At 59.2% G+C, this 136,785-nt stretch overlaps 10 protein-coding genes across 12 annotated transcripts; 4 read left to right on the top strand and 6 right to left on the bottom strand.

Annotated features, from left to right (window-relative positions):
- Nucleotides 1-19,968: 19,968 nt before the first annotated feature.
- MEF2B (myocyte enhancer factor 2B) lies at nt 19,969-23,648 on the bottom strand (the record flags this gene model as incomplete). Its single annotated transcript, XM_082495430.1, has 8 exons — nt 19,969-20,281; nt 20,761-20,851; nt 20,958-21,069; nt 21,666-21,811; nt 22,738-22,900; nt 22,997-23,125; nt 23,203-23,406; nt 23,595-23,648. The coding sequence occupies 8 exons, from the start codon at nt 23,646-23,648 to the stop codon at nt 19,969-19,971; spliced, it is 1,212 nt and encodes a 403-aa protein (XP_082351556.1).
- Nucleotides 23,649-35,295: 11,647 nt separating this feature from the next.
- On the top strand, nt 35,296-41,465 carry TMEM221 (transmembrane protein 221; the record flags this gene model as incomplete). The annotated part of the gene is made up of 4 exons (XM_082495388.1): nt 35,296-35,591; nt 39,296-39,381; nt 39,653-40,158; nt 41,380-41,465. 4 exons carry the CDS (start codon nt 35,296-35,298, stop codon nt 41,461-41,463), a joined length of 972 nt encoding a protein of 323 aa, XP_082351514.1. The 3' UTR covers nt 41,464-41,465.
- Nucleotides 41,466-41,704: 239 nt separating this feature from the next.
- Nucleotides 41,705-49,807, bottom strand: BORCS8 (BLOC-1 related complex subunit 8). 3 transcript variants are annotated; one of them, XM_082495389.1, is made up of 5 exons: nt 49,697-49,784; nt 48,074-48,186; nt 43,721-43,785; nt 43,179-43,286; nt 41,705-42,255 (listed from the first exon to the last, which is right to left on the bottom strand). In XM_082495389.1, the coding sequence occupies exons 1-5, from the start codon at nt 49,776-49,778 to the stop codon at nt 42,213-42,215; spliced, it is 411 nt and encodes a 136-aa protein (XP_082351515.1). In that variant the 5' UTR covers nt 49,779-49,784; the 3' UTR covers nt 41,705-42,212. The 3 variants fall into 3 exon arrangements, with proteins under 3 accessions (XP_082351515.1, XP_082351517.1, XP_082351516.1); XM_082495391.1 differs by having other exon boundaries at nt 41,709-42,255; nt 49,767-49,792; XM_082495390.1 differs by having other exon boundaries at nt 41,710-42,255; nt 49,757-49,807.
- A 1,390-nt stretch (nt 49,808-51,197) lies between these two features.
- On the top strand, nt 51,198-55,891 carry RFXANK (regulatory factor X associated ankyrin containing protein). The gene is made up of 9 exons (XM_082495490.1): nt 51,198-51,395; nt 51,610-51,687; nt 52,399-52,479; nt 52,829-52,894; nt 53,074-53,174; nt 54,141-54,266; nt 54,775-54,841; nt 55,079-55,159; nt 55,519-55,891. The coding sequence occupies exons 1-9, from the start codon at nt 51,200-51,202 to the stop codon at nt 55,575-55,577; spliced, it is 855 nt and encodes a 284-aa protein (XP_082351616.1). The 5' UTR covers nt 51,198-51,199; the 3' UTR covers nt 55,578-55,891.
- A 565-nt stretch (nt 55,892-56,456) lies between these two features.
- On the bottom strand, nt 56,457-58,536 carry NR2C2AP (nuclear receptor 2C2 associated protein). Its single transcript, XM_082495469.1, has 6 exons — nt 58,510-58,536; nt 57,988-58,034; nt 57,732-57,822; nt 57,495-57,600; nt 57,090-57,157; nt 56,457-56,793 (listed from the first exon to the last, which is right to left on the bottom strand). Exons 2-6 carry the CDS (start codon nt 58,026-58,028, stop codon nt 56,677-56,679), a joined length of 423 nt encoding a protein of 140 aa, XP_082351595.1. The 5' UTR covers nt 58,029-58,034; nt 58,510-58,536; the 3' UTR covers nt 56,457-56,676.
- A 14,485-nt stretch (nt 58,537-73,021) lies between these two features.
- NCAN (neurocan) lies at nt 73,022-81,201 on the top strand (the record flags this gene model as incomplete). The annotated part of the gene is made up of 14 exons (XM_082495429.1): nt 73,022-73,094; nt 74,178-74,579; nt 74,897-75,071; nt 75,159-75,286; nt 75,590-75,883; nt 76,213-77,145; nt 77,231-78,448; nt 79,010-79,126; nt 79,298-79,411; nt 79,592-79,750; nt 79,855-79,937; nt 80,029-80,173; nt 80,703-80,885; nt 81,011-81,201. The coding sequence occupies 14 exons, from the start codon at nt 73,022-73,024 to the stop codon at nt 81,199-81,201; spliced, it is 4,215 nt and encodes a 1,404-aa protein (XP_082351555.1).
- A 2,398-nt stretch (nt 81,202-83,599) lies between these two features.
- On the bottom strand, nt 83,600-87,111 carry HAPLN4 (hyaluronan and proteoglycan link protein 4; the record flags this gene model as incomplete). The annotated part of the gene is made up of 4 exons (XM_082495387.1): nt 83,600-83,937; nt 85,228-85,530; nt 86,297-86,659; nt 86,994-87,111. The coding sequence occupies 4 exons, from the start codon at nt 87,109-87,111 to the stop codon at nt 83,600-83,602; spliced, it is 1,122 nt and encodes a 373-aa protein (XP_082351513.1).
- Nucleotides 87,112-89,412: 2,301 nt separating this feature from the next.
- TM6SF2 (transmembrane 6 superfamily member 2) lies at nt 89,413-94,682 on the bottom strand (the record flags this gene model as incomplete). The annotated part of the gene is made up of 10 exons (XM_082495322.1): nt 89,413-89,619; nt 90,002-90,121; nt 90,211-90,303; nt 90,410-90,511; nt 90,629-90,753; nt 90,989-91,071; nt 91,197-91,300; nt 91,640-91,737; nt 91,868-91,974; nt 94,591-94,682. 10 exons carry the CDS (start codon nt 94,680-94,682, stop codon nt 89,413-89,415), a joined length of 1,131 nt encoding a protein of 376 aa, XP_082351448.1.
- A 2,817-nt stretch (nt 94,683-97,499) lies between these two features.
- On the bottom strand, nt 97,500-117,163 carry SUGP1 (SURP and G-patch domain containing 1; the record flags this gene model as incomplete). The annotated part of the gene is made up of 14 exons (XM_082495266.1): nt 97,500-98,635; nt 99,241-99,370; nt 101,409-101,554; nt 102,414-102,520; nt 102,768-102,945; nt 103,617-103,723; nt 108,563-109,065; nt 110,888-111,011; nt 112,670-112,773; nt 113,370-113,493; nt 115,320-115,547; nt 115,968-116,071; nt 116,682-116,853; nt 117,139-117,163. 14 exons carry the CDS (start codon nt 117,161-117,163, stop codon nt 98,609-98,611), a joined length of 2,079 nt encoding a protein of 692 aa, XP_082351392.1. The 3' UTR covers nt 97,500-98,608.
- A 400-nt stretch (nt 117,164-117,563) lies between these two features.
- MAU2 (MAU2 sister chromatid cohesion factor) lies at nt 117,564-135,797 on the top strand (the record flags this gene model as incomplete). The annotated part of the gene is made up of 19 exons (XM_082495242.1): nt 117,564-117,992; nt 118,112-118,129; nt 118,382-118,447; nt 119,142-119,237; nt 120,859-120,953; nt 121,509-121,536; nt 122,022-122,177; nt 122,744-122,890; nt 123,361-123,451; nt 124,122-124,225; nt 125,258-125,335; nt 125,917-125,982; nt 126,283-126,366; nt 127,380-127,429; nt 127,672-127,749; nt 128,210-128,321; nt 128,928-129,018; nt 130,748-130,875; nt 132,336-135,797. 19 exons carry the CDS (start codon nt 117,564-117,566, stop codon nt 132,408-132,410), a joined length of 1,992 nt encoding a protein of 663 aa, XP_082351368.1. The 3' UTR covers nt 132,411-135,797.
- Nucleotides 135,798-136,785: the final 988 nt, after the last annotated feature.

The following is a 136,785-nucleotide window of genomic DNA, read 5'->3' as shown; positions in this document are numbered from 1 at the left end:
TCTCTCGGCAGATGCCGGGCCGGGCCGGCAGCACCGCAGGGTGAGGGGGGACGGGGAACCGCCGCGGCCGGATCCTGGCATGGGGAGACGAGGAGGGCAGCACCCCCCTCGCCCCCCGCACATTCCCCTGTGAGGGCCGCGGAGCAGCCCCGCACGCACGCATCCTGCACAACCCCCCCCCAGCATCCCCATGCGATGTCCCCCAGAGCCCCCCCCCGTGCTGGGGTGCACCAGACGGGGATGGTGGCGGCAGCGAAGGCAGAGCTGCCCGGACCCAGACTCGCCACCCCACGGGACAGCAGAATCTGGCCGGTACCAGGACAGGAGGAGGGCTTTGCTCCTGCCATCGCCCATGCCCCGCACCGGTGGCTGCCAGAGCGTCATGCTGGGACGGGTGCAACCCCCCGGCAGCACCGGGATCACTCCCCGTTTGGGCTCTGGAAGCTGCAGGCTGGGGGTGAGGGGGGATTGAAACCGACCCTTTAATTCAGCTCCAGCGAAGACCCACAACTTCATCCTCCTGACAAGCAGCCACGGGGCCAGACCTCCGCCGGCATCAATCAGCCACGCTCCCGTGGATGCACAGAGCCGGGGCTGGGGGGGGGGGGGGGGCACTTCATCCCCTCTCCACCCCCTCCCCAAGCTCAACATCCCCCACCCGCCTCCGCCAGCTGAGTCCCGGGTGTCAAACCCCCGCCAGGTCCCATCTGCGGGCCACGGCCGCCGCCGCGCATTCCTGCGAGCCGGCCCCGGCGCAGCAGCTGCCGGACAGAGAGCCACCGCCGCCGCGGCGCAGGCGACTCGTCTTGACCTTGCTGGTCAGGTGTTGGGAGGGGGGGGGGGAAGGGAGGGAGGGGGGGAGAGAATAAAATAAAAAAAAATAAAAAATAATAAAAAAAAAAGTCCCTGGGTGCCGCCAGCCGTCGCCGGGGCACGGGGAGGGTTTAATGCAGCGGGGACTATAATGGGGCCGGCTGGGGGAGCGAGGGCGAGGAGAAATTAGTGTCAGTGTGTGTGTGCCTTAAACAAACCTGCGCCGGGGTGACGTGAATGAGGGCACAGCCTGTGTATATATTAGTGATGGGATCTGACCTCGCTGGGAGGGCTCCTTCCCTCGCTCCGCTCCTCTGGGCGTGGGAAAAAGGCCTGGGCTCTTTTCACAGCTGTTCTCGCTGCTGCACTGAGCTAATGGAGGGGCTGCCCGGCTCCCTCCTCCCCCCGCCGCCTTTTCAGGCCTTCAGCAAAAACCCCCCTTTCACAGTCCCTTAAAAACACACCTCATTGTTCCCGCCCGGATTGCATTGAAATGCCACTCGCACCCCGTCTCCCGGAGCAGCCGGCCCCGAGCCCGGCTGGGCTGCGCGTGCACACGCGTGTGCAAAGCCCCCGGCGTGCGTGGGAGCCCCCCTGTGCCCGTCTGTAGGTCCATGTAGGGGTTTCATCCCTAAAGTCCGCTCTGGAAGGGGTGTCTGGCGGGGGCGGGGAGGGAGAAACGTGGAGCGGTGTGAATGCCCCCAGCTCGGACCCGTCTCTCCCTTTTATCCCAACGCTTCGATTTTGATATAAGAAATGAGCCAAAAGGTACCAGCGCCCGCCTCCGATCCGCAAACCCGGAGGCTCGGCGAGCAGAGGGGACGTGTGGCTAGTGGCCGTATCCCCACCCACCAGCCAGCCGTGGGGACCCGTGGGGACCGATGGGGACCGACGGGGACCCCACACCCCCCGGCATCACCCTGAGCTCCTCGGCGGCCCCGGCCGTGCCCGGGTTTCACAACCAGCGTTTGATGCTCCCGGAGCAAATGCTCCGCGTTAAATCCCCGCCCGACACACGAAGCGATGGGATTCCCGCGGGACGGGGCGGTTCGGGCGCATCGCACCTTGATTTCCCCTAACATCCAGCCCGTGGCTCGCCCCCAAAATCCTCTCCGAGCTCCGGTAGAAATCCGAGATTTATAGAAAACAATAAGCAGCCGCGGAAGGATCAGCCCTTGCCTGGTTTCCCGGGAAATTAGGGCAGAGAAAGTCTGGGCTCAGCCTCCCGGGGAGCTACGGGGACGGCGGAGCCGGGGGGTCCCGCACACTGCGCAGCCGCTGCGGAGGGGTGGGGGGGGGGTGGGGGGCTGGTCCTCGAAGCCGGCGGCAGCGGCACAGGCACAGCATCCCCCCTACCCCCCCGCCAGCCCCAGCCCCACCATCTTCCCTCGTTTGCCGGCGCCCAGCCCCGGAATAGCACCGGGATCGCGCTTTTCATTAAAAATAAATAAATACATTTCTGGTGGCGGCGGCGGAAGGCATGAAAACACCATCCCCAAAGGCTGGAAAACCAGAAGGCAAAGGCGGCGAAACCCACAGTTATTATTTTTTGAAGCGGCTGGGATTTTTTAAGCTCATCTCCTGCTGTCCTTGGAGGGAGGGGGGGACACACACGTCACCGGCTGGCATTCGCAGCGGGACGGACAGACAGACAGACAGGACAGCATCCTCGGGGCCCGCTCGTGCCTCCCCGCGTGCTTTTCCCGCTGACCTTTCCCCGCTGCTCTGATAGATACTTTCTGACAAAAGCGGAGACGTCGCACACCTTCCGTCCTCGCTCCGCGCCCGACGCAGGGACATCGCCACTAGCAAGTCCCTGTCACCGGCTATTAGGGGGAGAAGGTCTCCGCCACCCCCCTGCTCTTTCCGCATGAGCGCCAGCACCGGTGCCCTCCGCCCCCCCCCCCCCCGTACGTAACGCGTGTGCCCCACGTTTGCCGTTTATAAATGCAAATCTGTTTAACGGCCACACGCGGGTTTATTACCGGCGAGGATGAGCTCCGCTCTTTGAAGTCAACATATGTACGTGATGATGCACGTATGTGCGTGACCTACATTCGGGGCTGCGGCAGTTCCCCCCCCCCTCCCCGGGGCTGGCGATGTCCACGCGTGCCCGCGGCGAGGGGGCTCGGCCGACCCTCGCCCACCGAGCCACCCGCCATCCCCACGGGGCTTTCCCTGTGCCGGGAGGATTCCTGTTGTGGGGAAGGGCAAAAAGGCTTTTGGCAAACGCAGCCTGAAAAAGCGCTCGCCAAGGAGCCCGGGCGAAGGGTTCGGCTTTGGTAGGAGCGACAAAGCGCAGCCACCGAGGCCACAGCCTCGGCACCCTGAGCGTCACCGACCCGCGGCGGGTCCCCCCCCCGCACCCCGTGCCGAACCCCGGTCCCCGCAGCCACGGCCATCGCCCGCCCCGCTCCGCTTGCTTTTCAAATAGTGCCATTTCCCCGGTTGGTTTTGAGTTCCCCACCCAGCGTAGCCATGGAGTTTCCATAGAAACATGGAGATATTAAACTGTAAATAATAATTTCTCCATAAAAAAAAAAAAAAAAGAAAATAATACTAATAGAGAAAGCAAGGCTCCAGCGCGTCACGGGGGGCTGGCGGGCCGGCAGCAGCCCCCGCTGGGCTCTGCCCTGCACGGGGGTCTCACCTCACCCCCCCAGGCTGGGTCCCATGGGTGGGGGTCCCCTGCGCACCCCTGACCGGGACCCCCGCACCCCTCCGGCACCGAAGGAAGGCTGACTGCTCTCTCACCGCTCCCTCCACCGCCGGCACCTGATTTATCCGGGTCGGAGACTTCAGCCTGACATCCATAAAAATTAGCAGCTAAAGAGCCGGCCGGGCCATCCTCCGCCAGCTTTGGGGAAATAAACGGCAGCTTCGCCGCCACGGTGACACGTACCTGATGGGAAGGAATTGTTATTTACTGTAGCCTGTTCAACGGTTATTTTTAAATGGCCTAAAGTTAAACACATCAGTGTTTTTCATTTTCTCCTGCTCAGGGATACGTTTTTGTCTGAGGCTTTTACACTTTCTGTCTATTTAAGTGATACTTTTTATCATAGAGGACTTTTTTTTTTTCCCCCCTCTGTGGTATCAAGTCGGAAAATCACCGGCTTGCGGTGGGCGGAGGGTGCGGCAGCGGGGCTGGGGGTGGCACGGGGACCCCCTCCCCCGGGGACAGGGTCTAACGGTGGAGGGCAGCAGCCAGGACCTTTGGGCACACCGGTGCGATGCCGGCGGCCGGGACGGCTGCGAACACGGCTCCTGCCACCCGTCCCCAGTTAAAACCCAAACGTCGCGCCGGAGGCAACCTTGGGCGGCGTTATTCGTAGGGCTGCGGCAGGCGAGGTGCCGGCCGTGCCATTCCGTGTTTCCCGGCCGAGCCCGGTGGCCGTGGGGCGGAGATGGAGCTGCCTCCCGGCTCCTCTCAACACCCCAAACCCCGGCATCCCCCCAGCTCCCTCCATCCCTTCGCACCAGCCATGGCACAAAGGGCTCCGGATCCGAGCCCGGCGCTGGATCCTCGCCCACCCGAGCCAGCGCAGCCGACACGGGGCGGCAGCTCCGTGCCGGCATCCCACCGGCCAAGCCGCCCACGAGCTCTCTATCCCCATCTCCACGGCTGCGCCAGGCTTTTGGGGAGCAGCCCATTGCCCCCGGCTCACTCTGCAGTGCCAGCGCTGGGATGCTCAGCCCGGCTCCTCTCCCGGAGCCAGGCACCGGCACCCGGAGACCCCCGGCGCCAGCCGGGCTCGGCCCCGACCCACCAGCGGCAGCCCAGGGCTACAGACCACCGCCTGCCCCAAAGTGGCCCGGCCGAGCGCCCCGGCAGCGCCCGGGATTATCCTCAGCGTAACATCCCCCGGGAACAAGATTGCAGCTTAGGGCCTAATGGAAAAGAGGAGAGAGATGGGATTAAAAGGCAAATAATGACTATTTCTTTAGCCGGGCCGGGGAAATGAGACGGGGATTAGCGTCCTCTTTACCAGCAACCTCCAATCCCACTGGGCGGTCCCGGATCCATCCGGGATCGCTTCCGAGGGTGACATCGGGGCTGGCGGCGTCGACCCCCGAGGGACGAGCCCGGCTGTCCCAAGCCCGAATTGCCGGCACCGGATCCAGCCCGAGCCCCCGCTGCATCCCTCTGCCGCCGCCTCTGCCCGCTCGCGACCGGCACCAAACGAAGGCGCTTTTGCAAATATTTGCCGAGCGCAGTGATTTCCCTCTCCCTGCAGGTTTGCCGGGAGAAATTATAAAATATTCTGCGAGGAATGAAACATTGGAAATTAAAACTTCACTTGCAAAGGCACAAGCCTGAGAATAAACCTGAAAGGCTCCTTTCTCTCGCCTTCGGTTGCACACACCACGCGGCCCAATTGGCTGCTTCCCTGGAATAGATTCAGTTGCTATGATACCAAGTTTGCTTTTAACGAACCCCAGAAAATTAATGGCATTCAGCAGATAAGTCCTTAAAGTGGAACCTATTTTAAGAAATTCTTGCTGAATGGTTTACAAGTAGTCAGGAGGGAGGAGAAGGTTTCCCGAGCGCGGCAGAGCCCGCGCCGGTTCCCCCCGGGATGGCGGGGTGCGTGGTGGTGTGTTTTGGGGTCCGCTTCAGCCTGGGACTGCCAGCGGTGAGGGTAGGATGGATGCGCAGTTCCCGGCGCTGTGCATCCCTCCCGCCAATGCTCGGCTGCCGCTTTGCATCCTCCGGGCTGTCCCCATGCGGCCTCGCTGCTGCCGAAAAACGCTTCTCCCGCCAGCCAGAGGCTTCCTCCGCCGACGCTCCGGAAACGCCGGCGGGTCGGTGCAGGCAGCCTCTCGCCCAAACCTGTGCACAAAGCTCCAGGATTCACGGCTGGGCCAAATCCTGGAGAGCCTGAGACGGTCGGAGGGATGGAAACGGGGCTGGCGTGGAAATCCTGCCCCGACAGAAGCCTGCCGGCCCTTGGAGGAGTGCTGGGCAAATAAGCAAGGAGCCGGGGAAGGTTTTCCATCCGGCACAGTGCCCCATCCATCCGGCCCCCACGCAGAGCTCAGGGTGGCATCAGCCATCGGATGAGGCACATTCCGCCCCCCGGGGACCTGTGTCTCCACCGAGGGGACAAGCCGGAGGCTCTGGACGCTGCAGCGGCCCCGCGTTGTGCTGCAGCGAAGGCTCTCCCCCAGCGCAGCGCCGCCACGGCTAAAGCACCCACAGTCCTGTCCCCGTCCCCGAGCCGTGGGTGGAGCGGCTCCGCGGGGCACGCGGTGTATGAGGGACCATCTCCTCTTTATCCCACGCCATATTTTGGGGTGTACGGTGGCCATCCCCGCTTTATCCCACCCTATATACAGGGGCCACGTCCTCCCTGCCCACAAAAAGGCCCAAATTGGGTGAGCCCAGAGCGTTCGAGCAGACGGGGGGCGCAGGATCAGCGCCAGGGATCACCGAGATCCAGGACAAGGAGTCTGCCCCTCTCCCGCACCCCAAATTCCTCCTCCGCTGCCAACTCCAGCAACGTCAGGTGAAAGAGGAGGCGAAACCCCACGTGGAAGCCAAACCCTGGCCAGGACGCGCGGGGTGGGGAGAGGCTGGCGGGGCGCTGAGCTTTTTAATATTTCGAGCTGATGCTTTTCCCCTTCTCGTTTCCCAGCACCGGCGCAGGCAGGGAACTGCTGCACCCAAAAACCGAGCGGCCACGGGCAGAGCGGACGTGCCCCGGTGCCACCGCCCTGCTGCGCCCCTCGCGCCGCGCCTGCCTCCCCCGGGAGAGCGGCGGGTGGCGCGGTGTGGTCAGGGCCTGATCCTGCAATGGTTTAAGCACACGGGTCCACCTGCGGAGCCGCCCCGCTGACCGCTGCCGAATGCCGGCGAGCGCGGGGCTGGACCCTACGGCCACGGTGGGGCTTCGCTTGGTGCCCGCTCCAAGCTGCGCCCCAAAACACACGCTGGAATACACCGCTCCCCCCTTCCCTGAGCTTCCCAGGAATAACCGGGGACCGCTCAGCTTTCAGGGTCACCACCTACAGCCTTTCCCCTCTTCCAGCATCAGCCGTCCGGGCCGGGTCCAGCGCTGCTCTGCCTGCACAGCCCCACATCCCTCGCACCGGCGAGTCTCCCCGGGCACCGCGGGGACCGAGAGGAGCCGGAGGGAGCAGGAGGGAAGGAGGGAGCTGGCTGTACACAACACCCCGACCCACGGGCAGCAAAGCAGGAGCACGGGGAGAGCTCCGGGAGGGACCCGAGGGGGGAGGCTGAGACCGGAGTAACCTCGGAGTGATGCTCCCAAATCCCCCTCTCCAAAGAACAAAGCTGCAATCTCTCTGCAGATGCAGAATAACCGACAAGCGACAATGATTTATTTCTCTTCCCCAGTAGATAAACTGGCCCCGGAAACGGGTTTGTGCTAAATTACAATTTGCATGCGGTAATATATTTAAGCAACTTTCCTTCTACTTCGTTATAAACAGGGTTTCTCTGGGGGTTGTTTCAGAGCTGGCCCTGTTTCATTTATCTCCGGCACACCCGGCGCAAGCCAGCTTAATTGTCAACATGGAAATTAAAATGACGGCAGGGGAAAAAAAAGAAAAAAAATAATAAAATAAAGGTGCTGGGTTTGCAGGTAGCCTGAGGAACCCCGGGTTGGGATCGAAATAATCACCCAGGCATAGGCGCTAGCTCTGGGCCTCAATAAAAACGATTAAAGAAAAAACAAAAAGACCCACTGAAATTTCCACTCCACGGCAGCGTTTGGCTTCCAGCCGCTCTCCTCCTCCGAAGGCACCGGGGGCTAGTGCCTGGGGGAGGCCGGTGGCCGCCGAGCCCCTCTCCTGCCGGGAGGGCAGGGCTCTTCTCCCGGAGAACAGCGAGCGGGTTTTTACATTCGGTTCTCTAGCTTTATGATATCACATACACTCATACAGCTAGATAACCAAAGAGAAAAACCAACCCAGGTCTTTACGAAACGGGCCTCGGCCGCGCCGCACGCCCGGGGGTGTTTTGCTCCCACGGCGGAGCCCCCCGGGGTGGCCGCGATCCGTGTCCCCTCACCGCCAAGAATGAAGAAACCCCAATGGTTTCCACGGGAGAGCAGGAATCTGTCCCGCCGCCTCGGGATGCAACGCGCAACCCCGGCGCTCCTCAAAGCCCACCCAAGCATCCCGACCTGACGTCTGCACCCCAAAGGCGACCCACACCCTAAAGCGGACTCAGCCCAGCGCAGCCCCCCCCTCCCCCCCCCCCGCCATGGCCTGGGAGCCATGGCAGGGCAGGGTGCTCCCCCAGGATCCATCCCTGCGGCCCAGGGACCCATCTCCTTCCCAGCCCCAAATTCACCCCCAGACCCACCCTGGAGCCCACTCCCACTTTATAATTACTGTAAATTACTGGCACGGAGCTGCTGAGTCATGAGAGCGGCGGGGGAAGGGACGGGCCCAACCCAAAGGGCCCCCCCGGAGGTTTCCACCGAGCCCCGACTCTGCTCTCCTCTTCCTCCCCTTCCTCCCGCACCCGCTCCCGGTGTCCCCCGCAGGGACCCCACATGTCCTGGGGGTCCGGGCCCTGAATCTGCCGGGGGGGGACACCCTGCGCACCCCGGGGCCGCCCCGTCCTCGCCCGCCTTTGCCCGCAGAGACCCTATGCCCCGGTCCGGAGGCTCCAGTCACCGGCTCCGGGCACCGGCACCGGCGGGGCCGCGGCGGGGGATGCTCCCGGAGAGCTGCCCAAACCGGGGGGCTCCGGCCGTGTGGCTGCTCAGAGGGAAACTCGGCGGAGCGGCCGCCCCCAGGCCCCAGTGGCGAACGGGGAGAGGACGGGGGACCCCAGAAAGGGGACCCGGGGAGGTGTCCAGTACCTGCTCGCCCCGCCGGGGCCGGTGCTGCCTGCGGTCGCCGTCGGCTCCGGGTCGCCGCATCCTTCCCAGGCTGGCAGGGTGGGGAGGGGGCTCGGTCCGGAACGGAAACGGGATGCCCCCGCCCGGTGCCGGTGCCGGTCCCGGTGCGTGTTCCGCTCCCGCTCCGCGGCGCCTCCGGGACCTGCCTCTAAAGTTGAGGCAGAGCCGGCGGCGGAGGGATGGCGGGAGGGCGGGGGAGGGCGGGAGGAGGGACGGGGCGGCCGACGGGGACAAAGCCCGAGCGGCGGGGCTGGGACAGCCCGGGCGTGGGGCCGGGGCAGGGGTCACCCCCACCCCCCGGGGGGGGCAGCGCCATTCGCCACGGCCGCCGCTGTCCCCGGGGGCTGGCCCGTCTGCTCGCCCCGGCCCTCCCCCCCCCGACTCAGCCTCCTGCGGCAGCCGGCCCGCCCCGTCGGGGAGGCGGCGGTGCCCCGGGGGTAACCCCGCTCCGTCAGGGCTGTGGCGAAGCCGCCCCCCCCGGTAAAGGCCAGGGTTAAACCCGACGGGCCCGTGGCGGGGAAGCGGCCGAGGCGGCGGGGTCGGCCGGACCCTCCCGTCGAGGCTGCGCTCACGGGCCCCGCTGGCAAAGGGGAAAATTTGCGGCTGCTCGGGATGAAAACCGGGCTCGACCGACACCCCCCCCCCACACACACACACACACACCCCTCGTCCCGGGCGGTAACAGCATTCCCCGACGGCTCTGCCCCCCCGGCCGGGGAGGGGCCCCCCGGGCCCGGGACAAAGCGGGGCCGCGGCTCGGAGGGGCGGCGGGGCAGAGCCCGGGGCGCGGGGCCGAGGTCCGGCTCCACGTCCCCCCCGTGCGGTCACCGGCCGGCCCTGCCCCGGTGCAAGGGACCCGCTCCGCTCTCCCGGCGACGGCGGGACAGCTTCGGGAGGCGGGCAGCGGCCTTTCCCCGGCACCTTCAGCGGGAACGTACCGGCGGGCACAGCCGTGACCCCCGTGTGCCAGCCACACACGCACCCAGGGGTGCCCGGGCACCGGTGCACACACTCGGGAGCACACGCAGGTGCGCACACACACCCCGGTGCACACCCAGGAGCGCTCACACCGACACACGCACACTGATGCTCACGTTCGTCCTGATGTCCGCACGGCCCCGCACACGCACCCCCCCACCCCCACGCAGGACACCCTGGCTCTCCCCAGCCTCCTCCACGCCCCCGCCCCCCCCCCCACCCCAGCCTTGCCCCGGCCCGGCGGGCTCCGCAGCCCTCCCGGGGCCGCCTCGTCGCACCTCGCTCCGGTGAAACGGCGGAAAAAGAAACCAAGAGGCGGCCCGGGCATAGCACCGGCCCCGGCCCCGCGCATAGCGCCGTGCCGGTGCCCCGGCTCTGGGCAGCCCCGGGCGGGCTCCGCTTCTAACGGGGACCGGGAGCAGCAGGTCCGGGCGAGCGGCGGGGCCCGGGTCCCGCTCACAGCGCTCCGGGTTTTGGGAAGGAGGCACGGATCCGTACCGGCTCCCGCTGTCCACACCCGCCCTTCTATATATACACATATATATATATGTATAAAAAAATATACATAATATATATGAATATGTGCGTTTGAAGGGGATGCGAACGATGCACGGCGGCGCCTGCGGAGATGCCAACCCTCAAGCACCGGCGGCTCCCCGCGAGCAACGGGACTTTGTGCCCCGCACCGGGGATCCCCCGGGACAAGGGGGAAGAGCCCTTGGCAGGAGCCCCCCGTCCGCAATCGGCGGCCGCAGCACTGGCGGGGCGCGGGCGGAGGATGCTCCCGCCGCCACCGGGCACCGGGCACCGGCGCCGCCGCTCTCCGTGGTGCTGAACCGCCGCCGCCGCCGCCGCGCCCCGGGGCCGTGCGGGGTCGCGTCTCCTCCGCCCTTCTCTTTCCAAACCACTGCTGATTAATAATTATCATTGCCATTAATTATTATCGTTATCATCCCCGCCGTTCCCGTCGCGCCGGTGCACGGCGGCACGGCCAACCGTTCCGAGCGGGAAGATGGTGTCAAGCGAGGCGGCCGGTTGCCAAATTAACGGATGGGTCGCCCCGCACACCCCTGGTAGCTGCCGTTCGCGCTCCCCTCCGTGGGTCCGTACCGTGCGTGGGCCGAATCGGTGCCGTTACCTCCGCAATCGGGCTCCGAAATGCTTCTCCTGTCCGGCCCCGGGCGGCGGCGGTGGTCCCGGCGGGCTCGGCCCCGCTGCCGTCCACACCGCCCGGGGCACCGCCGGTCCCGGCCCCGCTCCGCCGCCCCGGTGGGTTCCGCTAGCGAACGGCTCCTTCCCCGGGCGGGCCCGGCCGCGGTCCTTCCCCAAAGGGTAAAACCCCAACAACGACCGCGGCCCCAAAGCTCCGCCGAGGGAACGAACGGGACCGGCGGAGCTTCTCCGCCGCCCCGGGAGCACCCTCGGGGCCAGGGCCGGCTCGGGGAAGGGCCGTTTCGGGCACCGGCGGGGCCGGGGCGCAGCATCCGCGCCGGCCCCGTTCCTCCGCCGCCCGGGAACCCGGTAGCCGCCGCGCAGGGCCCGGGTGGGCCTCAGCGGCCCGGTTCGCTCCCGCCGGTTGCCGGTCTCGGCTCCCCACGGCTCCCTGTCCCCGAGGGGCCGCGGGGGAGGCTTGGCAACGCCGAAACGGGAAGGGCGGCCTCCCCACGCGTGTCCGCGGCGGGGGGCTCACGGCGACCGCCCGGCCCCGTTCCTCCCCGGCACTTACCGGGACGCCGCCCGCCTGTACCCCTCGCCCCGGCGGCCGCGGGCTCCGGCTCCGGCCCCGGCGCCTTTCGTCCCCGCTTCTTCCCCTCGCCTACACCCTCGTGTGAATCAAATACCTTCACTACAGCAGCCATGTTGGGCTCCGGTGCGAGCGCGGCGCTCGCCGCAGGAACCGCCGGCCGCCTCGGCGGGAAGCAGCGCGGCGGGGCTCGGCTCGGAGCGGCGCGGGGACCCCCCGTTCCCACCGGGGAAACGGAGCCCGGGCAGCCCAGCCGGCCGCCGGCCCCCTTCTCCCATCGCACCGAGGGATGCCGCGGTGTGCCCGGTAACTTCCCACCGTTACCGGTAACGCCACTAATTGCGGGTCCCGCACCTGCCCCGCATCCCTCCGGTAGAACCGGCCGCATCCCGGGGCTGCTTTTGGAAAAGAGGAGGGGGTGTTGGGAGAGGAGGGGGAAGGAGCCGCCGTTACCTCCGCCTCGCCCGGTGTGCCGGTCCCCCGCCGCGCCGCTCGGCCGAGCCCACCTGGGGAGGGAAAGAGAGAGAAGAGGCGTCAGGAGGAGCCGCCGCCGCCACCGCCATCGCTCCAACTTGGAGCAACTTTCCCGGTGAGGCTGGCAGCGGGGGCGGGGGGGTGGGCGGCGCCGGAGCCCCTGCCCGGGCAACCGGGGCCGGTCCCACCGCCGGGCAGGGCGGAGGATGCCCCAAAACCCGTCCTTTCCACCCGTGGAGGGGGAGGACCCACCCGGACCCCCGGCCCTGGTCAAGGGGGGGCAAACCGGGACACGGCCTCTGCTGCCGGGGATATGCGGGAGACCCCCGCGGAGGGGCAGCCCCACACCCAGTGTCTGTCCCTCTGTCTGTCTGTCTGTCTTTACCGGGCGGGGGGCGGCCCAGCTCCCCCGCGCCGCGGGCACCGGAGCATCGCACCGGGCAGCCGCCGCCGCTCCCCGGGCAGAGGAGCCGCTCGCCCGCCCGGCCCGGCGCCCCTCGAAAGCCGATTTTTCAGCTGTTTTTTTTTGTTGGGCTTTTTTTTTTTTTTTTTTCCTTTTTCTCCCACCGACATTCCCCCCCCCCCTTTTTTTTTTCTTTTCCCGCCCCATGTTTTTCGTTTTTTTTTTTTTTCCCCACCTTTTGATTCCAACCTCGTCCCTGGGAATTATTTGCATTTAAAATAACAACGACTCGTTCCCCCGCACATCGCTTCGCAGCTCAATTCAACCAGCACCGGAGAGGGGGACACCGACCCGGAGGTAAAGGTGTCCCCAAACCATCGGCCAAATCCACCCGTATTCCCGCCCGGTTGGAAATATCGATGTAGGCGAAAACTAAAGATTTAACAGATTTTAATGATTTTTCTTTCTACCGCCGCTGTCACCCAAAGGTGTTGTGGCAACAAAGAGCGTGAGAAGATTTGACGTTCGTATTTTTGGCCTGTTCCCGTGCAGAAATATTCCCCTCAAAGCCCCGAACGCTTTGCAAAGATTCATCTCTCTAAAAAACACAATCACATCCCGCCCTGCAAAGTGCTTCCAAAGAAAATCTGATTTTATATTTATCCCCTCGTCGCTGCTAAACCCGTCGGAGGACACACACCCGCGGCACCCGCTGAAACTAATAGCGAAGAGGGGGATTGGAAATCAAACAACCACCTCCCCAGTCCAAACTGGGGGGAAACGCGTACGGTAGAGATTTCCCCGCTCGGGAAACAACGGCGTGGAATTCCCCGCCGTGCCCGCTCGGGCAGAGCCCGGTTCCTCACTACAGAACAACCCCAGTTACTTTTTTTAGGGCGGGGAAAATAATAATAAAACAAGATAATTTTTTTTTCTTTTTCTTTTTCTTTTTTTTTTTTTTTCCCCCAGAAATACCGAATTCAGCCCCGTCCCTTTGCGTGGGAAATTTATTATTATTATTTTCCTGCCTTTTTTTTTTTTTTTTTCCGGCTGGGATACAGCTTCGCATCAACGCAAGCCGGGGTGTGGGGAGGGGGGTGCCCACACAACACATAGCCCCGCCACAGCACCCCCAAACCCCCGCGTCCCTGTTCCCCCTTATTTTTTCCCCAACCCCCCCCCCCCAAAAAAAAAAAAAAAAAAAAAAATAGCTCCACACACCGAAACTTGGCTCCGGCAGCCCCTTACCTCGGGCACCGGGCAGGGCAGGGCAGTCGGTCCGACCGGCCCGGGGGCTATAAACCCCGGGGGTGGCTTTTGTGAGTTTGCCGGAGTTTCCCCGGGCTGTCCCCTTTTGTGTCCCATTGCCATCTAGAGGCCCTGATTAATTAATTTCACACCGGAGCTCGGGAGAAAATTTTCCCACAAAACAAGTGGCCGAGGAAGATGTGAAAACCCCAAAGAAAAAGGAGTCAACATCAAGTTCAACAGCATGCGGGGAAAAGGCCTATTTCCATCACAATCGCGTCTGAGCGGGGGCCGGGCGGGGGTGGGGGGGGGCGGCGGCCCCCGCGCCCCCTCCGCGCGTTCCCAGGCTCGGAACAATCGCGCTCTGTTTGCCGGCGTTTGGGCACGGAGGCTGCCTTGGGATAACAGGAATAATGAGGGGGGGGAGTTGGGGAAGGGGAGGGGGGTGTTGGGGGAGTGATGGAGAGTTGGGGAAAGAGGGGAGGGAAGAGGAGGGGAGGGAAGAGAAGGGGGGGGGGGGGGGGGACACGGAGGAGCGCGCACCTGGGGACTGTCCGGTACCGACCTGTTGAGCCCCCGGTCGGGAGCAGCCGGTGGAGTTTGCGGGAAGAGTGGGGACACAGAGAACCGACGGTCCCAGTGGGGCTCGGCGGGGCGGGGGTGGGGGGTGTCCCCAAAGCTGGGAGAGGACGGAGCCGGCCCCCGGGGTGGGGGGTGACGGCGACACTTTTCCTTAAGTTTGGTGTGTCCCCCCCCGTTCCTCCTCCTCCTCCATCCCCGGCCACGCGTTTTCCCACAGCCCCGGGGGAGCGGGGGGTGCGTGTCCCGGGGGAGCGGGGGGTGCGTGTCCCGGGGGAGCGGGGGGCCGGGGCCCGGGGTGGCCGAGGCGGTGGTGGACGTGTCCTGCAACCCAAGCAGCTCGGCTCCGCCGCGCATTGTCCCCACGGAGCCCGTGGCCATTGTTCCCGGCGCTGCGGGAGCCGGAGGGAGGGCAGCTTTCCACGCCTCGCCCCCCCCCCCCCGCCCCAACTCGCCCCCCCCCCCCCCCCGACATTCACACCGGGACCCGCAGCCTCTAATCCGGGGGGGGGAGGGAGGCAAAAAACACCCCACCCACCCCCCAAAAATAAGGCCGGGGGGAGGGGGGGGGCGCGGGGTCCCCCCTCGCAGACTTCTTCCAAGTTGGGAGAAGCTGGGGTGGGGGGGGGGGGGGGGAGGCTGCCGGTGCCTGCCCAGCCCTGCGCCTCCGGCGGGCAGCACCGGCAGCTGCCCGGTGCCCCGGTCCGGGGAGTTCAGTGCGGAGCAGGGAGAGGGGGGAAAAACAGCGACGGAAAAGAGGGAGTCGGGGGATGGGGGGTGGGGGGGGAATAGGGGGGGGATTATTTACCTCCCTCCGCACATCTGCATCCATTAATGACTTAGCGCGACAGCGTGAGCCGAGAGCCGCCGGGACACCGGCAGCCACCGGGGCGGGGGCTGGGGGGGGGGGACGCGGCACCGGCAGCGGGCAGGACGCGGAGCCCGGAGACGTTCCGGCGATGCGGAGGGCGGCAGAACCGGGTTGCGGTTCCCGGAGAGGAGTGCCAGGAGCGGCGGGGCTGCGGGAAAGCGGAGCCCCCCGCGATCACGTTGCCTTTACGTGGGGTTAAACAGATAACGTCTGCCCGGGGGCTTTAACGCCGGGAGCCCCCCGACCGGGCCCGGGCACCCCCGGTCCGCCGCCGCCGGACCCTCGGGGAAGAGGAAGGGGGGGTTTGATATTCCGCCCAAACATCCATTTTGTCCCTTTTGGAAATGGAGATGGGAGAGAGGAGGGAAAAATGCGCTGCTTTTTTTTTTTTTTTTTTTTTTTTTTTTCCCTGCTTTCTCCATATTTTACTACGTAAGGCATGACGTCCTCACGTCGGGAGCAGGATAGGTTAGCCCTGAGCTGGGGGGAATGCACCGGACTGGGGCGGGGGGGGAACGCGGGGGCGGCTCTAGCAGCAGAACCTAAAAATAACGGGGATTTTATTATTAATATATATATATATAAAATAAAATAATAATGCCGGTGGCCCCGCGGATGCGGCCCCGCACGGGCAGCGGGAGGCAGGGCCGCATCCGTATCGTCCTCCCCCGCTCCCCCCCCACCCCCCTCCCCGGGCACCGCGGGACCGTCAGGGTTCGGGGCACCCCACGGGGCACGGGGGGAGCGGGGCCGGAGCGGAGGGGGGTGGGTGGGGGGGGTGTCCTCTTGCCTCCCCCCCCCCCCCCCCGGGGCTGGGGCAGCGGCTGCGGCCGGGGGGGGCGGGCGGGCAGGGTCACCCCGCTCCCCGGCCGGTGCAGGATTATTCCGTGAAAATGAAGCAGAAATGGGTTATTTTTTTTTAATTAAAACAAATTTTTCGCCCCCTCCTTCCCGCTCCGGGTTTTAACACCTCCAAGCTCCGAAGTGGCCTGGAATGGAGCCCCCCCCCGACCCCTCCGCCCTCCTCCTCCTCCGGCGCACCGGGATTTTCGGAACGCGTTAAAAATCGGTGGCAGCAAAAAAAGCGGCTTCGCGCAGCGCCCGGTGGGGTTTGCGCCCCAAATCCGGCCCCGGGGGGGAGGCGGGGGGCAAACCCCCACCGACACCGAGCCGCGGAGCGGGGCCGGGGCGGGCCGAGGCCGGTTTCAGCCTCCGGAGCCATCAGGGTGCGCGGCCGCTCCCGCGGAGCCAGGACCGGGCCGGTACCGGGTGCCGCCCCGGTGCCCCCCCCCCCATCCCTGCCCGCCGCGGGTACGGGCAGCCCCCGGCCCGGTGCTGCCGGGGAGGCCGCCGGTTCTGTGCTCTCCCCTAATGAGCTCCGCTTATGCATTTCCCCCTTAACGAATATTTCTCCCGGCGGGGCCGGGGGGTGCCGGGACGCGCTGCCCCGGCCGCCCACCGCCCGTCCCGTCCAAGAGGGGCTTCGCGGCGGCCCCGTCGGTCCTTCCCGGCCCCGCCCGGCCCGGGGGGGCAGCAGGAGGCCGGGTCTGCACGGTGGCCACCCTAAATCCTGCTGCCGAGCCCGCAATAACCATCCCCGGCGGCGTGGTGCGACCCCCGGGATGCCCGGCTCCACCGGCAAAACGCCCTCGGGCCGGACCCGGCTCCTCCAGCCCCCCGGTACCGGCGGGTCCGGTCACCCCCCGCGAAGGTGTGTGGGGGGGTGGGGTTGTGGGGGGGTGCGGCGTATTTTGGCTCCCTGATAACGTTTTGATCAAAAATTCATTAAGAGGCGCTCGGCGCAGCGCCATGAATATTTCAGGGCTTTTGCAAAACAACAAAGTGGGTGTTTGGGGGAGGATACACCGGGGGAGGAGGGGGGGAGGCAGCCCCCGGTGCCCGGCTCGGCCCCGGTTTGCTGCGGCGGAGAGGCGAGGAGGGGCCGGGCACCCCGTCCCCTCGGGGCCGGGGCCGCGCTCGCTCGCCCCCGGCCCGGGGCTCGTTGCCACCCCGCTATAAGGCGTGAAACGGCCCCAGGTAGCGCGGGAGGGGAGATCGGCCCCCGGTTGGACAGAGCCGCCCGTCCCGTCGGGTCGCTGCAGGGACACGCAGGGCCCAGGTCCGGCTGAGCCCCGGGGCCACCGCGACAGCCCGGAGCCGCCCCGGCCCTGCCCCGCCGTCACGCGTGGCCGTGGAGCTCCGAGGGGCCGCACCTCCCCCGGCTCCCGCAGCCCCGGTGCTCTCCCGGCGGGGACAGAGCCGTCTGGGCGAGGGCAACGGGGGGACCCCATCCCCACGCGGGACATCCCCCCGGTAGCACCACGACCCTGAGGGACACGGAGACTTCAGCCCACTCCTCCCCCCCCCCCCCCCCCGCGCTGGGATCCAACGACACGGGGCTGCTCCCCCACTGCTCTGGGGAGGGGATGGGCCCCCCCACGTCAACCGGGCTGCCTCTTCCCCAGCAAGGGAGCACCATGACTGCAATGTCCACAGCCCCCCAAATCGGGGAGCAGAGCCCCGACAGAGCGTTCCCCCCGCCCCCTGCAGAGGGAGAGGTACCGGCATCGGGTGGGAGACAAAGCCCCATCGGCTCCACAGCTTCGAGCACCGGAGCTCAGCTCCCTCCCGGAGCAGCGCAGCCCCCCGCCATACTGGGCCTGCAGGTAACTGGGCTTTACTGGGGCAGCTCTCCGGCCAGCTGGGAAGGGGACATGGAGCCACAGGGGTTGGGAGATGGTCCAGACCCCTCTGCTGTGGACCAGGACCTTGTAGGATAGACGGGTGGGGGAACACAGAGCGAACGCAGATGCTCTGTGTCTTCCCAGTGCTATCCCAAGCACTGTCCCTCCCAACAAAGCTGGGGGTCCCTGGGTGCCACCTTTGGGTAAAGCGGTGTCCCACCATCTCCGTCATGCTGGGGGGACGCACGGTGGCTAGTCAGGGGCACGAGGTTGGGGGGCAGAGGGTGAGAGGGGCCTCCCTACAAGACCAAAGCGGGGCTGGGGGCACCCCAGGGCACTCCCCACCCCAGTTTAGGACCTGTCGCAACGGGGCGTTACTGGACCTGCAGGCAGCCGGGGGGATGCGTGGCTCCGGTCGGCTCCCGGGTCTCCTCCCGCCGCTGCCCTCCGGCTCCCACCGGCCCTTCCCGCGTCCCCGCGGTGGGATGCGGCGGGTCTCCCCAGCAGCCCCAGCCCCTCCCCGGGGCTCACCTCGCCCTGACATTTCCTGGCGCTCCTTCCATGCCAGCGGGTTGCCATAGCAAACCTAAATCTTACAAACAAAACGAGGAGAAAAGCCTTATTAGCATATATTCAAATGAGCCAGGCAATAATGCAAACCATAAATCATGCAGTCATTGCTATTCAATCAGTGTCTCTTACCCCAGCCCCCACGCTTTCCCCGGCTCTCTCGCCTCCTCCTCGCTCGCAGAAGCCCCTTCCCAGCCCCGGGGGTGGCCCGGGAGGGGACCCGTCGGCCGGGGGGGGCGGCGACGGGACCTGGGCCGAGGCCGGATCCAGCCCTGGGCTGTCGGGGCTCTGTACAGCCCCTAATCCTGGCTGGTATTTATGTCGCTCGCCGGACTCTATTAAACGGGGCAAACTCTTCCCAGGATTAACCTCCCGCCCGTGTTTTAATCTCGGGGCTCGGCCACCGGTAATCCCCCCGCGGGAAGGGGCCGAGCCCAGCGCCGGCAAGCGGCCGGTAAGGAGAGACCCCCATCCTCCCCCCGATCCCAACCTGTGGGTGCCCAGGCAGGGCTGTGGGGACCCCCCCCTAAAACCAGAGGACGGTGGGCACTGCCAAACCCTGGTCGTCGTGTCCCCCCCCAGCAGTGTGGCTGTGGCCAGCACACCACAAGCCCCGGGGGATGCTCGCCCAGCCCTGAGTTATAAGAGACACAGCTCAGGTGTGTGTCCTGCCCCCACCCACCCCCCTTAACCCCCTACTTGCCCCCACTGATGCCGATCTTAAGGGCACGGACGGGGTTTTTCCTCCTCCCGCTCGCTCCCAGCGCCAGGCTGCAGTGCTGAAACCTTATGAGCAGCTTTTTGGGGGTCCCCGGGGAGCCGAGGGGTGGGAGCAGCACGGCTGGACCCCAGGGACCTGGCCAGAGCTGGGGGTGACATGCCTGTCACCCGCCTCACTGGTCGGTGACCCCGGCGAGGCGGCTCTGAGCCTGGGGGACACGGGGGGGACAGCGACGCTGAGCCGAAGGGGGGGTCAGGGCATGGGACACTTCTCCCCTTGGGGCCATTAACGACCTGCCACCTCGTTAGCCACCCCGAGCAGTGCTGCCCCACGCCGAGAAGCTCACACCACACACCCCAACACCCCCAGTTCTTTATTGGTGAGAAAATAATAAATAGAAAAGAGCCCCTGGGCGGGGGGAGCAGCACCCTCCGCCCCCCCCCCCCCCCCGCTGCTGCTGCCCCCCCCCGCCCCCTCCCGCTGCAGCCCCCCTTCTCCCCCCTGGCCGGGTGCAGGATTGGGCCGGGGGTGTGCAGGGTTGGACCCGCTGCCGGTGCTCTCAGTCCTGCTGCCACCCCGTGGCACTTCTCAGGCACTCCCACTCGCTGGGGACACGCTGGCGCAGGGACGGACGGACGGACGGGGATGTACAGATGTACCGTGTCCTGCACCGGACAGGGGACCGGAGCAGCGCTCCCCGCCCGTGGGGTCCCGGCCTCGCAGGGGGCTGGGGGAGGAAGGGGGCAGAGCTGCAGGGAGGGGGGGGCTGAGATCATGTGGGGGGCATCGGGGTGGGGAAGGGGTTTGCCGGGAGCTGCGGCTTCGGGGTGGGGGAGCGGGACCCCGGGGGGAGCCCTGCGGCACCGCTGACCTCCTCCCCCCCCACCCCCCCGCGACAGCATTGCAAAGGGCACGGGGGGCTTCCCGGGGGTCCGGGGATGGGGATGAAGCGAGGGGCTGCTCCCCCAGGCTTGGCTCCCCCCTCCCCTGCACCCCATCGGCCTCGCTATCTCTGCCAAGCGTCCATGGCCTGCGCCCGTCGTGCGGGGCCGGGGGCCCGCTGCTCCTCTGCCAGCGGCCGGGGGGGGCCCAGGGGGTAGGGGTACCCCTTGGCGTAGTCATCCCGCGGCTGGAGGTCTGCAGGGCCTCGGGAGGCTTCGCTCAGGGAGGCCAGGCTGGCCAGGGGGGGCTGGGGGGTGCCCGAAGGACAGCCCAGCCCCGGGGAGACCCGCTCCGATTTGATGCTGATGGCTTGGTGCTGCGGGGAGGTGCCGGGGGCCGCGGGGGGGTCTTCGGTGGGGACGATCCGGCTGCTGACCCTGGGGTAAGAGGGGAGGAGGAGTGAGGCCAGGTCTCCCTGCATCCCCCGCTGAGATGAGCTGGGTGGGGAGAGGCCAAAATCACCCCCCCTCTCCCAACTTATAGGGGTTGAGACCCCGCAAACTCACTTCATGTACCAGCACTGGGCAGCTGCCCACCCAGCTGCTGAGAGCCTGGTGTGTGACTGGGGGGACATGGGGACCAGGTCTCCTGGGGAAATCCGGTTGGAAATAGGTTCTGCCAACAGCGGTGGGTGGGGGGAATTCCTTGGGTGACCCCCTGTGCCCCAGTTTTGGGGTGAAGCTGGACAGACCCCAGCAGGGTGGGGGGGAACAGCACACCTTGGGTGCCGGTTGCACCCTGGGCTGGGAGGTGTCACCCATGGGCGCAGCAGCTCCCCACAAACAGGCTCACCCCCACCCTGCGCTGCCCCCGGTCCCGTCCCCCACCCCACAGCTGCCCCCCCCCCCATGCTTACCCCAGCGCTGCCATGTCCCGTGGGTGCTGCCACGCCGTGGGGCCGGGCTGCAGGAAGCCGGGGGGCGGCGGGGTCTCGCTAGCCCCGAACTCTGCCGAGCAGGAGGCCAAGAGTGAGCAGGAGCTGGGGGGGGGGGGGCACAGCTGGGTTTGGGGGGGGATGTCAGGCTGTCCCAGGGCTGAGGGTCCAGGACTTACCCGTTTGGGCCGGGGCGAGGAAGGGGAAGCCGGAGAGGCTGTGGCTCGGGACACCGGTGCTCCCCGGGGCGAGCACGGGGCTCAGGGTCTGCAGAGCGGGGTACAGCGGCCGCTGTGGGAAATCGGGGTACCCCCCCATCAGGCTTCATGCTGCCAACCCCCTGGGGGGGGGTCATGATGCAGTGTCCTCCCCCCCAGCCCCTTCCCGTGCCCCCCAGCAAAGCCCCAGTGTTGGGCTGAGGAAGAGGAGGTGGGAGCGGACCGGAGGAGCTCCTCGCTGAATTTTGGGAGGAGGACATCCGCGTGGCCCCCGGGGACACTGGGCACAGTGACTTGCTGGGACATGCCTGGCTGCAGTGAGCCGAGGGGGGGGGGAACCCCTCACCGCCTGCCCTGCTGCCCCCTCCTGCGGTGTCACTGCTGGAAAGAGGGTGCCCAAGGCCACCGAGCATCCTGCTGGCACCGACCCCCAGGGGAACCCCATGGCCAGGGGGTCCCAGCCCCCTCCCTGGGCACCAGAGGCATCCCAGGGAGAAAGAGCCAACCCATCCTGGGGGGCTATGGATTTGGGGGGGGGGTTGTCTTGCACGCAGGAGACACATCTCAGCGATGGGGCCACGTTGGGGCCCCAGTGATGCTGTCCCCACATGCCAGCCCAGGCAGCAGGTACCACAGAGCTGGTGTGCGTCCCCCCCCCCCGGCACTCACCGCCGCGCTGCCACCGCTCCGGCCACTGGCCAAGCTGCCGTGGGCTTCGCCGCGCCGACCCTCTGCCCCCAGGTACAGCGGTGGAGGCGTCTTGGTGGCCAGGGCTCGGTTCAGGCTGCCGGTGGGGAAGAGGGGGTAGCCGATACCTGGACGGACAGAGGGACAGGAGGATGCAGAGGGCGGCCCCGAGGGATGCGGGATCCCGGTGGCTCCGGTTCTCGGGGTGGATCCCCATGGCTGCGGCTGGTGGCCCCGGTGCCCTCGCCGCTGCGGGCGGCCGTGCGTGCATGCACGGTGCCGCGCTCCGGCAAAACCCACTTCCTGCACGAGGCCGTCGGTGCACCTGGGCTGCGGCGGCCGCCCCCGGCCCGCTGCGGCCGCATGCTGCGAGCGGAAACGGTGCGCCGAAGGCGGTGGCCAGATCCGTCTGTGGGGCCAGCAGGCTGCAAACCTCCCTGGCCAGACCCTGCCGCGGGCAGCGCCCTCGCCCCAGCTCCCCGCAGAGCGGCCGGCACCTCCTATGGGGACATCCGCTGTGCCCGGGGCCACCACGCTGTCCCCATCCAGGGACACAGGGATGCTGCAAGCCCGCGTCCTGCACTGGGAATATCGCCCGGCTGCCCCCGTACCACCTCCCACCCACCCAGGGGGTTTCCAACTGGTGAAGCCACAGCATCTGGCCGCTTTTCTGCTGCGTGGCCCCGGAGGCACCCATGTCCCCGTCACCGTCCCCAGCTGGTGCCATCCTGCCGGGCAGGTGCCCAGCTCCGAGCCGTGCCGCGCGGGAGGGAGCTGTGGGCGCGGGGTCCCCAGGGTGCCGGGGCCAGCCGGGTGCCGGGTGCCGGCGGGGCGCAGGAAGCAGCTGGAGGGAGGCAGGGGACGGTGTAGCCACAGCTGCAGCGCCGCTACCTGCCCACGCACCCGCTCCCGGCAAGTCCCCGGGAGATGCTGCGAGAGGAGCTTTGCATGCGGCGCCCGGCTGGGAAAATCCCCGCGGGGTGATGGGGATGTGGTGCCCGTCACAGGGACCTTCTCCCCCCGCGGCATCTCCGAGCGAAGGGTATGAGCCTACCTGGGGGCAGCGGCCCCGGTGAGCGTCCCGGTGGCTTCGGCGCTGCCGGCTTGAAGGGGGGTGGGCGTCCTTGGCCCTGCGGGGAGCCGCTGGCACTGCCCAGGGATCCGTCGGCGGCCGGCGGGGAGCTGCCGTAGGCTGCCTCGGGCAGCGGCACCGGGCTCTGCCGGGAAAAGCGGAGGTGAGGGACAAGGGAGGGGATGGGGACCCTCGGGGACCCTCACCCCCCCCACCGTGTCGCGGGGCCGCAGCGACTCACGTAAAACCTGGGCCGTGCCACCGACAGGTCCATGCCCTCGCTCAGCCTTCGCGCCTTCTCCGCAGGATCCGGCCCCTCGTCCAGCTCCAGCTCGTGGCTCTCCAGCCCCAGCCCTTTGCGCTTCAGCGTCTGCGGGGAGCGGGGCGGTGAGCGGGGTCCTGCGCCCGCCCCCGGCCCCCCCACCCCCGGCCGCCCCCCGCCGCTACCTCGAGGATGTCGGAGTTGGTGCGGCTCTCGTGGGGTTCGCTGTACTCCGTGTACTTGAGCAGCACCTTGTCCATGTCGGTGCTGGCGTACTGGAAGAGGCGGTTGGTGCTGTTGAAGATGATGAGGGCGATCTCGCAGTCGCACAGGACGCTCAGCTCGTACGCCTTCTTCATCAGCCCGAATTTCCGCTTGGTGAAGGTCACCTGCAGAGCAGGGAAGGGGATGGGATGCTGCACTCAGGACCCCTCGGTATGGCCCGAAACCCTCCCCCTGCATCCCCAAACTCCCTCCAGCTCCAGAGCATCTGATGAATCCAGAGAATTTGCCTCCCTCCTCAGCCTTGTGGCTCCCCGTCCCCCTTGTCCCCACCTTGTCCCCAAGCGGCTCCTACCTGCCGGTTCCGCTGATCCAGTATTCGGCTGATCTGTATTTTTTTCCGGCCCATTTTCGCTTCCTACACTCGAGGGGGGGCTGGAAGAGAGGGAGAAGCCCCTGAGCCCCAGCAGCCCGGGTGAGCGTCCGCCCCAGCAACGCGTGAACGTCCTCACCCCTGCGGCCCCGCAAAAAATAAGTTTTGCTGAAAAAAAAGAAGTTTTCAGAGGAAGTTTCGGCATTTTTTTGTCAGCAAACTGAAAAATGGAAAAAAAAAAAAATATTGGGAAATTCTGCTGTAGCGGGGGGGGGGGATGAATCCCCTTAGGTCTGTCCAGCCAGTTCCACCACGCCGGCCCCATCGCCCCCACCCCGGCCCCGGCGACCTGAGCACCTGCGTGTGCCGGCCGGAAAGCCGCGGTGCCGCGATGCCACGTCCCTCGCCGGGAACACGGGATCGGCCTTTGCATTCCCGAGCGCCTGCCCAACGCCGCGGGGGCTGCTCCGACCCTGCCCCGCGCACTGATGCTGTTCACCAGCGGGTCCGTCGGCCGGGGAGGGCGGTTATAAGGGAGGCCGGGCTGGCTGCGGGGAGGGTCCATAAAACAAAAGGGCTGTTTTTAGGTACGAGGTTATTTCTTTTTTTTTTTTTTTAATTTTTTTTTTTTTTTTTGCTAAAGCGAACAGACTAAATTTGACCTCCGCCATTCGCAGGTCAGGAAGTGGCTGTACGAGGAGACAGCAAAGCGAAACCACCCACCTCTTTGGGCCACGTGAGCCGGTGCCGGGAAGGACGAGGGGTCGGGGGACCCCCGCATCACACCCCTGCTTATAGGGTGCCAGCACCCACCGCAGCCCAGCAGCGGGCTGTGCCACCCCCTGTGACATCCCCCTGCCGCCACAGGGACCCGATTCTTGCTCCTCTTGGATTACCCCCAAACCCCTCTGGGATGCTCCGGTGCCACCGCCGCCCGGTGCAGAGCCACGGGTGGCATCAAGACGCTCCCAATGGGACCCTCGCACCCAGCCTCTCCCCCCCAGTTTGGGTGCAAACCTGGCCCAGCTCGGTCCCTGTTGTCCCCACGACACAGCCACGGGGCAAGAGCCGAGCTGGGAAGCCGGCGGAGCTGGCAGCTCTGTGCTGTGGCTCCCCGGGGACAGCAGGCACCCCGAGAGCCCCCCGAGCCCGGCCAGCAGCCCCCCCATGGCAGGGATGCACCCCGGGGGTGCAGGTTGGGGAGCGGCCAGCCCTTTGCTCCCTCGATGCCCCGGTTTGTCCCGCTTCCCCCTCTCAAGCACGTTGCCATTTACCATCTTGCTCAGCTGCTATATTTAGCCGATCAAAACTAATTTTAATTTATGGAAGGAAATTGCGCTGCCGTTCCCACGGCCCCACTGCCACCCTGTGTCCCGGGGCCCACGCACGACACCAAGGTACGGGGGGGTGCCAAGACCACCCCAGCCCCCTTCTCACACCACCACCCCCACCCCCCGGAAAAAGCCAACGATTCCCTGGTGAAAAGGCAGAGGTTTTCCCAACGATTTCTGCTGCCCACGCGGGGCCAGGGCTGCTCCTGCCCTCCCGGCGCGGACACCTGCGGCACGGCATCGGGCTGCGGCATTCCCGGCTATACAGCCGGGGCCACCCCAGGGGGTGTGTGTGTCAGCTCTCACCGGCCCATCGCCATCCCACGATCTTTAATTTGGGGTGCAGAAAGAGGAGCTGGTGCCGGGGGGGCTCCGGCTCGCAGCTGGGTTTGCCCCGTTTGGGTCAGGGGATGTTTTCTCGCTGTGAGACCCGTATCCCCTCCCCCCGAGCCTCACCCCGGGGCGTTTTTAACAGCCCCAGCGTGCTGGGGACGGAAGGACGTGTCCCCCTATCTTCAGTGGGGACACAAAACGCTGTCCCCCCTGGGCTGCGGCCAGCACCCCCAGCTCCTTGCATGCTGTGGCACCCCGATGCCCTGCTCCAGCACCCCAGTTTCTAGCTGTGTGGGAAATGCACTGGGAGATGGTCTCTACACTGGGACAAACCCATCCCTGGCCCCAGCCTGCCCTGATGCTGGGTTGCATCCCCCCCTGCATGCTGCTCCAGGGCAGGGGACAGGGGACAGCAGCCACCCCCGGGTCCCAGCACGGCTCTGAGCCCCCAAGGCAGCTGCATGTGCCCAGGCAGGGTGCTCCGGGAGCGGGGCCCAGTGGTACCAGCACCCCCAGGGCAATGCTCTGGGGGGTCCAGGAGGGTACCGGCATCCATGGGGTGATGCTGTGGCAGCCCCAGGGGGATACCGGCACCCACGGGGCAATGCTGCGGGCGGTCCAGGAGGGTACTGGAACCCAGAGGGAGATGCTACGAGGGGTTCAGGGGGGTACCAGCACCCAAAAGGTGATGCTGTGGGGTGCCCAGTGGGGTACTAGCACCCATGGGGCAATGCTGCAGGGGGTCCAGGGGGATACCAGATCCCACAGGGTGATGCTGCAGGGGATGCAGGAGGGTACCAGCACCTACACGGCGATGCTGCGGGGGGCCCAGGAGGGTACCAGCATCCACAGGGCGATGCTGCGGGGGTCCAGGAGGGTACCAGCACCCACAGGGCGATGCTGCGGAGGGTCCCAGCACCCAGGGAGCAATGCTGTGGGGGTCCCAGAGGGGGGTACCAGCAGGTGGGGGTGGGAGGGAAGAGGAAGCAGCAGCGGGAGTGCCATGGAGCCAGAGGAGCTGGGGACCTGATGTGGCCGGACCCATGGCACACTCCCTGTGAGCTGGGCTGGGCGCGGGGCGGCTCATTCCCTTACCAGGGAAAACCATCTTGAGGCCTCATGCAACACGCGGGGCGGTTTCATCAGCCGCCTCCCCGAGCAACTCATTACGGCTCCGCTCCTCCTGGGGCATCGCCTCGGCCGCTCGGCCACCGTGGCCACGTGGGACCTGCGGGGACATGCGCAGCCCCGGCCGGGCCACCGCTGCCACCAGCACCGTGCCACGTGCCGGGCTCTTGCAGGATGGGCGCAGGGCTCGGCCCGGCCGTGGGGCGGGCGAGGGATGCTCTCCGGGAGCGGGGTACAAGGCGTTTCGGCTCTCTGCCTCCACGGGTCCCGGTGCCTCGGCCACCGCAGTGCGGCAGGGCGCCGGCGCTCGGTTCCCCCCGGGCAGGTATTAAGGGCTGGGAGGGGAGGGGGGGCTTAAACTCCAGATTTTAATTGCTGCGCCGGGCGATAAGGCGATAAGAAGCATTACGGCTTCAGGCGATTATCGCTGCCAGCGGTGACGGGCATAACAGGGCGGCTCTGCCCGGCGTCACCACCTCCATCCCGCGGTCCGTCGAGGCGGCATCCCTCCGGGCTCGGGGACAGCAGGGAGGGAGCAGCGTGGTTCCCGTCAGGAGCCGTCAGGCAGCCAGGGGTCACGGCGGGGGACCCCCGAGCAGGAGGGAACAGGGTTGGGGTGCTGGCCCCAGGGAAACCCCACAACCCCTAATTGCGTTGGTCTCTGCGAGGTCCCGCCCCACACAAAGGGCTCCTTGTTGGCGCGGCCGCGATGGGAACTCATGCCGTGGCCCAGCTGCGGGGATGAAGCACCCTTCAGCATCCTCGTTACAAACGAGGCGAACAAAACCCAGCGCAAGCGAAGCTCTCGAGCCCTCGAAACCTTTCAGAGAGGAGACGCGTTCCCCTGCCCGCGCCGGGCAGAGGCTCCTGCACCGCCTGGCATCCCGCCGGCCTCCTCTCCCTCCCACGCGCGCTTATCTTTAGCCCGGGCTCTCTGCTCGCTCGCACGCACCGGGCTCGCTTCCACGCCGAGGCGCAGCCCCTCATCCCCACCGTCCCTCCGCCAGCACCCGCAGCAAGCTGTCCCCCCGACCCCCGGGCTGCAACGAGGTTTATAATTAACTCCCCGGATCCTGTACATCTTTAGGGGTCATTTGCATCACGCCGGAGCGTGTAAACTTCCTATCCCGGCTCCTAATTAGCGCGCTGAGACGAAGCGAACCCCTTGAGAGCGTCATGTTTTTCCGTGTGCCGCAGCCCTGGCGCGGTGCGGGATGCTGGGAGTGGTACCGGGGGGGTCCCAGCACTTCCTTTGACACCTTCTCCGTCCCTGAGTGATTCCAGAAATATTAAATCCCCCAAGTTTATCCTAAAGTCAAAGCGGGGGGGGGTTATTAGGGGAGTGCTTGGACCCCAGAGCAGGTTCTGCCGCTCATCCTCATGGGACAAAGCAGCAGCGACGCAGAAATTGGGGGAAAAGGCACTTTTCACCAATTTATGGGGATTTTGTTGCAAATCTGAACGCTGAGGGTGGCTGGGTAGAAATGGGGAGGTGGGGGGCGGGGAGAAAGCAGCCAGCAAGTACCCGCTGCTGGCATTTGGGAGCTTCCAAAAAGTGTTTTGTTGGAGAAAAATATTGGGAGAAAAAAGGGTTTGCATCCCTTTTTTTTTTTTTTTTTTTACAGGAAGAAGCAAGCTTGGCTGGGAGGGGAAAATCTGAGCCAGGAAAAGTGAAATCCCGAGGTGGGGGGGACCACAAGGCCAGACGCTGCCTCGCTGGGGTTGGGAGGGCAGCGGGCTTGAAATGGGGCTTTAAGGACCACCCGTCATGGATGGACACGTGGCACTGGGACCACCGTGGGCCACATCCATCCCTGGCCGGTGCTGCCCTGCTCCCGGCTGGGGACGTGGCCCTGGCTCTCACCGGTCCCCGGGGAAGGGCAGCGCGGGGGCCTCGCGGTGCGAGCAGCATCCCGAGCCCGGCGCGGGGAAAAAAAGTTTCCCGGGGTTTCTGCCGGGGGCTTTCTGCTTTTTATAGGTTGTTTAAACAACTAACCAGTATAAACCAGAGCCGGGCGGGCAGTGTGGGAAGGGGAGTGGGGAAGGCAGGAGGAGCCTCCTGGGAAAGGAGAGCCTGGCGGGGATGGGATGCTGCGGGGGCTTGGGGACCACCGGGGCACTGCGGGCACCTCGGGGTGCTGGGGACAAGGGGGCTGCCTCCACTAACCGCCTTCCCCCATCTCACAAGCGCCACCCCAGCACCCAGCTAAGTCCCTGGGGGAATTATAATTAATCTATCCACCACCCCCCAGCACGGGGCCCGGCCGCGGTGCTGCCCTGTGCCCCCCCAGAGCCAGATCCAGGCTTGGGCTGGGCTCGAGGGCACCCGGCCACCATCCAGCCCTCGCTCCATCCCACCGGGGGTGACACAGACCGAAAGTCCCACCGGCACCCGGCACTGCCGTGGCCCGGTGCCGACGGGCGAAGCGTGGCGATGGGCGGAGGCTTTTCGGTTCCCAAATGACTGTGTGGAAGGAGGGAGGATTGAAACATCCCTGAAAAATGAGGCGGCTCTTTCCCTTGGGAAGACGGATGGACACACGGACCCCCTCTGAGGCTCAGACCACCTTTTTTGCTCTGTGTCGGCAATGCCGCTGGCAGCAGCCAAGGGAAGAAACACGCGGTTCCCGTGGGGCTGGGCCGCCCCAAGCTGCAGCTGGGCATTAATACGGGAAATGATGCTCGTTTGCTGCTGGAGGGTTTACTGGGGGCAGCCAGAAGTTGCTGACTGCTGCCCTCAGCCCATCCCCGTGGCCTTAGGGCTGCACCGCTTACAAACCCGGTTTGCTCCTGACAATCCCACTGTAATTCTTGTGAGGAGGAGGGAAATCCAAGGGTCTTAAATACATTAATTCCCCCCTGATCCTTCTGGGCAGCCCCACGGCAGCGTGGCATACCAGGCTCTCCGACCCCCTAGCTGACAGGATGCTTCTCCCGGGTGTCCGCAGGAATCCCCGTCCCCTCGCACTCCGCAAAGTTTCCCAAAGTTTCCTTCCCCACTGCTGCACCGGCTGGGTCTCAGCACCGGGGTATCATCATTGCTCCGGGCTCGGAGGCGAGTGGGAATGTTTGACATCCTAAACGAAACCTGGGGCTTGCATCTACACCCCAAATCCCCCCCCGTCCCCGAGCTGCACAGGTCTCCCCCACACATCCCCCACGTGTGACGTGTCCAGCTGGCAGCCGGCGACGTGGAAAAGGGCCAGGATCCGGCTCCCCGGCCGGGTCGCCCACGCTCCCTTCCCAACCGATACCCGATGCCCCAAGGCGTGCGCGTGGAGTGAGGGGGCACAGCCCAGCGTCTCCCCGGCGCGGGTCCCTGCCTTCCAGCTCCCCCACCAGCTGCCACGTTAATTCATTACCTGCAAATCCCCATCTCCAGAGCCAGCGGCTCTGGGAAACTTTCTCTCATTAAAAGACTAAAGCCCCGGGGACGGGGACTCACTGGCAATCGGCTGCAGCGGGCAGGAGGATCCGGCATAGGATCCACCTCATTCTCCCTGCGGGGATGGGTGATGGAGGGACCCTGATGGGAGCTGGGACATGCTGGAGATGCCACGCGATCGCAAGAGCCATGGATGGGTCACATCCCCACCCAGGAGCGGTAAGGGCTGCAATTCAGTGTGTGCTATGAACTGCCGGACCGGTGTGACACCCCAGTGAAGTTATGGTGCCATCAGGCCCTGGCCCTGCTTCGGAGCGTCCTGGGCGCTGTGTTACTGGCAGCATTACAACTTACTCCACATCGAACCAACAGCCCTGCGATGCTGTGCCTCAGTTTCCCCTCTCCCTGGTGGGCTCAGCCTCAGCGCCCAAAGGCCTCGTCGGGGCCGGGGGTGGCGGGGAGGCGGGTGGCGGGGCCGGGGCAGGGCGGCTGCCATCCAGGCTGCACTTTTGGGTTAAACCCGGGCGTTCCTCCCTGCACAGACACGAGTAAAAATAACCGCCCCGAGCGCGGCGCAAACCACAGGCTTTTTATAGCCCGCCATCCCTAGACGGCGGGGCGGGGGACGGGGCTCTGCCGTGCCCAGGGCAGCCCGCGGGGCGCCGGCCCGGCCGCACCGGCACCTCCCGGGCCCGGCAGCGCTCCCCCTGCCCGTGCGCCCCGACGGGGCGGCCGGCTGGATGCTGGGGGCCGCCACGCCGCGGAAGGGAGCCCCGTCAGGGCAGACGGGCTGGGCCTGGGGGTGTGCGGCCGCCACTGCCCCCCTCCCCCCCGGGTACCGGCGACACCGGAGCGTGGCCGTGCCCCGGTGCTCCCGGGACTATCCCCCCTCCCCAACCCGGGACACACACCTGGACACCGGCTCTTCCTCCTCGGCAACTCCCCGCCGGCTCGGCCGCGGGTGCCCGGCGCTGCGGCGGAGCCGGCCCGGCCCCGGTGCGGCTCCGCCGCCCTCCGGTCCCGGTCCGGTGCCGGTGCCGGTGCCGGTCCGGTACCGGTGCGCGTCCCCGGAGCAGCGCGCTGCCCGCCGCCTGCCCGAGCCGCGCCGGCAACATTTGCATAGCCCCGCCTCCCCGCACGGAGATTTGCATAGCGCTGCCGGGCTCGTTCGCCATTGGCGGACGTCGCGGGCTTGGTTTGCATAGCCCCGCCTCTGCCGGGAAGAGGGGCGGGGCGGGGGTGGAGGGGCGGGGCCGGGGGTGAGCTGGGGAGTTGTGGGGGGGGTGAGAATGGGGTGTAATTGGGGGGTAAATGAGGGTTAAAAGGAGGTGATGCTGGGGGGTAATTGGGGGGCTGAGATGGGGGTGAGGCTGCGGGGACCCGGGGGGGAGGGGCTTGGATTTGGCTGGGGAGGACGTGGGTGAGTTTGTGTGAAATTGGGAGGTTGGAGTGAAGTTTGGGGGGGGTCCCAGGGGATGCTGTGCCCTCTCCGGGGGGGGCTCAGACTCCGGCTGAGTGGAGGGGTCCTGGGCACAGGTTTAAGGTCAGTCTTTGGGTTTGGCCCATGCCAGATCCCTGGGACACACCCCTCCCCCCTTGGTTTCAGGGGACTCCCCCAGCACTGCCGTCCCCCTCGGCCACAGGGTTGGGGGGGTGCCTGTCCCCCAGTCCCCAGTGTCACCGAGGGCTCAGCAAAACCACAGCAAAAAACCCTCCTTCATCAGCTCGAACCCCCGCCACTGGTCTGCAGCGCCGAAAGCAAACCTCCGAGTTGCTCCCTCTTGTTCTTACCTTTTATTTTTATAAATGAAGTGACCTGTCCCTGGGGGGGAGGGGGGACGGGGGACGGGACCCCGTGCTCCTGCCCCCCAGCCCATCCCTGTGCCGTGAGCGAGGCCACCCTGCAAGCGAGTGGCCCTGGAACCTCTGCGCGGGGGCCGCTGAACCACAGTGACATAACCCGGGGGGAGGCTGCGAGGAAGCGCTGGGGACGCCGAGCGAAACCTCCGCACGCAGCTCGCGCGCTGCCGGCGACCTGCTGCAGCAAAAAAGCAACCCAACGCCTGCTCGCTGCAAACCCCAACACCGCTGCGTCCCCCCTCAACGGCACGGAGCAGGGGGAGAGGCTGCCGGTGACACCTGGGACAATCCAGCGCCGTGATGTCCTGGTTGTCCCCACTCCCAGCCTGGGGAAGGCGGCAGAAAACGGCTCTGCACCGGAGCATCTTAGGAGGGGGCCGGAGGGTGCGGGTGGTTGTGGATACTGCGTCTCGAAGGCTGTGAAGACGACCAGAGCGGACTTTGCAGAGCGAAGGGAGGCAGATGCTGCTATGTCACATGGGGACAGACCCACGGACAGGCTGGGGAACAGCACAGCGGCGCTGGGACGCAGCGTTTGGGCTGGAGGGCGCAGAGCTGCTGCATGGAGAAGGTGCTTTTCCCCATGGGGGGAGAGCAGAACCCGAGCTCGAGGAATGCTGATGTGCCCTGGCTCCGTGTGCGGGTCCAAACTTGGCCCCAAAATCACCCCTGGGGAAGGCACCGCCCAATTTATGCCCCTGCTCCTCTCCTGTCCTCGTGTCACCTCTGCCTCGGAGGGGACAAAGCCACACTGCAGCTGCAGGGGTGACCGTGACCACCACGCTCTGTGACCATGACCACCACGCTCTGCAGCGTGACCACCACGCTCTGCTCCAGCTCCCCCGAGCCCACAATCAGCCCGGCGTCCCCCGGGTGGATGCTGTGTGTCAGGGGGGGGGGGGGTGGGGTGGGGTGGCCATGCCGGGGGTCCCTCTCCCTCCGGCCATGGCGGGGAGGTGAAGGGCTCCCACGGGGAGCACCGGTGTTTACAGCAGCGAGGGGGAACTGATGCAATTCCCAAGTTCCCGTTCCGTGAGCGGAGCCGCCCCGGCAGCAGGTGGGAAGGGGGTTATCAAGGGCTCGCTGGAAATAAGCCCCACGGTGGGGACATGTCCTTCCACCCCGGCCATGCCAGGGATCCTGTCCCAGCCCCTGGGGGGGGTCGGGAAGAGGGGCCGGAGAGACGGGGACGCCGGACGAGGCTCGTGGCGCAGGCTGCGCTGGCAGAAAGGACATGACATCTTGCTTAGGGCTGCTTTTACAGCTCATGATTTATAGAGGGCTTCAGAGTGCAATTAGCAGACTGTTAATTAGCCCTGCTCATAATCTTAATTGATCCTGGAGAGGAGCTGGGAGGGAGAGCAGAAGCGCGAGAGCATCGGCAGAGCGGTGTCCCGGCAGCCACGGTGTCCGATGTGACGCGTCCAGACGCCCCGTCCTGCCCCGGGCCGGGGGCTGGAGACACGCGGGGTGGCCCTTTGCCTGCCCAGAGCCTGGGACGCCCCTGCCCCGTCTCCCCCCCCCCCCTTCGCCTCAGGCTGCCCGGGGGCTTGGCCGGGCCGAGCCTCTGCCAGTCGTGGCAGCTGAACCCCCTCTTTGGGCGCAGGGACTCCCCGGACCCTCCCCCCCGGGTTTGGGGGTGCCCAGACTGGGCTCTGCCCGGCTGCTCCCCGCAAGCGCCGTGTCGGCAGCTTGAAAGCTTTGAGCTCCCTCTTGAGGCCCTTCCTGCCCCAAAATCCCAGGGTTTTGGGGAGCCGGAGCTGCTGGGTACCCCGGGCTGAGCCCCGCAGTGCTCCACACCCCGAGTGACGCAGACTGTGGGACACCAGTGAGCCCCATCGCTCTCCCGGCCACGGGGAAGGGACAGAGACACCGTCACCGGGAGCTGCTTCGGGGACTTTGGGCCATGTGCCAGCGGCACGGGGCTGGGGGAGCAATGTCCCGTCCCCGTCCCGTCCCCCCCCAGCCAAAAATGTGAGCGGGACTGGAAGCGAGCCGGCAGCCAAACCCGCGCTGCCTGCCAAGGCCAACACACCAGCTTTCAAAATAGCCCCTGTCCCGCGCGGCTCCGGCCGGAGCGGAGGGTGCCAGCAGGAACCACCCACGCGGGACGGGAAGGCCGGCAGCGCCGCGGCGGGCAGCGCTCCTCCGCCAGACGGAAAGGTCACCCCGTCCAGATCCCACAGCCGGGCTTGGGCACGGGCCAGGCGCTGATGACACCGGGCTGGAGGAGTCAGCGACGCACCCGCTCCCCCGGCCCGGCACTGGCGGGGTGCCCGGGACGTGCACAGAAAGGCCCCATCCCGATGTCCCCTTTTCCAGAGGGGAAAACTGCTGCGATGAGGGGGTGTGGGTTTGAGTGGGGAAACTCTGCCTCAGTTTCCCCACTGCTCCCCAAAGCGCGGGGTCTTTCCCAAGGTAACGGGTGACCTGTAGGGTGAATTTTCCTAAATTATATCCTCCTCGAATCCTCCCCGATTCCCAAGGGGGATTCGCTGGCAGGGCAGATCCCGGGGGAAAAGGCGCTTCTGCTTCCCAGGATATTTATAAGACACGGGAAACTGATGCCGGCCCCAAGGGCCAGCGGCTGACGGCCGGGCAGCGCCTCGCGGGTCCTTTCTCAGCCTTGCGGGACTGAGAACATTTTGGGTGCTCACTCCTGACGGGGCGAGGATGCTCCCACCGCAGGGGGAGGCCAAACGCGCCTCTCCCAGGGCGGGGGAAGCCGGATTAGGGCACCGTGGTGTTCCCCTTCCCACCGCCCTCATCCCCACTCGCTCCCCGCCAAGGCCAGGGCTACGTTGGTGGGACTGATCCTGGGATTTTCCCAGGACCGGGAAAACTGGGGCTGGTCCTGGGAACAGGGAGAGCTGAGGGGAGCGGTGGGATGTCCCGCTTGGAGCAGCTGCAGCACCTGCCCACCCCCCTGTCCATCCATCCACCCGTCCCCCCGTCCATCCATCCCGCTTATCCTTCTGTCCCTCTATTCACTTGTCCCTCTGTCCGTCCACCCTCCCGTCCCTCTGTCCTTCTATCTGTCCATCCCTCCATCCTTCCATCCACCTGCCCGTCCCTCTGTCCATCCATCCACACGTCCCTCCGTCCTTCCATCCACCCGCCAGCCCCTCTGTCCACCCGCCCATCCCTCTGTCCCTCCACCCGAGCCCAGACGGGCTCCTCGGAGCCCCCCTGCCCCGCTCCCTCCAAGCCCCCCCCCCGCCGTGCTGCGGGGGCCCCGTCGGGGGGAGGACACGGGGCGGAGCCGCCCTGCGCTGCCGGGGAGGGGGTCCCGGCCCCGGGGGAGCCGCTCGGTGTCAGCCCCCCGCGGCGAGGGGCCGGCCCGGGGGGCAGGACCGGCCCGCCCCGACCGGGCAGCGGCGCAGGGAGGGCGGCGCACACCCGGTGGGGCCGCAGCTCCGCCGCCCCGAGCGCCGCTCCCGGCCCGGGGCCGCTTCCCGCTCCCGGTACCGGTTCCCGGTAACAGATCCCGCGGCGGCGGGGAGGGGAACGCACGCAACTTTGGGGCGCGGAGCGGATCTGCCGGTCCGGCGCCTCCCCGGCGCCTCCCCGATTCCCGGTGCCTTCCCGGTGCCGCCCCCCTCCCCTCCTCCTCCGCCCGGTTCCCGGTGCCGGTACCGGCCCCGCCATGCCCGCCGCCTACCCGCAGCGGGCCCTGACGGTGCTGCTGCTCTTCGGCACGCTGGCCGCCGCCATGGCCCTGCTCGCCTCCAGCCTCATCTTCCAGTTGCCGTCGGGGCGGACCGGCCCCGGTGGCGGTGGCGGTCGAGGGGCTCTGCCGGAGCCGGCGGCCGCCGTGCTGCTGCCGGTGTCGGCGGTGCTGGCCGCCCTCTGCCTGGTGCTCAACGTGAGCTGCCTCCTCCTCTGCCTCCTCCACGGCTACTTCAGCACCGAGCTGTGCCGGGGGCAGCCCGGGCCCGACCGGTGAGAGCCGCGGGGGGCACCGGGACTTTGGGGTGCGGGGGGGGGGGGGGGACGTGGGGGGCACCGGGACTTGGGAGGGTTAGGGGGGGCACCGGGATGCTCTGGAGCCCCAGGGATGCTGCGGGGGCACAGGGGAGGCTCAGAGGGGTCCTGGGCACTGGGAAGCTGGGGGGCACCAGGGCTTGGGGGTTTAGGGGGGACGTGGGGGGCACCGGGACTTGGGAGGGTTAGGGAGGGCACCGGGATGCTCTGGAGCCCCAGGGATGCTGTGGGGGTGCAGGGAAGGCTCAGAGGGGTCCTGGGCACCAGGGCTTGGGGGTGCAGGGGGGACATGGGGGGCACCAGGACTTGGGGGTGCACTGGGGGCGCAGGGGGTACCGGGATGCTCTGGAGCCCCAGGGATGCTGCGGGGGCGCAGGGGAGGCTCAGAGGGGTCCTGGGTCCTGGGAAGCTGGGGGGCAGCAGGGGGCTGGAGGGGAGGGAGGGGGCTGGAGGTGTGCAGGTTGGGGAATGAGGGGTGCGAGGAGGGTGAGGGGTGCAGGGTAGCGCCGCTGCCCTGGGACCTGTCCCCACAGTGTGGGGTCATGCGCAGCCCTGCCGCCCCCTCCCGCACCCCAAGATCCAGCCTTTGCCAGGCCCCCCCCGGGCACTGTCCCTGCGACAGTGGAGTTGCAGAGAGTGAACAAAGAATATCACAAAATTCACCTCCGCAGTGCCGGCCCGGGACACAGCGTTATCTCTGGGCGATGGACCCCCCGGGGCTGTAAATGTGCCCCTTAATTTGGGGAGACTTAGAGACTGTATGGACTCAGAGCAAGTTCGGAGCAGCCCCCCCACCCGGCAGCACTCGCACACACCATTTCACTTCCCTGATAACATCCCTCCGTAAAGCCACTATGTGCATGAGGGTCCCTCCCCGGGCTTGTAGGAGCACAGGGGGTCACTCCTGCCAGCCCCGTTGGGGGCCGAGGCCGCGATGCCCGGGAGCACCCCCAATTCGCCCCTTTGGGGCGGGAGGGCCGGGCTCTTCGGGTCACTGCCGGGGTGATTGCAGAGGTCGCTCAGGCAGCGCCATGAAGTGACCGCAGGCCTGGGATCATTAACCATAGACACGTGTCGACTTAATCATTACCAGCACATTTACACTCGCAAAACGGTTTCTGAAGCGATTCCCCTCTCCTTCCCCCGCCGAGGGCCGGGCTGGGCTGGTGGCTCCTCTGCCGCGCTGGCCCGGCCCAGCACCAGCTCCGCTCCTGGGTTAAAAGGCAAAAAACAACTTGGGAACAGTCAGATTTAAAACGGCATTGGTGGAAACTGGTCTGGACACGGAGGTCCCTCCATGTAGCTCATGAGATGGTCCCCACGGGCTCATTTTGGGACCACTCCGATTTAAGCAACTCAAAACTCATTTAAAGGAAATTATAATGTTTCATGAGTTTGTTTTGTCCCTAATTAGACAAACCCATCAGCGCCTCCTGCTCCGCGTGGAGCACGATGCCTGGAGGCACTCCAGCACGCGGCACCGGCTCCTCTCGGCATCTTCCAAGTGAGGCCGACGCTCGGTGCGCTCGTTAACGAAGCAAAATATTTCAGCAAAACACAAAGTCCCTGTAGCCAACTTTGCTTTCTGTGGAAAGCTGAGTTTCTGCTGGAAAACCGTTAAGAGCGGAAAATTCCCCCATCGGCGGTAGATTTGTCTGAGGTCTGGCATTGATTTGGGCTGTCAGATGCTCAGTTTCGAAGTTGCGAGGTTCAACTTTGAAAATCCCGAGTGGGAAACAGGAGCAGCGCTAATCAGGCAGCCGGATGCAAAATCACAGGTGGAGAGACGGAAGGGCAGAACAGCCCGTGCACCAGCGGCAGTTCAAGGGCTCGCAGGACAGAGCGGCCGTGGACCCCGCTGGTGCGTCTCGCCGAGCGGGAAAACTTTCCCCAAACAATTTGATGTTAAATGAGATTGCTCTGCTCTGCTTCAGAGCCCCGGCAAAGCGAGAGGCTGCTTTTGGCGTTGCTGCGGGCGATACGGGGCGCTGGTAGGGTTGGGAGCGCTGGGTTGGCGTCCCTCTGCCCGGGATCTCAAGCGGGTCACTTGGTCTGGCCGTGCCTCAGTTTCCCCAACTGCGACCTGAAGGTTACACTCACCTCTGGGAAGAAAAGGGCGGGTTCTCTGGACACAGGGGTGCCGCTGGAGGTGCCGGCAGGACGCAGCCCCTCTCCCCCACCACGCGGGATGCCGTTAGCCACTGTCTCCTGGTGGCTGAGCTGGCCTGGCCCCACCGGGCGCCGGTTTCATTAGGGGACCCGCTCACGTCCCAGGGACCTTTCCCACGTTGGGGCTGTCACACTGAATTACCGCTCCGCTTCTCAGCGCTGCGCTCAATAGTCTGAGCCAGCTCCAAACAAAGTCCTTCTCCTCCCCACTAATCTCCCCCCCCGCCCCCCCCTCCCACCCCAGACTCAGGTAATTAATAAAACAAAGCGGCTGCTCTTCCCCGGGAGCGGGTCCAGGGTCTATTAACAGCTCCCGGTTGCAGGCTCCCCGCATGGATGGCAACGGCCAAGGGGCTACAACAAGCCCGGGAGGAGGGGAGGGGGCCAGGACACAGCATCCTCAGCTGCCGAATTCCCCCCGCGGGGTGGAAGGAGGTGGCATCGCAGAGGACCAACACCAAGGCAGAAGGGCGGTTGTGCCACTGCCCCTTCGAGCTGGTCCTTCCAAGCCCAGGCACGTTTCCAACGGGTTCCCCGGCACTTTTGGAGGTGGGCGGCAGCACCTCGTGCACCCCTAGCTGTTTCACAGGACTGTTCGTGGCTTCTCAGCATCACAGTCCCACCAACACTCCCATTTCCAATACACCCCCTTCTGCCCCATACCCCCCAAGTTGTACCTACAAGTACCTCCGTACCCTGGCACCCGTCTGCCACACTACGCCGCATCCCCTAACGACCACATCCCGCTTTCCCAATTAGCAGAGGCATCCGCTGGTGACAGCAGCCTCCGAAGCCCAGCGAGGGCTGAGGTTTGCCAGGTCCATCTGGCTCCGAAGATGCCCGAGCAGAGCTGTCGGCGGCGAGCACGCAGGAGGCGCAGGGGTCGGTGCTGGGTGGGAAACAATGGCCCTGCTGGAAAGGAACTGGTCTTTTCACGTGCTTTAAGCACAATTCAAGTACCAAGCCCCCTCCAGACAAAAGGCTTGCAATCTGAGCTGAGCACAGAAATCCCATCCCAAGGGTGAAGAGTGAACCCGGCCTTGGCTTAATTCAAGGCGCCAGCACTTTACTTGTCATTCTTTCGGTAAGACGGGCTCGACACGCCTCAGTTTCATTCCTTCCTTGCTCTTCAGGGTTTGCCGAACAGGGGGAAAATCACCTGCAAAAAGCCTCCAACCATATGTCTCTCCTGAGCCACGGCTCCCATCTGGTTCCCGAAGCACAGCTCCAACCAGGGCAGGAAAAGCTGGAAACTTCAAGTGATCTCAAAATCTCCCGCTCCAGAGTGGGACCGACGCAGCCCAGAGCTGCGCAACCCCACAGCCTGCGGGAAACCCCAGTTCAGCAGAGGCTCTCGGGCTTGTGACCCAGCTCTGAACCTCTTCTCTATGCAAAACCAGTGTTTCAGTTGCTCAGAGCATCGCTGTTTTTCCCGTGCCGAGACCAGGGCCAGCACACTACACAGACCCGTATTTTTCTCACCTGTTTTGCAGGGCAGACTGGTTCCTTCTGGACAGCCGGACGGTTCGCCACGCTGCCATCGGCTTGTTCTGCTGCGGGGTTTCAGTCTACCTAACAGGCAAGTGCTCATTTCCCAGCAGGGACCGGGCGTTTTGCAGCCCAGACCGTGCACCCTACACTGGTCGCTGAGCGCTTGTGAGCTGCTGAGTTTCTACTTCAGCATCGGGTTTGTTTTGCAAATGGCTTTGCCACCTCATTCCCGTAGCGCGAACTTTCTGTTCTCGGTGACCAGCCCTCTGGAGAGCTCCTCTGGCCTTGTTTGCAGGTCAGCTGCATCGCTTTAGCCCTTCCGGTTCCTCAAGATGTTCTGGGCTCTCCTTTCCTTCCAGCTCTCGCCATCTACATGCTGCTGCTGTTTGAACTGGAGGCCGGCATCGCCAGCGCCTGTATCCTTTCCTCCGGCATCATCGTTCTTCTCATCACGGTGACGCACGCCCTGGTACGGGCTTCCCAGGTTTCGCGCCGCAGCCGCTCCGAGGTCTCTCACACCCTGTACGAGAACGACTCTGCCCAGCACGGCGAATCCTCCACCAGCGATCTGAACAACAAGAACGCGGCTGGGTCCCGACCTGAAATCCACCGGGAATTTTCCTTCCCTCCTTTCCTGGAGCGCAAATCCCAGCTGGGCTCTCCGGCCAGCAGTAACCTCACCTCCTCGGGCAGCCCCGGGCTTCGCTCCGAGAAGGAGAGCTACAACCTGCCCCGAACGCACAGGACGCTGTCGGCAGAGTCAGGGCTGCTGCAGGCACAGGGCAAACCCTGGAACGGCGTCACGCAGGAGATGAGGAACGTGCTGTCACGCAAACCCGGAGCCTCGGGCAAGGACTCGACTCTGGTGTGAGCGGCAGTGGGACCTTTTCGCCCTGTCTGGTCCCAGGGGAGCTACAGGCACCAGGACCGAGATCTGCATCTCTGTTTAGAGCTTAATATAGGGTCACGTCTCACCAGAGCAGTGGGGGCAGCTGCTTTTCCACCCTCCCGCCTGGGGGTCTGTGCAGCCACTGCCTGACGCTCTCTGCTTCGTTTACTGAGAAGATGCCACCTCCACTCAAAGCCAAAAACCCTCGGCCGCCTGCCCCGAGTGCCCAGCCCCTCCCGCGATGCTGCTGGCACTTGCCACCCCACCACCAAGGACTGCGTTGGCAGGGCAGCGGTTGGCAGCGACCCATGCAGGACCCCCATGGCCGCCCCAACAGCGGCGAAGGAAGCGAAACACATGGGTGAGAGGAAGCGAGCAACCATGTCCACGAACAGACCTTCTCCAGCAGATCCCAGCTGATTTCTCGGGCTGCCTGTACCTCCCTGCCTCCTTCCTTCCTCCTCCATCCCCAGGAGCTGGCGCTACACCCAGACGGTTCATACAACCATCTCAGCAGGGCTTCCTCCCAGCGTGCAGCCAGGCAGGTGTAAGAAACCGCGGGAGATGAATGAGGAGCAACAAGTGAGATGGAACCAGAGCAGTCTGCAAGCTGCAGAGGAGGGGTTCGGGGTGGCAGAGAGCCTGCTGCTCGGTCACCACTCAGCAGGGCACAGCTTGCGAAGCAGGGTCGCCGAAGAGCTCTTCGCAGGGAAAGCGGCCGTGCTGGGGCAGCCCCGGTGCCCTGGCTTCGCTCAGCGGCGGAGGGACCTCTCTGGGAACTACCTGGGTGCCACCAGGAGGAGAGTGCCGATGGTCAAGGCTGAGGTCCGGGAAGGGGTTTGCATTGGCACTGCCAGTCCCCTGCTACGTGCAGGGCAGAGAGCGCAAGTGCTAAAGGCAGCAGCTGTTTCTGTGAAACACGAGCAGGTTTAGCGCTCTCTGTCCCCGCGCTGACGAACACCTCGATGGTTACTCGCAGCCCCGCACTCTGCCAGCCCTGCCCAGGCCCAGAGCAGCAGCACGCTCTGTTCTTCCCCAATTCCGTATCCTTCAGGAAAGCATTTCAGGGAGTGCAGGGAGGCCACGGATTCAAACATATTCCCTCTCACCTCCTGTGCGATTATCCTGAAAGACACCTGTTATCCTGAGCACAAGACAACATCTTTGGAAACTGAGCCTTAGCACCGCTTTGATCCCCGCATCCTCGGCAAATTCTTCAGCAGACCAGAACTGTCAGCTCCAGGAGAGATTAACATTGGAGTTGCATCCTTTTTAAAGTGACCTCCAAAGCTGTGCATACAGCTCTGCTTTCCACTGCTTGACAGAGAATGAAGAAAGTCCTTTTTTTGTTGATTTTTTTTTTTTTTTTGAAGATCAGGACAGTTTCTTTTTTTCAGTTGAAAGGCCCCAACTCTGCGTGTCTTTGTTTCGCTCCGTACCCTTTGAAACACACAGAGCCAGCAGGCTCCAAGACCCCCCAGCCCGAGCGAGCAACAGGGGAAGGTCTGAGACAGAACTTTCTTGTTTTTCCTTTTTATTATTGTTCTCTCCAAAACCAAATTCAGCAACTCCCTGGCACACACATGAAAAACCCTCCTTGCAGAATGCCTCCCGAACAAAGCTGAAGTGTGCCCACATTACGTCTTTACACAGCCATCTACAAAACACTGAAAAGCAAGACCTAGTTTTTCTGAGATATTTCTGTGGCCAAGAGGTAGAGAGAAAAACAGCCCGTAACAGTCTGCCATCGAAAAGGACTGGAAAGGACAGAATCGCCCCCTTTGCCTTTTGCAGAGTGCTGTGGAAAGGGACACAGCTGCTCCCCAAAGCACCCCACAAAGGCAGCCCTGGCCCCGGTGGTAGGATTTGCCTGCTGAGGTGCAGCACCTCATTCCTGGGAACGGAGGGGAAGGCAGAGGCCTCTGTGCAGCTTCACAGCACGAGCAGGTGGTTTCTCACTCCTCCCCGTGGTTGGAGAACACAGAGCTGGGCTGGAGAAGGCAGCAGAGGACGGCCAGTCTTGTCTGAAATCAGGAACTGGCTGGAGGATTCTTGGATTGTGGGGCAACAGTGCTGTAAAAACAAAGAGACAGTCACGTCCAGCGGGCGGGCAGGCAGGTCACCAGCAGCCTTAAGAACGTGAAGAACCAGAGGCGCCCTCAAATAAAACCTCACAGCAGGACAGCAGCTTAGACAAGCACACTTTTCAGTGTGCTGTGCAGACGACGGAGCAGCGTTCAGCAGCCCCCGTGGGCGTGGAGACAGCAATCTTTGCAGCCACACCACTGTGAAAACCACTAAAAACGCTCTGGGCTGCACAGAGTGTGACTCTGCCACGTGGGCAACTGGGAAAATACGGAATCTGAACCAGAAGTGTCTAAGGCAGAGTCGTTCTGCAGAGACAGAGGGTCTCTGTTTGCTCTGGTGGTTTTATCAGGGATGGGCGTTTGGGAATTTTCTCACTCCCACCCAGTGAGACTCCAATACCAACACCTCAGGAGAGGTTCTCAGGAGAGGCAAACACACTAGACTCAGACAATCTGCTGGAAGATATTTTAGTAGCTGCAGTTCAACTGCAAACATACAAAAATGCATTGTCGTTCTGCTACCAATTATCTCTACAGGACTCTGCTCCAAAAGAGCCAGGTACATGACAGAGACCAGCACCAAACGCAGCCCCTCACCTACTCCATCTCAGTAGCATCACCTCAATCCAAATGCCTTTGACACGACACAGATTTAATGTATTCCACAACCAAACATCCCTTTTTAAATAAGGAAATAAATTATTTTCCAGTTAACCTTTTGTAAACAAGATTATTTGCCTCCCAGTAAACAAAGCCAGAAGATCACTGGAAGGCAGGCAGCGTGCTCTTTCAAATAATAGTCTAGAATCATATTACTGAGATAACCGCGTGGCGTATTTGTGGGCTGCATTACATGGCCAGACCCTCTGCCAGCCAGAACGGTCACACAGAGTCCCATCCCCTCGCTACCTGCGGCCCTGAGCGGCGTTCAGCTGATCCTTCATGGCTATGGCGTGTTTGAGCAGACTGTCAATGCTCTTGAAGTACACACTGCTGTCAGTCATGTTCTTTATGGCACTGAAAGCAGAAAAGAGGGGGGCGGAAGGAGATGGAGGACTGGTTAGTATTTCCAAAAGCATCGTGGTTTTAGCACGCACGCCCCCTGACAGAGAGGACTGTTAACGAGAAACCTCAAGTTTGCAGGGCGCATTGCACCTTCGCACACTAGCTAGCTGGTGGGTGGATTTACTGCAGGAGACGGGCAGCTCCGCACCGCGCACAGAGCTGGGGAAGAGCTGGCACGCGCCTCGAAGTGAAGCCCCCCCCCCCGAGATTCACGGTAACGGTTCAGAGAGCACTGCCTCACACCCTCACACCCCCACCCCGGCTATGCCCTCCCCCTGGCTTACACCAGGGAGGCGTCAGGGCAGCACAGGCGCCTTCTGCTTTGTTTCTACCACACCACCTCTGCCTGCGAACACAACCCTCCTGCTTGGAGGGGTCCCTCGTACCTGCAGGCGTACTCCACTGTGTAGATGGCTCCTTGGCTTTGCTCTTCCCAGCTCTGCATGTCGGACTGAAAGAGAAGTGGAGGCGGCATCGTTAGGCGCATGCTGGACAGACGCAGCGATACGCTCCGCCAGCCCTCCCCAAACACGGGCTCTGCCTGCTTTTCACTGGAAATGGCGTTGGGATTCTGTCTCCCGCTCGACAGCCTGTGACACGCTCCAGGCACCAAGCACTAGCATTTTAAAGAAATATTTCTTATATGTATTTCTGGAAGGACTACTAGTTCAGGCCAACACTTTGGATATTCTGGCAAAATTCCCCTAGTTTTTAGATGTTTTAGCCCAGGAGCCAGCTGAGAGCCACGGTCAGTCAGGCTGTGAGCAAGCAGCAACTGCGCTGAGTGCAACGGACCAGCTGGGTGCTTCCGAGGACTCGGATCTCCCGGTGTGCCTGGCCCAGCAGGCAGCCAGGGTCTGAACTAACACAGCTCCTATGGAGTCCAGTCCTTAGTCCTTCATGCAAAACCAGGTAAAACTTTCTCTCACGGCACTGAAAGTTCTCGTTTCGTTACACCCGCCATTCATAAACGTTTTCACAGCCGCAAGCATCCCTGTCCTCCAGTCTGCTCTGAAACTCCGGCATCGGATCCCAGGCAGCGCTGTGCCCTTCCTTTCACCGGCTGGAAGGAGCCCTGTGAACTCCACACAAACCGAAGCGGCACCGCATGCGGCCAGTTCTGGCACGGGACGTAATTGTACGCTGTAGCTCCAAGGAAAGGGGAAAGCAAACAAATACACAAATCACAATGAAAGCGCGGCTGAACTCAGAGGTGTAGCTCAATAGATAACTATTTCCAAAGTCCTTAAATAGTTTGGGGCACTCTTTAAAATATGTTCTCATGAGAGCTAATTCTCCAGCCTATTCTGCCGGGTTTAGTTACCAGCCAGAGGAAATCCAAGGGCCTCTTTCTGCGAGTGAAGGAGGTCGGGCAGGAGCTTGGACTTTGTCCAAAATCACTTGTGCTGTTCAAAGCCTGTCCTACATCAGGACGCTTGACCACATAGCTTTAAACCACAAAAGAAACAAGCCTGTACATGCAACGCTCCAGGCAGTTCTCTGCAGGAGAGGGTCCTTTGACCCAGGACTCGCAACCCCACAGGGAATGTGCTTGTCCCAGAGTCCAAGCGCGTTTTACACGACCGTATCTGTTGCTGGGAACACGCTCTGCGTGCGGAGACAGAAACTTTCCTGCAGCTCCTCACCCTGCTCTCTCCAAGAGGTGCCAGATGATCTTTAACAACCATTTAGCGCCTGACATCGCACTGGCTCAGTTGTACATGTCACAGCCGCTTGTCTGTGGTCCCGTCGCTCCGGAGCACCAGTAGATTTTAATCATTTCCCAGTATCAGGGCCAGTGATGTCTGTTCCCAGCATTCCCACCACTTCCTAGGATTTTCATGTCCTTAATTAGGAACAAGAGCCTCTCCCTAGAGCTCCCCACTTCTTAATCTTTTCTTGATGTCCTTTCTTTGAATTCCCAGGACACGCCCTTGGATGCAGTTTAAGAACTAAAGCCAGCTATTAATATACAATAGCGCTAATGATATATTACTGCTGCTTGGAAGTAAATTAATGAGAAGACGTTAAGTTCTCAAAAGACCAGGCGAAATCCAGAAAGGCCGCTCTGCACAGAGTGGGGCTTAGCGGCGCAGCTACGAGGCGCGGAGGCAGCGAGGGCCTCGCAACACACTCCATCTTATCAGGGAGGCGGTAAATCTGCTTGGAGAGTTTGAGATGGTGAGGAAGGTATTAAGATTATTGTTTTATCAAATCACAGAAAGTCGCTGGTTGTAAAGGCATGGAGGTGACCTTCTCTTTGCAGAAACTTTTCTCCCAGCCCCCTCCCAATTTTCCCTAGGTTTAATCCTCCTGGGAATTTCAAAGGTTGCGTCTCAGGAGAACTCAGCCAGGCAGAGACAGAGTTGCTGCACGGCTGAAGGAAAGCTGGAAACCACCGATAAATCCTGTTTCCTTTATGCATTACCTACATCTTGGGACTAAATTACCACAGAATGGATCCACACAGAACATTCTTTTTTCTCCTTTTCTATTCTGAAGAATTAAACTCACCTCACTTTAATGCCTTTGCTCTGATTTAGATAAAACCTGACAGCGTTTTCACGGTGCACAGCCCTGCTGACACCCTCCCGTTCCAGTCTCTAGCCACAAAGCCAATGGGCTCTGGCCAAGCAACCCAAAATATCCATCCCCATCTAATTGAATGCTCTGCTGTGACGATGGCCCTGTCAGGGCCCTGAGCACATCCCTCTCTCCTGGGCTTTGGCTGCCTGGGCTCAAGGGCTCAACAGGCCCAGCCTGTTCGCCACTAACAACAATGCCTGAAACTGGGATAAAATGAGAGTGGGATCAAGGATGACAGAGAGAACCTGACCACAAGGCCATTACCAGCAGCCTGGCAGCACAGTCAGGGCACTGGCCTAGCTGAGTTATGTTTAACCCTCCCAATTCCTACCAGGGACTGGTTACCAGCAGGGAGCAGAGCATGTTCCCAAACATGATGCTGCGGCCTTGGAATAAACGAACTTGGGAGCTGACGAGGCTGGAGAAGAAGTCACCAGCAGCAGCTCTGGATCTGCTGTTGTTCCAGCTGCCACAAATAATTTTCTTTCCATTTTCTCCCAGCTCTTGCCACATCAGTGCACCATTAAACACAGCCAGGAACCAGGAAAGCAGTTAAGAAGCTGAAGTACCCATATGGGGGGCAAAAAGAAATGGATGTAAACAGCAGCACCTCCAAGCAAGCATCGGAAAACGCCTTCTAACACTAGAGAGGCAAACAGGTACTGGGGTGGCACCGGGGCAGTACTCTGCAGCGCCCCGGGGCAGAGGACACTGTGCGGTGAGTTCAGCTTTGTCCCAAGGTGCACCGTTACCGCAGGGAGCACGGTGAGCTCTTCCTCCTGTACAAAGGCCACTGCTGCCCCAGCTGGGGCGAACGGCCAGGGCAGGAGAGAGGCTGCAAGGCTGAAGATGAAGGTATCAGAGACCAAAGGTACCTGGTGCTTGTGATGGCTGCAGTCCCGTGGGGGGACACCGGGTCCTTGTGTTTGCCGCTGGCATCCACAGGACAGCATGACCTCCTTTCTCACAGGAAGAAAGTGGAAAACAGCAGCAATTTTGGCTACAAAAGAGAATTCTCTGGGATGGCTGCAGCTAGGAAATGAACTTAGATGAGCCAGAGAGGTCACAGAAGACTGCAGATAACTGCGCTGAGCAGGGAAAATGAGATAAACCCCACTGCCTAACAACACGCTCTGTGTCCAGCACCTTCACTCAGCTGTCACTTCCATTAGCGCTTCTGCGCTGCCCCTCGCCCTCATCCCTGTTACGCACCGTTCCGTGATGGAAACTGATCTCTTCCCTCTGCATGACTTGTCATACAATTTGCTCAATTTCCTTTTGTTCAGGACACATTCCCTGAAATTGGGACTATCTTGATTAAATGAAAGCAAGTGACAGCTCAGGAATAATATTACAAACCTGTCTCCCGCATGCCAGGGATGCAATTGCATCAGCATGTGCTATACATACATATACATCGCTCTATACCTACCATTGCACACAGACACGTATATAAAACGTTAATAAATAATTGAATAATAAAGTGTCACAATCCAGGTTAATTTGGAAACCAGGGCTGTAAAGCAAAGGTGAAAAATGGGGCCTGACAGTGCATTAGCATAGACATGAAGCAGTAATCTATTCATGAGACATCACTCCTAATGAATCATGACTGGCAGAAGAGGGAGAAGGACAACAAGGCTGGCATTAAAGTGTCTGTGCTCCGTGCTCTGGAGGAAAGTAGGAACACAGCTGTGAGATGGGATTCATTATCCCGCTTTGCCTCATGTGGGCTCTTCACACTTGCTTCTTCACGCTCCCCCTTCCCTCCTCTCACCCTCCCCCTTATTTTATGTAGGAAATAAAAATCTCACAGCGTAGGCAGGGGTAATAAGATTTAACATCTCCCTCCTCCCTGTACAAGACAGACTACTCATTTTTCTTTGTCTCCTGCTCAAGTCCAACCGTGAGAGCATGGGACTGTGGTTGGACTCTCAAGTTTTTTTTTCCTCAGGTCCACAAGTAAATTTGCAACATCCCCTCATGCCCTGTGGGTCAGGTCGAGCCGGGATCCCACAGCACCTCACGCCGCGATGGCTGATTTCCTTCCAACCCAACGAGGGAGGTGAAACAGGGACCACGTGCCAAGTCAGGAAAACAGCTTGTACCGGACTCTCTCCCAGCCCTGAAGTCCAAAGCGAAGCATGACTCACCTTGTGCTGTGCGAGCTCCGGAAGGGATCGCCGCACGTGCTCCTGCAGCCGGTACAGTGCCACGGAGGGCTCGTTGGCCAGGACGTACATGCTCTCAGTGAACTTGTCTGTAACTGCAACAAGAAAAACAACAGACCGATGGAAAGTGGGGAGCAACAGAGGGGAAGGCAGGGCTGGAAAGGGTACCCTGAAGCGCTGGTCCCATCCCCAACACAACAATGGAGAGACCAGAGCAAAACCCCACATACTTTTTACAACTAGTCTGTTAACAAGGATGTGAAAACAAACCCCCACTAAACAGGCTGTTCCGTCTCCACTCTCCCTGTAACAGCCAGCGATGAGCCGGGCTCCAGCCGCTGACAGACCAGCCTGGGATGTCACTGCCTCCACGGTCCCCTGTGATCTCTGGTGGTTCTGGTTTCAGGGACCATTCAGGGTTGTGCCTGTCACTGGGCCCTTTCTGACCAATTTGGAGGGGGGCAGGAGATGAGCAGAGCCCAGCAGTGGCCTGGTTCCCGTTCCTGTGCCTGCAGCCGTCCCGTTCGGCTGGCAGTGCTAGCACCTCCTGGGCTGGAGGCTCCCTGTCTTGATACTGTCTGTTTGGGTTCCTCTCCGCTCAGGGCCTCAAGCTCTCCCACATCTCAGCCCTCCCCCGCTGCGGGGTCCTTCTGTCGCTCCACTCCAGACACCTCCCCCAGGTGACATCCCCAAAATGCCCAGGGAAGAGACATGGTGGCCGCACACCAGGCCTTGGGAAGCTTCGGTGCCGTTCCAAGCAGCTGGAAGAGCCGCTTTTTCCCTCTCTACTCCTCTCATCCTGGCCCAAGCTCTTTCCGGGCCACCCTCCACGCAGGGACACCTTCGCAAAGCTCCGTCACAGCTCCTGTCTCTCCTTCCCTCCAGGTTTGCAAGGAGAGCACTGACAGCTCCTAACAATTAAGAGGCATAAAAATCTGAGATCATTTCACTGTTCATAGCGGGGGTGTGAATCAGGGAGGGTTTTCACCAGGCTGAAGCAGAACACCTTTCAGAGACTTTTCTGTTTTAAGGAAAATCATTCTCTCCTCTTCCTCCCTCTCCTTTCAGAGCTTTTGTTTCAGTGACGCCTGCGGGTACCACAGCTCTGTGACACCAGCAGACACGCCGAGCCTTCCAAACGTGAACGGGAATAAATGCAAAGCTTCACAAGAGTAATTATACCCACCCGGGAGACACGCGGCTGCCTGTCAGTCTGTCCGTCAGTCAGTCTCTCTGTCCGCCTGCACTCCTGCCACACTGACAGGGGGTTGGCAAAGAGGGAACGAGGGGAACACAAGGCGGCTCTGTGACAGGGCCATGCTCTGAGGGGCCCACAGCGGCCCCGCCAGCGCTGCCTGCCCCGCACTGCGGGCTCCTGTCGCCCCCTGCCCTGTCTCGACCCCCGTCGCGCCTTTCTGGGCCCGGCTGTGGCTGCAGAGCTCTATCACCACCTGCGACGCCCTGTCGCCATCCCCCTTGTCGCAGCGTGCCCTGCCCCGTCGCCCCTTCCTCCCAGGGCCCTGTCGTGACTTCTCCTGCCGCTGCACAGCCTTGTCATACCCGCGCCCTATCGCGACCGGCCAACTCGGACCCGCCGAGCCCTACCAGACCCCGCCGAGCCGCCGCTCTCGGGCTGCCCCCGCCGTCTCCCGGCCCTGCTCCCACCTTTCTTCACCTTCAGCTGCATCTCAGGCTCCTCCATCCCGCCCCTCCGCCGCTGCCGCTGCCGCTGCCGCTTCCGCTTCCGCCGGCGCCCGCTAAACCCGCCCCGGCCGGAAACCGCCGCGCCCCGCCCCTCCCCGCAAACGGCCCCGGCCGGAAACATCGCCCCAACGCCTCTGTTCCGCCTCTGCCCCCCCCCCGCCCCGCCCCGTCCGGGTGTCCCCCCCCATCTCCCGGGCTGTCCCCCCCACCCCGGGGCTGGGCCCACACCGCGGACGGGCCTCGGGGATGCCCCGGGGCGACCTTCCCCGAGTCGGGACACTGCGTCCCCGCTGCCCCGAGCCACACCGGGGGTGGGGGGGTGTATTAAACACCCCCCCCCCCATCGTCCCTTCACTCACCGATGCCCCCCCCCGCGCCGCGGTCGGTGTGTGGAGGCCTCGAGTGGGCAAAGACTTCGGGCTGCTGAGCCCCCCCTGAGCCCCCCGGTGCGGTACAGGGGGTGGGGGTGTCACCGAGTGCTCTTCCAGGCAGTGAGGCCCGGGGGGTGCCCCCACCTCCATGGACACCTTCCCCCCCCCGCCGGACACTTGTCTCCTCACAGCCCCACCGTGGTGCCAGGGACCGGAGCGCTCCCACCCCCGGGTGGCCACAGGCGGGAGCGGGACATGGGGCCCCGTGTGGGACGAGGGACACATGGTGAGGGTGGGGGGTGAAGGGGATGTGTGTGTCCCCCCTCAAGTCAGTGGGGACCCGCTGCCCCCATGGCCGCCCCCATGGCCACCGCTATGGCCACCGCGTCCCCATCGCCATCCCACGAGAGGGACTGTCGCTTTAACGGCCGGCTTTCCGCCTCGCCCGGCCTCCATGCCGTCAGCGGGCAGGTGGAGCTGGGCCTGGGGGTCCCCAAGGGTGCCCCCCAGCCTGGCTGGGCCCTGCCAGGCCGGAGGAAGGGGAAGTGCTGGCACAGGGAGGGGGGGCCCTGCACCGGAGGATGCCGGGGGTGAGCCCAGACTCCTCACCGGGGAACGGTGGCCTGGCCTGAGCAGGGATGGACCCCACCGGCCGGCCATGGGGACGGCGAGGCGGGCAGGGATGGCTGGGGACGGCAGTGGGGTGGCCGGGGAGAAGAGGGGGGTTCCCCTCCCAGCTGCCCTGGCTCGGCCCCGCTGCGAGCGGGAAGGCGGCCATGCTTGGATAAGCCGTTCAGAGACTGCACCGGTGCAGCTTTGCAATGCTCCCGCTACGGGCAGTGCAGGGAGTCCGGATGGAGAGGGCAAGCGGGACCCCAAACTGCGCTGGTGGCACGGAGGAGTTTGGTGGCTGCAAGCCCTTGGTGCTCGGGGACTCGGCAGCCCCCCTCCCCCCCCCGCTGCCCTTTCCATCCTGGGAAATGTCCCCAGTTTTTTCCCCCTTCCTAATGCGTTGTTGTGTGGCAGCTGCCCCATGGAAGGTGAAGAAACAGTCGCTCGCCCCCCGAACGACGGGGGTGCCCAGGAACTCCCGAAAGAGGGTGAAAACGGAACTAAGGAAGTAGCAGCCGCAGAGGAGCTGGCTGGGACCAGGGACGCCGGGGACAGTGATGCCCCCCTGGGGCATCTGCGGGCGGACCAGGACATGCCAGGCTTGGACCACGGGGACGGTGAGTGCTGGGGGTTATGGGGTGGTGGGAGCTGAGATGGGGCATGCACAGACCCGGGATCCTGCAGTGTCTGTCCCACTGTAAACTGGGATTGATGTGCCCTCCGCCCTGGGGTTGGGGTGCACGTGGGGTGCTTGATGTGCCGGTTGGGTCTCGTGCCGCGTGTCCCCAACGAGTGGCACTGAGGTCCCTAACGGCCACCCTGGTTTCGCAGGTGGAACAGACACTCTCCCGAAGGCCTCAGCTGCCTCGATGGACAAGCAGAGGAGCACCGAGCTCTCAGCCCTTGACAGTGAGTGTTGCAGAGCCTGGTGCTCACAGATGCTCAGGCGCAGCCCCAGAGGGAGACAGGCGTGGGAGAGGTCATCTGGAGCTCTCATCCCACAAAGGCAGCTAGAAAAAAAGTCTTTTGCTGCTGCCGGACCCTCCCATAACGTGGCAAGGACAAGTCCAAATCCAGACCTTGCTGATGACTCGCGACAGCAGTGAGAGGTCGCTGCAGCTCCATTCATTGGAACCACAGATGGCAAACTCTTTCCATGCACTTTCCTAATTAAACTACAAATCGCTTGTTGAAAACACATTGCGATTTCCAAGTGAAGCTCTTCGAGGGTAGGAAATATGAGGATGAACTTGAGTGCATCCCCCAGGCTGTCCTCTGCAGTATATCGTGTCCAATTATGCCATTAATGCCAGATTCCTGCCTCCCGTGGTGCCCCAGATGGACCCTGCCCCTCCTTGGGCAGCTGTTTGGGCTGTTTTATCTTCCCTCCTCAGCTGTTGGTCTCTGTGCGCTGGTCAAACCTCAGCCTCCAGCCTCATTACTTCCAAGGGAATAGTTCCTTTTTTTTGCAGGACTCAGTTTTTGCCAGGGACAGAAGGGAACTGCTTCACTAAGGCGTATGAGACCTGAGCTTTCACAAAGCTCTTGGCCTCGAGTCAGTGTAGTTCCTCCCTGTGCACGGAGGAGACGTGCCCTGACTCTCTCCTCTCTCTGGAACAGGCTTCCCCCTGAAGCACTCAAACACGCTGACGAACAGGCAGCGAGGCAACGAGGTCTCGGCCCTCCCAGCCACGCTGGACAGTGAGTATCGCCGGGCAGAGCGGGCTGTGCACCCCAGACCGCGGATGCACATGGGGTGTAGAGGGAGCAGAGGGACAGTGGGGCTGGACCCTCCCTCCATCTGCTGCCGAGCTGTTCAGTGTCCCTTGGGATGGTCTTTCCCTGCAGTGCTGTTGCTCTCGGCACTCGCCGTGGCTGGCTGTCCCCGCTGCTGTACGGCAGAAGGGTGTTACCCAGTGGGGTTTTTGGGGCTCAGACAGGGGCTGTCCAGTCATCATCACCCCAGACTTGTAGGGACCTCACCCTACAGACTGTGGGTGCCGAGCTGGGCAAAGTTTGTCCTGATGGGGGAATTCTTTCTATCCCCCAGCGTTGTCCATCCACCAGCTTGCTGCCCAAGGAGAGCTCAGCCAGCTGAAAGAGCACCTTCGTAAAGGTACGTGTCTCTTCCTTTGGGTTCTTACCCCAGATCATGCAGAGTCCTGCCAGGTCATAGCATGCCTTTGGATAAACCCTTGGCTTAGTTTTATGGCCTTTGTTGGGTTTACTGGGGGGAAAGAGAGCAGAGGGGGCTTTACCCTTCCTGTTTACAATGTCTCATCCATGTTCATGCAGGGGAGAACTTGGTAAATAAACCTGACGAGAGAGGTTTCACGCCGCTGATCTGGGCTGCAGCCTTTGGAGAGATCGAAACGGTCCGTCACCTGCTGGAATGGGTAAGGCCACGCTCACGCAGACCGTCGTTAACAGGAGACTTCCCATCTCCAACCCCAGTAGCTGCCAAATTGTCCAGCAACATCCCGGTACCATCTCAGCCAACCTTTCCCGTGGCACCAAACAGGACATGTTTGCAGAGCTAACGGCTCAGACGCTGTCAGATGCTACTCCCTGTTGGGCCGTGAGCTAAGTCAGAAGCACGAAGAGCCTTATCTCACAGCTAGCAATAACTGTTTGTAATTAAATATCTGCTTATTGGTAATTTGAGATCAGGCTTATCACTTGGGCCCTGTAATCTGCCAGCAAATGTGCTCGCCGAGGTATCGTTGCAGTTAATGAACTCATTGCTGCATCGTCCTTGAGTGCTGGGCTTGCAGTTGAGGGCTGTCTGGGGGTGAGCAGGAACCAGATCCTCCTGCGCTCTGCATCAGTCTACTCCCCAAAGCTCAGTCCCGCATCCACGTGTGTCCAATGATCAGTGAGCACTCACGCCATGTAAGCACCGGCTCTGTTACTGTATTAGCAGCAAAATTGCAATGATTTACCAGAGAGACAAACAGAACCCAAAATAAATGAGGTGATACATTGATAAAAGCTATAATGAAGTCCAGGAGAGGTCCATGCAGAGGGATTGGAGGACAGAGAGGTTTTCTAGGTAAATCAGTAACAAAATAGATGGTGGATCCCGTACAGGTATCCAGACAGGACCGGTAACGCTGTCACTAGCGATGGAAAAAAGGGCTGAGTAACAGGAACCATCAGCCTGGGTTTACTGACACTGGAGAAGGGCTTTTAAGTCCTCACCTGAGATGTTTGACGATGATTAAAATATGCTCTGTAAGAATTTTGGTAAGGAGACGTCACTGGGAACGCGTGAGCCATCTCTGCCCCATGGCTGAGCTGAGTGCCCCAGGTCTCAGCGGGGCTCCTGCGCCCCTCGGGGCTAACGCCTGTGCTGTCCCCAGGGCGCTGACCCCCACGCGCTGGCGAAGGAGCGGGAGAGCGCCCTGTCCCTGGCCAGCATGGGCGGCTACACCGACATCGTCATCATGCTGCTGGAGAGGAACGTGGACATCAACATCTACGACTGGGTGAGTGTCACTGGGCACAGGCTGCTGCGGGGACCGCAGAGAGAGACCAAGCCCCGCTTGGGGCTCCATAAAGCTCATTTTAAAAAGCATCAGCGAGATCACATCATTCTGGGCTGAGTTAGCAGCAGTGCCTTTCTCCTAGATGCTTCCCAGGCTCACAGCGCTCGTTTGCCTGCTTATGGGGTTGTTCCGAGAAATTAATCTGGATAATAATTTTAAATGGTTTCCTCACTTGTTCACACTGGTGATGTTACCAGCCACGAGGAAATGGTGCTCAGAACTTAAGCTTGTCTTTAAAATTACATGAGTTAAAAGTTGCTATATTCCATGCAGAGAATAAAACCTGTGCAAAGCCGCTCTGCGAGAAGACATCCAGCCCGGAGCTGGGAGAGGGCGGAAAGGGGACCCCAGTGGGTCGGGGACCTACCGCTCTGGGAGAAGCGGGAGCTGCATCAGCACAGCCCCGCGCGAGGCCGGCAATGACACAACCCCTTCCCTTTCCCTGCAGAACGGCGGCACTCCTCTGCTCTACGCCGTGCGCGGCAATCACGTCAAGTGTGTCGAGGCCCTACTAGGTAACGGGGAAGATCTGCACTTAGTCCTTGGCCTCGAATCGCTGCTCGTTGGTAACCGCCTCGGGGAGAGAGCGTGACATGCCTGGGGGGAGAAACTGAGCAGCCTGGGGGTGTCCCGGGGGGCTGCCCAGCCAGGACGGGCACTTTTTGGGGGTCCCTTCATCCTGTGCCTGACCCAGAGGGGACGCTGCGTCGGCAGGGGAGCGCCGTGCCCTGATCTCCACTGCCTGCTTGCAGCTCGTGGCGCCGACCTGACGACGGAGGCGGATTCTGGCTACACCCCGATGGATCTGGCTGTGGCGCTGGGACACAAGAAAGGCAAGTGTCCCCTCTGGGCCCGGCAGGGAGCCCTGCCTTCCCCCTCCGGAAAGCCTCCAGGCAATTCCCAGCTTCTAGCCTTGCTCGGGGCTTTTTTTTTGACCTTCTGCCACAGCCACGCAGAGAAACCGAGCCAGAGAAATCAAAATGGTTCTTGTTGCCTTTGCTCCCCTTCCAAACCAGAGCTGTGCTGGCGATAGGTCTGGGACAGGGGAGATGGGGACAGGCCCCTGGAGAAAGGGGGTTTCCAGCCTCCCGCTGGAAAACAGGAGGAAAATGGTGACCGGGTTCTGCCCACAGCACTACTGGCTTCTCACAGGCTTTGCTTCCCTGGGTTTCACTTCTCTCCCCTCCGTTAGTCCAACAGGTTATCGAAAATCACATCCTCAAGCTATTTCAGAAAAAGGAGCTGGAGTGACGCAGCGGCTCGCGCTGCACTGCTGCAGCACCAGCGCTTCTCCCGGCCGACGCAGGGCTCTCCTCTGGGACCAAGGCTGCCTCACCCGTTCCAAAACTGGCAGCGGTGCGATGCTTCAAGCAAGGAGGACGCGGAGGAGGCCGGGAACCGCCTGCCCTCGGTGGATCTGTGCCTCTCCCGGAGCGGGGCACGGCCACGGCACCTCACACCCGGGGACACTCATTCCTCCTCAGGGCAGCTGCATTTCTGCCCTGTCCGGACTCGGCTGCTTCACGCGTCTGCCCATTCAGGTGTTGCATTGTTGGAAGTAAACTCTAAAGCAGCTGTGTGGAGCTCTGTCCATCGCCTCAACCTGTCACAGCTGCCAGTCCCCTGATTCCAGCACCAGCTACTGGGGAGCTGTGAGGGGAACTGGTCCAACCAGTCTCTTCAAGGCTTGCACCCCCCCCACCCCCCCCCCAGTGCCCTGGTGTCCCTCTCCAGAGCTGTCTCTTTGAAGACGGAAGCTCCCTCTTATGCCCATGAACTTGCCAAGCCCTCCCTGCACAACCAGCCAGGGAAATATCCCACAGGCAGGAGCAAAACCCTGCGGGAAGCATCACCCCGCCAAGCCAGGAACAGAGCACGGCCCCATCCGACAGCCGGCACGCGGTGAGCCCGAGTGGGACTCCCGCGAGGCTGCAAAAAGCCGCTCTGAGAAGTTTAGGGGTGGTTAGCAAAGGTGAGAGCCACCCAGAGCCCGCAGCACACAGAGGCAGCACTTCTCCTCTCTCCTGCTCAAGCCACGCACCGGCATGGCCATGGCAAACCCCGGAGGGCTCCGTCCCAGGGTGCCATTTGCCCAAGGAGCAGCCGGGAAGGAGCGAGGACACCATTTATTCGGATGGTTACAGAGGTTGTTGTCCCACCAAAGGCTCAGCAGTCCAGCATGTGCATCTCTGCACTAGTGTCCCTCTGTCACTGCCATCCCACGGGGTGATGGTCCCCTCTCAGCACCTTGGGGTGCAACTGGGGGGTGGCACATCCCCGCTGGCAGGGTTTGCTGTCCCATTTCCCCATGGGGGAAGGAAGGCGATGGGGAAGCGGCCTCACCGCTGCCCTAGAGCTTCTCCCCCAGCACCCCGAGGTGGTACACCACGATCCTCCCGAAGAAGTCCGTGCTGTTCTCAAAGGTGATCTTCAGCTTATCCAGCACCGTCTCCTCCACCTGGAATCTGTGCAGGACTCGTAAAGGAGAAAAATAGGCAGGGAGACACCACGACATGTGCGAGACCTGCTTCGAGGGGGGGCACGCGTGGGGCTCACACACCGGTGTACTGTAGCTGGTGATGTCCGGATTTGCTCCAGCTCCGCTGAGTTCCTTTAGTGGTAGCAAAGTGCCAACAGCACCCGCAGGTCTCTTGTTTAAATCGCAGCTCTGCCACGGCCCCGCTGCCCCTCCGCAGCCGCGGGTGGCTCTGAACCCCCCCCCCCCATGCCGTCCCACCCAGCCCGCAACGCCTCAAAGGATATCTGCATGGCGTTGATGTCCTCAGGGTACAGGTTGCATATTTTCACTGGTTCTTCACCTGCTCTGCAGCCTGTGGAGGGTGAGGGGGGAGGCTGCGGTGCTGGGGGAGCCTCTGCCAGCTCCCACAGCCTCGGCTGCCCCAAAAATCCTCCCTGCACTGGTTCTGCCGCAGGGCTGGGAGCAGTGGTCCATCTAATGGACCAGGTTCTCATCTGCACCCAAATTGTCCCAGAGAACCCCAGGTCCTTGTCATTCACCCCTCTCTGCTCCAGCCCCCCGCCTTGGCCCCTCTTGGGTTTTGGGAACACCTAACAAATACCTCTGGGCCCCACAATGAACAGCTGTGGGATGCAGGTGCGGGTAAACTGAGGCAGAGGGACCTCCATGCCCCCAGAGCAGCTCCTCACCTTCCAGTGTGCACAGCCGGCTGGAGAATCCCCCCTGGAACTGGATGTGGAGCTGCGAGACCTTGACGGTGCGGGGGAAATCCAGGGTGACCCACTGGCACGTGCCCTAAAAGGAGGAATGACACCGGGGCTCCGTCACTGGAGGGAGAGCGGGGTGTCCACCATGTGCGCAGCTCCCGTCCCCCCTGCACGGCTCCTGTCCCACCCCTCCGGCTTCCCCTGTCCTCGTCCCCCCACCTGGTCTGAGTTCCAGCACGTCTCCTCGCTCGCGTCGAACATGTGCTTCTTCCCAAACTGCTTCACATCCCGGTTAAGCACGGAGCTCACCCTGCAGGGACACGCGCCACCATCCCGGGGGCACGACGGGGACAGCGTCAGCGATGGGACTCGAGTCTCCCGCAGGGCCAGGGGACAGCGCATGGCACCCAGGAGGGACCCGCCTGGGGGTGGTGGCCCCAGCACCCTGCTGTCCCCTCGGGGGGACGGGACTCACCGCGTGGCCGTGTCGGCGCAGATCAGGGGCTCCACGGGCATCGCTGCCTGCGGAGAGACGGGGTCAGCGAGGGCCAAAAATGGGGACACCCAGCAGCCATGGGGACACATGAGCAGCACTGGGGGCACTCTGGCAGCATTGGGGAACCCTGAGCACCATTGGGGACCCCTGGACAGCACTGGGGACACCCGAGAAAATTGAGGACCCCGGGACAGCAGTGGGGACACCCGGGCAGCGGTGGGGACCCCCAAGAAACATTGGGGACCCCCAGACAGCAGTGGGGACACCCTGGCAGCACTGGGGACCCCTGAACGGCACTGGGGGCACTATGGCAGCATTGAGGACCTCCGGGCAGGACTGGGAACTCCCGGAGAGCACTGGGGACCCCCGGACATTACTGGGGAACCCTGAGCAGCACTGGGGACCCCCGGACAAGCACTGGGGACCCCCGGAGAGCACTGGGACACCCGCGCACACACCCGCTCCGCGCCCATCCCCGTCACCTCCGGCCGCCGCACTCACCGCCCGCCCGATGCAGGAAGCGGCGGAACCGCCTCCCGGTGACACCGGCGGCCGGGGCCGCCCCTCCCCGTACCGCCCCTCCCCCTCCCCGCCCTTCCCCGCCCCCTCCGTCCCGCTCCGCCCCCCCCATCCCCGCTGCGGGGACCCAGCCGTCGGGGAGCGCCCTGCCCCCCCCCGCAGCCCCCCCCGGCGGCGGTGGGGGGGGGGGATGCAGCACCGCCCCCTCCCCCCCCAATGTAGCACCCACTTTCGTGGGTGCCGCCCCCCTGTGCTTCACACCGCCCCCCGCGTAAAGCCCCCCCCTCCCCGCCGCCCCCCGGCTCCTGCCCGGCCCTGGGGTCGGGGGTACTCCCCCCAACCCCCCACCGGGCTCCAGGGGGGACCCCGCCGGGCCCGGGGCTGGGGGGGACGCTGGGTGCCCTCCTGGGGCAGCTCTGTAGGTGGCACTGGCGGAGCGCGGCTGAAAACAGCAGAGAGAGAGGGGGGGGGGGGGACGGGGGGACGGACACTGCAGTGAGGGAGCCCGAGCGGGGGGTGCAGGAATCCCCGCTTGTCCCAGCATCCCCCCTCATCACAGCATCCCCCCTCATCCCAGCATCCCTCCTCATCCCAGCATCCCCCCTCATCCCAGCATCCCTCCTCATCCCAGTATCCCTTCTCATCCCAGCATCCCACCTCATCCCAGCATCCCTCCTCATCCCAGCATCCCTGTGTATTCCAGCATCCCCCCTCATCCCAGCATCCCCCCTCATCCCAGTATCCCTCCTCATCCCAGTATCCCTTCTCATCCCAGTATCCCTTCTCATCCCAGCATCCCACCTCATCCCAGCATCCCTGTGTATTCCAGCATCCCCCCTCATCCCAGCATCCCCCCTCATCCCAGTATCCCTCCTCATCCCAGCATCCCTCCTCATCCCAGTATCCCTTCTCATCCCAGCATCCCACCTCATCCCAGCATCCCTCCTCATCCCAGCATCCCTGTGTATTCCAGCATCCCCCCTCATCCCAGCATCCCCCCTCATCCCAGTATCCCTCCTCATCCCAGCATCCCCCCTCATCCCAGTATCCCTCCTCATCCCAGTATCCCTTCTCATCCCAGCATCCCACCTCATCCCAGCATCCCTGCTAATCCCAGCATCCCTGCACATCCCAGCATCCCTGTGTATTCCAGCATCCCCCCTCATCCCAGCATCCCTCTTCATCCCAGCATCCCTCTTCATCCCAGCATCCCGGTGTGCTCCAGCATCTCCCCTCATCCCAGCATCCCTGCTCGTCCCAGCATCCCTGCTCGTCCCAGCATCCCACCTCATCCCAGCATCCCTGCTTGTCCCAGTATCCCACTTCATCCCAGCATCCTTCCTCATCCCAGCATCCCTCCTCATCCCAGCATCCCTGCATGCTCCAGCATCCCTGTGCTCACCTCAGCATCCCTGCACACCCCGAGCACCCCGCATGCTCCAGCATCCCCGCGTGCTCGATCATCCCTCCGTGCTCCAGCCTCCCTACGCGCTGGAACATCCCTGCACACCGCAGCATCCCCCTGGATGCCAGTCACCAGTGCAAAGCACTGGGAGATCCAAGCGCTCCCCGCTTCCCCACCACTGCTGCCTCTCGGCCAGCGCGGCAGGGCCGGCTCTCCCGCCGGCACCCCGGCCGGGCAGGGCTGAGCTGCCCCCCCCCAGCCTGCGAGGGAGCCGCAGGGAGCCTGGAGCAGCCGCGCAGGGAGAAATCACCCCCCCACACACACATACAACACCGCAGCTGCTAAAAATTATCCTTCCCAGGCATATGGTGCCGCCGCGCTCTCCCACGGCCCCGGGGCTTTGTGGATGTGCCCTGGTGCCTGGCGGGGTGGCCGAGCCTTGACCCCGCCGTGGTCCCACGTCCCCGGCCAGCCCCCACAGCCGCTTTGCCGGGGGAGGCGACACAAGGCGATGGCAGAACGGTGCTCCGCAGCCCTCCCAAACCTCCCCGGGTGCTGGGCTGCCTGCATGAGTCACGGCGGCCGCGCCGAGGCTGCCTGCGCTCAGCCACAAGCAAAAATAAAACCAGCCGAGTGCTGCAAAGCCATCACCTCCCCCTCGCAGCGCGGCTCCGGGGGTCGGCCCCCGCCTGGGGCTGCGCACACGCCTGCACACGCATGTGGATGAGCACACACGTGTGTGCCCGTGCACGCACGCCTGTGCGGTGACACACACTAGTACACGTGTGACGGGATCTGTCTTCCTCCTCCTTCCTCCTCTTCTCCCCCCGCTGAGTTTCGCCTGAGAAATTGGGTCAAAAACTGCAGGAGCCTTAATTGCCCCTCGGCTCGTCGCGCCTTGGGGACAGGGCTGCCATTTGTGCCACCGCTGTCTGCGGTGTCACCTCCTGCCTGCGCCTGCCGGCACCATCCCCACTCGCCCCAGTGACCCCTCAGCCCCTCCAGCCCTGCCCGCCTTGGGGGGGGGGGGGACCGGGGGGGCAGCGCTCTGGCCCCGGGGCTCTTCGGCCTCAGCATCCTCCTCACCCTCCTCGCTCTCGAGGAACGAGGCGGGTGCTGAATGCAGCTGTTTCGCGCCGGGCTGTGCCGGAGAGCAGCTTGGCGGCGTTGGCTCCCGGCTGCCGTCCAGCCCGGCACTCAGCCGCCCGCCGGGGGGGCCTTTTGCGTTTTTTCCGAGAGTTAATGGAAAGACTGGTGCCAAACCAGGCGCCGGCACGCATCCAGACCCCCCCTGCTCCCACCGGGCCTGAGCTCCCACCCGCGAGCCGCCGGGATGCTGGCCCAGCGCCGGCGTGGCCACCTCGTGCCGCCGGCGCAGGAAACGGGTGCCGGTGCCCTTTTGTGCGGCGGGTGCCGGCGTGCGAGTTTTGCTGAGCAACCCCGGCTGGCGCCGGGAGCTGCTTCCGAAGAAGAAGCGGGTGTTGTGCCCTTCGCCGTTAATTACTTGCGGCGATTGATTTCCACTTCCGTGTAAACACTGGAGATTACCGGTGAATGCGGCACAGGCGCTATTCAACGCCGTCGCCGCCGCCTCTCCGCCGGCACAGGGCCCTGCCTGTTCTCCAGGATGCGCCTCTGCCTTTATTCCCCCTCCCCACGCAGAGGGGCCCGGGGGTCCCGGGGGTGGGGGGGTCCCGGGAAGGGCAGGATTTGGCACAGCCGGTAATTAATGCTAAATAACAATGATGTGGTGGCATCTCTGCGCCGGGAAGGAGCTGTGCAGGGTGGTGACGAGCGCATCCCTCTGGAAGGAGATGGAGAAAAGGATGTAATTATAATTATGTTGTTATAGTCCTGATTTTAAGCCACAAAGCGTCGTTTCCTCCCAAGGGGGTGAGGGCACTGGGCTTGCGGCCGGGCTGCTGCGGTGCCGGCGTCCCCCCCGCCGGTGCCACCACGCAGGGGGTGCCGGAGCCGCGGCACATCAGCCGTGAGCAGGTGTCGGGGTAGGATGTGTCATTAACGAGCTTGGCTCTGCTAACGGGAGATGCTGCTCGGCATCCCCGTGCGGGCAGTGCCGCGGGGGCAATTACCGCCCCGGCTAATGAACCGGCACAGCATCCCACCAGCCCTGCTTGCTAATTATTGCCGGTGTCAGAGAGGGGCTGAGCGGGGTTGGCGCCCCCCATGCCCACCCGGCCGACTGCTCCCCCAAAATCACCCAGAGGCACCGCGGTGGGCACCGGGGTGCGGGGTTGGGCGCTGCCCGTGGATGCTGAGCTGGTGGCATTGCCACCCCAGGATGGTCCCCGGAGGAGGGGACCGTGCTGGGTGGCAGCCCGGGTCCGCGGTGGAGGGTGGGTGCTGGCGGGGCTGGGTGCTGCGGGAGGGCGACGGAGCAGGTCCGGCTGCCAGAAGGGGGAAGGGAAGGAGGCAGTTGCCATGGAAACAGAAAATAAAATCAATGCATCCTGCCAAGCGGGTTGGGAGGAAAGTTGGGCCTGGCCAGGGCAGGGTCCCCGCAGCCCTGGGGGACGCCGCAGCCCCCGTGCCCTCACTGGGGTGTCGGGGTCGTACCACGGGGCAGGTTTGGCACTGGCCAAAAGCAGAAAGAAGCCACAGCCGGGGGCGAGGAGCGGCGGGCGAGGGGTCGGGGGCAGCGTGGACGCAGGTCCCTGGTGCCAAGGTCTCAGCCCATCCCTTCCCAGTGGACCGCGGCGCAGGGCAGGACGCACCAGCGTCTCAGCCAGGACAGGCACCGGCTGCCGGCTCGCCCTGCCGCGGAGCCCTTCTTCTGTCCGTCCGTCCGTCCGTCCATCCCGCCCGCTGCTTGTCCCCGTGCCAGTGCCCCGAGCGCTGGCCCCAGCTGCGGTGGCAGAGGCCTCATTAATAAGCCGCTCTCCCGATGAATGTGGCAGCTCTCCTGGAACGGGCTTCATTAGCCACCGGCGGACCTGAGCGGAATAACAAGCGGCTCCGCGGGGCGCGGGACGGGGTCCCCCCCCGCGCACCCCAGGCGATGCAGGGGCCGGGACACGCGGCCGTGCTCCAGTTGTGGGGAGCTGAGGAGCCCTTTGCCATGCTGGGAGGGTGCCTGGCCCCCCACCCCCCCTGTGCTCAGCACCCGTGGCACGGCACTGGTGATGCTGCTCAGCAACCCCGGTCACGGCGCCGCGGCCCCAGATGCCAAACTGGGCAGCACTGGAGCTCGGCAGGCTCCTGTCCTCGCCACCCCCCCCCCAAACCGGCTCTGCCATCGGGGTGACGAGGGTGTTTCACCTCCTGCCAACTCCTCCATCCCCTTCAGGAGCCCACGGTGTCCCCATGTCTGTCCCCACGCTGCGGGTTGGCCACGTCACCTCTCTATTGTGGCTCTCGACGGGAGCGAGACCTGGCTGAGACCGAGCAAACTCATGTTACGTGTGGCTCCCGGCCCCTCTGCTGTCCCCTGGGCGGCTGAGGCCAAGCCAGGGTTGTGCTGGAGCCGTGGGGACTCCCCCCAGCCCCACGCCAGAGCCGGAGCCCCGCCGGGTCTCCCCGGGGGCGGTGGCAGGTCCCGGCCCTCGGCAGCGGGAGCCCCCCGCCATCGCCGTCGCACACCCCAATCGCCGGCGGCCGCCTCCCCGCGTCCCTGTCACAACAAAGGAAAACATCTCCGGATGGAAGCTGCGGGAGGGTCGTCACGGCAACACTGCTGCAGGATTTCACCAGAAACCCGGAGTTCCGCCTCAGAAAGACATCCAGGTCCATGCTCACCCCGGCAGACACCGGTGCAAAACCTGCCGGGGCCGGGACCGAGCGAACGGGACCCGGGGACGGAGTGACCCCAACCACCGCTGCCCGCGGCCTGTCCCCGGTGGGGCTGGGGACATGGGGCACAGCAGGGTGACAGCGGGTGTCAGCCACGGTGCTCTCGGGGCGATGCCGCGAGGACGGGCTGGACGTGGGGCTGGGGGCGCGGAAGGCACCCCGAGCCAGGCAAGGATGGGGACACAGGGGACAACCCCCCGTGCCAGGCGGAGCTGGCTTTCCCACCGGGATGGAGGGACGGCCACGGGGGGATGTCGGGGCTCCGGGCTGAGCTGGGGGGGACCCCGTGAAGTCACCTCCCAGTTGGAGGGAGCAGCCAAAGGGGGACACTGGGGCTCCAAACCGGTGCTGGCGGAGGAGCTGGTCCCCACGGCGCCCCGGGCGCGCAGCGGCTGCCGGCGCGGGGAGGTGAGCGGGGGGAGAGGTGTCTATTAAATCCCCATCCATAAGCCGCGCGGGCTGGTGTCTGTTATGACATTTATCTGCACTCGAGAGAAGAGCTCCGATAACTCACCGCCGGCGCCTTCCTCAGCAAGACAAACGGCCGGCGGCGGAGCAGCCACGCTGCCTCTGCCGGGACCCGACCGGGGCCCCGTGTCCCCCCCCGGGGAGGTGGACGGGTGGGTGCCCGGGGTCCCCCCGCTCCCCCCTCACCTCCCCCTTGCTGCTCCGAGCCCACAGGGGGGCTTCGTGTCCCTGAGCGGCTCCGGCTCCACTCTCCACACAGCCCCTTCGCTCCCCAGACCCATCGTGGGGTCAAGGTGGGGTGCAGCATCGTCACCGCGCGCGCTGCTCGTTAGCGAAGTGCGGCCCCCGGGAGGTGGGTGCTGGGGGGAGCCCCCCCCCACCGCAGGGTGCGGGAAGGAGCCGGGCTCCTGCATGAACCCCCAATCCGCGCACGATGTGTTGTGTGGCCCAGACCCCGCCGGCACTGGCGGCTTTCCGGATGAAGTTTAGGAAGACGAAGGGCGGGAGGGAGAGTTTGGGCAGCGTGGAGGCAGCAGGCGGGTGGGATGCGGGTTTTGCTGGGGGTGCAGGACCCGGCTGCGGTGGCGGGGGGGACACAGCGGGAGCATCTTCACCCCAAAGGGTGCTCAGGTGCACAAGTGGGGTGATGTTTCGGAGCCACGCGCGGGCAGCGGTCATGCCTCCACCGGGAACCGTGCTCATTCGCACCGGGTCATCCTCTCCGGGCACATGGAGACGGTGCAGCACCCTCCTTCCAGCAAACCCCAACCAAGCACCCATGGGTGCCCTTTCCAAAAGCAGGATAGCGGGATGGAGACCCATAGGGTGAAAGCACCAACCACCCAGATCCGCTCAGGAGAGGGAATTAGCCAGGACATCACGGTGCCGGCAAATCCCCATGGGACCCTCTCCCCAATCCTGCTTGGCAAACACCACGGGGGCATTAACCCCTGTGGGTGTCCCCCACGCTCGGGCACCTACACGGGGAGGGGGACGGCAGCTGCAGCCACATAAAGAAGGGGAACAGAAGAGCTCTGTGTGCCGACAACGCCGGGGTTGTGCCGGGTTGGGGGGTGGGGGGGGAATGCGGTGGTGGTGGTGGTGGTGGAGGGGGGGTTTCCACAAAAGGCAGGAAACGCCGCGAAAAGTCTGGCACAATGGAGTCGGAAATGAGAACTTTGCTCTCGGGTTTCCACGGATCCATCCTATGGGGAAAATCACGGAGCTGGATGGGGGGGGGGAGGGAACGGACGGACGGACGGACGGACATACACACACACACACACATATTTTGTCACCGGTTGTTGCCAAGTCGTGGGAGACAGGGTGGCATTCTCCATTCACCGGCGGGAAGGTGACACCCCCCCACCCCCCTCCAAACCCCTTTCTAACAGCTCAGTGATGGGTTTCCGCTCTGTTTTGGGGTGCGTTTCCAGTATCGCAGCTCCCTGGGGTGTCTCACCCCCTTTTATTGGGGTTGTTGAGGCTTTTTATCACCTTCATCCACCCTCAGCATCTTCCAGCCCCTCCGCACCCCCGTACGGCCCCGTACGGGGCCGTACGGGGGTGCGGAGGGACTGGAAGATACTGGTGGTTGTAGCCCCTATGGTTTGGAAGAGATTTTGGGGTGCAGAGGGGCTGGAAGATGCTCCCCTGTTTGGATGCCCTCTAAAATCCCACTGGATGTCGGGGCAGGGATAGAGGGAGATGGGGGCTGGGGCGGAGGGGGGGGGGGGGGCTATAGTGACCTGAGGGGGGGGCTGTAAAGGGGTTGGAAGGTGCCCCCCTTTATTGGACACCCCCTCCCCCCCCCCCGAAAATCCTGCTTGGATGCAGGTGGCTCCCAGCGCAGGGATGTGGGGTGGTGCTTATGGGGGGCATCTGGGGGGGCTCTGGAGGGGATGGAAGGGACCCCTTACTCCCCTCTTAGGGACACCCCCCCCCCCCATTACAGGGAACCCCTTCCCCTGTTAGGGACCCCCCCTCCCCTCTTAGGGACCCACCCCACTATTACAGGGACCCTCCCTCCCCTATTAGGGGCCCCCCCATTACAAGGACCCCCCTCCCCTGTTAGGGTCCCCCTCCCATTACAGGGACCCCCACCTCCTTGTTAAGGACCCCCCCGTCCATTACAGGACCCCCCCCTCCCCTCTTAGGGACCACCCCACCATTAAAGAGACCCCCCCCTCCCCTGTTAGGGTCCCCCTCCCATTACAAAGACCCCCCTCCCCTCTTAGGGACACCCCCACAACCATTACAATGACCCCCCCCCTCCCCTCTTAGGGACACCCCTTCCCTCTTAAAGACCCCCCTCCCCTCTTAGGGACCACCCCACCATTACAGGGACCCCCCCCTCCCCTGTTAGGGCCCCCCTCCCATTACAAAGACCCCCCTCCCCTCTTAGCGACCCCCCCCCCCCAGCCCCTGCCAGCCGCGGCCGTGGGGGGCTGCAGTGCCCGCGGCGGGGGGCGGCCCCGCTCGATGGGGAGGGGGCGGCCCCGCCGGGGGTGTGTATGTGTATGTGTATGTGTGTGTGTGTGTGTGTGTGTGTGTGTGTGTGTGTGTGTGTTGGAGGGGGGGGCGGCCCCGATTTCGGGGAGGGGGGGGTTCGGCGGCGCATGCGCAGCCGCCCCTCGCCCTGCGCCGGGCAGCGCGGCGGGGCGCGGAGCGGGCGCGGGTTCGCCGCCGCTGCGGGCAGGTGCGGGCGGACGGGCGGGCACCGGCGGCACCGGCGGGGGGGCCGCGCCTGCCGCCAGCCGCGATTGGCCCGGCCCGGCCCGGCTCGGCCCCCTCCGGGGGGGCCCGGCCCCTCTGCCCCCCTCCGCGCCCCGCTTTTAAGCCCCCGGTGCCGGCGGGGTGCTCGGGCTCCACCGGCGGGGATGACCCTTTCCGCGCCGTGAGTACGGCCTCAGGTACGTGCGGCACCGGCACCGGCACCGGCACCGGCACCGGCACCGGCACCGGCACCGGCACCGGCACCGGCACCGGCACCGCCCGCGCCGCACCCCCGCTGCGGTGCCCGGTGCCGGCGGGGCCGGGGCGGGCGGTGGGAACGGACGGGGATGGGGACGGGGACGGTGGCAGCGCTATGGCAGGAGCGGGATGGATGCGGGCTGGGGGACACGGTGGGGACAACGGGGCTGTCGGGGCTGGGGGACACGGTGGGGACCGGGGCGGAGGGGGATGAGGGATGCTGGCCCTGGGGTTTGCGGGGATGCTGCTGGGACTGGGGGTTGGGGACACGGAGGGGACTGGGGCTGTCAGTGCTGGGGACGCTGGGATTGGGGCTGGGGATGGTGGGGATGGAGGGGATGCTGGGGGGAATCAGGAGTAGGGTTGGGGGCACTGGGGCAGGTGGACAATGGGGCTGTGGATGCTGGGGTTGTGGTGCCACTGGGGACACCAGGACAGGGGGACACTTGGGGGACTAGGGCTGGGGGCATTGGGGATGACAGAGATTGGGGGACACTGTCACTGGGGCTGGTGGGACAGGCAGTGCTGGGGGACACTGTGTGGGGCTGTGCCCTGACGCCCCCCAGCCAGCCGAGGAGCTGGCAGGGAGAAGGGGTGAGGGGTGGCAGGAGGGCAGCAGGTGCCAACGGATGGGTGCCCACCAGGGAGCCGCCCCCCCTGCGGCGCCAGAGCCGGGTGCCCCTCGGCCCCCTCCCCTGCGTCGGCCACCCGGTTCCCCGTTGGTGCCACTGGTTCCCTGGCAGGGAGGGCGCCGGGAAGTTTTGCATCCCCCAGCTGCCAGGGAGCAGGCAGGGCTGGCAGCACGGGGGGGGGGGGCTGAGCACCACGGGCAGAATGAATCCCACCCAGCCTGCATGCCCTGGCATGGGGAAACGGTGTGGTGAGGCTGGACTGGACGGACAGAGGGCTGCCGGGATGGACGGACGTGGGTGTGGGTACCAGTGAGGGGTTTGCGGCTGTTTGGGGGCTCCTCGCTGCCACACACTGACCCCGGGGGCTCGGCAAACCCAGCGCTGGTGGGGAGGACAGTGCCGGAGGCCCGGATCTGTGCCAGGCCCACCGGCCCGGTGTTCTGCTCCCCGCTTTTGGTGCTGAGCACCGGCGCTGCTTTCGGAGTCGCTCACCGGTGTGCGGCCGAGCCATCCGCAGGGATGGGGCCGGGGGCTCGCCGCGATGCTGTGCCGCCTTTGGGGCTCCCGTGGCGCTTTCAGCTTCTCGGGGAGATACAGAAAGCGGGGAGGGAAAAAAAAAAAAATTAAAAATAATTAAAAAAAAAAAAAAAGAAGAGCAAATTCTAAAATAAAGGCTGCAGACTGTCTGCCTAATAAAAATCGCACCCAGCAAAGGGCCCATATTGGACGGGATCACAGTTTTCCGAGGTGCTAATTTATTCTCGCAGGCTGGGGGGGAGCGGGAAGCATCACGTTGCCTGTGAGATGTGACGGCAGCGAGGTTTGCAGAATTCCTTTGTTGTGGGCAGAGAGGAGGGGACGCGGAGTCGGCCCCGTCACCGGGCTCCCGCCGTGGCCACGCAGCCCCCGGGGGGGGCCCTCGGCGGACACCCCCTCCCCATTGGGGCGGCGGAGGCAGTGCGGCGCTGGGAGGGAGGTGGGTGCTATGGGGGGGCGGGGTGGGGGTGGCTTTGGTGGGATTGGGTGTGGGGGTGCAGGATCAGCCCCCGTGGGGTGCCTGCAGTGGGGGGGGTGATGTGGTGGGGGGAGCAGCAAAATGCCGAGTGTGCGCTGGGGGACGTGGGAACAAAGTGACCCATGGGGACAGTGGAGGTCACGGGGGCTGCGCCCCTGCTGGGGGGGTGGCTGGGGGTCCCCGCAGCGCTGGGGCATCCCCAGGGTGGGGGGCACCCATGTCCCGCGGCATCCAAGCCGCCGGGGTGGGTGGGTGGGCAGTGCCCCCCCCCCTTCCCCTCCCACCCATCCCAAACCCGTATCCACCCGCCGCTGTCCCAAATGTCCCCTCTGCTCCGTGGGGACCCCGGGGGTCCGCAGCCGCCCCCGTCCCAGCCCGTGGCTCGGGACAGGTTGGGGGGAGAGAGAGGAGACCCCCAAAAACCGGCCGGATCGTCCCGGCGCCCACCGGCCTGTGAGGAATTCGGCTATGTTTCAGCTGGAGCTAATCACCAGCCCCGGCTTTGCATATTCATGAGCGCGATGAATTATTCATGAGGTGACAGCTAGTGACAGATGTGAAAATGTTCGCCCGGGGTGTGGGGGGGCGGCTTTACACCGCCGTTATTTTAAATTTCTCTCGTCTGCCGTTCCCCCGGCTGGGCCCGGCCCCGAGGGGGACGGGGACACGCTCCTTGTCCCCGAGGGGTCCCAACCGTGTGGCACCGGGGACGTCCCCGTGCCCCGAGCCCGTGGCATCGCCCTGACTGCCGAGAGAGACCCCCACCCGCCATGAAATTCAGCCCCTCGGGCTCACGGTGGCGTGGCCGGTGCTGGCCCTCCATGCCACCCTCCTGGCCTGGCTGTCACCGCTGGGGACAGCGCGGTGATGCCCGGCGTGGCTGAGCCCCCGGTCCCTTCCGTGGGGACCCCGGCCCCATCCTGCCCCAGCGGGATGGGGATGGTGCTGCTTTTCCCCCACCCCCCGCCTTGGCACAGAGGTTGGTGGTGCTGAGCCGTGTCAGCACCAGCCGGCGGTGGGGAGCCAGGATGTGGCCAGGGCTGACGCCGGTGATGCCGCGGGGTCGGGACTCGGCCGTGCCAGCCCCGGGGTGCGCTGCCGGCGCTGGATTGTGGGTTAGTGGATCAAGAGGAGGTGGGAGGGAGACGATCTCAATAATTAACGAGGTGCCGAGTCTGGGAGGACGCTGCCCGGCGGTGGCTTCGGCAGCCCCCGGTGTGGCGTGGGGGTCCTCACGTGGGGGACGCCGCGTGTGGCAGCTCCGGCCCTGGCAGGGATGGAGGCTGCCATGCCGCTTGCCCTGACCTTGGGATAAACTTTTTGCTGGCTCAGCGCAGGGCTGGGCTCGGTGGCGGGGGGCAGCCGGGGGTCCGGTGAGGGGCTGGGGAGAGCGGAGCATGGCGGGAACCTTCCTTTGTCTCCATGGCTCAGAGCGGAGCTGTGGTGCCACCGGGAACGCGGTCCCTGCGTGCGTCGAGGGCAGGGGTACCAGGCGGGTGGCCCCAAGGGAGCGGCAGCCTGCGGCCGTGGGTCCTGTCCCCAGGACCCCTCCAGCGGGGGTCCCCGAGGTGGCAGTGGGTGCTGCTGGCGGGACCGGCGCCTTCCCACCGCGGCGCCTTCCCACCGCGGCTCCTTCCCTGCTGCCAAAGCAAAACCTGCAGAAATGCTGATGTCAGGGAAGGGGACGGCCGCAGCCCTGCGCCCCCCCCGGCCCCTCGCTGCCAGCTGTCCCCAGTGGGGTTGGGGACCATGCGTCCATCCGGCCAGCCCCGGCACGGCGCGCGCCCGGCTCCGCAGCCGCCTCGGGTAGCGGTTGCAAATCCGAAGAGCAACTTCTGTGTTTAACATTTAAATGTTTACCCAGCGGCGCTGCCCGGCGTTTGCTCAGCCAGGACCCGTCTCCAGAACCGCGGCTCTGGGTAAACAGCCGAGAGCTTAGAGGAGTATTTATACGCCGGCACATTAACGTGGCTTTTTGGGGTCTCGCGGGTCTCTTCGGCTCCTGCTCCATCCCACCACCCCGACGTGGCTCTGGGCAGTGCGTGGGGACCCCGCGGTTTGGGGCCGGTGGCCCCAGGTTGTGGTCGCCACGCTGGGAACTGGGGTGGCCGCCGGTGGGTGAGGAGGACAATGGAGAAGGGGAAGGTCTCGGGGATGGCGTGGGGAGGTGTCGGGGAGTGGGACTTGGTCGCTGCTTTCCCACGTGGGAAATTGTCTTGTTTGCCCTTCGATGGGAAAAGTCGCCTGGAAGCTGCTGGGGGGACCGTCGAGGGATGGGAAGAAGAAAACGGGTGAAAAGACCGAAAAAAAAGGGACTGTGGGTGATTGGAAGCTCTGGGACGTGTGTGAGCACAGCCCAGGGCGCCCTTCTCCCCCGGTGCTGAGTGTCCCCCGCGTCCCCATCCTGCACCCGCCAGCCCACCCTCGCCCGGCGGGTCCGGGGGTGGTGGCTCGGCGAAGGACACGGGCTGGGAGGGCGGACAGGGGCCACCCCCGTCCCACACCCCGGCGCTGATGGTCTGCGCTGGGCCAGCTCCTGACACCCCAGAAAGTCAAAATTAGCATTTCAATGGGGAGGAGCTGGAACCCCCCGAGCCCAACGGTGCCAAGCCATTTGTTTCCCCCCCTCCATAGTGGAAAAGTTGGGTGCTGCCGGGGCCGCGAGCCTGGGGAAATTCCTTCCCGGAGCATCTCCGAGCAGGGGAAGAAGGAGCCGCCGTCATGTTGTTGGTGCCGTGGAGCGGCCCCGGGGCTGCTGGGGGTTGTTCGGCTCCCGGGGGATGTGGTTAGGGTGAAGGTGCAGTGAGCCGCAGTCCGCTCCGCACTCCCGGGAATTTCCCTCCGGAGCCGGGATCAGGTCACCCCCTTAAGCTTTTATCGGTGGGGGGGGAGGGGGGGGGTTGGAGGCAGAGAGCCCCGAGGAGCCGCTGCGGGAGGGAAGGGGCCGCAAACGCTTTCTTCTTTAGAAGAGATAAGATAAAACCCAATTTTGCACCACCACCACCCCCCCAAAAGGACCTTTTCCAGCGCTGAACACGGGGGGTCTCCTTTTTTTCTCGACGTTTTGCTCTTTCTTTCTATTTTCGTCCCATAAAAGCGGAAGGGACAGAATGAGAAATCAAGGGCTGGAAAATGGAGCATCGGGGATGGGGGAACCTGTGGGCTGAGCCGATATCTCGGCTCCGGGAAGTTGGGAGAGGTGGGGGGGGCTGCCGGTGTCCCCCCCCAAAAGCTGGGTGCTCCCCAGCTCGCCGCCCTGGCTGGGGTCAGTGTCGGAGCTGAGGGACCCACGTGGGGACCGGCAAAGCCCATGCCGGATCTGCCGGCGCGCGGGGCGACCGTGGGTCTGGTTTGAGCTCGCAGCCACGTGATGCCGAGCACCAGCGTGGCCCCATCTGGGATTTGGGGTTTGGGGGTGCTGGTTGCATCCCCGCTTGGCCGGTTTGGCGGTACGGGGTGCTGGAGCCCAGTTAAAATCCCAAACAAAGCCTGAGCCGGGCTGTGGTCGTGGTGGGAGCCGGGCGATGGTTGTGCCCACGCCGGGCAGGCAATCTGTCCGACTTCCCTCCGAGCCCGGGAGACCAAATGATTTAGGAAATACTAATCGTCGCTGCAGTCAAACAGATGGATGGGAGATTTTTCGGCGAGCGGCGGTGCCGGCTTTGTGCTCCACGCGCCGCACACCGGCTCCGGCAGCCGGTGGCATCCGCTGCATGCTAATGCTGGGGGCAGAGCGAGGGCCGGCTCCGGTGCCACCGGCTCTGCCGCGGCTGGGCTGGGGGGCTGCGGGACCCCCTGGGCTTACCTGCTGCCCCCCCAAAGAGATGCGTGTCCCGCCTGCGGCAGCGCGCCGGGTGGGTGCGGGGATGTCACCGTGGGTGGCACTGGTGGCAGGGGACACAGAGGGACGCCCCGGTGGGACGGCTGGGGGCTCGGTGGGTTGGTGGGTGGCACCGTGTCCTCCAGCCCGACCCCACACCGGCGTCGCGCCGGCAGTGAGATCAAACCCTCTCTGGGCGGATGGCATCGGGCTAAGTGGGGCTAATCCTGCTCTCCCCGCGGCTCCTGGGGGTTGGTGTCAGCGCGGCCCTGCGGTGATTTATGGCCCGACGGCATCGCCGAACAAGCAGGGGGTGGGTGAGCAGCGGCCTCCCCCCCCCCCCCCTTCCCGGCTCTCGTTGCAGGTCAAGGATGGTCCATGTGATGGGGGATGCCGGCTGCTGGTTCCTGCTCGGGCTCTCCCTCCTCCCCATCGCCGTCCTGGGTAAGTGCCGCCAGCACGCCGTAGCCGCGGCTAATTAGCCCATCATGGTAAACAGCGGCAAATAACAAACTATCAGCCATAATAAATAGTGAGGGTGAATAATGACCAGGGGAGGACTCGCCTTCACCCCCCCTCCCCGGCCCTGCGCCTCCCTGCCCTGGGCTGCGGGGGATTAGCGAGGGAGAAGCCCCCCAGGCGAGCGTGGGCACCCCCCCACGCTGGGAGCCCCACGGGCCAGACCGTAAATCCTTAATCCCCTTGGCGGCACCCCCGGCCCCCTCCCTGCCGCGGAGCTGAGCCCACCGGGGATTTGCCCATGGTGTGTGTGTGTGTGGGTGTGTGTGTGTGTGTCCATGTCCCCATGTCCCTATGCCGCATGGTGGGGGACATCGCAGCATCCTCTGCTGTGCAGGCAGGTTTGGGGTCCCCCGGCCCTGGTCCCCTCCCCGTGCGTCTCCCGGTGAGAGAAGGGCTTGGGGTGTGATGGGGGGGGGAAGGTGCCAGGCAGGGGGATTAGTGGCCATCCCCGGTCCCCGATGCTCTGCGGGGAGCGTTCCCCCGCCGCGGGCCATGGGGGTTTCCCGAGACTTGTGGGATTGGCGGCGGTGGAGCCGGGAGCGTGCACAGGCTGGGGCAGGATTAGTGCAGGGGGAGGAGGGGGAGGAGAAGAGGGGGGGGCAGTGTCACAGTTGCTGCCACGCTTTATCCCAGCGTGGGGATGGCTCCCCTGCTGGCGGGGCCAGCTCTGTGGGCAGGCACGGGGGGTACCGGTATCCCCACGGGAGCAGTGTGGGACCCATGGGTGCAGAGCAGCGGCTGTAGCCTGGCAGCATCCCTGGGCGGGGGATGGGGACGCAGCCGAGTTGGGGGTTCAGCCCCGGAGGGGAAGATTTAACCGGCAAAGTCGGTCTCCAGCCGCTAGACGGGGAGGCTGCGCGTCGTCCCGCTCCATGCCCTTCCTTGGGGGGCTCAGGGGTGCCCGGTATGGAGCCCCCAAACCCCTGCAGTGCCCCCAGCTCTCCCCCCTACAAACGAGAGCCCTGCCGCCCATCCCCGTGGCATCTGGGCGCCTCTCCCCCGCAGGCTCCCAGGACGATGGGAAGGTGATCCACATCAACCGGGTGCAGCACCAGGCGGTGCGCGTGGGGCTGGGGGAGCCCGTGGCCCTGCCCTGCCTCTTCCTGCTCCAGCCCTCCGCCTCGCTGGGGCCCAACGAGCCCCCCGACCCCCCCCGCGTCAAATGGAGCAAGGTGCGCTCGGCCACCGGCCAGAGGGAGGACATCCCCATCCTGGTGGCCAAGGACAACGCGGTGAAGGTGGTGAAAGCCTACGAGGGCCGGGTGTCCCTGCCCGGCTATCCCCGCGACCGCTACAACGCCACGCTGGTGCTGCGCGCCGCCCGCGCCAGCGACGCGGGGCTGTACCGCTGCGAGGTGGTGGCCGGCATCGACGATGAGCAGGACCTGCTGCCCCTGGAGGTGACGGGTGAGCCGGGCGCTGTGCTGGGGGGTGGCATTGCCAGGAGAGCTGCGGGGACGTCACGGGTATGGCAGCAGGGTGGCACGGGTGCCCGCCTGGGGCGTGCGTCCCACGCTCCCCGTGCAAGCTGTGTAAGCTGTGCCCCGTGCAAGCCGTGCGCCCCACGTGCTTCGTGCACCCTGTGCAAGCCGTGCGAGCCCTGCACGCCACGCGAGCCCTGCACCTCGTACAAGCCGTGCAGCACCCCATGCACCCCGCGCACGCCGCACAAGCCGTGCGAGCCCTGCACCCCGTGCCAGCTCTGCCATCCGCTGCCCTTCCAGGCGTCGTCTTCCACTACCGCCCCGCGGGCGAGCGCTACGCACTGACCTTCGCCGCCGCCCGCCGTGCCTGCCTGGATAACTCGGCCGTCATCGCCTCACCCCAACACCTCCAGGCCGCCTTCGAGGATGGCTATGACAACTGTGATGCGGGCTGGCTGGCCGACCAGACCGTGCGGTACGTGTGCGGCATGGGCTGCTGGCGGGGCACACCGTGCCGCGGGCGGCCGTGGAGCTGAGTGCCCGCTGTGCCCCTCTCCGGCAGGTACCCCATCACCCTCTCCCGGCCCGGCTGTTACGGGGACCGCAACAGTCTCCCCGGCGTCCGCAGCTACGGCCGGAGGGAGCCCGGCGAAGAGTACGATGTCTACTGCTACGCCCGGGAGCTGCGAGGCAAGCTGCGCCGCGGCGGCCGGGTGCACGCCGGGTGGGCGGGCGGGTGCCGGGGACGTCGCTCCGGGGAGATGGCTGTGACCGGGAGCGCGGGCATCTCCATGCATCCCCTGCCTGCCGCGGTTCGGCTGCGGGGATGGGCGGCGGGGCCGTGCGGCGCTTGGTGTCATCCTCGGCGCTGGTGCCGAGCGGCGCAGTGTGGCTGTTGTGCTGGTCACCGAGACTTCCAAAAAACACCGTGCAGCTGCAAGACATCAGGACTGTCGTGGCTTTCTGTCCCCAACGGGCTCTGCTCTCTTGCAGGGACGGTGTTTTACGCCACGGTGCCGGGGCGGTTCACCTGGCAGGGGGCCCGGAGGCACTGCCGGAGCCGGGGGGCTTCGTTAGCCACCACGGGGCAGCTCTACCTGGCGTGGCGCGAGGGTCTGGACCAGTGCGACCCGGGCTGGCTGGCCGACGGCAGCGTCCGCTACCCCATCAGGCTCCCGCGCAGGAAATGCGGCGGCGAGGCCTCGGGCGTCAGGACCCTCTACCAGTTCCCCAACCGCACCGGCTTCCCCCCCGCCACCTCCAAATTTGACACCTACTGCTATAAAGGTAAGGGGAACCGGCCACGGTGCCGGCACCGCATTCTCCCCCAGACCCCCCACCAGCTCTGGTCCTTCTTCCCTTGGGAATCGATGGGCACGGCTGGGAAAATTGCTACGGATGAATATTTAATTGGGGAATTAATGAGATAAATGAGGAGAGCTGTGCCGGGAGGGAGCCCAGCTCCACGTGTCACCCTGGCGTGGCGCAAGGCTGGGGGATGCGGTGCCTGGTACCGAGCCCGGCAGGGGGATGTGGGTCCCCACTCGTACCCCGGATCCCCGTCCTGCCCCTCGGTCCCGCCACCGCCACGGCTGATGCTCGTGGTCTCACCGCAGCGCATGCAGCCGCGCGGCAGCAGGAGGAGCCGGTGCCGCCTGCGACCGACCCACCGGGCAGCGACAACGTGCTGGTGGAGCACGGCGAGGACCTGGGCACGTCGGGGGACGCGCGGGACACCCCGCGTGACCGCTACAGCCTCCTGCCGCAGCCGGGGCCGGTGGGGCTGGGGGAGGACGAGGACGAGCAGTTGCGGCTGGCGAGCAGCAGCCCGGCGGCGCAGCGCGGTGACCTCCCCGGGGCTGCGCCGTCCTGGGCACCGGCGGCTCGTGGCCTGGGGCTGGGCGATGGCACATCCCTGCCTCCCACCACGGCCTCCTCGCCGGCGTGGCCCCACGAGGATGAAGCTCTCAATGTGGTGGACCAGGCGCCGGTGAGCTCTTGGCAGGATCCGGCCAGCACCAGCCCAGCACCGCCGGCGCAAGAAACCCCTGGCCCCGAGGAACCCCTCTCTGCCCTCCTGCCGCAGTCCCAGAGTCCAACCCGGGAGCAAGTCACCGGCTCACCGCCGGCACCGCCAGGGCTGGGGACGGTCCCCGGCACTGCAGCGGAGACCCCCAGCACCCCACCGGCCAGCTCCCGCGCCCCGAGGCGGAGCAGCTACGCCGGGCTGAACGGGCGCTACTTCCAGCTGCAGCGGCAAAGCCAGGACCCCGCGGTGGCGGCTGAGGACCCCGCAGTGGCGGCTGAGGACCCCACGGTGGTGGCTGAGGATCCAACAGTGGCTGGGGACCCCACGGTGGCTGGAGACCCAACGGTGGCTGAGGACCCGGTGGGGACGGTCACCCAGGCCCCCGTCCTGGCCCTGGAGGTGAAGGGGGTTGCAGCCAACGCGGTGGAGATGTGGAGCATCTCCCGCACCAGCACCGAGAGCCTCCGGCGGGACGGCACCTATTCACCCTCCAACGCGGTGGAGGAGGAGATCGGCCCCGGTAAGTGATGCCCAAAAGTGGCGGGGGAGGTCCTGGCGGAGGCTGCGCCGGCTCGGGGACCCCATGGCTGTGCCATCTCTTGCAGAGCTGATGGCACCGGCCACTGCCCCGGTGTCCCCCTCGCCACAGGCGCCTGCCCGGAGGGATTTGCCATGGTGGAGCCCCCGCATGGCCCCCCGAAATTCTGGGGGACCCACACAGACACCCCCTCCGCCGTCCCCCTCCCTTCCTGCCTCCATGGTTGCCCACGATGCTCTCGGCCACCAGGACATCACCACGGTTGGGGCTCAGCCCCGCGTCCCCAGTGCCCGCGGGGACTCTCCCTGGCCGCCCACGGATGCCACCGAGGACTTCTCCGGGGACGCTCCCTCCCAGAAGGACGGCGGCTCCATCCCGCCACGGCCCCCGCTGCCCCCAGCCCCGCTGGTGGCCGAGGGCCTCGAGAAGGTCCCGCAGCCCCGCGGTGACGGCGGTGATGGCAGCGGGGTGCCAGGCGATGGCTCACTGGAGAGGCAGAGGAAAGCGCTGACCTTCTTTCACCCAGCCAGCCCCTCCGTGGGGGACCCCGCCACCCCCGGCCCCACCGAGGCAGCTTCTCCCCAGCCCCAGGGGGGGCTCAGCCCCACGGCTCCCCACGGGCCAGCCGAGCCATCGGCTGAGCCCAGCCATGAGCAGCCGGCCGGCTACGGTGATGCCGGGAAGGGCTCAGCCAAACCAAGCAGCGAAGCAGCCATGTCCCCCCCAGCGTGGGATGTCTCCTCGCCTTCGCCTCCCCCGGTGGCCGGCGAGGTGACCCCGTGGTCCGGCACTGAGCGGCCGGCAGAGGCGGATGCACTGGAGCCGGCAGTCGAGGAGGGTTCCACGGGCTTCACCTCCGTGGCCCCCCCGCCCCCCAGCAACATTGCACCGGAGCTGGGGGGAGCGGAGCAGCTCCTCCTGCCCCCCCCGTCCCCTCGGCAGCCCCCCGCCAGCCCCGGCCCCCCGGGTGTCCCCAGCCATGAGGATGCGCCAACCGCCCCCGGCGAGGAGGATGCCTCCGGGGAGGCGAAGAGGGAAGAGCCCCCGGTGCCCCCCGGCTCGGCCGCCGGCCCCTGGCCGTCACCCACTGCCCCCCACCCATGGGTGCCAGAGGCTCCCGAGTCCCCAAGCACGGGGCTGCTCTTCGAGCCCTCCACGGCAGCTTTGCTGGGGGGGCCGGGGGGGTCCCCGCTGCTGGATGCCGACAGCGGGAGCGGAGAGGAGCTGGGGCTGGAGGAGCGGGAGCTGCTGGCCTGGGCGGGCGCTGGCAACGCCAGCCGGCACGGTGAGCGTGGTGCTGGGGGGGGGGCAGGGTGCTGGGGGCACCTACGGCTGATGGGCACAGGGAGAAACGGGCTGGGTGGCAGGAGGACCTCGAGGTTGACCCCCTGAGGCCGGGACAGCGCGGTGCTGACCCACGGGGTTAAGATGGAGGGGTTTTTTTTTGGGGGGGGATATCTCCTTTTACCCAAACCAATTTACTCACCGGGGAGTTTCTGGCAACCGCGATGGGCTGGGAGCGGGTCCCGGGGTTTCTTGAAGCACGCTGAGCTGGGAAAGCATCTTCTTAAATGTTTAATATTTGCAGTTGCTAATAATAATAATAATAGCTGGAGAGGCGGCTGCCGGCGGGGGATGCGCGGCACGCGCTGCCCGGCCACGGCTGGCCAACGGGCAACAAATATATCTAAAGAGTAGAGCCACGGCCAGGTGGAAAAGGCACCGCAGTTAAAGTGCGGCAGCGCCGCAGCACGTCCGGGTCCTGGGTCGCGGCGGGGAAGGGGGTTGGTGCCGCGGTGTGTGTCCCCCCCAACCCCGGCTCAGGGTGCCCGCTCCCACCCCGCAGCTCCATCCGACCCCTGCCAGAACAACCCCTGCCTGCACGGCGGGACCTGCCGCGCCAACGGCACCGTCTGCGGCTGCAGCTGCGCCCCGGGCTTCACCGGGGAGAACTGCGAGATCGGTGAGTAGCCGGAGCATCCCGCCGCGCCGGGGCAGGATCCGGCCCTAAGTCCTGCTCGGTCCCCCTGTCCTTGGTCACTGCTGGCACCGGTGCTGGCGGAGGGGAGGGTGGGCTGGGCGGGAGGTGGAGGGGGGTCTCCGCACCCCCGCAGCTCCCGGTGTGTCCCCGCAGACATCGATGACTGCCTGTCCAGCCCCTGCCAGAACGGTGGCACCTGCATCGACGAGGTCAACTCCTTCGTCTGCCTCTGCCTGCCCAGCTACGGTGGCAGCCGCTGCGAGAAAGGTGGGGAGTGCGGTCCCTGGCGTCCCCTTGGGGTGGGGGAGTCCCCCATGGGGACACTGCCCAGCCCCTGTCCCTTTGGGGGCAGGCGACAGGGAGCTGCTCCCCGCATCCCTCCCCAGGGTGCTGGGGGGGGGGGGCTGGTCCCCCTTCGCTGTCCCCACCGTCCCCATCTCCCTGCAGACACGGAGGGTTGTGACCACAACTGGCACAAGTTCCAAGGTCACTGCTACCGCTACTTCGCCCGCCGGCGCTCCTGGGAGGATGCGGAGCGGGACTGCCGCCGCCGCGCCGGCCACCTCACCAGCATCCACTCGCAGGAGGAGCACGGCTTCATCAACGGTGCGGGGTGGGGGGTAACACCCCCTCCCGCAGCTCTCCAAGCACCAGCACCCTCGGGTGCTCTTCGCCTTCACCGTGCGAGCCGTGGGTGCCTCTCTCCGTAGGCTTCGGGCACGAGAACACCTGGATCGGGCTGAATGACAGGATCGTGGAGCAGGACTTCCAGTGGACCGACAACACCGCCTTGGTGAGAGCCTTGGAGGTGCGGGGTGGGGGGCTCGGGGTGCAGGGCATGGGGGGCGGCACAGGGGCTCTCACCCTCTCTCGTGTCCCACCAGCAATACGAGAACTGGCGGGAGAACCAACCCGACAACTTCTTTGCGGGCGGCGAGGACTGCGTGGTGCTGGTGTCCCACGAGATCGGCAAGTGGAACGACGTGCCCTGCAACTACAACCTGCCCTACATCTGCAAGAAAGGCACAGGTACCGCCTGCCCCGGCATCCCCACTGCGGCATCCCCCTCCCGCCGTCCCCATCCCCCTCCCGCCGTCCCCATCCCGCAGCCCCTGGGCGCCTCCTCATCCTCAGGAAACCTCTCCCAGCCCCTTGTCCAGGAAAACTCGAGCAGTTCCCCTTAATCTCTGGTTTTTCCTTTTTGTCCCCACAGTCCATTCTTCCCTCTCCGCTTTAATTTGTTTAATTTGCCACCATTAAAACTATTAAGTTCTCGTTCCTTATCTTGAAAGTTATATTAACCTCCAGCTGCTCATTGCCAGTCGGAGGAGCATGCCGCTCTCTCCCGCCGGCCGCGCGTTAACGATGCGCTCGCCCCGATAAGGCCGTTAATTAACGAAGTAAATTCTGGGGAACACTTCACTGCCAGCCTGCTGGAGGAGCCCCTCCGAAAGCCATCCCCCACCGCTCCGCAGAGAACCGGTGGCATCGGCGGGGTGTCCCCTTATCCCCTCCTGGTGATGGGGGGGGTGACAAGGGTTTGTCCCCCCCCTCCCAGTGCTGTGTGGGCCCCCGCCGGAGGTGGCAAACGCCTTCATCGTGGGGAAGAAGAAGGAGAAGTACAGCATCCACTCCAGCCTGCGCTACCAGTGCGAGGAGGGCTTCACCCAGCGCCACGTACCCACCATCAAGTGCCACAGCACCGGCAAGTGGGACCGGCCCAAAATCCTCTGCACAAAACGTTAGTGGGGACAGGGGACGGGGGTCCCGGGGAGGGGGGGTGGGGATGTGTCGAGGCACTGGCTCCCCCCCAGGGGTCACGGTCCCTGACCCCCCCGGGTGCCCTCCCTTGCCCCCGTTAGCCAGGCGGTCTCACCGAGCGCGGCGGCACCACCACCACCGGCACAGCCACCCCCACCACCAGCACCACCACCACAAACCCCGCAAGGAGCGGCGAAAACACCGCAAGCACCTCCGGCTGGACTGGATGGAGGAGGGCCACTACTTCTAGAGCCGGGGGACGAGGAAGCACAAGGGTCCCCGACGGGATGCGGTGACGTTTCCCACCCCCCTCCCAACCCCCACCGCCCTCTTTTATAACCCCCCCCCCCCCCCCTTGGCTTTAGCTCCTAGGATGCCCGGCCCCATAGGGAATAGGATCCGGAGGGGGCGGCTGCGTGTGCGTCCCCCGCCCTCCCTGCATGCCCCACGCTCAGCCCCCCCCAAGCCGGGGTCGAGCCCCCCCATCCCCGTGCGGGGGCTGTTCCTCGGTTGGGCTCTGACCCCCCTCCCCAAAGGGGGGGGGAGGTTAATCCGCCATCCTCCCCCCCCCTCACCCCCATCTCCCACCTCGGCCATCGCGTTTCGCTGGCCTGGGGTGCCTCTGGTTTTTTTAGCAGCCCCCCCCATCTTCCCACCGCCGCCCCCCGGTCCTGCCCGCGGGGTGTCCCTGTGGCCGGCACGGGGACCCTGCCCGGCGTGGGGGAGGGGGGGGGGTGACACACAACGACGATGGCACCGGGGCCGGCGTCCCGCTCTGCCGCCTGGTTTGGGGGTTGATTTTTATTTTCCCTTTCTGTTCGTCGTCGGGTCCCCGTTGGAGTTGGCGTGTGTGTGTGTGTACGGCGCTTTCTGATCTCTGCTGTTTGCGACGTGACTGCCGTGTCCCGAGCCCCCTCCCCATTCCCCCCCCCCCCCCCCTCCGCCCCATACCATTTCTGACTTTGCCTTTCTGTACATTTTAATAAATTTTTTTAACAGTTGAGTGGCCCTAACGCTCTGCTTTCCTGGGGGCAGGGGGGCTGCGAGGACACTGGGGACGGTCCCCCCCCGCCCCCCTTGCCTTGCCTTGGCCGGGGACTGCCTCGCCGGCGCTCTCCATCTGCCTCTTTTCACCGCCACTAAATTAATTTTAAGCAAACCTAATCCTTCTCCCAGGGCTCGTTGTGCCAGCCCGCCCGCCGCTTGTCAATCACGCCGGCGCTGGGCAGCGCGGCCGCGGCTCTACCTGCTGGCCCCGGTGACACGCGGAGACACTGACGAATTTATCGGGGTGCCGCCTGAGCCATGGGGACACCCCTCCCCTGCCCTCAGCTGCCATCCATCAGCGTGTGGTGGCCACCACCTGGGCTCTAGTGGCCCACAGTCCCCACTTCTGCCTCCCGGGGGTGGCAGTGGCTGAGGGTGTCACCTCCCAGCGGCTATTTATTGTCATCGGCACTGGCGGTCAGTAAAGGTGATGGATGGACCGGGCGCAGCTGCACCGGGGCCAGAGAAAGCCCCCCCCGGTCCCCTCCGGCATGGGGGGCCCCGGCGTCACCTCTGCCCTGCTGTCCCCGCGGTGGCTCTGCGGATGCTGCTCCCTTGGATCTGGTCCCGATAAATCCAAGGGGGATGGGGTCGGGATGCTCCGAAGGCGCCCAGCGCTGGCTGCGAGGGACGGCACAGCGGGGACAGGGACACGGGGGGGGGTGGGGGGAGCAGCCCCACGGCGCAGGGCAGCCCGGCGTCCCCTTGCGCCCGAGATGCCCCTGGAGGGTGGCACCAGCGAAGGAGACACGAGAGCCCGGCTCAGCTCTCAAAAGCGGCCGAAAGCTTTTATTTCATCTACGTCCAGCTGGCGAGCGCCGGGGCTGCAGAAAGCCTTGGGGGACGGTGCTCGGCCGGGGGGGGCGCAGGGGGACGGTGCCCACCCAGCACCGCTCCCCGCTCCCGGCATCGGCCGCCTCTGCGCCAAGCCAAGCGCTAAGGAGCTGCGCCGGGCTCGCAGCGCGTGGCACTGGGCTCGGCCGGCAGTGGCCCAGCGGGGTGGCCAGCGGCGAGCGGGTGCATGCGGGTGCTGGAGGGGCTGTGGGTGCCCCCCCTCAGCTACCCGTGTTGCACGAAGCCAAGCCCAGTGCCCCCCCCAGTCCTTGCCCAGCGCCAAGGTGGGACTTTGGGGGGTACCGTGGCGGGTCACCCCCCCCCCGCCCCGCAGAGACCCGCTGGTCCCATGATGCTGGTTGCCCGCAGCATCTCCTGGGGGGTCCGGCGCTGCACGGCCCCAGGGACAGCGCGGAGGTGGGGACCGCGGGCATGAGGATGAGGATGTGGGGGGGCTCAAGCCGGCTTTGCTCCGGAGGGGCCTTTAGCACATGCAATACGCTGATTGATAAGCAAGAACTGCCATGAGCTGGGGAGCCGGCCCCGGATCCGAGCGCCGGCTGCCGGCTGGGCTACTGAAGTCGTCCCCCTCCCGCTGCCTCAGTTTCCCCAAGCGTCACCGGGCTTTGTCCGCAGCCCGCGGTGCAGCAGCCGCGCCGGCATCGCGGGGGCACCTCTGCCAGTCCAACCCAGGGGCTGCCCGCAGCTCCCCGCGCTGCCGCGTCCCAGGAGGCAGCGACGCCGGGGAGCCCAGCACACGGAGAGGGGGGGTCCCCGGCCAAGTCTGGGGGTGCTTCCAGTGAAGGCTGAGCCTCACACACGATTGGGGTGTCCCCCACCCAGCGCCTTCTCCGGGGCAGCCTCACCAGCTTTTTTGAAACAATAAACCCCAAAAAGCTTGTACTTCTTGTCCGGGAAGCCGAGGTTGCGCACGCCAGGCTCCCGGCCCCCGCAGCGTGCCCGGGGGTTGACGATGGGGTAGCGGATGCTGCCGTCCTCCAGCCAGCCGGCCTCGCAGCGGTCCAGCAGCTGGATCTTCCAGGCGGCGTAGAGCTGACCCACCTTGGCCACGGCCGCCCCGTTGTTCTTGCAGGCCTGCACCGCCTCGGCGTAGCTCAGCTTGCGGTACGTCTTCAAGAAGTAGACTTTGCCTACGGCGGGGGGAGACAGGACATGACAAAGCGGGGGCTGGCAGGGATGGGGACCCGCCTGCGGCATCCTGCATCCGGCACAGCACCGGCACCCGGCGGGTGGGATCACACGGAATCCCAGACCGGTCGGGGTGGGAAGGGCCCTCTGGAGCTCCCCCAGTGCCACCCCCCGCCAGAGCAGGGGCACCTCCAGCAGTGGCACAGGACACCTCCAGGCGGGTTTGGAATGGCTCCAGAGGGGGAGACTCCCCCCCTCTCTGGGCAGCTGTGCCAGTGCTCTGCCGCCCGCACAGGAGAGAAGTCCCTCCTCAGGTTGAGATGGAACTGCCCATGGTCACGTTTGTGCCCGTTCCCTCTTGTCCTGTCACAGGGCACCACTGAACAAAGACTGTTCCCATCCCCCCGGCACCCTCCCTTGAAGGATTGATAAGCGTTGATAAGATCCCCCCTCGGTCTTCTCTTCTCCAGACTAAAGCCCCACATCCCTCAGCCTTTCCTCATCAGAAGGATGCTCCAGTGCCCTCATCATCTCCGCAGCCCTTTGCGGGACCCTCTCCAGCAGTTCCCTCTCCTTCCTGACCCGGGGAGCCCCGAACGGGACACAGTGCTCCAGATGTGGCCTCCCCGGGGCAGAGCAGAGGGGGAGGACGACCTCCCTCGGAAGGGGCAGGGATGGGGCCGTACGGTGCAAGCCCTGTGGACAACTTCTCCCCGACACATTTTGGGGGGGGGGTCTGGAGGAGGCGACCGCCCGGGTGGGCTCTGGGGAGCCACCGCCACGGCGCGGGCAGATTTACGGGGGCTGCACGGCGGCGGTTGGTGCTGGCTCCTGGTGGCGATTACACCCGCTATTTATCCCGCCTGCCACCATTAACCAAACACCGGCAGAGCCCCCCCGCGCAGCCCTGCCAGCCGGCAGGAATTTACACAGCCCGGGAGCCCTCCCGGCTCCCATCTGTCTTACGCGGCCCCGGCCTCATCCATCACCCAACCCGTTTGCGGTGCAATTACCTCCGTCCCCTTCTTCCTGCCCGGGGACGGTGGGTCTCGCTAAAATTGAGTGCCGCAGCCCCAGAGGTGATGGGGCCCGATCCTGGTCCTTGCTGGGGGTCCCCAACACCGAACCCCGTCTTGATGTGCCGGGAAGCCCCAGGGAAGGGACACGCAACCTGCTCTCACCCAACACTAAGCACCTTCCTGGACCATCGTGGGACATCCCCCCCGCCAACCCTGCCCAGCCAGACCAGGGAGTTGGGTGCTCTGTGCCTCAGTTTCCCCTCATGCCGTTACCGTTGAGGTTGGAGGTGAAGCAGAAGGCATCATAGTGTTCGCTCTCCTTGTGCCGGTAGCCGTAGTTGCGGACGCCCACCGGCGTGTCCTTGCGGCCGCACTCCTCCCGCGGCCGGGAGATGGGGTACTGCACCGAGCCGTCCTCCAACCAGCCGGCGTTGCACCAGTCCATGCCCTCCAGCCAGGCCTGGTGCAACTGGTCGTGCGAGGCCAGGATGCCGTCCTGCTCCAGGCACGCCTGCTGCGCCTCGTGGAAGTTCAGGGTGTAGCGACCCAGGCGCGGGTGGTAGGGGAAGATCACGCCTGGAGGGGGGGGGGGGGATGGAGAGGAGAGCTGGGGTGGGGGTGGGCATGGGGATGGGGTCTCCCCCACCTTATTTTGGAGCCCCACACAATGAACGGGGGTCGGCAGCGCATGGCGGCGGGAGCCGGTGGGGAACGGGGGCTGCTGCTGGCGGGGAGACCCGGCGGCAAAGCCCAACGCAGCCAAACTGCCATCGTCTCTGCTCGGTGCTGCCGGCTTTGCTCCGGAACCCCAAAGCCCCCCAACCCCGCGACCGCAGGGACACCTCCCCCCCCCACGGCACCACCGTGCTCCAGGAACTGCTGCTCTGGGACCTGGGGACACCGGTGGTGCCCACGCAGTGTCCACCCAAGTCCGGGCATCCCCGGGCCAAGCCCGTACCAGCCAGAGCAGCCCCCCAAAAAAGGGTTTTCCCCCTTTCCTGCCGTCCCCAGCCGCAGCAGCCCGTCCTGGCGGGCTCAGAGCCGTGCACAGCACCAATGCTGTTGCCACCGGCCCCCCCGGTGCTTTACAAGGCTGTGCCGCTATCTATCTCCAGCGTTTATTAGCTGCCAGCCTGTAAACCTGGAGCAACAATAAAAGCCAATAACAGAGGCAATAAACCACGGCACACGCCAGGAAAAACAACCGTCCGTAAAGCAGGACCGAGCCCAGCTCGGGGCCGCGGCGCTGGGAACCGTGTCCTGGCCATCCCGCGTGAGACATGGGGACACCTGTGGTCCTCCTCGTCCCCATCCCTCCTCCCTGGCGCAGCCACACCAGTACCTTCGAGGTCCAGCTTGACCATGCCGGTGTCATCCTCGAGCTCGTTGGTGACCTCGCACTCGTAGCGGCCGTAGTCTTGCAGGGTGACGTTGCGGATGATGAGCGAGGCGTCGCCGAAGCCGTCCTCCTGCAGAGCCGTGCGGCCGCGGTAGCTGCCGAACGCCCGCCGCGCCTTCCCCAGCGCCACGAAGACGTCCACGAAGGCCATCGGCTCCGTCACTTTGGTCCACTTGAGGCGGATCTCGGCCGGGTCGTGGGCGGACATGTCGTAGTGGTACCGGCAGGGCAGGATGATGGTGCCGCCCCGGTGCGTCACCACCTTCCCCGGGGCCGTTTGCACGACCACAGCCCCGCTGTCACCCTCTGCAAGGGACACCCAGCTCAGGGGAGTCCCTGGCACTGCCTCCATCCCAGGCGGGGCTGGCACGTGGGCAGGAGCCACGGTGGGGACAAGGCAGGCTGGGGGCACGGCGTGGGGGTGGGACCACCTTTTGGGGGACTTTCCCTCTTTCGGGGGCTTTGCAAACCCCGAGGAGGGTTGGGCAGCTCGGGGCGGGGGCAGGGGGGACGTGGCGGATGCCCTGATGGCACTTTAATGGACTTTAAATCCAACAGCCCGATGGCTGCAGGGTGGCTCCCCCCGTCCCGTCCCGGGGCCCAGCCCAGCTCCCCGCTGCGGACCCCCCTCCCCACTCACCCATCACGTGGACCACCTTCTTCCGTCCCCGCGTGCTGGGCAGCGTGTCGGAGGCGAGGACGCTGGCGAGGAGCAGCAGAGCCACTGGGCCAGCGGCCCAGGACCCTCGGGGACGCATCTGGGGGGACAGCAGAGCCCCTCAGCACCCACCGACCCCCCCCAGGGAGGAGAGTGGCGGACGGGAGGGCTGCAAGCAAACCCACTCTCTGCCTGACCCCCCCACTTCAGCAGTGATGCTGGTCCCCGACCCCCCCCCCCCAACCAGGGGGGGATGCCGTCACCCACCAACACCCCTCGTGGCGAAGCCCCCACCCCATCTCCCACCTCACCCACCACAAGCAGAGAGCGGGGGGTGACCGGCAGCGCTGGGTCACCCATTGCCTGCCCCCACCAAGCACCCCCTGCCCGTGGGGACCCCCGCGGCCCCCGCCTGCACCGGCGCTGAACTCCGCTTCACCCGCTCCGTTACAGCCGGGATGAATATTTCATGGCAGTCGCGCCGGGCCGGATCTCCTGAGTTATTTATGTCCGCGTTGGCACATCTGGAAACTGAACTGATGGCGCGGGAGTGGGCTGCGGCTGCCGGAGCCCCCCAGAGCCCTCCGGCCACATCCCCCCTTCCGCGGCGACAATAGGGGGGAAACGTGAGGCACAGCCCCCCGGTCCCCGGGGGGTTGCGAACCCCCCCCGCACTGCGCGCTGAGGGCTGAGCCCCGTGTTCTCGGGGGTGTCCCCCCCCCCCCCGGGGGAATGAGCCCCCCCCCGTGGGGCTGGGGAAGGGCACCAGGGCTTGGCTGTGGGGTAGGGGCAGCCCCCCCGGGGGTCCCGGTGCCCCGTCGGGGTCAGATGGAGGAGGTTACTTCCCCCCGGGGGTCCCGGTGCCCGGTGGGGGGAATGGGAAGGGGGCAGCCCCCCCAGCCGGGGGTCCCGGTGCCCGCTCGGGGGGAGGGGGGCAGCCCCGTCTCTCCCCCCGCCGGCGGTCCCGGGGCCGGTGCGGTGTTGCAGTGCGGGACACTGCGGCGGCAGCCCCGGAGCTGCGGGACGCCGGTGCCCGGGAACGGGCAGAGCAAGGCGGGGGGGGAACCGACCCTACCACCGCCGCCCCTCCGCCCGCCCCCCCGGGGGCAGCCCCCGCCCGGTGTGCCCGTCCCGGGGGTCCCGTCCCGGCTCCCCGGGACCGCACCGCAGCGAACGGAGCCGCCGTCGCCGCAGCCCCCCCCCCCCCCCCCCCGCCACCCCCGCACTCACCGTGTCTCCGCGGGCGCCGGTACCGGCCCGCGGGAGGGGCAGGGCCGCAGGAGCGCTCCGGTACCGCCGGTGCTGCCGGTGCGGCTCCGCGCAGGGGGCGGCACCGGGAGCTCGGCCCGGCCCTGCCCCGGCTCCCGGCGCTGCGCAGGGCCGACGGCTCGCCAAGGTCACCGGCCCGCCCGGCACCGGTACCGGTCCCCCGGTACCCCCCGGTACCCCCGGTACACCCCGGGACCGCCGGTACCCCCGGTCCGGGCTGCGAGCGGGGAACCCGCGGGGTAAAAAGAGTTTTACCGGATAAATCCCACCCCCACCCCCCCGCCCCGACCCCCGCAAGGGCAGCTCAGAGCCACCGCCAGCACCCCCCCGTGTGCATCCACCCCCCCGCCGGTACCCCCTCCCACCCCTACGCATCCCCCCCCCACCCACTCGCACCCCCCTGCCCACCCGTACACCCCCCCACCCGCGGGCATCCCTGGCACACGCAGGGGCGCCCCTTCCCCCGGCTCCCCCCGCCCAGGCCCAGGCAGCGCGGGCAGCGCGGGCAGCATGGGCAGCGCAGGCAGCACAGGCAGCATGGGCAGCACAGGCAGCAAGAGACCCCCCATCCCCGCACCCTGAAGGGCTGGAGCGGGGGCAAAGCCCTGGCCCCGGGTGGAGGGTGGGAAGCGGCAGGACCCCGGCGGATGACGGGGTTGGGGGGGACACGGCGCGGTGTCCCCACCGCTGGCACGGGGGTGACGTCCCCAGCAGGAGCCCGGACGGTGGGTCGGAAGCCGTACCCTCGCTCCTTTATTTTGTAAACAGTGTTTTCCCGGAATGGTCCCCGTTCCTGTGTCCTCCCAGCGTGGGTGGGAGCACCAGGGTGGCACAGGGCCCCCCGCGGTCCCCTGGGACCTGCCAGGAGGGGAACCCATCTCCCGCAGCCCCCCCACCGGAGAGACCCCCCCCAGCCCAGGCAAGGGCAGGGCCGTGGCGGCAGCGATGCCCCCACAGAGCACCCCGGGGTCCCCCCAGCACACCCCACCGCCTTAGGGGACACGGTGAGGACCGGAGCATCCCCGGGGACACCTCTGCCGGCCAAGTCCCACCACAGGGCGCTCCGGCTGCTCTTGGGGAGGGGGGGGACAAGCAGCAGCCCCCCCTCCCCCCCTAGGGCGGGTAGGACACATCACTGGTGCTTCTTGCCCCGGTGCAGGCTGGCGGGGGTGGGGGGCAGGAAGAAGGCAGGGCAGCGCAGGCAGCGGTACGCCAGGAGTTGGGGGCCCAGCGCGTAGAGGACGTTGGTGAGGATGAAGCTCCACCAGACATCTTCAGGGGTCTGGTAGGGGAAGGGCGTGCGGGCGTGCAGCGAGGAGCCCAGGTGGGAGAACTGAGCCTGGGGACACAGGGCAGGGGGTGGCACGGTGACGGGGGGACACACACACACGGCAGCGACAGGTCGGCCCCGGTGCAGCCCACCCAGCACCAAAGGGTGTTTCGCAGGAGCGCACCCAGCGCATCCTATCTATAGACCTGCAGGATCGCTCCAGCCTATTTCTGTCAAATTAATCCCCGGCTCCGGTAAGATCCACCGAGGCCAAAGCAATTATCGGGCAGCGGCGGTGGGAACTGCTCTACATCCAGCCGCAGGTGCGGATCTGTCCCCCTCCAGCCCCGGCTCCCCCTTTGCTGGGGACCAAAAACCCGCTTGGGGGTCCCACGGTGCGTCCGCCCCCCCATTTCCGCAGCCGGGGGAAGGAGGATGGGGCAGCCCTCACCTGCGCGACGGCTCCGGCAAACACCAGGCTCCAGTCGGGCAGCCAGGAGCAGCCGGGCAGCACCAGCCCGTAGATGCAGAGGCAGAAGAAGGGGAGGACGTAGAACATGTAGATCAGCATCTGGGGGGGGGGGGAGATACGGAGAGGGTCACCCCGTCCCCGGCAGTGTGTGTGTAGGGGGGGTCCAACCCCACCTCAACCCCACTCACCTGCACTTTGGGGTAGGCGACGGGGTCGCGCAGGTACGGCTCGTGCTGGTAGATGTACTCGAAGCACGAATCGGCGGGACAGTCCAAAACCACCTGGGGATGCGGAGAGCGGAGGGGAGGTGGGCGCGGGGTAGATGCACCCACCCCAGGACCCCCCCGCAGCCTCTCTGGGACCCCCACGTGGGGACCCAGCGCTCACCATCCCCCTGAAGAAGGTGAACGCGGCGGTGAGGAGCAGGACCAGGACCAGCCCCGCGTCCTGGGGCCGCTGGTACAGGCGCTTGCTTTGCTCCTTTGTGACCTGGGAGAGGGAAAAATGCTGCGTTTTCGGCTCCGCGCCCCGTGGTCCGGCCCCGGGAGGGGGATGAGGCTGAGGTCTCTCGGTGCAGCTCCCGCGGAGCCCCAGCTCCCGGCTCACCTCCTCGGGGCTGAGGCACGGTGGGGCTTTGGGCTGCTGGAAGAGCCTCACCCCAGCCCAGATGGGGATGAGGACGTAGGGCAGGTTGAGCAGGAAGGAAGGGCTGAGGTCGGAGCTGTATTTCCCTGGGAATGGAGAGCACGGGGTGGGCACGGCGGAGCGCTCGGCACCCAGCATCCGTTACCCATGGCTTGCCCCCAGGTCAGCACCGTCCTCCTCTGCCCGCGGGGCAAGCGCCTGGGAGCAAACCCGCCGGACAGACGGGGGGACGGAGGCAGCCTGGAGGGATCAGCAAGGGCTGGATGTCCCCACCGTCCCCCGGCAGCCGGCAGAGCCGAGCCCTCCTCCGCACCCCCGTACCTATCATGTTCCCCAGCAGGAAGACGACGATGCTCATCATCAGAGAGCCCAGCCAGAAGAGACCCAGGTTCCTGTAGCTCTTTCTGCAGAGAGATGTGGGCATCAGACACCTCTGCCAGGCCCAGAGCTCCCCTCCCCCCAAAATTCGGGACCTTCCCACCCCTGGAAGCCCTTCTGAGCTCTCCTCCCCACTGCTGTCCCCGCTCACCTCTGGCCGATGGCCGCCATCATGGCGAGGTAGAGCCCGTAGTGGATGATGCCGTCCCAGTAACAGATCATGATGCCGTGCGCCGTGCGCAGGTAGGGCTCGCCCTGCCCCATCGGAAGAGAACGGATGATACGGGGTGGGAGAAGGCACCTTCCCACCACCCCCTCCCCAGGGGACCCCCGCGGGAGCCGGGGCTGCTCCGTGAACCGTCCCTCTGCGGCAGGAGCGGGTTCGGGCTCAGAAGCGGGTTCGGGTTCAGGAGCGGGTTCGGATTCAGGAGCGGGTTTGGGTTCAGGAGCGGGTTCGGGTTCAGGAGCGGGTTTGGGAGCAGGAGTGGGTTCGGGAGCAGGAGCAGGAGCAGCACCGGTGCTTGCCCCGGGCGCACGGGGCAGCTCGTCGCACGGCCGGGGTGTGCGAGAGCCCGCGGTGGGGTAAGGTGGTACCTCTCTGACGTAGACCTCCATGAAGCCCGAAATGTAGCCATCCTCCTCCAGCGAGATGATGAGGTCGATGACGGAGGCGAAGGAGAACACCACAAACACTGCGGGAGAGCGAGCCAGCTCTCAGCCGGTCCCACGGCTCTCCCCAAATCCCAGACCTCCGCTCCCTGCCCCGGCACGGGATCTGTCCCCACACCCCCAGGGTTGATGGTTGGGGGGGGGGGAACTCACCGCAGAAAAGAGGGTCCTGGAAGTGGCTCCCTCCGCTCACGAAGAAGATGATGGAGATGAGGCCGATGAGCACCAGCACCCCCGTCAGCATCAGCGCCAGCGGGCTGCTGCGGGAAGACCGGGGAAACCGATCATAAAGCAAATCGGTAACGAGGGGATGGACACAGAAACTGTGTGGTAAGAGAGTGAAGTTGTAGGGAAATCTTATCCCGAGGTTGCTGCAGCCGCTCCAAGAAGGTCCTGCATCAGCTGGAAGAGCTGCAGCTCTGGTCCAGCCAACGCTCCCGCTAGGAAACATGGAAAACATTGCAGTATTTCTCACTCACACCTTTAACCCCGGTACCAAAGGATAAGAAAAGGCCAAGTCGTGGCTGACTGTCTGCGCAGACACGGGTGTTAATAGCTCATCCTGGAGAAACACCCGGTTTCCAGCCCGAGCGCTCCTCGGCACGGCACGGCACGGCACGGCGGATGTGCTGGCCGGGGACGAAAGGCCAGCCGTCCCCCGGCCCGGGGTCACCCCGCTGAGGACAGCTCGGGTCTCATTTTAGGAGGCTGTGACAACACCCGGCTCGTGTTTGCCTTGCGCAGGCGGAATTGCTCTTCCAGGGACAGGGATGGGGATGGGGACAGGGATGGGGACAGGGATGGGGGTGGGGATGGGGATGGGGACAGGGATGGGGGTGGGGATGGGGATGGGGACAGGGATAGGAATGGGGACAAGGATGGGGATGGGGATGGGGACAGGGATGGGGACAGGGTTGGGGGTGGAGATGGGGATGGGGACGGGGACAGGGATGGGGACAGGGACCGGGGAGCGCAGGACCCCGTGCCCAGGGGCAGGACGAGCGTCACAGCAGCGCTGAGTGAGGTTGAGCCTGTCCTCACCGCCTGCCCTGAGCATCCACACCAACACTGACGCTCCAGAAAAAAAACTCAAAACAATCAAATAATTGAAGTGTCACCACCTAAGTGCATTATTACTAGTGCATAATTAATTACTACACAACTAATTACTCCCACAGAATGATTAATTCAAATACGGATGCTGTGGCGGAGTAGCACAACGCCGGACTCTCCGGTCACCGTAAGACGTGACCACGCGTGTGATGGGGCTCGAGACACACCGACACGCGCTGGCACCGGGGCCGCCCCACACATGTACCGGTACCTTGGGGTGCCGCGCTCCGGGCGCCCAGCTCACCCGGCGGCGCTGGGGGGCTTTGAGGCCGCCATCGCTCCTCCTGCGGCAGCGACTAATTAAGAAACGGGGGGATGTACCCCCTCCCCGTCCCCCCGCAACGCCTGGGCAGGAGAATAATGCTCTTATGGGCTTTGATTTTGGGGGGCAGGCTGGAGGGGTCAGCGCTCCCCACAGCTACACATGGTTTTCACCCGGTGCCGCGTCGGGCAAACGGGCTGCGGATTTCATAGCCGCGGATGCCGGAGATCCGGGCTGCGACGGTGCGGCGCCGCACAGGGCGGAAGGGAAAGAGGAGACCCCAAAAGATGGGTACGAAAATGGGGAGATCTTTAAGTAAAGCTCATCAGGTGGCCGGGAAAGCCCCGCCTCTGCCATTTAAGAGAAGTTTGGCTAAAAACGCTTCCTGCTGGTAAAGCGAAAGCCGAAATTAGCTATAAAAAGAAATGTCTAATGAATGGGAAAAGGAGGGTGAAGGGGAGGAATGAAAGGACAGAGAGCGCAGAGAAGGGATGGAAGAACACGAGGGGACACCCCGCAGCCGGCAGGTCCCGGGGACGGGGCTGGAAACGAAGAGAAAAGCGACCGGCCAGAGCGCGGTTTCACGGAGCAGCGAAATAAAGCGTGTAAGGAAGCGGTGGGGCTGCGGCCAACTCAGCGGGGAGCTGCCCCCGGCTGGTGGCAGGGTCCGAAGCCCCGAGGCGAGGGTGACGGCCGGCCGGGGACGCGCTGGGTGGCCAGGACGGGCTGGGCTGGGGGTGTCACCCCGGCAGGAAAACCGAAAGCGGGGCTGTTATCCGGCAGCGTGAGGGTGGCGATGACGAGGCCGGCGCGGAGGGGTGGCATCGGCCACGCCGGGATATGCCGGCGGCTGGGGGTGCTGGGGTTGCTCTGGGAGGGGGAGATGGGGCTTGGAGGGGTCCCAGTGGCCGGGAAGGCATGGCCATGGCCGCAGGGGACACCCAGTGTCCCCGTCCTGTCCCTCTGGCCCCGGGGGCTGCGCTGGGGCCAGGCAGCTGGAGAGGATGCTCGTAAATCAGGGAGGCGCTGAACACCCGAATCCCGGGGGGATTTTGGGCTGTGGGTGAGCCCCGTCACGCTCCGTGCTGTGCGATGAGCAACAACGCTGCGCGTCGACGCACGGCCGGCGGGGTTTAAAAGTCGTAACGGCAGCCAGGAACCACGTCGGCCAGGTCCCAGCCCACAGCCACCAGGGCTCAGATGGGGCAGGAGCACCCGGACTGAGCCCCCCACCCTGGGCTGGACCCCAGACCCCGGACAGCCCCAGCACCCTGTCCTGGGCACCGCTTTCCACGTCCGGATGGGACCCGGTGGCCCATCCCGGGTGGGATGGCTCCTTGGATAGAGCCTTGTCCTGGGTCAGACTGGATGTTTCCCCCCCATGCCCAGTCCCAGACTGGACCCAGCATCCCGGACCAGCAGTGGGACTGGACCCAGTGCCCTGCCCTGAGCCGCACTGCGGCATCCCAACCCCAGAGCCCTCTCCCGGACCCGCACTCACTCTGCCAAGGCGGTCGCACTGTTGATGCCGAAGGCCACGGGGATGGCGAGCAGGGAGGGGGCGAGGGCGCCCGGCACGGCGGGGAGCTGCATCCCCGGGCCGGCCGCCGCCGCCACCGCCACCGCTGGAACCCACGGACTTTGGCCCCGAAAACAGGCAGCGCCCTTAAAGAGCCAGAGGCGGCCGGGAGGAAGGTGGGGGGGTCCCGGAGGGGGGAGACAGGCAGCAGCCGAACACGCGTGGCTCCGTACGAGGGTCCGCGTCGGTCTCCGCGCTCGAGGGCTGACTTGAGAAATGGCGCGAAGGGCTGCGGGGGAAGGATAAAACCACTCCAAAAGAGGCTTTGAAAGCTCGGGGACTGCTTTGTTTTGTGTTTTTGGTTGTTTTTGTTTTTTTTTTTTCCCAATTCATTCTGGAAACCTTAAGTACTTAAAAGAGCCAAGAGGACATACCTCTTCAGAGCTGTAAGAGGATGAGAGAAGGAGCGAAGCACATGAAAGCCAGCACTTCATCCCCGCATTTAATAATGAATCGAACCGAGCGGAGAGCAGGAGTTTCAAGGTCTCTGCACCCCGCTGGGAGCCCCGTGTTCCCCTGACCTCCTCCTCTCGCGCTCTCTGCTCAAAACACGGGCGTTCCCCTCCCCACCAGCCCGGGGAGAGACCCCCCTCAGCGGTCCAGAACCGGGAACGCGCTTAGAAACTTCCACGGTACTCGGCAGAGCCCCAACGCGGCCGCTCAACCTTTCCCCCCCCTCCTCCTCGCAAAACGTGCCACCGTGTCACGTCACTCTTTTGCCCTCTTGCTTCAGAGTCCGGGGGCCGAACCGGCCGCCCCGCACTTTGCCCCGGGCTGGTTCGTCGTTCCTGTCTGCGGGAGGAACTCCAACGCACCCCGCGTGCCTCGTCAGCACAGAGGTGGCGAGCAAGCTCCTCGCTGACGAGGAAAGGCTCGTTAGGCGGTGCTCGTTCAGGTTCAGTCTACGGCGAAGGGAGCGCACCTGAGAGCACGGGGGGGCTCAGTCTCCAGGGCTCGGGAAGGAGACGTGGATTTGCGGCTGAGAAACCACCCGCCGGCCCCGTTTGTACAGGGGGATGTACAAAAACCAGCATAAAACCCTGTAAAAGGAAAAAAAAAAAAGGGGGTGGTGGTGAAAGCAGGTAATCTGGGGTGACTTGATGCAATAATCTTCAGATCCTCCCAAACACCGAACCTCCTCCGAGCGCCGCTCCCGTCTCCCAGCGCTCGCAACAGCCGCTCGGGGCAAACAAGCCCCGACCTCTTTGTCTCTCCCCGGGTGGGGGATTTCGCGGACACCCCCCCCAGTGCCGCGCTCACCGCGGGCGCTCGGGCTCAGTCACCCGTGCGCTCACGCCGAAGGGGCAGCCGGCACGACCTCTGCACGGTGGGCACCGGGAATTTCCTCTTGGATCACCAACTCCGGTGACCTTCTGGGCACGCCGCAGCGGCCGCCCGTTTGATTCGGTTTCTGAAGAGCGAATCCCCGCTTGGAGCTAATGACGGCGAGGAGGAGGACCGGCGCTAAGCGGTTTCTTGCAGAAGTGACCCCTGCCCGCTGCTCCCGGCGGCAGGGCGCGGGGGATAACGCGGGACTTACAACATTAAGAAAAAAACAGAGCAAAGCACTTAGTGATGAACGCGGTTATGGAGAGAGGGGGCTCGGGAAGACCAAGGCTGCTGGGTTGAAATCAAGGAATAAAACAACTTTTGCCAACACGACATAAGCGATGGACGCGGGGATCGCTGTAGCATCAGATGAGCTCTAAAGACGTGAGCAGCAACCGCAGGGAGCCTGCCCGCTCACCCGGCCTTTGAGGCCACGCTGTCACCAGGTCATTGCCGGCACCCAAAGGATGTCACACTACACACTTTGGCAACGAACAGAGACTCTGGAAACGCCTCTGCTCTCCAGCAGCCTCCCCGCACGCTCCTGCTCCTACGGAAAGCCCACCGGCGGGATGGGCAGCCCAACGTCAGCCCTGCGCTGCTCCCGTCTCTGGTCATTCAGGCAAACCAGCTCGGCAGCTCCGGCTCACGCCAGCCGGGAACCAGGACCCAGCGGCACTACCAGGAGAGGGATGGGTGTCCTTCCCAGGAAAATGCAATTGTCACAGTGACCTTAACGGTTTGAGCAGAACTTGGCCCTGCTGATGACCTGCCAGATTTCTTATCTTTATTTCCCAACATCAGAAGGACATGGACCTGTTGGGGTGGGGCCAGAGGAAGCCCCAGAGATGCTGGGAGGGCTGGAGCCCCTCTGCTGGGAGGACAGGCTGGGAGAGGTGGGGGGTCAGCCTGGAGAAGAGAAGGCTCCGGGGAGACCTTCGAGCCCCTTCCAGTGCCTAAAGGGGCTCCAGGAGAGCTGGGGGGGGACTCTGGGTCGGGGGGGAGCCATAGGACAAGGGAGAAGGGTTTGACACTGAAATAGGGGAGATTTAGATGAGATATTGGGAGAAATTTTTCAGTCTGATGGTGGTGAGCCCCTGGGGCAGAGTGCCCCGAGGAGCTGTGGCTGCCCCATCCCTGGAGGGGTTCAAGGCCGGGTTGGACGGGGCTGGGAGCACCCTGGGCTGGGGGGAGGGGTCCCTGCCCGGGGCAGGGGGTGGGAACTGGATGTTCCTTAAGGTCCCTTCCAACCCAAACTAGGATCCCACAGTTACCGCCTGTGCCAATTTGCCATGCCAAGTGCACCATCCCCATGCCCAAGCGGTGGCGAGTGTACGCGATGCGCTGGCACAGCGGGCGCCCCCCAGGAGCAGCCCAGCTCCACAGGCGCTCACGAGGCACTCGGGGAGTTTGATGTTTTTTTCCCCTCAGAATGAACCCCTACCGAATTTACTGTTTCAATTATGTTTTTATTGAAAGCCAAGTCCTTGACTCTACGGTGTTAAGAAAAGTTAACAAAAAAAGAGAATCGCACACCAAGTATTTGGACTGAGGGAGAACAAATACAAAAAGAAACCAAATCACCCAACCTCACTTTGTTTTCTCTAAGATGCTTGGAAGGAAGGAGATCTAGAGCAGTCTTGCGGCCCACGAAAACGCACAGTACGACCACTCTTTTCCAAAAACTCAGTGATTAAAACTAAAGGAACAAATGAGTTTTATTTTATTTACAGACTGAATGAAGAAAATCGGTGTTTGTAGAGGGTTTTCTTACAATGAAATCCAAATGGCCTTTGACAGACTACGTTTGATGGCTTGGTTCTTCACCCCCCCCATCCCCAGAAAGCGGGAGCAAGTCTCTAGGAAGCTGGGGGGGAACTTAGTGTTCAAGAAACCACGAGGCTGTTGCCTCTGAAGTCAAACGAGCTTGCCCTGCGCCCCTCCACCCTCGCAGCCCCGCTCCACACCGACCCGCGCCTGGTCTTCCACAGGGCAGAGGTAAAAACAACTAGGCACCGGTTTTGCAATGTCAGTTGAAGGTCAGACTATACTTCTGGCTCCGTTGACAGCGTCAGAACCCAGTTCTTGAGGAAACAACAGCCTGACTGAACCATAGCCCCAAAAGCTGGGTCAGAGACAGTCCCTTGTTGTATTTGCAATTAAAAAAAAAACAAAACAAAAAACAAACAACCAAACAAAAAAACCCCACCAACCCCAGAGCAGAACAAGCTGCGTATCTGAATGAAAGAGGATCTGCCATTAGCAAAAAATGCTTTCCTTGTGACATGGCACTGAGCTAAACACGAAAGGAGTCCCTGAACTATTCCCATCGGTATCTTTGGTGCTACCCTTCCGCCGCCAGCAGGGCACGCGTAAAGATCTCCGCTCTCACCCGCTCTCTCCTCCCCTCTCAGGCCCCGTTACCGCACGGTTGTCATGACACTCGAGTGTGCAGCGAGCGGGCTCGCCGGCCTTTCTTCTGGCTGAAAGATGGTATTGTGACTTCAATAAGTTTTACAACATTAGCAAATAAGAGAATGATAATGCAGTTTCATAACATTTCACAGTAAAGTTACAATTGCTTTGAAAATACATTGTCCCCAAAACATTCTCAGTAGTAAGGTCGTCGTGGATTGTTCTGTGGGGAATAACAAAAGAAAATTAATCAAAATTGCTGTCTTCACAGAACAATGAGCGTGTGAGCTTAATTATCTGAAAAAGCCACTGAAACGTGACATTACTGACAGTGAAACCTGAGGTTTCCCATCAAAAATTACAAATGTAGCCCTCTAGGTGTGCTGGCATGCTGCATGTAACAGAGGCAAATGCAAACTCACAAGCCTTTTGCTACCAGGAAAACCATTATTCAAAATAAACCATGCATTTACGGACAACCACGGGATCACGGAATTTTCAGAGTTGGAAGGGACCTCTAGAGATCATCTAGTCCAACTCCCAACCCATCTGCTACTTTTGTGCATAGAGTTTATACTTTGTACATACCAAATAAAGTTAAGACCAGGGGCTTTTATATTAAAAAAAAATCATAGCAAGGAAAACTGCACATCCATGGATGTTTTGGCAGTGATAATTCGATTCAGCATGAGAACGGACTCAAAGAGAAACTTTCACAGCATTTGCTCTCTTGGCTAAGCACTGGAAACACTCCCACCCTTCCACCATACGCACAGAAGCCTCAATGGATTTGTCACTGTGTCCGCTCTGGTTTTGGGACCACCTTACCAATGGATTTGGTCGGAAACGGTAGGCAAGCATCATCCGTTTACGGAATGCCTCGTACTCATCGTCCTCCTTGGTCAGCTCGGCGGGACGGTCGATGCCAAAACCAGCTCCATCCACAGCAGTAGTTCCCCTGTTTGGAAAGAGGGAACAAAGCCCCCGAGGTAAGCAGACGTGGGTGCATCAAGCAGAGCGTGGCCAACAGCTCGAGGGAGGTCATCCTCCCCCTCTGCTCTGCCCCAGGGAGGCCACATCTGGAGCACTGTGTCCCGTTCGGGGCTCCCCGGGTCAGGAAGGAGAGGGAACTGCTGGAGAGGGTCCAGCAAAGGGCTGCGGAGATGATGAGGGGAGTGGAGCATCCTTCTGCTGAGGAAAGGCTGAGGGATGTGGGGCTTTAGTCTGGAGAAGAGAAGACCGAGGGGGGATCTTATCAACGCTTATCAATCCTTCAAGGGAGGGTGCCGGGGGGATGGGAACAGTCCTTTTCCAGTGGTGCCCAGTGACAGAACAAGAGGGAACGGGCACAAACTTGAGCATAGGAAGTTCCATCTCAACCCGAGGAGGGACTTCTCTCCTGTGCGGGCGGCAGAGCACTGGCACAGCTGCCCAGAGAGGGGGGGAGTCTCCCCCTCTGGAGCCATTCCAAACCGGCCCGGATGTGTCCTGTGCCGCTGCGGGAGGTGCCCCTGCTCTGGTGGGGGGTGGCATTGGGGGAGCTCCAGAGGGCCCTTCCCACCCCGACCAGTCTGGGACGCTGTGACAGATCACTTTCCTCTTCACCAGAAATACCTGCTCAGAGAACAAGCATCAGGGAGCACTGGGCATCATCACACAGAGCGCGCTGCATCAAGACAGACAGCTAATAGTGAGCAGCTTACTGCATTTGCCACGTTTCTACGTTGCCCTTCCAAACCAATGACGCTTGCTATTGTTAGATGGAAGCAGGAGTGTCAACATATATTTGCTTAACCTTTTACAGCTGGACCAGAAGTAGCATCTATGCTTTGGAGGCCTCCCTGCTGAATGGCGCTCTGACTGGCAGAGTAACCTTTGGCAATCAAACGTGTTGATTTGCACCTCACCGATTGGAGGGGCACAGAACTGTTAAAGAACGTGCCTGCCTCCCACTCCTTCACTCCAGAACAGTCCAGAAGTGGAAGCAGTTCCTTTCCATCTGCAGCAGCACCTTCTTACCCATTCTAAGAACATCAGAGATGGCAGAGCCCAAGCGAATCACGACCCCTGTCTGTAAGCCTTGCTGTTCTCATTACAGCCATCTTTTATTGCCGGACTTCTTTGAACCAATAATCATGCTGCCACAGAGATCTTCTTGTGAAAGAGGAGCGGAAGTGCTTTGTAGAGATACTTTCTATTGTGCAGTAAACAAACAACAGATACTTCTAAAGGGATCTAACACTAAAAAACAATTCAGAGTATTTCCTATCCCTAATATTTAGTTTTGAAGTTCAGCATATATTACCAACAGATGATCTACCTAAAAAGAGATGCTCATCTATTTTTGGAGAGAACTCTCATAAAGCTTTATTATATACAAAGCGTAATCAAATCAGAAAGCTTCGGTGCAAAAGAGTGACGTCAAGACAGTGGCATGATCACACACAAAGCTCTCTGATGCTGATCTGGACTGAAATATCTTTCAAACACAGGTCTAGCTGTAGCAATCTTGGTAATCGCCTCTCACCCACAGCACACCAGGGACGAGCTAGCAGGCACCAACGGCGCTTCAGATGCAGAAGGCATGTTCTTTAATACTTAAAATAAATTTATGACTTTAAAAACATGATTTAATCCTCACACGCCCTGGGAGAGGTGAGGTGTAGACAGGTATTATCTTCATTTTATAGATGGGGAAACTGGGGAAAAGGCACCTCTCAGAAGAGCACGCTATGCAAACTGAGATTAGAAACAAAATACTATTGGCTCAGACCATACCTCCTGCCTGAAATCAGTAACAAACCCAGGCCTCGCGGGGAGGGAACCCCAAAGAAATCAGAAGCCATTTTTCTCCTTTGCTATGAGGATTCCATATTCCGTTCAAGTGATGAATTACAGTCACATCATTGCAGCTGCTTCCAGTAGGTTAGGGCAGGAACATCAATTATCAGCCCAAGAGGAAAGGACTAAATCAATAGTAGAAGAACTCTGCTTACTTGCTGACTGGGTTTTTAATCCCCTGTCCATCCGAGCCAAGTCCCTCGCCTTCCTTCCAGCCCATCTTCATTAGCATTTGATAACCTATGTTTTCCACAGTCAGTTTGAACTCTTTGTATTCAGAATAATCTGGCTCACGTCCTTCCTGCAGAGACACAAAAGGTAGTGTTGGTTATTTCTCACCTATCTTTGCTATCTTTCACCCATTTCGCACCTATCTTTGTGGGTCAGAGGAGGGGAAAACCAGCTTCAGCTACTCAAAGTCAGGATGGTTCTGGCAAACAATTAATAACTAGCATGATTTCTTGGGATTCCAGTTCCACACCACCACAGAGAAGAAAATGGGTAAACGATAAAGCATTGCACAGCCCTATAACACAATCTGCAAGAAGCAGCGAACGCCACTGTGAGATTAAGCTGAGAAATATTTAGCTCCTGAATTTAAAGTTGCTCAATGGATCAAGCTTCAGATACGGTTCTTATTCAAGCCAGGATCTCCAAGGAACGTCAGACCCCATGCTGGCTACATGAAAACATTACAAGGGATGTGCCAGCACCAAGAAGTTCTATGGTTTAGGAGGAATTGGCAGGTATTAAAGTGCTTTGCATAAGCTTTTTGTAGGCTTTATATTTTCACTTCACTGCAATCATCTGGATAAAAATTTTCCTTGCTTGGCATCAGCAACCACTTACTCAAAACAACAACAGCAGACAAACGGTAGGTAGTCCGAGAGGCTTGTCTGTAATTTCAGCTAACACCCAAATCCTGTCCCAATAGTCTGTTCTCTAATTTGCTACAGCGCTCTCTCTGCAAAGAGCAAGAAACGACCCCCTTGTTTCCCCCAGAAGCAACAGAGCTCCCAGTGTAAGGGCAGAAGTACCTCGAGGCTGCAAGGTAGCTAACTGCTGTAAAAAAGGGCTAAGCACGCTTGAGATCTTTCCCTCACTGCTACGGGACAAGTCTGAAGCATTGCCACCACCCCGTGAAGTCTCTGCTATTTCACCTTCAGTGCCTTGAATGTCTCCATGAATTTCTCCAGCTCATCAGGTGGAAGAAAGTCTCCGATGAAATGCTTCCCTCTGCCCATCTGGGTCAGCTGCTCGGCCCACTCTGCCCAAGACACAGATGAGAGAAACCAGCAATAACGCAGTGTTCTTTGACTGGGAATTTCAGAGGTTTTGTGAAGCATAAAGTCTCACGGCAACAGATGGTTATTATCTCCACTCACCAGGCAGGGAAGCCACAGCACAGACCAGTGAAAAGTGACCCTGTACCTCCCACGCCAACAATGTGATCTCAGACGTCTCCCTCTGGAGGGCTCTACAAGCACAGAGCTGCCCGGCAGCTCCCTACACACCTCGCGTCTTGTCCATCTCCATGCGTCGAAGCTGGTGCTCCCACGTTCCCAGTTCACTGTCCACCTCTTCATCGCTGTCATAGCCATGCTGGTGCTGCTGAATCGCCTTTTCCCACATCATTTGCATCTCCTGCATGGCTCGCTTGTGCTTCATGATCATATCATACATCTGCTGCATCTAGGGGAAGAGACGCAACAGAGCACTCAATAAGACAACCCGTTCTCGGGCCACAGAGTCTGCCACAGAGGCACGCAGAGTTCTGCAGCAGAGCCCGCACCCACCCCGGCTGCCGTACGGAATACAGGTTATGACAACTACAAATCCCAACAGGCAGCGCTGTTGTTTGATCTCATCCGCTCACTTCTCAGATCAAACAGCAGCATTATGTGCTGGTTCCTCTGACAGAAGTACCTTGATATTAACACTGAGGACTGCTGCCACCTGATCATCCCCACACAGTTTAAACATCACCCTCGTGTCCTCGCAAAAGCCGATTCTGCTCTCATTCCCCCCAAACTTGCAAGCAGCCACTCACCTTCTCCCTACCGCTGAAGCAATACATAACCAGCTGCAGATGTGACACAACAGACCTTATAGATTTTGGGTTTTAGTCTGGTAGGACAGCAATTGGCTGGCTTAATTCATATTCCCCAAAGTCCTCTAATATTTCTGCTGACTGCAGCATCACATGATTCTTAGGCGTTCAGCACAAATCCTAGGGATTTATTTGTGGGCCACTGGGAAAGTTTCTTTGCTGTCTCCACCTCCATTTTCCCATCTAACCCAGCCGTGCTGCAACACAATATGCTGGTACACAAATGAATTTGGAAATCATTTCAGGGCATTACCTCCTGCTGCTCCTTCAGCTGTTTCTTCTGGGCTTCGGAGAGCTCCGTCACACCCACCAAACCAACCGGTTTCCCTTTTTCATAACCAAGACCCTTGAGGTCCTGAACTGTAATAAGCACACGTTAAAAAGACTTTAAAAAATCTGAGACAGCTGTTGACACCAGCGAAACCATATCTCAAGATCCCCATGTGAAGTTTTACACTCATTTCATGGTTCCAAGCACTGAGACACTTAACAACCGCCTGGTAGGACTTAGGAGCCACAGGAGCAGGAACGCCACCGGGTCGCACCTCCTTCGCCAGCCAGCTCCGAGTATTCCCTCACCCTGGTCCAAGGCTCTGCCCACATCACCTTAACAGACTCCCAAACTGCATCTCACATCCTCAGAGGTCACACTGCACGGCAATCTGCTGCACCACGCTTTAAAAATCATTCCTCCTTAAGATTAATTCTCCTCAGAAGGCTTCCTCGTGAACCCCAGCCACCGCGAGGAGCGATACTTAATTATTCAGAATTGAGTCACAAGCAGATCTGAGCCTGTCAGCATATTGTCCAATCTGTGCACGTAAGTGTCTGCTGATTACTATGTAAACAGCTACTTCATTCAAAATGAAAAGCAAATGACCACATTAGAATAAAGACATGAGCATTATGCTGCTTTTGGACGTTGCCATTCCCCAAGGAGATTTTAGTTTCTAATCTACAGGCTCAAGAGCAGCATTGCCAGGGATGTTGCTGCTGCTTTCAAAGAGGGGGCATTTTAAGTCTCTGCTTGACAATCCCATTGATGTATCCTCCTTTTTCTGCAGCATCCCCTTCTGGAAGCTCCTCCTTTGGAATGGTTTTTGCCATTTTATCAGACAAGCCCTGAAATTAGATATTAACATTATCTGGGCAGGGCACCTCCCGATTTAAAAAGACCATACGTCACTCTGTGTTCAAAAGGCAAGTTAAAGGAAAGAGAGAGAGGGTGGGGGAAAAAGGAAGCCTGTTTGTAATTGCTGCACCATGAAAAAAAGTAATACAAATATTGCTGGGGCTGACAAAAAAAAAAAAAAAAAAAAAAAGATATTTAGGATGGAGATTGCCTTGCAAACTTGGTTCGTATATAGGTAACAGGGCTGGCAGCTCCCCTCTGAAACACCTCCGAGCTAAGATCCCAACAGTTACATATTTAAGGGATTAGAAGACACACAACCACACTTGAAAGCGCGTTGCATTTTTCAATACAAGGAAAAGGATTTCTTCCTAATGGCTGCAAAAACCTCCATTTGAATGTAAGTCCAGACTACAGTTAAATGATGCTTCATTAATTATTCATTATCTATTAATTATGAAGTCCGATAATAATAGGATCATTGTTCATGACACCCAATGTCTATACAGCATGCTAATTAGGCCCCAGGGGTCGTCTTCTCCCTTCCTCTTATTCGCACTCAGGGCAATTGATCTGAGCGCTCTTATCTCCCCTCCTTCCCCGCACGCTTTTAGCCCAGCACGCCAGGATTGGAAAGCGGCTTCCTCAACTCCAGCCTCCCAAGGAGAACATAAAACAGCGCATCCACCCTCCCTCGCACAGCTACAGCCTCTGCACATTCGCACCAGCGCCGGGAGTCAACTCTGCAGGAAGAGTTATGTAAAACACTGCAAGAGGTTTTCCAAGAGAAGGGGAGCAAGAAGGCGCGTTATGCTGAGCTCGGTGCTAGGATATGCACTTTCAGCTCCCAAGAAATAAGGACAAATAGAAAACCAAACCTATCTATTATTGATGAACAGCCCAATTTCTGTCTCGGAGAGCAATGAGATTTGGAGACAGTTTTAACAAACGCACTACACCTATTCCACGTAAAGAAGAACCTGGCCCCGAACGTTACGTGAGACTGGGGCACTTCAGCAGCAGCCCTTGTCAAAGATTCACCTCCTGTCTCAGGGCATGGGAAAGCTTTCTCTGAATGCGCCGAGGAAGACTCTCTGCCCTTCACAGAGGTCGGCAGCTCTTTGGCTTAGTTCTGAATTGCATAAACACTCCGGCTAAGAGCCAGGCATGGCTCTAGAGGCCCCGCGAGCTGGTGGCTTGCCAGCATATATAACCACCTTAAAGGAGAAAGGTGAGACTGTAGCATCTCCTTTTAGTTCCCAGAAAGCATATGCCACCGCTCCTTCTCGTGCTAAAACTGCATCTGGTTTGTCTGACTGCTCTGGTACCTTGCAGACTTTCTGCTGAGAGATGCTGAAAATCACTGCAGAAATTTAGCTCCTGGGGATATTTTTGTAGGCTCGGCCCAAAGTATCACACTCAGGCAAAGTTGACAGAAAAAGCGAAGCTCCACCCCAAGTCCACATCTGAAGATAGAAAAGTCTCTCCATAAATAAGATCAGTCAATGTATTTGCATAAAAATAGGTTAGATTTATAAGGTCCTTACACTGGTCTAGCACCCGGCAAACACTAAGCAAAAGAACAGTTACTTCTCAGCCACGTTCAGCAGGCCTGGGAAAAATGCATATTTTTTTTTCCTTGAATGACATCAGCTTTGCCTACAGGGTTAATGGTGCAGTCTATCTGCAGCATTGGCAGAAGACTACCTGAAGGTTTATCCCTTTCCCACATGCCCGAAGAGGAGCCTGTTACAAGAGAAGCGAACGTCCTTTAAGGACAGCAGGAGAAACCCCAATACAGAAGCGCCTGATTTTTTGCTTCATAGTCTGAAGATCTTACTCAATTACAACTAATCAGTCCCAAACCAACCCAATATTAGGTTTCAGAAAATTCTAATGACAGCCTGCAATTTCCCATTAGTCCACAGAGTTCACTCATCACAATATCTCTGTTCAGCTTTTCAGATATATTAGTCCCTGCAGTACATATGCAGTTAAGTATTTTGATACCAATATATTTAAGAGGTGCCTTGTTTCTGTCCAAAAGGGCTACACCTTCTCCCCTCCATGACACTGATTTACTACTAAGAGTAGACAGGAAAAGAATCAGAACAGTCCTCCGCTAAATCCAAAACAATTTCTAACGATAAAGGACTAAGACGTAGATATTTAGGTATCAAAGCATGCTGTGCAACTCTAACCTTCCACAGGACCAGGGGTGTAATTTGGAATTCTCTTCACCTGTCAGGTTGAAGATGTTAATTCTAAAAAGGGATTAGTCCATCTGAACCGATAAAAAAAAAAAAAATCCTTCCCCCTGCAGAGCATTAAGAGCGCATTAACGGTTGATTTGTTATGCCTGGCAAATTGTTTGCTGTCCTTTTCTTCTACTTGACACAAAGCCCTGCAGAAAGTGAGCATGAACACCACGAGCATGTCTCTGTCTAATTAAGGGGAGGCTAAAAGAGCCAGGGGAGATTTCAGCAGGAAGCATGCTGGAATGAGCACATGGATACCCTTGCAGCCCCCCCCCTGCAGCAGGAGGTACTGAGACGGAATCTGATGCTTGTTTTGATAGCGCCTGCCCAGCTTCATCATCGAAGCTCCATTACTGTCTGCAAGAAAAAAAAATTACTCTAGAGGTACAAAGTCAGGAAAGACTTCTGCATCTGATTTCTGCCTTGCTATGAGCAGCGATTCAAGGTCAAATGAATAAGCCATGCAGGCTGGTGTCTTGTCCTGTACACGTGAGATGTGCAGCCCAGACTGCTGTATAGGACTGTGATCAGCCGACAGAATCACATAGGAACTTCCCTTCATCTACATTTGAAGTGTTGGATTAGGAGACAGAGTCCTTCCTCCCTGACCTCCGCAGAACCAACAGACACCACAGCATATACAGCCAACCCTACACCTTACCCAAACCTAACAATCAAAGCTATTAACGGCTGAGCAATTATCTCCTCTAAAACCCAGCCAAAGCAGAAGACCCAGGGACTTGCTGGAACAATGAATTGTACAGGATGACCACGCATTGAAAATTATCTGTGGTCTCACCCTGCAGCTCAGAAAATTATAGCTTGTTTTCTATTACTTGTCCCACTTCACCTGTTCTGCTATTGCTTTTTGAAAAAGGTCCTTATTGAGACAGGCACTTACGGCTTTTCCTGTGACTCCAGCCTCATACTATTAATTCTCGCAGTCTGCCAACACCAACTGCCTTATCTTACATCTTCTCTTTCTCCTTTTCACATCTTTTCCCCATACCACACTAATTGGACAAAGGACTCAAAAATTCCATCTTAAATGTCTGCATTCACCTGTTGTCCTTGAGTGACTCAATTTTTGTATGCATCTCTAACTGCCTGCTTAATTACCTATCTGCACATGCACAGATGGGCCACCAGAGTTCAACCTCCCAGAGCTCGCTAGAAGTGCCTCGACTGGAAGAATTATCTTCCAACCCTTGAAGAGAGCTGCACCCCCTGGGTGAACTTGGCAGGTGAAGCAACGGGAGCACGAGCCTCAAGGCTGGCTGAGGACCATGAACCCCGTCTGTAATCAAGTGAACTGAAATGGGTATAAATTGGAACTGGAAGTTATACTCGTGTCTGCCAGCACTTGGGGAACAGCTTTTCCCATTTAGCCTTCTGATCAGTCAGAATGCGATGGAAGTGCTGCCCAGGGATTTTATCCTACCATGGGGAATAAGCACAGTTCAGCCTTTGGTATTTGTTTTCTGACAGACTCTCTTCCTGAAGTGAAATAGCCCTAAACAGTGTAGAGGCTGAGGCTGTAATGAGCTATAGCACAGCAGGGTTTTAGAGATAGCTGGAGAACGATAAGATCCAATCCCTGGTGTCAGCGAGATAAAGTGGTTTATCTGGGTTTCCACACAGGGGAGAGTTAGCTGCTAGACCGAGCTGAAAGATAGGGGGCTGGCAACCACGGAGATTACAACAAGAGATAGACTCGCCGGGCTTTCTGTTTAAAAAGCCAGCTGGGCTAAGGCACAACGGGCTCCCCAGGAAAAACAGTTATTCAACACAACATACAGACCCACTAACCTGAAAGAGGGGAGGGAGAATCCAGCTGTTGGACGAGCTGTGGGAGGGGCAATTCAACCTTGTCCTCCTCCGGCCCCCACCTGCTCTTCCGCTTCTTTTTAGTAGCGCCTGTAGCAGCAGCCGTGGCTGTCGTTGCAGCAGTAGTTGTAGCTGTCTGATCAGGTGGAGTTGTAGAGGATGATGGTGAAGGTGATGGCACGGGTGAGGGCACGGGCAAGGGCGAGGGGACAGGCAAGGGCGAGGGCAAAGGAGAGGGAACAGGCAAGGGCAGAGGCAAAGGTGAAGGAACGGGCAAGGGCAGGGGCAGAGGCAAAGGTGAGGGAACGGGCAAGGGCAGAGACGGTAAGCACAAAGGTGCTGGTGATGCCTCGGGACTGGTCTTCCTTTTCAGACTGGACTCTACAGGCAAGGGGGCACACACAGTGCTGGTTTTGGCCTTACGGAACTCCTCCAGTTTCTGCCGGTAATACTTGTAGCCTTTGCTGTTTGGCTCATATAAAAACCTAGAAAGAAAGAAAAAAAAAAAAAAAAAAAAAAAGGGAAGTTTAGACATAACAGTCATATGCAGGGGTTGGATACGGCACAGTTTGGTCAAGGCTTTTCTTTCCCGCAACGCTCTTGCACAACTTGCCTTCCCACACACTTCTTTGCTCTCCAGCACCATCCCGTGTGTATGTGCATGCAATGCAGGGCTCCGCGTGCTCTTGCAAGGTAGGCTGCAAGCCTTTGGGATAAGGAAGCGCATTTCCCATTCATGAGCAAACCACAGCTATTTTTGGTGCCAAATAAACACACAGTACTAAAAAGGATCATGTTACATTTGTGGAAACGGCAAGGTCCTCCCCCAGGATTCACCTGCCTTCCAGAACACGTTTGGAAAAACTGCAAGGGCTCCACAACATGTCGGGCTTCAGTTTACAGAAGAAAACAAACATTCAGGTCTTACCAATGGGAATGCCAAACCATTGCCTAAAGAAACTGCTCCCAGGCCTCTATTCAAGCTAGAAGCGTTGACATTACCAGTCTGCTTAATTACACCATGACTCCTCCTTCTGTTCCCTCATACACAAAAAACATTGCTTTATTTGTTACCCCTTCCAGAAATAGGCATCTCTGACCTTTTGGGTAAAATAAAATTCCTTAGTCTCCGTGGGAAGAACATGAACAATCCTCAATCTAGCAGCTACGCAAAAAAATCAATACAGTCATGTTTGTTACAAACACGTTATCTTTTTGGACTCACTCCAGTTTAACTGCTTCACACAGAAAACTTGTCTATTCCTAACTCTTCTACGATCTTCCCTTCTTAGAGGACCAGTTTAATACTCGATATAACCTCTTCTCGGGATAGTGCCTGCTCCCACAAGAACAGATAAGAGATGACGGGCCTTTCCCACCTTCCACTGCACAACAAGCACAGGCAAACACAAACAGCTCTCTGACGTATTTAAAATTCACTACAAGTGGTCTTGCAACCCTCCATTGGAACAACAGCACTCAGGATTGCTCCAAGACCGAGCAGAAGGCAGGACAGGATCCTCCCTACGGCAAACCCAAGGAAATCCTAATAAGAGGAGATAGTGTTTAACTTGACCGTGCTCAGGTGGCAGCACAGTGGTGTTTTAAAGTAAATAATGAAGCAGCTGAGATATTAGCACATCTGTCTAATGTAATTCACAACGCAAGGGGAGTACCCCAGAGGGCCAGAAGGCAGCCAATAAAATGCCAAAATATCAGCAACAAAATAAGCCTTGCTGAGCCCCACTTCATTTCCAGAGAACACACCAAATTGTTTGTAAGAGCAGAAAAATATAACACAGAGGAGACCAAAGGGAGGCATTAAACAGCTGTCAGTGAGCACTGAAGAGTACAATTCACATCTGAAAGGCTGAAAAAGATATTCCAAAGGGGAAGCGAATGGTGAAGGAGCGCTACCTGTAGGTTAGTGAAGCTGCTGTGTAAAGAGCAACCCAGGAAATTAATTGGACGGCCACAGTGTGAGTGGTGGATGGGGGCCCACACCAAAACACAGCTATAGGGAAAAGTATAAAGGTTAGAAATATACCGGCACACTGGAACAGAAAAGCAGGTGAGGAAGGGTGGAAGTTAAATTAATTTTGGGGGAAGCAAATCGATTCCTCTCTCTGTGCCTTGCTTTAAACCGTGAAGCTTAAGAATCTAAAGGTATCGGTGCTACAAGTGCACTGTCCTTGTAACTTCAGACTTATCACAAGATTGCCTATTATTTCCCCTTTACAAAAGCCAAACCCATCCAAGCCCCTTCCCTCCTCCCCATTACACTCAGCAGCAGGTTTCTTCTTTTACCTGAAAGCATGGTTCTCTCGGTTGTTCTGCATGGCAATAGCTTCCACCTCGGGACCCCCGTCTGCTATGAACCTGGCCAGTTTCTCAGCAGAGTTCTTTGTCTCTTCGTCGTCTGGGGGTGAAACTTTAAGCAGGCTGTCAGTACTGGGCCCAACTCACACAAGCAACAGTCAAAGCCTATCTGTTCTAAGAACCCCAAGAGCAGAATAAGGGCAAAAGGTCGAGTTTAATTTTTAGAAATATTACACAGAAACAGTCATAGAGTTTATATCACAAAAACACGATATTGCATAAGGTTGTACAACAACTCTGTAACCAGAGGAGTGCCCATTCCCCTGTGCCAGGAGCTAGATGAGCGCAGATTAACAGACAAACCAGCTTTTGTCTTCAAAGGTGGACACTTGTTTCTCTCTGCTGCAGAGGAAGTCTGTTTCTTCCCTGCGTCAGACACTTTTCCAAAGGGTTACACCTCAGCACTCACAATCATCTCAAGTTAAAGACTTTGCCACTGACGTCCCTCGGAGCAAGGGGAAGGCCTTAGAAAAAGCAGCAAACTAATCCCACACCATAATCCCACTTGTACCTACTGTCACTATACATCTGCTGGCCATTTTAGGGGAGTGTTGTGGGCCAGAGAAAATTCTCCATGGAACAGTCCTCACCTGGAAGAGGTGGCTACTGCAACCTTAGTCCAAAGGCACAGAGAAGGCTCTGATCGTTAATATTTCAAGCATATTTGATGTTTATAAGGAGCCAGGCAAATAGGTTATTTAGCCACGACAACCTTATATGATATTTGCTACCTGCACAGTACCAGTGCCAGTACTCCAGTGTGCTGGCACAGGACCAGGAGGCAGAAGACATGATTATAAGGCATGGACAAGTCATAACCTTTCCTTGCTTCAATATTCCACACCTGTAAAGTATGGATAATACCACTTAGCTTCCGAACTGTTGTATCAGTTAGTTGATATTGGTAACAAGCTCTTTCAGCCTACAGTCTATTAAACCATGAGTTGTTTGAGCTGTTAACTAATCGGCATGACAGCTAAATTGCATTAAGACTCCTTTCTTCAGCAAAGGAAGCTGACACAGAGGGGCTGAGTGATTCGCCAGGGCCACACGCAGGCTGGACTAGAAGCGATAAATGCCTGGCCCGCAGACCACACTCCACCCACTAAATAATTTCTGTCTCTTAACACAGTTAATCAGATTCCACTGCTCACACCACCTGTCTGTTGGCAGATCATCCACTTCTGCTGTTTTCCCACCTGAAAACACAGTCCCCTACTTGCAAAGATTTATGTCCTGAGCAGAAAATAAAAGCTTCAGATAAGGAAACAGCAGCAGAAATGGGTATTGTGATCAACAAACAAACCATTTTCATTTATAACAAATTAAATAAGAACATCTGAGAAAAAGCACTTTTCCTGAATGTATTTTCAGGGCAGAAACGCTTTCCAGAACACACACAATGGAGAATCATTTTAGTTCACTTTAAGGATTTTGGAGAAATACAAGGGAAATCTCTTTCAAGAGCCCCTTACATAGAGCATGCTGTGGGCTTGGGACGCAACCATTTGGCACAAGAGTTTGATGCCATCATGGTGATGTTTGACCACCATCTCTTTCCATTTTGAAATTTTATTTACAGGCTGCAGATTGACAGCCAAATATCCACTCCAACTGTTTCCAGAACAGACCTAACAAAAAGTTACAGAGGGTGAAGAAGTCAAATTTAACTTATGCAATTCATATTCCCCAGATCGCAGTCTTAATTACCTTTCTGAGAAGAGGATGCCTGAGAACTCTGATTCTCTTTTCTTATCTCTGCCACTTTCTTTCTGTAGTACAGGAATTCTCTGCTGTTCTTATCATGCAAAAACCTAGGGTGGAGATGGAGGAAAAAAGGGCAAAAGATATGCATCAGCAACAATTATACACAAACATTGATACTTTGGGATACAAACAGCTCAAAACAAAGAAAAAATAAAAATAGACAAATTACTCAGAATGCACTTAAAACATGGATTACAAAGTCTTCACCATGTTTAAATACACATAGCTTTAAGCTACGGACTTGCATCCAAATTTTTTGTGTCACTTGAAGGGAAATAAACAACGGTCTCTTCTGACATAGGAAGGAATCCTCTGTCCACAGGCACAGAGGAGACAGAACCAGTCCTGAGACTGAGTCCAGTATCCCCATTGCCAGACGTTGTACAGCAGCCGGACCTCCCAGGCTGTATTCCTAACTCTAGCTGATCCATCTCCTCAGCACCATCGCAATATCACTTTCTGCCCCAGTTTCCCCAGCTATAAAACAATTACTCAAATAAGCTCAAATTACAATAAGCTCAAATCCACCAAACGATAATTAAACCAAATACATCTACGAGAATTATATAGATAAGGCTGATGTTTTCCTCCTACAAAGAGACAGCGTTCTGCTTTGGAAGACAAGAGTTATCACCGCACTTACGAAAAAGCTGGGTTATCCTTGTAGTCTTCCATAGCGACCTTCTCTAACTCTGGTCCCCCTTCAGCCACGAACCTAGCCAGCTTTTCCACCACTTGCCGGGTCTCCGCATCCTCTGGGGGTAAAACTTTAAGCAGGCTGTCAGTACTGGGGTTCAACTCACACACCAAACAGGCAACAGGTACATTACTTCTAAGAACCACGGCGGCAGACAAAAGTAGAACGGGAATGGGAAGAAAAAGGATGAAATGGGGGATCCAGTCTTACACAGCTGTACAAATTACAACCCCTAGGTTACTGTCAGCCTCTGCACTCCCCGAGTAGAAAGTTAATATTTTGTCTAGATTTTTCCTACAAGGAAAAGCTTAAGATTGGGATCACCACAGTTTAGGGTGCAACTTCAATTGTAATGTAATTTGCTCCTGACAATTCTACTCCACACAAAACATACGATGAGGAGGAACAGGAATTCGGTTTGTTTTTTTTAACCACCACATTACTCACTAAAGGTTACAGATTCCAGTTCCCAAGACATCGCTCTGTACCCAGATAGCAGAGACAGATTGTGTAGCTGGAGCACATAGTTCTTCCTACTGGCATATGCCCATGTCTCAACCCTCACTTGGAGGGAATCCCACCAGAGATAAGAGGAGAGCTCAGTCTCCAAGAAACTGTGTTTTGGCTTCTGTGCCAAGAAATGAACCCACTAACGCTGACAGCGATTACAGAACTGATGTGGGACACATTCAGTGGGAACTAAACACAGGCATTTGTCTAGACAACAGCATCTTGTGGTAGGGCGCTGAACAAAGAGCTCACAGGAGCGGAGTTCTCCACACTGCTCTAGACTAGATTCAACCCCATGATCTTTAAATTAAGGGTCCATATTCCGCCAGCAGCTATTTCTCACATTCCTGTAGTGCATTTCATGCTTCACTTCAGACTGGCTAAGCTTATGCTTTTATAAATCCCACCAGAAATAGCTAGACATGGTTCCATAAACATATAATGAAATAAATTATGACACAAAGCTTAGTGTGACTTATTTAGCAACTCCAATCTAATTTTATACTTGATTAATACACACGCATGAAATTCAGATTATTAAGCAAATCTGCCTTCTGGCTTCCTAGCCTAGGTTATCCAGAGAAACTTGGTTGTTTACAGGCTGCAATATTCTTCATTGGTTTCCTACCCTACTTAAAGCAGTCAGGACCTAGAGGTGAGATTCGCTAACGAAACTTTGAAGAGAGGCAGGAACTTTGATTTTACCTGGTCACATTTCCATGCCTTACTTGTAATCTTATTTACTAACACATATAATTTTATCCCCTACACAGCCACACCCAAACTGAAGACTTCTCATTTTTTAACATTTAAAAAAAACCCAAATCCTGTTTTAAATAAAAGCATTATAGCTATGTATGTTCTAGACAACTCAGTGCTAGCCATAAAAGATTTCGATTCTACAAAAGCAGAATTCTTATGATTAGCAAACAATCAAGCTCCATTAAGCACAGAACTTATTTTTTCTCTACAGGTTATTTTTCTCAGAGATACATAGACTGGCGAAGTGCTTGCCTTGAAAACTCAGGGAAAATAAATATTCCAGGAACAAAACAGGCCCGGTCTAACTATGGCGAGTGACCCATCTCCCATACGGAGTTCAGGCTGGATCTGTAATATCTAACAGCATTCAGTCCTCCAGTTTTCTGCTGAAGGTAGCTTTGGAGGAGTCCACCAGCATTAACCGGTGTCATTTACATTTCATGAGGCAGAAGCCTGCACACAAAAACTGTGCAAAGAATATCAATTCACAGCATAAGGAAAAAATACCCAACTCTCCACTGGGGGAAAGTAATGAGGGAATCCTGTTCCCACACTCAGCTCCTATCACTTGGGTACGTGGACCTGCGCCCCAAACCAAACATAGTAGTAAAAGTTGTCATTTACCTTTAATTTCCAACCACTGCTCATAATCTTCCTCCTCATCTTCATCTGGTGACTGAAACACACTGAGGCGGTTAACGACTGGGGTCTGTTTGGAATGGGAGTAGTTCTTCGCTTGGTGCAGCATGCTGCTCAGGACCTGACCGGGCCGCTTCCCAAACAGCATAGGTTTCTTCCCAACATTTGATGCAGAAGTATTTGCCGAGTTATTAGTAGAACTTGGGGGAGGTTCTTAGAAAAGAATGAGGGGAAAATAATTCCTGTGCATCCTTACTGTTGTAATCTCAGAAGGTTACAAATAACAACTCAGCTGCAATAGGCTGTTATTTTCAGAGTAAGTTAAAGACATTGACTGGTAAAAGCTGCATAATCAAATGAAAGCTGTGATGATTTTTACAATGTGAGATTCAAGCTAGAAGAGAGATGCTCGTCTTTACCGTACCAATAGATGGAAAGGGGGCAAACTTCCCTATCACATCTCGAAGAAAGACTTTAATCCAAATTTAAAGGGGTCATCATTGCTTTAGAACTTACTCATACTGGTAACAGCTCATAGCAGGGTTTCTAAAGTGAACATACATGGTGGCAGCTCACACAAAGCTGGTATCACCAGGAGAAGGAAGGCCTCCTGTTGCTCAGAAGTCGACCTACCAGTACTTGACTTTTCCTTCTGCAGCTTGAGAAACTGCTGGAGGAAACTGCCATCATTAACAAACTTGTTGGAAACACAGGCTTCACTGTCAGTACCGTCATCTCTGAATAGAAAAAGAAAAGTAGGTGATGGTACTCATCATCCTCCCCAGCTCCCCTCAAACGTATTTATTGTGAACGGAAAACAAGACAAATGCTAATGACTACTAAGCCATCTCATCTAATGCTGGTAACGCACTTAGCTTTTGAAAAGCAGAACCAGTCAGCTTGCTGCTTACAGCATTTACCCACGCTCTCCACCTGCCTACTTTACTACTCTGTTGAAGCAGGATTTCTACTCGCTCCGTTACACGACCCTGCTTTTAAGAACCCCAGGCGAGCATTTAGCTGGACAACTGTGTTAACTTTTCAGAGTCGCTATTATAAGAAAGGTAACAAATAGGAAGCAGAAAAAAGGTGTAACAACACCCTGTTAAAAACACGACTGCTGTTAGCACGTATCTGTTCTTGCTAATATCTGAAAAGTCTGGCTAGATCAATTTAAGCGCAAGTATCCTATTCCAACCTTCACTCAATCATCAATTTCAACTTTCTCAGTATTTGCCTCCAAGTACAAGAGCTTTGTACAGCTCAGCTTTTTGTGGTCCCATCGACAAACACGCCCGTTCTCTGTCAGCGGCGCTCCCATCCAAAAGCACCGTAATTCACACATACTCTCCAATCAGCGGCAGCTGTGGTATGCTCAGGTAGTTCTGCTTGGCTTGCTGCTCCAGTCTGGCCTCAATTTCCCTCTTTTTCTGCGCTATCAGCTCCTCTTGGTGAAGAATATTCACGTTCGTCTTGGCCGATTTAGACTGCGCGACCCCGAACCACCGGCTCGCTTTCCCTACAGGAAAAGAGGGGGGGGATAGAAATTAACGCTGCGGCGTTCGGGGCCTCCCTGGGACAGGGAGGGAGATGATACCGCGGCCCTTCCCCAGGCACACCCCCCCCGGCTCCTGCCGCCGGCTCGCTGCCCTCACCGCGGCGGGGAGGCCGCCGGGCCCGGTGCGCCGCCGCCGCACTGCAGCCAGCTGCTAGGCGGCGGGGCTAGGGATAGGCCGGGGAAGGGGTGTCGGAGGGGCCGAGGGCAGCGGGATAGGACCCGAGGGGTCGGCGGGACCAACTGTACCTGGCGCATCCCTGGGGTTGTCCATTTTGGAGCTCCCGTCCCACAATGCACCGCGCACGGCGGGGCGGCCGGCGTGATGCGGCTCTGCCGCAAAGGCCTCTGGGAGATGTAGTCCTTTCGGGGACTTCGCCTCCCTCCCCCTTCCCTCCCGCGGCAGCGAGGCCGGTCAGGGGGCTGAACCGGTTCGCTACCGGGCGGGGTGACGCCGACACTCTCCTTCCCCGGCCTCCCGTCGCGGCCCGGCGGCAGCGGTCGTTTGGACTACAACTCCCATGAGGCCGCGCGCGTCCCGCCATTTCCCGTCAGCGCCGCAGCCGCCTCCCTGCGGCCCGCGGCGGGGCGGACTCCATATCCCGTCGGCCCCCGCGCGCCGCTCCTCGCCCCCGCCCCTCCCCTCCCGCCCGTGTTGTCGCGGCGGCCCTGAGATGGCGGCGGTGGCGGCGGGCGCGTCGGGCTCGGCGGCCGGCGCGGCCCCTCAGCAGCAACCGCCGCCTCAGCAGCAGTCGCAGCCGGCAGCGGGTGGCGCGGCGGGTTCCGGGGAGGCGGGCGGCGGAGGCGGCGGGGGGGCCGGCGGAGGAGGAGGTGGTGGCGGCGGCGCTGGGCCCGCACCGGGGTCGGGGTCGGGCGGCGGCGCGGCCGGGGGGGAGTCGTGGTACCTGGCGCTGCTGGGCCTGGCCGAGCACTTCCGTACGTCCAGCCCGCCCAAGGTGCGGCTCTGCGTGCACTGCCTGCAGGCCGTGCTGCCCCGCAAGCCCCCGGCCCGCATGGAGGCCCGCACCCACCTCCAGCTCGGCTCCGTCCTCTACCACCACACCCGCAACGGCGACCAGGCCCGCGGGCACCTGGAGAAGGCGGTGAGCCCCGGGGAGGGGGGGTGGTTGTGTGCGTGTGTGTGTGTGTGAGCGCGGGGGGAGCCCTGTCAGCGGGGCCGGCCTGTGGTGGTCGCAGACTAACCCGCTGTCTTCTCTTGCAGTGGTTGATATCCCAGCAAGTATCCTTTTTCTGGCCGCCCGGGCGAGGAGTGTCGCTGCCCGGCCAGCTTGCTCCTACGGCGAGGGCTCCGAGAGCAAAACACCTCGGCAGAGAGAGCCTGGGGATGGGGATTTAGCTGGTATTTTTAATCTACTTCCACGGTTGTGGGCCGCTTTCTTAACGCCTATGTTCTGTTAAGGGTTTTTTGGATGTCAGGTTGTTGCTGTGTTCCAGACCGTGTTTAATATTTGCTTAACTCTGATGCTGCTAGATTCCCCAGTTTGAAGACGTTAAGTTTGAGGCAGCCAGCCTCCTGTCCGAGCTGTATTGTCAGGAGGTGAGTGCACAGAGGCTGCTTCAGAAATTATCGGTTGTCCTGGGGCTGTAGGGCTGCATTTAACTTGAGCATCTTTGGTCTCGTAGTTGTATGTCGCTATTATTACTAGGATTTGTGAATTTTTTAGAAGCCGGCTGTAGTGTAAGTACACAATACTAAAGTGTAAGCCTGAAAGACTTTTGGTCTTATCGTGAAAGTTGCTGCTGGAATTGCAGTGCAGGTTTTCCACAGCAAAGGAAGTTTACTTGGCCAAAGTATTTCTTTAGCCCTCATTTAGACAAAGACAAGCTAATTCGGGGGGAGTGAGGGAAGTAGATGGCTTTCCTCGGGCTTTTGTTATGTTCCTAGGCTATTTTTATTCTTTTTCTCTGGAAAAGCTTTAATGAGTCTTTACTTTCTCTCAAGCAAATGTTTGCCTTTTCTTTTATGTGCAGAAAAAAGTGGATAATGGAATAGCGGTCAAAGGAGTTAAATAGCTAATACTTTTAAACAGACTTTGAGTCAGATATAGGTGTGTGGGCCTGGCTGTTAAATACTTGGGTTTGTTGCTTTTCATATTTCAAGGTTCCTGACCTATGAGACTTTAATGGGGGGTTGACACAGAATACAACTAGTTTAAAAGTTATTATTCTTAGTGATGTAGTCGCCAGTAGCCCGTTTTTGATGTTGACTAGGGTGCATGTTTCTGTTTCAGAATTCAGTGGATACAGCAAAACCTCTGTTACGCAAAGCCATTCAGATTTCACAGCAGACTCCGTACTGGCACTGTAGATTGCTTTTTCAACTTGCAGTAAGTGATTTATATTGATAGTTGTGTTGCTGTAGCACTGTGGTTGGGGGAAAATGGCTAGAAAATATCTGTATTCTTCTTAAAAAGAGCTTGCATGCTTCTCCTCCCCCCCCCCCCCCCCTTGCTTCTAATGGAGAGACAAAAGAAGAAAAGTTCATGCTATAAAATAGTGATATATTGGTAGACTGTGGATTGGATTGAGACGCACTTCCTAGGGAAGAAGGCAGCAAGGATCATTCTGTGGGCTCTAGTAACACACAACTTTAGAGACAGAGCAAAACAAAATACACCTTATGGCTAGCAGTAAGGGCAAATGTGCTTATAAAGCCTGTTGGAATTGGAGCTTCGTTTGATTATTTTCAACCTAATTAGCACACAGAGCAGAACGGGGATGGGAAAAGCAGCTGGTGCAAAGGCCTCCAAGCAGTGTTACTCTTCCTGTTCTGTAATATGCTCTAAGTGTGGCTTCAGCTGCACAGGTCAGACCGTCTTCGCTTCTGGGAATAAACCCGTGCATGTTGGAATTTGCAGTGTTTAACATTTGTTACGGTCTTCAGCTGTGGAACTGCTCTCAAAGTGCTGGTTTTCTTGAGTGATCCTATGCATTAGGTGGGGAGCATATCCAAAGAGTTAACTCATCCGTGTGGGAAGAGCAGATTATTGCTGAAGGACTCCCCCTGTTTTTTCCAGGGGAATTTCTCCTAAAGAGCCTAGAGGTGTTTAACTCGAGAGTTGAGGGAGTTAATTGCTCTTTACAGGTAGTCTGCAGCAGAGAGCTAGTTAAGAAGCAATTTTATCTCTGAAGACTGTCTTAATAGTCACCTGTACTTGTCTTTTTCCCATCCTGATGAGCTTAAACAAGCAGACCAACTTCCTTTAAAAGGAACTGCCAAGCTCCTTCTGTGTAGTTTAGGAACAGTGAATTGTGGAGAGCCTTACTTTCCTATCGATTAAAGGACAAATGTTTACTTTGCAATGAGTTAAGGCCTCAGTACTCAGAAGAAGCTTAAGCGTTTTTCTCGGTGCCTCCCTCTGAATAGGATCCTTCCTCGGAGCTTGACATTCTTTGCTGATTTCTCTTCTGTGTGGTATTTCCTCTCTGGCTTTTGCTTGACCACAGAGGCCTCTGTGTCTCATTGCCTTGGTGCCTCTTCTTCTATAACTGTGTGGCTTTCTACCTGAGTTTGGAGAAGGTACAAAAGTCGGCAGTGGGAGGGAGCGAGAGGTGCTCTGGCAGCTGCATCAACCTCTCCCCATCACCTGAAACATACCTTGCAGACTTTCTATGCTCTTCTTGCTGGAAAACACACTCTGTTGTTCCAGTTACTCCAATGTAACGGTCTGTAGTTACTCTGGAGCTGTTGGGATCTGATCTGCACATGATGTTAATGAATTATGACAGCTTTGCGTGGTATGAAACTGGGCTGAGGCATTTTCTTTGAAATGTTACAGGCTTTTTTTTTTTTTGAGAATGCCAGGTGTTCCTGGAAAATGCGTCTAAAATCAGATGATACATTTAACAAGTAGCAGTTTAGCACTTGTCATGTGTAAAGTGCAGGAAAATTGCTAATTAGGTTCACAAAGAAAATGCTGATGTCTTATGGTCTTTTTTTAATTTCAGCAACTACATACACTTGAAAAAGACTTAGTATCTGCATGTGACCTTCTTGGAGTTGGAGCAGAATATGCCAGGGTGGTAGGATCAGAGTACACCAGGTGAGTTCCCAGGACTTTTTTCACTTCGCACAGTAAATATTTTGGTTTCCTCTGTGTTTTATTGAGAGAGATTCTGGTTTTATGATTGTGATTGCTACATGGGTTTTAAAGGCAAACCGGTATTCCTGAGTGTTCTCTTAGATCTGAGAGTTTCTCTGGCTCTTTCTGTTTTCTGTTAAAACCAGTAATGTCCACTAATACTCTGGAGAGTCTTTTTTCAACCTGAACTTTGTTTGTCGTCTTTATCAGCAAGTTTTCCCAGTAGCCTAGTTTGGCCTTAGAAACTGTTGTACTGGGAACTGTCCAAAGCTTGGACACAGACCCCAGAGGCTGGGGGTTGGATTCCTGGGGCTGAAATTGAACTGTTGCATCTAGCTTTTAAATGTGCTTTGTGCTGTGGCAGGTTCCTTAACACTCTTTTGACTGTTGTCTTTGAGGGGGACAATGGCAGACTTTTTTTTTTTTTTTTTTTTTTTTTCCCCCCCCGAGGGTTTTTATATACAGTTGTGGTTTGAGTGACTTTTCTGAGTACGGCATTGTTTTGTTTCGTTTCAGAGCACTGTTTCTGCTAAGCAAGGGGATGGTAAGTTGGATATACTTTCAAAATAAACTAGTTCCGTGTTTAACTTGTATAATGCAAGTTACAGAGCAATAGAATGTAACTTGTCTGAATGTAGGGTATTTGTTTTAAGGTAGTTTGCATGCTTATCTGTGCTTTATACATTCTGGTTTGTGTGAGCAAGCACGGTATTGAAATATATCTGGGATAAGTCTTAGGTCTGCAAGATTCTAGTGAAAGTCTTGTGAATAAGTTTGGCTTTTTTCCTCCTGTATTAATTATGACAAATAAATTCCTGGAAGGAAAAACGATAGCTGCAAATTGTCACTGGAGCCCTTGTGATTAGGGATGAAAAATCTGGTTGTGTGAAAAGGCCAGTGCTCTGGCAGTAAGATGCCTTTGATGAGTCTTTTTTTGTTTTAAATAGATCAATGTATTTGGGGCTCTACTGTGGTTCTCTGAGTGTTTAAACTGGCACAAAAATAGTGGATTTTTCTTTTAAATTACAGCTCCTTCTAATGGAACGGAAGCTGCAGGAGGTGCACCCTCTCCTTACTCTTTGTGGGCAGATAGTTGAAAACTGGCAAGGAAACCCCATCCAGAAAGAGTCGTTACGCGTGTTCTTCTTAGTTCTGCAGGTCACACATTACCTGGATGCTGGGCAGGTACGTGCCAGTTGTGCTTCGTATAGTTCCCATGTTGTGAGAACTGGGGAAAACAAGTACTGCCTCAAAAGCAGTGAATTATTACACTGAGGTGATTGGGTTTTTTGGTTGTTTGTTTTTTTTTTTTTTTTTTTTTTTTTGCTGCGCCATGCTTTTTGTTAATGAAGCTTAATTTCTATAGATTTTAATCGCAAATAAAATGAGGAGTGAAGAAATTGCATTCATTTCTTCTTCCTTGAGGAAAGGTTTACTGTGATACGCTTATAACCGTGGCAGCCACTCTTGCTTTTATGTAACGTTGGTGGAGACAACAGGCTTTGTGTATGATTTTGAAAAACATTTTGAGTGTCTGTTGGTCATATATGCAAATATGAAGGGCTGATTGTTGTTAATCCTGGAACGGGCCTAAAGTAGTCAGTGTTCTGTCATGCTAGTGTTGCGATTTATGCATGAACTAATTTCCTGAATGTGGGGATTACTTATTGCCTGGCAAGTTTTCCCAACTAAGTAAATGTTCAAGCATCTGGGCTGCAGCAGCTATGTCTGATGTGAATCATCTTTTGCAGGTGAAAAGTGTGAAGCCGTGCCTGAAACAGCTTCAGCAGTGCATCCAGACCATCTCCACCCTGCACGACGATGAAATTCTGCCCAGCAACCCCGCTGATCTCTTTCACTGGCTGCCCAAGGAACACATGTGTGTGCTTGTCTACTTGGTGAGGAGCTCTCTTTTACTTAACGTATATTGCTAATTAATGAGGAATTGGTTAAAAATTGCTTGGAGCCAGCAGTGGTAGATTCTGCGGCCCATATGCTGCTTTACGTTACACTGACAGTTTAATTCTGCCACAGCATCTGTGAGACTATTGCTTTTGGTGATGTCAGTGTTTGAAGAGACTGTGCAAGAAATCTGGAAACTGGAATGTAACTTATTAATATCTGAGCCAAAGAGAATCAGATGAACTCATACGAAGTAGAGCTGTGTTGGCTTATTTTTACCAACAAGAGCGACGATCTTGACTTCAAACTCCTGAAACCAGTTGCCCCACTTCTTGAATATGATTATACTCCTAAATGATGTCAAAAGTTAGTTCAAAAAGCTGGTAGCTGAGGAGTTGTGTGAACTCCCACACCTTTCCTCTTTGCAAAGGGAATTTTTTGTAATATTGCCTTTGTTCTCCGGCAGGTGACAGTGATGCATTCCATGCAAGCAGGATACCTGGAGAAGGCTCAGAAGTACACAGACAAAGCACTCATGCAGCTAGAGAAGTTAAAAAGTAAGCATAAGGATTATTATCATTTAGCTTATGCTGCAAGGTTCCATTACTTGTTGCTAATTTAAATTAATAATACAAACCAAAGCCACAGCAGCCTTATTTGGCTCACGGGGACAGCCTGCTGTCAGTCTGTTTCTGCTGCAGCTAAGAATTTTGCTGTGTTTTAAGACTGGATAGTTATTTTGAATACAGAAATCAAATTTTGGTGTGGTGTTTTTTTTTATTGTAACTCAGTAAATTTGGCTGTAAATCCATGCATTTTCGTGCTGCCTTTCTGTTTGTCCATGTGTTTGGTTTTCCAAGCTTTTGATTCTCTAAAATGAGCATGTTTTTCTTTAACTGGTGCTCAGACTCCTACTCCTGATAGTTCAGTGGGTTTGGTGGAGGGTTTTTTTGGTGTGGGTTTTTTTTTATTTATTTTATTTGTTTGTTTAAACTTGTGCCATCCTTCCTGTGGCATATGGAAGAGGAGCGGGGCAGTACGCTGACTCTTCTGACACCAGGTGGTCCGGCCAAAGACATCACTCTAGATTTCCACAAACAAATCTTTGTAATTAGTGTCACTGAACCACCTGCAATTGAGGAAGCTGGCCAGGGGTGGGGGAGGGTGTGGGGTCGGGGTGTTTGTATTGTCATAACTGCACGTGCTGAATTACTTTTCCCTCTTCAGTGTTGGACTGCAGTCCCATCTTGTCATCTTTCCAAGTTATTTTGTTGGAACACATTATCATGTGTCGGCTTGTCACGGGACACAAAGCTACAGCTCTGCAGGAGGTAAAAATGGGGTTTCATGGTTTCCCTAGTTGTGGATGTATGCAGTCATAACTCTTATAATACGGGAGTTTTAGTTTTGAGGAAGATACTCGGGCTGAGATGGGGATTCCAGCAGTGCTGACGGCTGGAACTAACAGATATGGTCAGGCCTGACACTGCTCAACTGCAACTCTGAAGCTGTGGAATTAGGCTCCTCTTAAATATTTTGTTTAAAAACACTTTGGAGTCAGCAATAGTTGATCAGTGGCTACAGCTGACACCTCCCTGAGGATCCTTTGCAGTCTGACTCTGGTGTCTTTTCCCTTTCCCTCAGATTCATGACTGAGAGTGGCTCTTAACTCTTCCTGTTAGCATTTCTGGCTTGTCCAAGTGTTTCTCTGTTTTTAAGGTTTCCTGCCTTTCTGTCCTTTCCTCCTCTTACACAGTTTGGGGGGAAGGAAGAGGGCAATGGTGTTCTCTGATGCAAGGAAGAACTGTGCTTTTTTTCTGTCCTCACAGTCACTTTTAATTCCTGTTCATCCATCCCTTATTTATAGGAGATGCTGCTGTATCATCTCAACCTCTTCTGTCAGCCTTCTCATGAATGTACTCGGGGAGCGGGGGGAAATTTAGCCTGCTAAAAGAATAGTCATTGGTTCTGGCTCATAAAACTCATCCCAGGCACAAAACCTGTGGAAGATTTTGGTTCCAGCTTTTCTGTTGCGTGCCAACTCAAATTCTGAGCGTGTCAGAAGAGATCTGTGACTTGGTTTGCAGGTGGTGCCACCATATGGTGGAGCTGCTGCAAAGCAAATAATTCAAAACCAGTTTGAGTGTGTGGTGTGGGAGGAGTGTGTGTGGAGCAGTGTGTGTATCTTGGCTTGAAGCAAGTCCAGCCTCCGCTTTTACCTTGGAGTGTGACTTCAGATTCTTGAACCAATCACTGAAACGTACTGAATGATGCAGATGATGCAAGTAGATAGATTTGGAGCATAAATTGAAATGGAGAAAAAATATCTTAAAATACTTTTTTTTTTTTTTTTTTCCGAACAGATTTCACAAGTCTGCCAGCTCTGCCAGCAGTCTCCCAGACTGTTTTCCAATCACGCTGCCCAGCTGCACACGCTATTAGTAAGTGTCTGTGATTAGCAGCAAACTTTTGACTCTTTGGGAGACCCTGCCCAGGGCTCGTACTGATCGGTCACCAGTAACCGATGAGAATGTAGTAAAGTGGAGAGCAAGATTTCCTGCTGACTGATGGGGTCCGCGTTATCGATTGCCAGCCCTGCTGGGGGGACTCGCACCCAGGGTTATTCAAGGCCGTCAAAGGCTTAAATCCCTTTTCAAAATAAGTGATGTGTAGAACGATAGTATGCAAGGTAAACATACGAGATTTTTTACTGCGCACGTTTGAGACGGTGTGTTGTGGGAACCACGTGAGGGGCAGAATTTATGCAGCATTGCTATTTGAGTATTACAATAAATTAATGGGGGGGGTAGATAAATGAGGCGTTTTTTACAGGTGTGTATTATTTTGAAGGACTTTGTGTAGAAATTGCTTATTTTTCCCAGAGCCAAGCAAAACTACGACTTGGTTACCTTTTTTCCTACGAATGTCCTGAGATTCTGTGGGTTGTGCATGCCTTTCTTTGCACTCTCGCCTTGTGATAATTGCATTATGCGTTACCTTAGAAATACCATGTCTTCTACAGGGGCTCTACTGCATTTCTGTTAACTGCATGGACAATGCAGAAGCACAATTTACTACAGCACTGAGGGTAAGATTATTTTTCCCAAACCATGTACTGTGGGTGTTCAATGTGGAAACGGGCTTGTTGCAATTGTTCGGGTCACTGGCCAGTTGAGGTCGGAAGGGAAATTTGGAGATCATCTGTGTTAGTTGCGCTAGTTTTTTTTTTTTTTTTTTTTTTTTCTTCCCCTATGCTGATCACAGTTCAAGTCAGGAGGATTTAATAGCAAAATATCAGACACCACCTCTGTGATTTATATGGGGTGAGCAAATTCTGTGTTAGATGCTGAAGTACTTGACTGTGCTGTTGTTATCTTGTTTATTTTAGCTCACTACACATCAAGAACTGTGGGCATTTATCGTGACAAACTTAGCCAGTGTGTACATCAGGGAAGGCAACCGGCATCAAGAGGTAATCTCCTTTCTAACTGTCCTAAAAGTCCGAGTTTTCTCAGCTGCTGTGCTTGGATTAGTCTTTTTTTTTTTTTTTTTTTTTTCTGAGCATTTTTGCAAAGCAGTGCCTTGTCTGGCAGCCAGGCAGCTCCTTAATGAGGGTAGTGTCAATTAACAGTAAAGAACCAGTGGTATCAGCTGGCCTCACTGCAAACCACCAGAGCAGAGTCAGAGTATTTTGGATCATGCAAAGAATCCTCTACAGCACCGGGAGGGGAAGCTTCCCGGTGGGAAGGGTGTGGTTAACTCTGTCCTCTTGACTCATTCAACCTGTTTGCTTCAGTTTCCATCTGTTTAGGGGTTTTATTAGATTGCGTAAAACCTAGCAAGGTTTAACTAAACATCCAGAAATAGGTATGTGCACGTGTGTGTTCCTTTTGCTTCAGTGCTGTGCCTGAAGCACTGTTAATATGAAAATTCAGCCGTGCGTGCGCGTTCTTTCGGTGATGTGTTTGATCCCTCTGTGGTAACTTTTCAGAGACATGCTTGCAGGTTTCTTGTGATGAGGCTGTAAATGAAGTTTCTTGCCAAGCACACAGTCCTTTGCTAGAAAGCTTAGAGAGAAAAGTAATAACAAAAAGTGACTTTTTCTTGCTTAGTTGATTTCTGCTTTTAATTAAAAAGCAAATCTGATGTGCAGCATTCATTTGGGTCTTGAACAGCTCGGTTAGATGTGACAGCTAAAAGTTTGCTGGGGAAATACTAACACTGTGTAGGGAGTTCTATAAAGTCTGAGAAAACATATTTTGTATAAAACTTGATTTTAGGACCAAAATGGGCATGAAAACTCCTAATATTGGAATGTTTGTGCTATGATTTCACCAGCACAAGTAAACTTGAGTGTGTTTATGGTGGTGACTTGCACCGTTTTGATCTGATGCGCACTTCCTATAAAAACACTTGCTGTCAGTACTGTAAGCCTCTATTTGTGAGAAATGCTGATTGTCTGTCTTTTTCCCTCCCACTTTGTAGCTTTACAGCTTATTGGAAAGGATAAATCCAGACCATAATTTTCCTGTGAGGTGAGAATTCCAGAAACTATCTATGTGCTGATGTTGCATTGGTGACGGTAATACTGGATTTGTAGCAGGCTTTTTTTCAAAGAAAACAAAATAACTTCTTTTCAAGGCAGAAGTTCTGACTGCGCATTAAATATAATGTTTTGTTTGGAGATTTGATTATGAGGCAAATTCCTAGAAATCTGTCTGTAATGCACATAACTACTGCGCGGTGCCTGGAGTTCAATGCTTTGCTTTGTCCGTAGCTCTCACTGTCTTCGAGCAGCGGCTTTCTACATCCGAGGGCTGTTCTCCTTCTTTCAAGGAAGATACAACGAGGCAAAGTGAGTACGAATCGGTGCCCTTGGAAGGGGGGAAAAACAGGAGAAACTAAATCAAGCTTTTTAAGATAAAAACGAAGCCCCCAGGGCCTTGCTTTCAAACCCACTAGCTCTTCTGCCCAAGGATTTAGTCAGCCTTCTGTTTTACTTAGGGGAAAATACCAGGAAGCTGTTGGGTTTGGATCTGTTTAGTTCCGAATGCTCCTAATAATATTTGTGCAGTGTTCTGCAGTGGCACATCTGAAACAGAAGCTTTTCAAAGGTGGACCTCTATTATAGTCATTTTTGCTAAATAAAGAGTGAGGTTTGGGAATTGAGTGCTTTGTTTAAGGTCACCTGCAGCACACATTTATTCCTAAGTGCTAATATTTGCCAGTTGGATTTATTCGGTTCTTAATGATGTTTCTTACATACTGGAGGGAAAGTAGAGTTTTTAAAGACTTTATTTTTGCTCTTTTGGTAGGCGATTTTTGCGAGAGACACTGAAAATGTCAAATGCAGAGGACTTGAATCGATTAACAGCGTGTTCTCTTGTACTCCTGGGTCATATATTCTACGTGTTAGGGAATCACAGGGTAAGCCTTTGCTGTCTCATTTGGTATTACTGTGTAAATGTTGGACTTGTCATTTGCCAAAGCAAAATAAGATTAATTTCACAAAATGTCCTGATTTAAGAATGCTTGTTTATTGGTATCCCACTAAAAGTTGGCAGCTTATTGACTTACATAATGCCGTAGCTGTAATTTGCATGTTTAATAACACTTTAACAAAGTAGTAGTGTTTGAAGTCTGTTCTAGAAGTGTGTGTTTCTATAATGCCTGAAATCACTTGAAGAAAAGGAGCTGAATAAAGGACAAATAACATCATTCAACTGAATTGTTTTGGAAGGAACTGTGGGCACAAGCTCCTTCATTCTCACTGTATGCCATAATGTGTGAAATATTTCTATTATCTTGCACAACAGAGACAGCATAATTCCTAGGACAGAGCAGAATTTTAGGCAGCTTTAGATTATGTGTTTGGGTTATTGTCCCATTAAGCATTTCCACTCGTTAGCTAGAACATGGCAGCAATTAAAGTAGACAAATTTTTCATCGCAAATTTAGCATCTCTATGTAATGTGTATTTGCAAGGGGAGAAAAAATAATATCTGTTTTATGTTGATATCTGCTCTTCACCAGGAAAGTAATAATATGGTAGTGCCAGCCATGCAGCTTGCAAGCAAGATACCGGACATGTCTGTGCAGCTGTGGTCTTCAGCTCTGTTGAGAGGTAAGTTAGGAAAAGGTCTTGTACTTACAAAAAGCGGCAAAGAGCCCATTGCTGCTAACTGGGGGATGAGTGTGGGGATGTGTGGCGATGCCAGCAGTCGCCTAGAGACTGCCTGGGCTTACCAGATACCAATAGAGGTGCAAGATGGTGCTTCCAGTTACTCATCTGCAGCCCTGGCGCTGCTGGCAAATGCTCCAGTTGGTTTTTGGGGGGGCGTGGAGGCTGTAAGGCACCCAGGGTGACATGGCGCTGTAGAGCTTTGGCATCCCCGTGTGAGAGGTGTGAGGCAGCAGTCGGGTTTCTGCTGCCGTGGCGGGACGGCAGTTTATGATATAACCAGCTGAACCGGTGACGGTTTGGAAAGGGCTCCGGTTCACACCCGTGTAGCATCTATTCTGCTGCTGCTCTGCTTTTCTTTGACTGCAGTTCCAATTGTAGTAAGCATTTGATTAAGTTTCACTTAGGCTTTTCTTCTGTGTATGGGCTTTAATTATATCACTCCATACGTAAATATTGTTTAATCTGACTTGCACAGGCCCCAGGATGCTTTGTTCAAATATTGACTAGCTTCTTGGCAGACCATCAACATTAATGCTGCAATTGATTTGCTCTCACTAGAAAATAAAGCAGTAACTCTACCCTTTCTTCCAAGAACTTACCCCACAGCTTCAATTTATATTAAATTGTCATGTTTACTATAAGCGTGGTGCTCTGCGTTGAGCACTGTGGGCCAGGCTTATTTTCTGCTTTGCTGTTGCCTTTGCTACAAAAGCGCTTCCAGGCAATTGAAAGACTTTTTCTTATTCATTTCCAAGTGGTAGTTCACGTACAAAACATGCCGATAGTACAATGATGAATCCACTGTAGATGAAACACCACCCTGTGCTCAGCTGCTGTTGCCTCCGGTCGTATCCAGTAGCCTGGGAACAGCGAGAGGCAGTTTCCGTTCTGCTTTGATTTTCCTAAGAGTTTCCTCTATAGAACTAATTACATACTCTTGAAGAAAAGGTGCTTGATGAGGAATAACAAAACACAACCGCATGTTCATCGACAGGAGGGGCAGTGTCTCAGCCCCTGCCGCGCTGTGCTGCTTATGATTTATAGCTGAAATTGTGTGATTCTTGGTAGGTTTCCAGTCTTAAATCTGATTGAGCCAATACCTGTGAGTAAACCCCACAGAAGACAAGACACTACGATCAGCTCGTGGTGTGTACAAAGCAGCAGGCTTCTGTAGTCCCCCAAAAGCAAGGATTCACCCCCCCAAAAAAGTTGCTTGATCTCAGAAACCCGCGCTGCTGAGCTGTGGAGCCGCAGTGAGAAACGTGTGGGTCTTTCCTGTTCCCACTAGATGGTGCTGGAAACTCAAAATCTCAACGCAAACCGCACAGGGGCTTTTATTGGAGTGAGGTGTTTGTGTCCCCCTTCTAGAGCACCTGTAATGTTATTTTTTAATAGTTGGAAGCTAAAACGACAACAAATCCTGCAATGTGCTCTGCCAATACTATTGGAAAAGAGAAGGCTTCAGGTTCCCCACGTGCCCCACTTCTCTTAGAGATTTTTTCACTCAGAAGTGATGTGACTTTGGTATGGTGGCTGTTAAAATGATGCAGTCGTAAAATATAGGGATTCGTCAAATATAGGGAACAGTTTTTTTGGATAAGAGAGCTGGTCAGTTGAAAACAATACATGGAGTGTTTCTTGGCGAGCACACCACACTCTTGTCTTTCAGACCTGAACAAAGCCTGTGGCAACGCCATGGATGCACACGAGGCAGCACAGATGCATCAAAACTTCTCACAGCAGCTCCTCCAGGACCACATTGAAGCATGCAGTCTTCCAGAACACAATCTAATCACGGTAAGCAATCTTCATCTTGCAGTTATGAGCATTTTTTGAGGCACAACAACTTTTTTACCCTTTCCTATTCCTTTCAGCTGCTGAGCACACTTCTCAGTAAGTTGATAAAATTCAGTCTACTTCCTAGTATTTAAACTGGGCTGAAACAGGAAAAGGAAGTGTGACTCAGTCAATTAATTCACTTTATAAAAGTTTATTTGGTGAGCATCATCTTCATTTCTTAGAAGTGTTTTCTTGGTACACCAGAACTTATGCGTTTTAAATGTTTTTTGTAGGAGGTAGCCACTTCATTTTGGTGACGGCTATTAGTTTTGAAAGAACCTTACCATGTTCTCAAGCTTCAATTTCAATCTTTAGGTCATCCAGTCTGCTTTGTTCTGGGGAATGCTTTGTTGTACACCGCTACAAGTACAGTTTCTAGCAATACTTTAGCATTCCTAAGGGTTTTTTTCACTTATCTATAAATCTGAATTGCCAGTTAATATGCCAGTTGATGTCTGCGTAGCCGTTGCCTTAAGGTGCAACTTCCTCTGGGCTTCAAATATTGATGTGCTTCCTATCGGAAACAATTTTAACACTGTTTTAAAAATACAGAATGGTTTTGTTAGCTGCAACTCGGCAACGGCATAAGATAATTTAATGTTCTGGACTGAAGTAATGTCCAAATGGGAATATGAGATGTGAGGGATTTGACATCTCTTTCCCAACATTCCCTTTTGGGGGGTAGAAAAGGCCAATGGGAAGCTTTACTCCCAAAGGGATCCTGAGACTTGTGAGAATGAGAGTGTCTGCGATGCAGCCCGTGTTGAGACTCCCACAGCCAGGTGCCCATCACCATCCGTCAGCGCAGACCGTGGGCCAGTGCTCCCACCGCCCCTGTCTTTGCTCGCTATCGCTGGCTTCTGCGTAATCTATGATGGATTAAAAAATATGGAGGGGGGAGAGGATTAAGAAGCAGATATTAAATCTGCACGTTTTAGAAGATTTTGACTCATGTAAGAGGAAAATATTTTTAGTAATGAAATGGGTGAGACCCAGAGGCTTTACTTGCTCTGGGAACACTACGGCTGCGGTGTGTAATGGGCTCAAACACATGTAAAGTTAAACCCCTCGTTTGTGGGAGCCATGGGCTTCCCGTGTTTGGAGGGTGAGAAGCTTACCTGAGAGAGAAGGAAATGCTTTCACTCAATTGCCATTCACCCCGGATGCAGCGCGGGAGTCAGCTAGGTTTGGAATGACGGGCATGTGGAGTGGCTGCAGTTCCAAAGAAATTCAAGGGACAGGAGCTCCACGCATGTAAAACAAAGTCAAACCTGATACGCAACTTCTTGAGATAATTAAAGATTTCATCAGGAGGAAGCGAACGTCTGCACGGCGAGCTCCTTCCTCTGGCCTCGCCGCCGTTCCTCCCCTCCCCGGGCAGCAGCTGTAGGATTTTCATGCTGTTTGTTATCTTTCAGTGGACAGATGGACCACCTCCTGTACAGTTCCAGGCACAGAACGGACCCACCACCAGCCTGGCCAGTCTCCTGTGAAACAGAATAACTATCAGGACAGTGTGTTTGAAAAGAAAAAAAAAAAAATGCCAAAAAAGGAGAAAAAATTCATGCAAAATCTTTTCTTCAAAGAAAAGGCAGCAAATTCCTCTTCTAGTGAGGGCCTTGTAGGAAACAGATTGCATAAAGACAACGTACATTTCATAGACTTGCAAAGTGAGAAGGGCATTTTAAGCTGCTTTTACATGTGTGTGAATATACAGCTAGTGTGTATATACCTGCTGGTTTTAATCTGCTTTCCTCTTACTGAGAATTAAGGTTTAGTCCAAAGGACGCTTGTTCCTTAAATTCTTAGATACCTACTTTTTAAAAACTCTCACAGGAAACGAAGAGGACTCTCACAGTTTTGAATACCAATTGTATTCTAAATACTTAAGCCTTCCCTGAAGTACGATGCATGCCAGTTTTAATGCTTTCTGCACCCTTCCACACCTGGGAATAATTGGATTAAGTCATGATTGATCGTAGGGTGCCCTAAAGTTCTAAATTTAGTTTCTGAGGTAATATTCTTTCCTTCTCGTTGTCTGCAAGTCGTTGCCAGTGCTGTTTGTAGCCTTGCAGTGAAGGTAAGGATGAGATCGGTGAGATCCGAGTTCTGACGGGCAGGGTGTTTGCAGCCAGGGGCTGCGTTAGTGTCCTCGGGGTGGCCTCCAGGCTGAGCGGAGCAGACGTGCGCTGTTGTCAGAGGAGCGGGTTCTGTGTCCCAGATCCATGAGTGTGTGACAATGTGCCTCTGCTTCGTCCCTATGAGGCTCTTCCTTCTATCTCCTGCGCTGATGTCCGGTCCCGCACAGGGTAAGGCAGAACTTCAGCTCTCTCCATCTCTGCTACTTTGCCGTGATTTGTAGGGAAGGAGGAAATTTCTCGTCCTCCTCTCTGGTCCCTCTGTGGCCAAGCAACTGGGAAACAGCGTTTTGCATCTTTACTGCAGCCTCACCAAGGGAAGGCAGCATCTGTGCCTTAATGATTTTTTTTTTTTTTTTTTAACAAGTGATTGAAGTCAGAGTTAAACTAGGTGGTTAAAACCCAGAGCCAATATAAGCCAGAGGCTTATGATAAAAACTAAACTATAGTCTTGCCCTTGGCAAAGTTTCCAAACTTTTTCTGTGTCAGCTTTCCTGTTCTGTCTCAGTTTTTTGAACTCTTCAGCTGTGAATTCTCACTGCATTTGCCTGTGCCTCTGCAGCTGTCTCGGAACAGGAGAGACGAGGCCCAAAGTTGTTCTGCACAAAACAGTATGGGAGTTGTTAATTCCAGGAAGCGTCAGCAGCTTTATAGCAAGGATCCGTGCCAGTCCGTCGTAGTGCCATGTAAAGCTTGCGAGGTTCATGGGGTTGAATAAAGGTGTTTTTCTCTCTCGGTAGCTCTGCATATTTATCTCCCAACTTAAAAGGGGGAGGGAAAAGGAATCAGCCAGAAAAATCAACTTGTGTAGGGCTTTCTGTGATTGCTTCTTTTTCTGAGGGAGGAAGAGAATATTTTAGAGGAAATATTTGACCCCCTTAAACCTTTAGAACTCTTATTGTAGGAGTACTGTGAAATCTCTCTCATGGTCATTCTTTTTCAGTTTGTCCCCTGGCTAGCAACAGCTCACAGAGACACTTGCTTTTTGTAATTCAAACCCCTCAATTTTTACCCCTGAATGATATTAAGGGGACAAGGGCTTGTCCAATTGCCAAAATAGAATTTTATGTTTTCTCTACTGGACACGCGATGCCCACGTAGATCCTGTTCTCGGACATTTACTCTTGCAGAAACCATGTATATTTTAGGCCTTGTGAAATCTCTGACAGGGAAAACATGACCTCAGTATTGATATAGGGAGAGAGTGTGATTGCTGGGTCTGCAAGAGAAGAATTCAGTGTTTAAAGTCTACCTGAGAACTAAAAAAAAAAAAAGGAAAGAAATTTGTGCATTAGTGTACAGGGTATTTGGAGGTACCAAACACAGAGAGAATCCACACAGATGGACCCTGTTCTGCATCGCTTGCTGCTGGAGATCGTGTGCTGTGTCTCTGCCACCCGGCTCTCGCGGTCTCCTGTCCCCTCAAAGGCTTTGAGTCGCAGAGCCGACGGCTGGCCTGCTGCCGCATTCCCATGGAAGCTGCCGGGCTCGCAGCACCGGGGGCAGGAGCCCGTCTCCGTGCCAGCGCTGCTACGTGGCACCGGCAAGAGGAGGTGGGACACGCTCGCTGCGCTGCTGCTCTGGGACAGCCGGGCTGTGCCACGGGCATCTCTTGGGGACAGAACAACTTCACGGGCTCAGCGGCTGTCACGTGCTTGGATTTTGATCAGGAATGATCAGGTAAATCCTGCCTTGGGAATATTGATACCCCATGGGCTATTTTTAAGTCTTTCCCTATTTTTTTTTTTTTTTTTTTTTTTTTTTGGTGTGTGTGCATAGGAAGCCGTATCTCTCTTTGGCTGTTCCCTCCATAAATCACTGAGTTGCAAGAACTCAGTACCTGTTTTTAAGCACCTAAATGCAATGGCCGTTTTCTTGACGGTGCTCTGAGCAGCTGAGGAGGGGACTGGTCACTGAAAAAGATGTTCGTTAGGGTCTGCCAGAGTCCTATTCAGGTAATCCAGGCACTCTCTTTTTTGTCTTTTTTCATCCAATCTGAGGCTGTTATTTAACTGATTACATGCCCATGGCAACCGGACTAAATTGCTTTAAACATTGACCAAAAAACTGCTGCTTCTGTAAGACAATACTAAAAAATCCCAACTCTGGAGAGCTGTGTTTTGGGCCAAGTTTAAGAAAAGAATTTTGCAGCGAGCGAGATGTCCACCAGTGCCCGTTCAGGGAGCTGCATCTCCTGACCTCATCTTCCAGCTCAGGGACCCGCAGAGCTGAAGATTGTGTTTACGGGGAGCGATTTGCAGTGGCAGTTTCGTGGCTTCTCGTTGTCGGTGCTTGTGTGCGAAGCAGGCTGCTTTGTAGTCTTAAATCCCCGTGCCGGTCTGTTCTCAGGAGGGAAGGAAGTACTTGAGGGAAAGGCTGCCTGCTTGCTTCTGATCTAAGCGTGCCCAGGTTTTAACAGGAACCATTTGCTAAATGTGGTAGCTGAACTTGTTCCTCCTGACGTTACAAGCTGGGATTTCCCCGTCTGTGACGAGCCAGCTTCACCTGGGCTTTTCCTTTGTGCAGAACAGCGCTCGGCCGCGCTCCCCCAACGGCCCCGCCGCGTTCAGAACTCTGCTCCGGTTCCAGAGTCCTCTTCCCATCACAGAATTTAAAAAAAAAAAAAAATCATGTAAATTTGAAAATAACTCGGTGATTTTTCTATCTCTGAAATTCAATGTACATTTGTTACAATGTACAGTGCTTTTTAACTACACTTGTATATTAAATTATTTAATAGTTTTTGCTTTTCAGTATCTTTTGTATGTAGCAGAGATTAAAACAAGGACCTCATAACTGAAGTTCTTCCTAATTTTCGAATGCGTATGTAAAGTTGAACAGAAAACTAGAAGTTTACAGATAATGTTCTGTTAAGTGCTTGGTCTGTCTACCTTGATTTGAACAACATATTTCTAATCTTTCTTGTCCGATCATTTAATTCTCTATAGAAACAAACATGAAGTCTTTTATGAACTTCTAAAAAAAATTATTCTTCTAAAGATGTAATTTAGAGAACTGTACAGTTTTTTTCTCTAGTATTTTTAAATGAGTAGCAAGGACTTACACAGAAGCATCTAATCACTGTTTTGTAGATAGTGTAAAAACTTATATATGTATAGAGAATGCAGTCTGAGGAAGTGTTTGCCTGTTGTATTTCATTTCCTACACTATGAACATCAGAAAGGCCCACGTGCACAGGAAAATATCTAGATTTGGCAGCTGGGAAATTTAAATAAAATAAAAATCTTGAACTTCGTCCCCCGTCACCCCATATGTGCACTCGCTGTGACACCACGAGCAAAAATGGACGTTGAGAAAACATTAGGGCCTTACGTTGCTACGCTGCCTGTGGACACGTGGTGTTCAGCACAACGGATTCCATGTTACTTCACTGCTTTAATTTTATTCAGTTTTTCTAAATTCTCCAGAAATTAAAATTATGATAGAAGGGGTTTTGGTAATGTCCCGCTTTACTTTAGAAATCACTGACGTCTCCACATCACGCTGGGTGAACCTTTTTCCCTAATGAAGGGCAGTTCTTGCCACAGTGGCGAGAAGTGAGTGAGAAGGAAATCATGTCGGTAGTTCAGGCTGTCCAGAACTCTGGGAGAAATCAGGATGAAACACCACCTGTCTGTGCTCTTCTACTGTCCGTCTTAGCGAGTGTATTTAATTGTTTCCTGCCGTGAACCTTTAAATGTTACGTTGGGTTTGTAGGCTGTATTGTTAA

This window comes from Vanellus vanellus (assembly GCF_965231255.1).
Source record: "Vanellus vanellus genome assembly, chromosome: 25".
In the NCBI taxonomy this organism is placed as follows: Eukaryota; Metazoa; Chordata; class Aves; order Charadriiformes; family Charadriidae; genus Vanellus; species Vanellus vanellus.
This window is presented reverse-complemented; position numbering and strand designations above follow the sequence as displayed.

Excerpts from the sequence above, each read along its gene's own strand:
- BORCS8 (XM_082495389.1), bottom strand. The coding sequence starts at position 49,778 with ATGCAGCTGAAGGTGAAGAAAGGTGGGAGCAGGGCCGGGAGACGGCGG. Across the intron at positions 43,287-43,720 it reads ACAGTGGAGTACGCCTGCAG|TGCCATAAAGAACATGACTG; the intron begins GTACGAGGGACC and ends TTCTGCTTTCAG. Across the intron at positions 42,256-43,178 it reads AACGCCGCTCAGGGCCGCAG|CACTGTTGCCCCACAATCCA; the intron begins GTAGCGAGGGGA and ends TTGTTTTTACAG.
- RFXANK (XM_082495490.1), top strand. The coding sequence starts at position 51,200 with ATGGAAGGTGAAGAAACAGTCGCTCGCCCCCCGAACGACGGGGGTGCC. Across the intron at positions 53,175-54,140 it reads TCCGTCACCTGCTGGAATGG|GGCGCTGACCCCCACGCGCT; the intron begins GTAAGGCCACGC and ends TGCTGTCCCCAG. Across the intron at positions 54,267-54,774 it reads ACATCAACATCTACGACTGG|AACGGCGGCACTCCTCTGCT; the intron begins GTGAGTGTCACT and ends CTTTCCCTGCAG.
- NR2C2AP (XM_082495469.1), bottom strand. The coding sequence starts at position 58,028 with ATGCCCGTGGAGCCCCTGATCTGCGCCGACACGGCCACGCG. Across the intron at positions 57,823-57,987 it reads TGCGCCGACACGGCCACGCG|GGTGAGCTCCGTGCTTAACC; the intron begins GTGAGTCCCGTC and ends GTGTCCCTGCAG. Across the intron at positions 57,601-57,731 it reads CGTGCTGGAACTCAGACCAG|GGCACGTGCCAGTGGGTCAC; the intron begins GTGGGGGGACGA and ends TCCTCCTTTTAG.